Genomic DNA, 144179 nt, shown 5'->3' on the forward strand with positions numbered 1-144179 from the left:
GAAGATGCTCCGCTGGCAGGAGCTCTGCTCACTTCACTAGATGTAGATGATGCATGGGAGAGGGGGTCTTCAATATCTTCTTCCTCCTCTTCCTCTTCTCCCAGACTTACCATCTGCCTTTCCCTCTGACGCACCCTGTCGATTAGTCTGTCCCGCCATGTTGTCAGAGCACTATACTGCACAGCCATTTTGCCCTTGATGCGAGGGTCACACATGGCAGCCAGCATCAGTTCTGGGCAGGAGGCGGTCAACTCCTGCGTGCGCCTGCCCAACTCCATCAGAAATGTGTTTAGCAGAGCCAACACATCAGGTTGAGGGCCACCACCAGGCAAAGGTTCCTCAGCCGACTTGAACCGCTCCAATTTGCTCTGAAGGTGGTTGAAGAGTGGCATCCTCACGGCTTAGGTGTTCTGTGACAGAGAGGAAAGGTTTGAGGACTGCCACAATCTGCCCGATTATGGCCCAGTCCTCCCTGCCTAAAGGTCTCTCTATGCCAATGTTATGATCACAGGCCATGGGATGGAAAGCCTTCTGCTGCTCAAGGATGCGTTCCAGCATTGCTAGGGTTGAATTCCACCTAGTACCCACATCCTGTTTTAGGCAGTGTTCTGGAAGGCCTGCCTTCCTCTGTTCCACCCTGAGGAGGTGGCTGTCCCTCACACTCCGATGGAATTGGCCAGCCATCTTCCGACAAGAGTCCACCACTTTGGACAGCCTTCCATCGCTGCCAGAAATGGTCTCCACCAACTGAAAACTGTCAGTTACCACCTGGTGGAGAAGGTGGGCTGAGCAGCGCACACCCACAAAGCTTCCATTCCTTACAGCCTTGACCATGTTGCTGCCTCCATCAGAGACAACATAGCCAATCCAGTAGTTGCTGTCTGCCTGTCCAAACCACTGCAACAACATTTTCTGCAGGGCTTGCAGGATGTTTTGCTCTGTGTGCTTTTCATCAAGCACCTCAGCGTGCAGGAGGAAGGAACGGTGCCCATGTTTGTCAACTGCTGACGAGGATCCAGATATTTTAACTACATCATGGGACACCTTGGCCTGCCACCAATGTGCCGTCAGGGACAGGAAGGCATGCTGGGCACTCCACGCACTCCACAGGTCAGTGGTCAGGTGCACTGCCTGTCCACCTGCCCTTCAAATCTCCTCCTTGAGCACCCCGACACAAGACCTGTATAAGGCTGGCACCACAGTTTGGCTGAAGGTCTTAGGTGATGGCACACGGTACTGTGGTGCAACAGCCTGCATCAATTGCTTGAAGGGCTCACCTTCCACCATGTTGAAAAGTGCTCCTCCAACTGCAATGAGCTGGCCAATCAGGCGTGTTATTTTATGCACCTGCGCCCGAGACATACCCTTACTCTGAAAGCCACCAAAATCTTCCAGGGTGGCCTGGCTGGTATGGATTGGATGCGGGATGGTAACATCATTCTTTTCTGCCTTATACTGGCTGGTGGTGCTGGCACTCATGGTGGCTGTGGCGTTTTTTTTTATTTCCCCTTTTGGTGTTTGGAGGAGTGGCCATAATACTTTTCTTCCCTAACAGCACTGCATGGTAGTGCACACACATGTGCTGGTTCATGCCACTATTACTGAGATGCCCTATGTCTCGGACCCGGCTGACCTCCCTGCCACAGTGATTGCATTTGGCCTTCTGACCGACGCCAATTCTTTTAAAATGCTGCCAAATGCTGGAACAGCAGCCACCACCTCGGACACTGCCTGATGGAATCCCTTCCACTGCAGTGGTCACACTCTCTTTCTGAGGTTCGGCAGGAGCAGGAGGAAGAGACCTGAACATCCCAGGTATTTTGGGTTCTATGATGGATTGAGGTCTAATGGTTGCATTGGCCCATTCTGAGGCTGGAGGCTTAGAAAGCACTTGGGCAGGGGTCTTTCAGGAGAAAAAAGTAGTGGGGACTGAGGGGAGATACTTTTTGGGCTGTCGGTGGTGCCAACATGGGTAGAGGGTTGGAAATTAAATTTGTCTACAACAATGTCAGGAAAGCCTGCTTCCACCTCTTTCACATTGCCAAGGGAACAGTGATCATTAGAAGCATTATACTCTGTCTCCTTGCTGACCACTGCCAAGCTCCCTGTAGTGCTGATGGTGATGGCACTGGCAGCAATGGTGGTGGTGACATCATCATGAGCCTCGGCCTCCTGACATGTTTCCTGCTGCATGGCCAGGATCTCCAGCTTTGGCTGCACAAATGTATGTGCACTGGGAACCCCTTTGACCTGCCCTCTTCCATAAAAGGTACCAATGGGCAGCATGTTACCAGCAGCAGTGGCAGAGGTGGTAGCACCACTTTTGCTATGAATTGTGCTGCTGGTTCTAGGAGGTAAATCCTGGAACGTCCCACCTGCTGCTCATGTACACAGCTCATAGCTCTCCCTTTCCCAGCAGCACTCTTACTGCTTTTTTGGCCTTGTTTGCTGCTCATTTTTCCTTTAAAAGTTAGAAAAATGTAGACAAAAAAAAATATGATTTTGATTGCAGCAAACTAACACCAAAATTACCAAATGTACAAAAAAAATATTATACAAACAGAAAATAACAAAATATTAACTAAATGAAACAAGAAATGAAAAAAAAAAATGATCTCTCAAAACCAACCAAAAAACGAATAAAACCAGAAACTAAACACAGATGATACACTTGCAAACTACAACAGATATAAACTAAAATGAACAATGAAAAACTAAGGATTGCAAAGATATTCGCTCAGATGCACAGACAAATAATCGTGTGATCTGCTCCACTACACTAACTAACCCACAAAGGGAAGTCACATGATCTGGCCTGCCCTGTAGGCCTCAGCAGCAGAAGAAAACCTCTGATTGGTCAACCAAGTCACATGTTGTTTCCGTAGTAATGAAATTTGGACATATTGTCATATTGAGGTATATATTTTTTCCTTTAAATTCATTGTAAAGAACGTTCGTACAAGTTAATGAACCTAACGACAATTCGTATTTCGTACGAATTGAAATTGAATTTCGGACTTGAAATACGAAGTACGAATTAATTCTAATACGAACCGGACCGGAGCGGAACGGAACGAAACAAATTTATTGACGGCGCCCATGTCTAATCGTAACCCTATAGAGGTACTCTTGATGAAAGAAAGAATTGGCCTTACTGTAAAAAATTGCAATTATATGCACCTGTCAAAGCAGATGGGTCAGAGAAATTTGCCGGCTACAGTCTATAGCTGGTGGTGTGCTGCTGGCAGATGTGCTGCTAGGACCTGGGACACCCTGTGCTATACCATCATCCCTGTCACTGGAGGCTGCTGAAAGGTAATGACTCATTATCGCAGGGGCAGATTGAAGTGGGTAAGGTGGAGGGACAGATTTGTGCCCTATTTGTGTGGCTTTTAGGTGCTCTTGCCAACGTGCTGAGTGGTTGGACGTTAAATGCCTTATTAGGCATGCGGTACCCAAATAGTTGGTGTTTTTGCCACGTTTGATGTACCTGAAACACAGTTTACAGATAATAACAGTGTGATCTGCTGCAGATGTGCTGAAAAAGGCCCAGGCAGCTGAGCTTTGGGGAGTGGGCTGACAGATAACAGCTGCACAATGTGATGGCATAGGGTGGCTGCTCTCTACACTTTCTTGATGTTGGCCTCCTTGGTGTCATGCCGCCTCTCCTTCAGTTTCCTCTTCTGCTTTATCTGGCACCCAAGCCGCATCAGTGACATCATCATCATCATCTCCATCTCCTCCATCTCCATCTCCATCATCTCCATCATCATCTCCATCTCCTCCATCTTCATCATTACCACTGGAGACAACTTGGCAATATGCTATGGTTTGGGGAACATGAATGGCAATTTGTCTACCAGTGTTCCTCCCTCTCTCTGGGCTCATGTTCCTGTCATCCTCAACCTCAGATCAAGTGGCTGAAGCTGTGGTCAAATACCTCAGCTGACTCCTCCATGGCTGATGTTGGGGCTATGGCAGGAATAGATGTGGACAAGGAGGAAGGTTTATCCACCCTGGCAACTGCAGGGGACTACACACTTGTCTCTGCTTGCATGACAGAGGATGGGAAGGATGAGGAAAGTTTAGTAAACCAGTCCACCACCCCCTCTGCATGCTGTGGCTGGATAGCATGGGCAAACTCACTAAACAGAGGAAATTATGCCCTGCCTGAGGACTGACCACCACGTCCACCTTTGCCTGTGGACTCATTTGTTGCTGGCCCCCTTACAGTGCCAAGGGAACGTCTGCCTCTCCTTGTTGTCCTCCCAGACATTATTGGGAGGAAAGGGGCGGTGCTTATAAGCAAATGTAAAGAAGAAGTTGAAATCTGTACATAGATGCACTTTAATCAATGTAAAGAGGTGTTTGGTGCATTTTAATTTTAGTACTCACACTACACAGACATACTCCTCAGATACACTATAATATACAATTTAAAATCAGCACTCAGTGGAACTCAACATAAATACAATCAATTAATTAAAAATATCAAATTTAATCAAAAGAGAAGCACAGAGGTAAAATCATTATTGTTAAGCACAACAGTGAGGGATGTACTTATTGCGCAGTCAAGTAAAAATCCTAAAGTAGGAATAAAGCAAAAGTAATAATACACTGTGCCGCCTTCCTTCAGGAAACAAGGGGTTAACTCTCGGCTATAGATCTATTAACAGGTAGCAAAAGCATAGAGTTCTCATAGTTCCATGTTGCAGTAACTTGGCAATTCACTTATCTCAGGCTGCTGTCCACTTAAAAAACATGTGCACTGTTTTAATCTCAAGTTGAGATGACCAAGGATCAGACAGCACTGTGCCAAGACAGTCACCAGAGTACCTCTATTCACAATGAGACGGTGTCCCCTCTTCACCACACGGCGGGCGTCATGGGATGCCAACCCGACGTCTCCCGGACATACACTATAGGACGCCACTCATCATGAATAGAGGTACTCTGGTGACTGTCTTGGCGCAGCGCTGTCTGATCCTTAGTCATCTCAACTTGAGATTAAAACAGCGCACATGTTTTTTAAGTGGACAGCAGCGTGCGATAAGTGAATTGCCAAGTTACTGCAACATGGAACTATGAGTCCTCTACCCTTTTGCTACTTGTTAATAGCTCTATAGCTGAGAGTTAACCCCTTGTTTCCTGAAGAAAGGCGGCACAGGGTACTATTACTTTTGCTTTATTCCTACTTTTGGATTTTTACTTGACTGTGCAATAAGTACATCCCTCACTGTTGTGCTGGACATTAATGATTTTACCTCTGTGCTTCTCTTTTGATTAAATGCGATATTTTTAATTAATTGATTGTATTTATGTTGAGTTCCACTGAGCGCTGATTTTACCTCTGTGAACCTCTCTCCGAAAGTTTTTTCAGTTGCACTGGATACCACTTGGAATCACTAGTTTTTAATCTGACTTTGATAGGTTGTCTCCAATAAAGCTGGCCATACACTGTGCAATTGTCTTATTCAATTTCCTTTGGGTTTGCCTTCAGCTGTGTGGTATAAGGGCCTGTCTGATTGCACAGACATTGAAGGTGTTTAGATTTGGCCTCATATTGTGTGGTTTTTGGTAGTTCTGGGGGAGATCCATAGAGGAGAATTGTATGGTGTATGGCCAGCATAAGACCAAAAAATCTTAGCGCTGGAGTTTTGTGTTGTACACTATAATATACTGCAATATAATGCGCCAAACGTACAGTGACATACAGAACTATATGGCATTACACTGACAGTAACGCACACAAAACTATATGGCATTAAACTGGCAGTAACGCACAAAACTATTATGGCATTAAACTGGCAGTAATGCACGCAAAATTATATGGCGTTAAACTGGCAGTAACGCACACAAAACAATATAGCATTAAACTGGGAGTCACGCACACAAAATGATATAGCATTAAACTTGCAGTAACACACACAGAACTATATGGAATTACGCAAACAGAACTATATGGCGTTAAACTGGCAGTGACCCACGCAAAACGGTATGGCGTTAAACCGGCAGTAACGCACACAAAACTATATGGCGTTCAACTGGCAGTAACGCACGCAAAACTATATCGTGTTAAATTGGCAGTAACACACGCAAAACTATATGGGGTTAAACTGGCAGTAACGCACACAGAACTATATGGTGTTAAACTGGCAGTAATGCATGCACGCAATACTCTACTCTATCTATACACTAATGTCAAGAATACTGACACGGTCTCACTACACTACACTAAAACTATATGAGCTGTCCCTACTCCACACTAATGCATGTATGAATGACACGGTCTCACTACACTACAGTGAAACTATCTGAGCTGTCCCTACTCTAGCTGCACACCATGCAAAGCTGAATGATGGTCCTCCTCACTACACTCATACTATCCCTAGACTAACACTAAACTAATATTCTACACTGACAATTGAAGCAAAATAGCACAGTATAGCACACCAACTAACTGATAGCACTGAACAAAGTCCTGTTGTATCTCTCTCCATGGCAAAATCACACTGAAAACGGTTGCCATTGAAAGAATACTTTTAACCATTTACCGATCAGCCCATAGCCAAATGATGGCTACAGGGCAGTTGGATAACTCTGGTAGGGCGTACTATGATGTCTTCCCAGGATTCCGCTCTCGTGCACCCCCTGGGGTGTGCACCTGAGAACATCTGTGACCGGATTATGGTAAATGGTTGCTGATAGCGGCAGTTTACCACGCAGTAATGGCGTTCTCGTAGCATAAATTGTGGCCACACTGTGTAAAAGTCTCACACGTGTGGTATTGCCATACTCGGGAGGAATAGTAGAATGTGTTTTGGGGTGTCATTTGTGCTATGCATATGCTGTGTGAGAGAAATAACCTGCTAATATAACAATTTTGTGAAAAGAAAAAAAAAGAAAAAAAAAATCTTGATTTTGCAAAGAATTGTGAGAAAAAATTACAACTTTAAAAAACTCACCATGCCTCTTACTAAATACCTTGGAATGTCTAATTTCCAAAAAGGGGTAATTTGGGGGGTATTTGTACTTTCTTAGCTTGTTAGGGTCTCAAGAATTGAGATAGGCCATCAGTACTTCAGGTGTGATCAATTTTCAGAGATTGGCACCATAGCTTGTGGACTCTATAACTTTCACGAAGACCACATAATATACACTGATTTGAGCTATTTTTACCAAAGATTTGTAGCGGTATAAATTTTGGCCAAAATATATAAAGAAAATGACTAATTTGTAAAAATGTTATAACAGAAACTAAGAAAATGCATTTTTTTTTTACAGAATTTTCGGTCTTTTTTCTTTTATAGTGCAAAAAGTAAAAAACCCAGCGGTGATTAAATACCACCAAAAGAAATCTCTATTTGTGTGAAAAAAAAGGACAACATTTTCATATAGGTACAGTGTTGAATAGCTGAATAATTGTCATTCAAAATGTGAGAGCACCGAAAGCTGAAAATTGGTCTGGTTAGGAAGGGGGTTTAGGTGCCCAGTGGGTAAGTGGTTAAACTGTAGGGCGGGAATGAGCCATGATTGGATAAAGTCATGATGACAGTGTTAAATCATGACTCTAACAGTGCTCTGTGCCCTGATTAGCTGAAGCTTTCACTTCTTCAGTCAATCAAGGCTTGCAATGCACTGTTCAGCGCCACTGTCAGGTCACTTTGAGGCGAGGTGACAGACGCACACCGTAGGGATCAGGAGTGCACCGCAAGGTTGTGGACCCTACGGCTGACTGCTGCGGATGGGAGGCAGATCCCACCGGGGTTAGAACGTAAGATTCCCTGGAGCACGGAGTCTAAGAGCCAGCAGGTGTTCACCAGAGCCTCGAGTATGGACTTGGCTGCAACTGGCTCCAGGTCGCGACCCCCAGGGTCCCCCAGCTCACACCCACAGTAGGCAACAGGAGGATAGGGATGGTGAGGGACAAAGCCAAGGTCAGGGCCACAAGCAGACAAGAATAGTCAGGGACACGCCAAAAGGTCAGGATCACAGGCAAACAGGGATAGTCAAAGACACGCCAAAGTCGGTAACGGAACAACAGAAGAGCACACGGCAGGTAACAGGAAGCTAAACACACAAAGGAATACACAATGGTTAATCAGCACTCTTGGCTTGCAGTGCACAGGTTAATATAAGGCTCCCTGATAGGGCCTGGGGTGGAGCCATGCTTAGAGCAGAGGTTATAAAAACCACCAGGTGGAAGTGGTTGGCCTCTTAGTCTGAACACATGAGGGGAGATAAGCAAACAGGAAGATCACTGCATAACCATGACAGCCACAATGCATTGAGGTCGGTTCGGGGGGGCGAACAAATGGTCGAACGACCAGTTTGTTCTGCTGTTCGCTGAACAACTGAATGAAAGCTTGGCCCAAACTTATGCTCGGGCCGAACCGTTCGCTCATCCCTACTAGCTACCACTCTACTGCTTTACCACCCCTTGTTGGAGCCCAGTCGGCCACTACATGGACTTGTACTACCAGATGCAGGACATTTAAAGATTATTACCACCTCATATGGATTTACAGCCAATAATGGACCCTGGCCTGCAAGGAACATTTTATGGACTTTACTACCTAACTACCTCATGAGGCACTATAACAGGAGCACTTAGCAAACGTTGTCAGGAACTTGTGTTGAAGACGCAGAAAGCTGCTTCTGCACTATTTTTAACTACTCCCGTAGAATAACTTGTTGTTCAGTTTAACTGCCTGGTCTAAAGTTATTAAAAGCATGCAAGGCATATCAAAAGTACAGGGCTTATTCAAGAGGACAGGAAAAGTTCGAGAATATAGAGCAGTACAGAGGTCTAGCGAGCAAAGAAGTTGTCCTAAGGAGGTTAGATTGCCATTGCTAATGACTAGGGATGAGCCGAACACCCCCCGGTTCGGTTCGCACCAGAACCTTTGAACGGACCAAAAATTCGTACAAACTTTAGAACCCTATTAAAGTATATGGGACTTGAACGTTCAAAATCAAAAGTTCTAATTTTAAAGGCTAATATGCAAGATATGCAACAAACAATACCAGCAATATGGGGTATCTTCAGGTGTATACTGTGCTGGAGGCACACAACACCCATTTTAACTCCTGCAGATGCCTGTATTAGAGAAAACCAGCAATAAAGGGTAGATACAGGTGTATACTGTGCTGGAGGCACGCAACACCCACTAACTCCTGCAGATGCCTGTATTAGAGAACACCAGCATAAAAGGGTAGATAGAGGTGTATACTGTGCTGGAGGCACACAACACCCACTAACTCCTACAGATGCCTGTATTAGAGAACACCAGCAAAAAAGGGTAGATACAGGTGTATACTGTGCTGGAGGCACACAACACCCACTAACTCCTGCAGATGCCTGTATTAGAGAACACCAGCAAAAAAGGGTAGATACATGTGTATACTGTGCTGGAGGCACACAACACCCACTTTAACTCCTGCAGATGCCTGAGAAAAGAACACTGTCCCTCCCTATCTTGCTCTTTCCCTGCACGCCGGAACACACTACACAAGGCCGCCGCACTGGCGGCCTTATATAGTGTGGGGCATGTAATAAACCCCCTGAGCTATAATAGTCCACAGGCATCCTGCCTGTGGCCAATTATGGCTCTCTTCGCTGCCTGCGCTGTGATTGGCCAAGCATGCGGGATCACAGTGCATGCTTGGCCAATCATGAGCCAGCAATGCACTGCGATGGCGTAGTGCATTGTGGGCCGTTCGTACCACACGGATTTGGTGTGAACGGTCCACAAATTTCTGAATTCACCGAACAGATGAATGGCTGATGTTTGAGTCGAACATGAGCTTGAGTCGAACACCGAGCTCATCCCTACTAATGACTACCGTACTTGTGCCACATGCCTTGCAGCCGACTAACCAGGATGCGGATGATATGGAAAGAGTGAAGGATATTCTGGTAGTCGAGGAGTGTAATGCTTGGCCCCATCTCTGGTGACTGGTTCCCCACATACTGAGACTGATCTAGGATACCTAGGAACCTAGCCTGGGGTCATGGAAAGAGAGAGCGAGAGATGTAGAATGGTGAGGAGAACAAGCATGGAGCTATGAAGAAGTGTGTTTCCTGTATCAAACAGCAACATTTGAGTTATAGTCACTGGGAATAAGGTGACAGGACTGCTGAGTTGTTGGAGACCAATACAAGCTCTGTGGTACCAGCTCAGAAATGCAGCACAGCTGGGGGGAGGTGATCTCTAACCAAAGTTGTGTCCATAATGTAGTAGTGTTAACAGTGTAAGAAGTATGACCACAGATTTGAACTGTGTTAACCTTCTAAGTTTGCAGTGCCTACCTAATGCTGACTTCTAAAGACTGAGGCCTCCACCTTCCATGCAGGCATTAGCGAGTGCGGGGGCCAAGGTTATTTAGGGCTTTATAGGTGAGTAAGCCAATTTTAGTGGAAATCCTGCATTTAAGTAGCCAGTGCAAGAAGCGGAGTATTGTGGGGTTATGGCAGTGATGTGCAATATGTACCAGCTGCAAACGTAGCTCTTTTTAAGGGAGACTATAGTAGAGGGAGTTATAGCAATCCAGTCTAGATTGGAAAGGAGTTATTCTCAGTTCAAGCATAGACATTGTAAATGCTCAGCACATGTTTTTTACACCCACTGGCACCATGCGAATAAAACGTGTATTGAAATGAACAGATCGATACTTCTAAGCACTTAATAGAAAATCCTATTAAAATGTGTTTGATTTTGTGTTGGTCTCTGCTGTTTATTTTTTATTTTTTCCTATGAGTTAAAGTGGTGTCCCCCCCCCCCCCAAAAAATATGATTAAAATTCCTAAAAAAAAAAATGTTGATTTATTTTTTAACTCACCTCTAAATGCCTGTTGCTAGGGGGTCCCTCGTAGTCTGCCTCCTTCAGTGCCCGGGCACCTGACGTCACTTCCCCTTGGTGCAATCAGTCATCTGGGACACGTGACTGCTCAGCGCATCACGGCGTGCGGCGCCGCTCGTGCATATGCAGTGGGTGCCCGGCTGTGCCCACAGTAAGAATGCAGGCACCACCGAGCGGAGCGGGGCTTCATTCCCAGCATCGCTGGACCCTGGGACAGGTAAGTGTCCGATTATTAAAAGTCAGCAGACTGCAGTATTTGTAGCTGCTGACTTTTAATTTTTTTTAAGGGGCACCCCACTTTAAACTCTAAGATCATCAAGACTAACACGAAGCAATGTTTGGATTTTTGTACAAGGAGCTTGATGCGCTTCTGCATCTAATACATATTATATGGGGTTCTACATTCCAGCTGCCACATAAAATCTACACAATATATATGCTGTATATGAATGCAGGATAACAGTTGATTCTAATTTTTAACATAGGACCTAAGTGTCAGTGTTACATATTTTGGTACTTCTCTTTTACAGAGGGCATCAGGAGAATCTTCTTCATCCGACACTCATTTGAGAGTGTCAGAATCATGGCCCCCCGCAAAGCACTGGTGTTCCTTCTACTGCACCCTTTGTCACTACTGGGGCCTGCATAATATTTCTAATGACTGATGTCTTTTGAACAGAAACAACATTTCCTGGCGCACCATGGCAGCACACACACTGGGTTGTGACTCTGCCCCCACAACCTGACAGGATAGGGTAATTATAAAAGATGAAGGAGAGGCACGCCACCTCATTCTATTTTTTTATCCTCACCTGACAAGGATAGATCCGTTGATTCCGATAGAAAGGATTCAGCACCCTTACCGCATTCACCTCACCAGGTTAAGCCTCTCCTGGCTGAAAGTCTCTCCTGTACAGCCTCTAAAGGCGTCACTATGGAGAGAACCCCAATCTGGTGGTCTTGGAGGCACATTCTGGCATTTATACAAGCTTTAAAGAAGCTTAAAGTACTGCAGTGACCTTCTACCTTTCTTCTATTTTGAGGTGCGTTACCTTCTAATGCTGCGATTTTCTTACAGCCCTTCCAGGTCAAGATCGACAAACTTCAGGCATCAAAGTCGCTCAAGCCATACCTCAAGCCATAGGAGATCTGGGAGAATTTGCTTAAAGTCTTCATCTCGTCATCAACACTCTGGTCATGGCCATTCTCGCCACAGTTGCTCGAGGCATAGCCAATCACGCAGAAGGTCTCCTTCTCCTCCTTGTGGAAGGAGCTATCACACCTGCCCTGCAGCAAATGCTTGCTGGGTGTGCGGAGCTCCAGCTTTGCCAGGCAAATTAGCTTGCCGTGAATGGTTTAATGAAGCAACCATGCCCTAGCGGGCTCTGCATGTGCAGCTTGCGAACAAGCCTGAGCTCATTCTTATTGGTAATCACCAGAAGTTTAGCAGCAAGAAGAGGACATGGTAACTCTGCAGTGAAGATTTCTACAGAATGCAGAAATCTGCATATTATGGGCCATCATAGGTGTGTGCAGCCTATTGCATTAGGGTGTGCACACCAAAGCTCAAACATAAACATATACACATACCTTTACATGCAAATTAACTTTAATGGCATCCCTTAGTCCGTAGGGTCCAATATTGAGTTAGCCCACCCTTTGCAGCTATAACAGCTTCAACTCTTCTGAGAAGGCTGTCCACAAGGTTTAGGAGTGTGTGTATGGGAATATTTGACAATTCTTCAGGAAGCGCAAATTTGAGGTCAGGCACTGATGTGGACGTGAAGGCCCGGCTCTCAGTCTCCACTCTAATTCATCCCAAAAGTGTATTATCCGGTTGAGGTCAGGAAAGTTCCTCCACCAAACTCGCTCATCCATGTCTTTATGGACCTTGCTTTGTTATAGCTGAAAAAGGTGGGCCAACTCAATATTAAACCCTACAGACTAAGACGGGAATGCCATTAAAGTTCATGTACGTGTAAAGGTAGGTGTCCCAATACAGTCTTTCTTGTGGCACGCTGCCCCACCGGCACATGATCTCCCTGCCTGCAGATTCAGAGTGTGAGGGAAATGCTTTCACACTTCTACTTAAAGCAGAATCGCTAAGTGGGAGATCTTTCTCATCTCCCCACTGGCCTAGAAGCGATTCAGTTCGTATTGTGCGCTATACAAGTATTTCATTCATTCATTCAGAGCAATCATGCTAATTCAAACAGGGTAATTGGGTTGTGCCCAGGCACACCCAGCACACCCTATGTATACACCTATATGGGGCATACTTCATTACAGATAAGTTATGTAACTAACCTGTATAGAAAAAAATATATCTTTTAGCTAAACGTTAGCTAGACTTACCAGGGGTAAAAGCACCCTTTTGCCTCAGCAAAGGAAGACAAATGCCCTGTACACACGACCGGACTTTCCAGCAGACTAGGTCTGACGGACTTCCCGCCGGAATTCTGGCGGAGTCCCAACGGACTTTCCGAATGAACAGACTTGCCCATACAGGACCGGACTTTCCGGCAGACTAGGTCCGCCGGTCTCCCCGACAGAGTTTCGTCTGAGCTACGGCGCACTTCCAAATGAACGTACTTGCCCACACACGGACTAAAGTCTGTTAATTTCTACATGATTAGTTATGACGGGACTAGAGAAGGAAGTCAATCTCTCCTCTTTTATCGGCGAGATTTACACCTTGCAAGCCCCGTCGCCTGGTATGGATTTTAAAGGGAACCCCCCAAGGCCATACCAGACCCTTATCCGATCATGCAGCCCGGCCGGTCAGGAAAGGGGGTGGGGACGAGCGAGCGCCCCCCCCCCCCTCCTGAGCCGTAGCAGGCCGCATGCCCTCAACATGGGGGGTGGATGATTTGGGGAAGGGGGGGAACCCTGTGGGCCCCCCCACCCCAAAGCATCTTGACTCCACGTTGATGAGGACAAGGGCCTCTTCCTGATAAGCCTGGCCGTTGAATGTTGGGGTCTGCGGGTGGGGGGATTATTGGAATCCGGGAGCCCCTTTAATAAGGGGGTCCCCATATCCCGGCCCCCCACCCTGTGTGAATAAGTATGCGGTACATCCTACCCCTACCCATTTACCTGGGGGAAAAAGTGTCAATAAAAAAACACACTGGACAGGTTTTTAAAGTAAATTATTAGGCAGCTCCGGGGGTCTTCCTCCAACTTCGGGGGTCTCTTATGACTTCTCAGCACTTTCTGGTTCTTCTCCCACTCTCCAGCCTCTTCTCCCACTCTTCAATTCTTTTCCCGGGCTCTTCTGCTCTTTTGCCGCTCTTTTGCTAGCGGTGGCCCAGTTTTCTCCTTCATCATCTTCTTCTTCCTTCTTTTGTTCTTCTGATGTTGACACGATGCTCTCTCCTGCTGTAATGCTGTGGACATGGTGCGCAATGACTTATATAGGCATGGGGCGGGGTCACCGGGTGATTTCACCCAGTGACCCCACCCCTAATGACATCACAGTCCCATCATGGTAGTGTCCTGCTTCTTACAATCCATTCTTAAAATGACTTGCTACAAAACAGAAGCATGACGGGAGTGGGAAGGGTTATGCTGGGCTGTCCTACACGCTCCAATGTCCAATTTTCTGAAGGGAGCTGTAAAACCCTACATCTTTTATTATTGTACCTATGTCCATGATCTTTGGTGCTGCCCCCTGCACACTCACCAGTTCAGAGATGCTGCTCTGCTGTGCCTCCATCCTTCCCTAGACTCACAAGAAAAAGGATGTGGTGGATGTATGGTGGCATAGGTCTTTGCAGAATTCTCTTGTGAGTCCAGGGTGAGGTGTGGTCAGAGCAGAATAGCATCACTGAGATGGGCAGTGTGCAAGGTACAGTGTCAGAGATTGGGAAAGTACAGTATAGCATTTTTTTTATTTATTAAAACAGGAACATCCTATTAATGACATAAATCATTGTCATTAATAGGATGTTTGCGCACACCTATGGCTATGATTGTATTGTATGATATTGTTTAATACAATTTTGTATATATTTTTACATACACCCTGGAGTGATTTTTACATTGTAATGCACACATAAAGCCCCATATCTCCTAAATTTCTCTTCTATCTTCTCTTCTAACACATTGAATGTTTACATTTAGCTGATCTGTTTAACAGGTTAAAAAAAACTAAACTCCTATTTTTTAATAAATCTTCCTCAATGGATCCCTGACTATTTTGTCAAAAGTTACCTATAGAGAAATTTTACTGGAAAATAAATAAAATATTGCTGCAAAGAGAGTTCATTTTCAATATTTGTTTCATCCATTAAAGAATAATAAAGTTGAAATATTCCTTCATTACAAATGGTGAAGGTATATAATTGCAGATTAAGATTAATACATACCATATAAGCACACAGGTTTGCCCAGAAGACTGCATTCAATTACTGCATAGAGGGCTATCCTCCAGAAAATAAATGAGTAAAATAGAAAAAATTCATAAAACGGCTATTAAAATGCTGCTTTCCATAAACGGCAACATTTATCAGGAGACGTACAAAATCTGCCTATTACATAGAGAAGAAAATGAGATGAGCATAACACACATCTGTCAAAGAATGGAATATATATATAGGCAAAGAGAATTTATCTTATATGATTACGCTATAGTAAAATGTGATTAGTTGCTTTGGGTTAATTCTCTTTCTGCATGATTACTTTATTTTCTGTCCCTTATTTAATAAGTCCAGAAGACTCATTGTACAATTACTGCAAACTTTATACTAAGGCTATGGCTTCACAGTACCGTCCCTTTTCAATGCAAACGTGACACATTGCAGAGACAAGACACTTTTCACTTTCTTCTCTGGTTCCTCCTTCAACCGAAACTACTACAGTAGTTTCAGGTGTACAATCAGGTTCACATCAAGGGATCCTGGGTAATGAGTTCTGCATACCTTTTGTCTAGTATTACCTTCTCAAAAAAGAACTTCAAATCCCAGAAGCCTTTGTTCTTTGGTATGTCAGTGAGCTGGGCTCGAGGGATAGGACAAGGTGTGTCAGTTTGCCTAGTCTTGCTCAACAAGGTAATCATTACTCTCTGTAGTTAGTTGCTTGACTAGGTAAACAAACAGGAGTAATTGAGCATGAGGAGAGCACCATGAGTTTGTTCATCTGAGCTGATCTTCTACAGAACGTAAGTTTTTTTTTTTGTAAAATAAATTTTAACTTACCAAGAAAACAATAATTTTTAGTAGTATTGTATCTTATGAATATAGACATATTTAGGGAAAGAGTTAGAAATGAATGTTGTTTCATTTTCCAGTGATGTTCATTTAAGGACCTTTTGGTGTAGTCTTAGGATCACTTGCCATGCCTTTATTTCAGACAAATCACAATGTATACAGCTTATAATGAGGATACATGTCATTCCGATAAAAGTTACGCATGTGCAAAATTTTAACCAATACAGTAAGCAGAGAGACAATAGCTGTCCTACATATGGCCGAAATTAAATAGAACCCAAATAGAATGCATTAGAACCCTTCTGATTGAGAATGGTAGAGCCACCTGCTAAGATATATCTGATTTTCATCTTAGTGTTTAAAGGAAACAATAAAACGTTGAGCATAATAGGTATGCAATAAAAATAACTTCAAAAGAAAAGATTGTCTCGGGATAAATATCCTGTGAAGTCATTAATAAGTGTGTCATAATATTATAATTGCTAGTGGTTGTCACTGTGTCTTTAATAATTTTCTACATTGGCTGACGGAAATAAAATTCACATTTCTTTAAGTGCTGCACATGCTTACGAGTCAAGTGTACAATGTGTTTGAACTCAAGAACTGTAGGAAGTATATTATGTGTATGCAATGGGGATGATTTACTAAAACTAGGCAGTACAAAATCTGGTGCAGCGGTGAATGGTAGCCAACCAGCTTCTAACTTTAACTTGTTCAATTAAGCTTTGACCATAAGACCTGGAAGCTGATTGGTTTCTATGCAGAGGTGCACTAGATTTTGCACTCTCCAGTTTTAGTAAATCAACCCCAATGACCAGCGGTTAATGTTGGCTTAGATCACATGGCCATCAGGCTGTCTATGGGGACAGTCTCCAGTTGGGGTAGATGTCCCCATAGAAAAGACACAATGGGAAGAGATTAAGCTAAACATATAGCTTATTCCTAGATCTCTTTTTTTCTTCATGCATTTTGACAAACTGGAGAAGTGCTTGAAAGACAAAGTAATGAAACTGTTCTTTTTTTAACAGTATATAAATACATACATGCAGTTATCATACAGAACATTTGTAATAAAACACTATCAGTGAATGCAACTTAATTATTTAACTGTGGCCTATTGTTGTCAAATTAGATAATGTATATGCATGTATATGCCTGAGCTTTTACCATGCTACAGGTGTATTCAGACTTACGTTACTTATTACACTGTCTGGAAACAACACCATGTGGTAGCTGTGTCTTCTTAGCATTGCATGTACTAATAATATGACCCTAAGCTGGTGTACAGTGCAAATGCTATTAATCTCAAAGGAGAGGGCACAAATATACTGTAGACTTTACCCAAAAGCACCCATAGACTTATTTCAAGAGGAATTCCAGGAAACAGATGAATTAATAAAGCTATGAAGTGATCTCTGCCACAGTCAGTCTCCTCTTTAGTGGTTCAGCCCTCCCCCTCTGACACCACCATTAAGGGCACCTGGTCCTGGCAAAGCCTTCTGGCACATCTGCGCATGTGCAAAGATGGCAAGGTTTTGGGACTGCCATAACAGCCATCTTTGTACAAACATGGGGAAGCCCATGCATGCACAAAGGTGCTATAAGTCTCACCCAAACATCTGCATACATATATACATACAGAATCTGGGGGGTACACAGAGTACATGTCACATGGTATTTGTGCAGCAGTTATGTATTTTTTTTTTTACACTGTCCCTTTCTTTTTTATTTTTTTTGATCACTTTTACTCCTATTACAAGGAAGATCCCTTGTAAAAAAAAAAATAAGGATGACTGGTCCTCTTTATGCAGAGATCTGGGATCAAAAAGATACCACATCTTTTTGAATTTTGCCTTAGCAAAAGATCAAAAAAATAAATTTGATCTTTTGCTTTTTGAAAAAAAAATGTTTACTTCCACCCTGGACCAGGAGTGATGTCATCTGGTCCTCCAAGGCCATAGAGGCAATCAAAGATGATCTACTCTTTGTCTGCCCCTGTGACCAGCCAGTGGCACCATCGCATTGATTCTTGGGCGAGCTGGCGGAAACGGTAAGCCCGAGAGACACTGACAAGTCGCCGCGGGGGATGGAAGTGTCCCCTCCTGCCGCTTCTGAAAATGTTCTAGCGGTTCATGAGCACTTTCATGAGAAAGTCATGTGAAAAAGACAATACTGGAGTTATGGCTGATATTTTCAGCCATAATTCCGGTAAACCACCTATATATACATATTGCGGTCGGCAAGAGGTTAAGAAACATGCTGGTATTGAGGGAGGAGGTGATAAAGGGGTTGAAAGAGAAGTATTAGCAATGCTGTTTTAGCCATACTTCACCTGTGAGTCACAGGAGTTCACTTACTTTTGCGGTCCTGTCACCTAAAATCAGCTGATAGTGGGCAGAGTCATGATTAGGGCCTGAAACGTGTTGTTTTTTTGATTGTTGCAGTAATAAAACTATGTTTTAGCCGACTTCTATGGCACTAGCTTTTCTCCCTTCTTTGCATGGGGAGCTGCACTAGGCTCTGGAAGGGTCCTGACAATATTGTCAAGATCCATCAAGATGCCTGATTGACAGCTTGCTCTGCTTCTCAGTGTGCAGCTGAGAGCCAGAGCCAGCTGTGCCCCCTCCTCCCCAGCTTGGTCCTCCAGTGATCGCTGGAGGAGCAGTCCCTTATCCACAATCTGAGCAGACTGATAAATCAGCGGTCATGTAATCACTCAGTTGTCAGGCTTAGATTTGATGTGGGACAGCTGCAGCATCACATTGATGCTGCAGCATAGAGGTAAGTATATGTGTTTTTTTTTTTTTGTTAACCCCAAACTTCTCTTTGTGTCTCTTAATGTACAGGTCAAAAAACAGTGGGAGGTTGGAGATGAAGGGGTTATTGTGCAGGATAAGGGAGGCGGAGGAGTTAATATACAGATCACATAGGGACATGCTGAAGATCATGACTGCAAGTGAGAAGGGTGGGAGGAAGGTTAAAATGTATTTGCAGCGGCTGCACTGATCAGTACACTGCTCAGGAACGTATGATTCATTCATTAGTTCTTGTTTTTTCCCCTCCCTCTGTTGTAAGTGGAAGGGATGAGCTCACAGATCTGAACACTACATTGTTTACATGGAAAAAACTCAGCTTCTGGACAACATACTAACAATATAGCACCACATCCCTTACTTAATTTGTATATTGGAGATTTTTATGGTGCATAAAATAGAAATAGAAAAAAAATAGTTAAAAAGTGTAAATTGTATTAATACATAAAAACAACACAGTTACATTAGAAAAGACTCATATGATACCGTCCTTTAAGGTACAGCACAATTATGTGGTACCCAACATGTTTCGCCCTACAAAGGGGCTTCCTCAGGGGATATCAGAGCCTTCCCAAGACATATTGCAATTGATAATAGTTCAGGGGGTCAAACAGACACTATAAGACCAGAAACCAGACTGCAGGTAATCATAGGAGGCATTAAAGGACCAGAGAGTCTAATTTGCAAAAAAGGTGAATACAAAGATGAGAAACTCTATTTGGGGACACTCAGCACATAATCTGAGATCCTGTAAGGACTGTGTGTCTCTCCTTGTGGTTTTCAGCTGCAACTGCTTTGTTTTTATGTATTAATAAAATTTACACTTTTTTAACAAATGTTTTCTATTGATTTAATATACACCTTAAAAATTCCACAAATCTCCAATATGCAAATACATTGTTTACATCTGTGAGCATGATGACTTGTTTCTCTATGATCAGCTCTGTACACAGTGGCTTGCTCCAAAGTCCAAGTTTTAGATGTGCATCTAAATCTCCCTTTCCTCTGAAGCTCAGTCCACACTTGCCTCCTCGCAACCTGTTTTAAACCCATTTTTGCTGACAAACATGTCGCAACTGCATGCATTGCACGTGGTTACAGGGTATTTGCGGTGCTTCCCCATTTGCTTGAGTGTGTAGCATTCTGTTTGCCACTCGCTGATCATTACATGTTGGGTAAACTTTGCTGTGAGTGCAATGTAAAGCATTACAGCAAAGAGACTGCCAATTTTGAAAAAAACACACAATATTTTTTCATTTTTGCTCTAAAACAAATCCAATAAAATTTAAAAAACAAATCAAATTTCTTCATCAATTTAGGCCAATATGTATTCTGCTACATATTTTTATTAATTGGTTTGCACAAAAGTTATATCGTCTACAAACTATGGGACATATTTATGATTTTATTATTTTTCTTTATTTTTTTACTAGTAATGCCAGCGATCAGCGAATTTTAATGGGACTGTCACTACGGTGGACACATTTGACACTAAGTGACATTTTTGGGGACCAATGACACCAATACAGTGATCAGTGCGAAAAAAAATTCACTGTTAAGCCCCATACACACTATCAGATTTTCTGATGATTTTTTTCCTTCAGATTTACCAAAATCATAAAATATGAGGTCAAACTTTAGGAGTTTCAATTTGTATGCAATCAGGCAGGCCCTTACACTACATGGTTTTGATAAATCTGAGGGAAAAAATCAGCAGCTGATAGTGTGTATAGGGCTTCACTGTACTAATGACACTGGCAGGGAAGGGGTTAACATCAGGGGTGATCGAAGGGTTAAATGTGTTCCCTGGGAGTGCTTATTAGCTATGGGGGATGTGCTTTGACTGGTGGAAGACAGAGATTCATGTTTTTTCTTAGCACACACACAATATCTCCATCTTCCTCTTTGAGAGAACGGCGCTCTGCCTTGTTGTTCTGTCTGCCTCAGGAACGATCGGTTGATTGCTGATTGGCTCTCGCTGTGTCCAATCAATGCAGGAGCGATACTTGACTTTGCGCTTAAGGGCCCCCTGCCACAGTAAATGTACGTAGGAGGTCCTAAAGTGGTTAAAGTCTATGCAAAATCAAATATTTTTCTCTTGGCTTTAGTTTTGGCGTGGCTACCCCCTATTCAGGCGTCCGGCCCCTTTCAGGATGCAGAGCAATGCACCATGAACCAACCAAGGTGTTACAACCGCGAATGAATATTCACTGTTATAACACTGATCCTCAATCCGGCAAATCAGAAGCAGGTGTGAGACCTGTTTTCTGATTGGCCAGCAAGAGAAAACTCCTGATTGGCTGATGAGAAGGAGGGAGGAAACGGAAGCTGCGTGGAGACCCATGGAGACCTATGGCGCGCCCCCCCTTCCCCAAAGCACCCCCCATGTTGAGGGCACGCAGCCTGGTATGGCTCAGGAGGGGGGCGCTCGCTCATCCCCACCCCCTTTCCTGGCCGGCCGGGTAGCGTGCTCGGATAAGGGTCTGATATGGACCTAGGGGGGACCCCCATAACGTTTTTTCAGCGTAGGGATTCCCCTTTAAGTCCATACCAGGTGACGGTACCAGCGATGCCTCCTTCGCTGGTCCCGGCTACCTGGAGCCCCGCTCAAAATGAACGGACTTTTCTCTGGCGGAAAAAGTCCGTTCATTTCAAAAGTACGACGGACTAGCACACACACGGCCGTATTGTCCACCGAAATGCGAGTCCGGCGGCCAGATTGATGTGCAAAACTACTTTCTTAGTCCGCCGGACTTTTGGGTAAAAAAAGTCAGCCGGAGCCCACACACGGGCGGATTGTCCGGCGGACTTTTCCACCGGATTGTTTGATCGTGTGTACGCGGCTTTAGTCACAGGTTTTCATTATGCACCATTACAACCTTGTAGCTGCCAGCGTCCCAACGACAAATGGCATCATCCGTTGATAAGGAGAATGTCAGTTGCCTGCATAGCCCCTTTGTTTGACCCTTCCCTGCTCCTCTCCATCAGCATTGGGGGGTCACATTAGCTGAGTGATGGAGAAAAACTGAGGGAGAAGATAAAAACGGGAATACTAGTCAGTATCAGTTTGCAAAAGTGTATTTGCTTTGGAAGAATAAATCACCTCTAATGCTGGGAGTCCTACTTGGACTTGTGGATATTGCTGTATTATGTAAAATTATTAGAATAGTTTTTTAAATTTTACAATAGAGTGCCTCGAGATTGTCCATCATTTTTAAAGGATGCCTCGACTGAAAAAAGGTTTAGAAACAGTGGTACAGAGTAAATGTTGCTGCAGAACTGCTACAAGTATCTGAAGATGAATGTACTTTGTGATTAAATAGGATCATTCAACTATCCTATGGTTCTTTCAAGAGGAAGAGCTATTTATTCTTATTTTTGTATACACATAACACACTGACATAAAAAAAAGTAATTTATGAGTTCAAGGCACAGTGGAAAAGGCTTTTAAGTATCACTGTCAGAATGCTAAGCCCAACTTAAGCGATTGAAGATTTAGGGAGCACTTTACATTTAATGAGAAAAATGCAAGGTGTTCCCTGAGTGAGTGACCCCCAGTGGTTACTATGCAGATGGGCATCCACTGGGCATGGCACATGGAAGATCATGGCCATCGCTGTAGTAGCTTAAGCTTTCCACAGTGGTTTATAGCTGTCACAGAGGCCAATCAGATATCACATATGTATACTTATATTAGACCAAGGCGGCTCATCATAAGTAAGCAAAATCTGTCATTGCTGGAGTTCAGCTTGAGCCCTGGTTCCCATTGCAGCGATTTGGCATGTCAAATTGCATGGCAAATCAGCGGCTATTGCCAGCAATGGCACCATCCGAATCAGTGTGACACTGATTCCCAAAAGTACTTTCTGCACTACTTTTGGTGACTTTGGGGTGTGATTTCAATAGACATCGGTGCAGAAACCCGCACAGATGTCTTTGAAATCACCCCCGAAGTCTGCACTGACATTCGGGAATGAAATGGTTGCCGCTGTCAGTGTGAACCTGGGCTTAAGGATACTTTGGACTGGAACCAGAATAAGAAAGAAAATTAGAAGCATCACACCAGAAGATTGGAGTCCAATATATAATTATTCCATTAAAATAGTCCAGTCTAGTAATCAAGATGTGTAGATGACATGTTGGCCTCTACAGGCAGTTAGAGGGCACAGACTGCAATAAAAACCCTATAAGGGTCAAAAACTGAAAAACAAATGTGTTGGTGTTTTGGCTGGAGGTGTTCTTTAAGGCCTTGCTTACATTTGTGGTTGGGAGGGGCAATAAAAACACCTGGTTGTGACCCCTTTTATACCACCCCATCTGCTCCACCTTGACTACAAATGTAGCAGACGGAGTGTACACATTCCGTAGGTTTGATGCTTTGCAAAACAAAAACCCTCATGCCAGCCTCTGTGGGTAGTACTGACTGCCAAATGTGATCCATTAGTCAGAATGGGACGTGCCACAGCTGCACACAATGCACACAGTTTCAGCATAGTGGTGAAGATATTTTGAGGTTTAATGCCCTCTGATGAGTGATCTATGAGAGATTTTTCTTCATAGGGCTAACACTAATGTAAACTAGCTGTTAGTCACAAAGCTAAACAAGCCTCTGGTCTGTGCTACATAGTAGGGTTGATTCACTACTGGCTAATAGACTGCACTTTGCAGGTTCCAGTCATTTTCCCCAGAGTTTAGTGAATGTGGTCACACTTCACTATGTAAAGAATAACAAATCAGGTGCAAGTAAAATAAAAAAAAAGCCTTTTTGCTTGCACATGACTGGATGATGAAAAGAAAACCAGCAGAGCTTCACCACATTACTAACTCTGGGGAAAATCAGTGTAACTGCACATGCAAAGTCTATTTGCTTTTAGTAAATCAACCCCAATTGTGTGTTGTAGTAGAAGAATGAAAGAATACAAAGAAACATTTTAGAAATTATTCCAGTCTAGTAATGCAACAGAATACAGCTCAAGATCTTCTTCATTAAAGAGATTGGTGTTGGTGCCCGAACACATTACTACATTGTGCTGGCAGCATAATTGACATTAAAGCGGAAATTCGGTCACTTTTTTTTCGACTTTCCATCTAATAACCACTTGACCATTGGGCACTGGAGACCTTCCTAACCAGACCAATTTTCAGCTTTCGGTGCTCTCACACTTTGAATGACAATTGCTCAGTCATGCAACACTGTACTTATATGAAATTTTTGTTCTTTTTTCACACAAATAGACTTCTCTTTTGGTGGTATTTAATCACCGTTGGGTTTTTTATTTTTTGCGCTATAAATCCAAAAATCCAGAAAATTCGGTAAAAAAAATAAAAATAAAATAATTTGTTTCTGTTTGTGCAAATTAGTATTTTTTTCATAAATGTTTGCCAAAATGTATACTGCTACATATCTTTGGTAAAAATAATCAAAATTGGTGTATATTATTTGGTCAGTGAGAAAGTTATAGAGTCCACAAGCTATGGTGCCAATCTCTGAAAATTGATCATACCTAAAGTACTGATGGCCGATCTCATTTCTTGAGACCAGAACATGCCAGAAAAGTACAAATACCCCCCAAATGACCTCTTTTTGGAAAGTAGACATTCCAAGGTATTTAGAAAGAGGCACAGTGAGGTTTTTGATGTTGTCATTTTTTTCCCCCACAATTCTTTGCAAAATCAAGTTATTTTTTTATTTTTTTCACACAATTTGTCATATTATCAGGTTATTTATCACACACAGCATATGCATACCAGAAATGACACCACAAAACACATTATGCTACTTCTCCTGAGTATGGCGATACCACAGGTGTGAGCCTTTTACACAGCGTGGCCACATAGAGAGGACTGACATGCAGGGAGAACGAGTAGGCGTTCTAGGGGCATAAATTTCAAATCTAATTACACTTTTGCCATGTACACATGACCGGAATTTCAACAGACTAGGTCCGACGGTCTTCCCGACTGACTTTTGGCGGAGTTCCGACGGACTTTCCAAATGAACGGACTTGGCCACACACAATCACAACAAAGTCCGACGGATTCAAACGTGATGACATACGACCGGACTAGAATAAGGAAGTTCATAGCTAGTAGCCAATAGCTGCCCTAGCGTTGGGTTTTGTCCGTCGGACTAGCATACACACGAATGGATTTCTCCATAGGAACTGGGTCCGATGGAGTTCCGGTCGAAAAATTTGAAACATGTTCTATTTCTAAAGTCCATCAGATTTTTGGACAGCAAAGGTCCGATGGAGCCCACACACGATCGAATTGCTGACGAAAAGTCTGATTGTGTGTACACGGCATAAGAGGCACTGTAGTAGCATGGATGCCAACTAATGTGGCATGTATGAGCCGTGGATGTGGATGGCTGGGTATGGATGGGGTGACTGAGTATTGCAGAGTATGGATGGATGGATGAGTATTGCAGAGTATGGATGGATGGATGAGTATTGCAGAGTATGGATGGACAGATGAGTATTGTCAGAGTATATTGTCAGAGTGTATTGCAGATTATATTGTCAGTATATTGTCAGGGTATATTGTCTGAGTATACTGTCAGAGTATATTGTCAGAGTATTGCAGGGTATATTGGCAGGGTATATTGACAGAGTATTTCAGAGTATATTGGCAGGGTATTGCAGAGTGTGTTGGCAGAGTATTGCAGAGTATATTGGCATGGTATTGCAGAACATATTGGCAGAGTATTGCAGACTATATATTGGCAGGGTATTGCAGAGTATATTGGAAGGGTATTGAACAGTATATTGGCAGAGTATTGAAGCTGAAATGGGCACAGAGCAGTGCTGTGGGCACTACACATCCAGCCCACAGTGCTGCTGTAAACGATCTCTCCTCTCTCTGTACCGATCAGTAAGGAGGTTTGTTGTTGTGATCGCTCCGTCATATATATATATAGCTTTTTTTCAGATGGAACTTGGTGGAATTCAGTTCCACCACCTCTGGCTCAGGCCCCCTGCTAACCACTATCACTTGTAATCACAGAAGTTTGGCTGCGGTCAGAGCTGAAGAGGGGTAAAAGTGAAATGTGGATGGGGGATGCAGAGATAAGCAACTGTGGAAGAAGGCTGAACTCTGCACTCTGTGTCGTGCACCCCTGAACTCTGCAATCTGTGTATAACACTTCCCCCATGAACTGTGCAATCTGTACATTATGCACCCCTGGTAATTAATGCCCCTTTAATACCCTTCCACTGTTTGATGTAAAATGTGACCACACTCACTATTTGATGCAGTTTGGGGGGGTGTGTGTGGGGGGGAGGATGGGGGGTCATGGTTAAGTTCCTGCACTTATTTTCAGAGAAAAAAAGCCCTGTATATATATACAGTATACAGTATCTCACAAAAGTGAGTACACACCTCTTATTTTTGTAAATATTTTATTATAACTTTTTATTATACAACACTGAAGAATTGACACTTTGCTACAATGTAAAGTAGTGAGTGTACAGCTTGTATAACAGTGCAAATTTGCTGTCCCCTCAAAATAACTCAACACACAGCCATCAATGTTTAAACAGCTGGCAACAAAAATTAGTACACCCCTAAGTGAAAATGTCCAGTTTGGGCCCAAAGTGTCAATATTTTGTGCGGCCACCACTATTTTCCAGTACTGCCTTAAAGAGGAAGTAAACCCTGATGAGTTTACTTCCTCTTTGATTCCCTGCAAAGGTAAAGCATAATGGACTACTATGCATCGCATAGTAGCCCATTATGTGTCACTTACCTGACACAGGAGCCAGCAAAGTCACCACTGTCCCCTGTAGTCCGGAGCATCCATCTTCTCGGTGGGTCTCACTGCTCCGCCGCTGTCATTCGATGAAGCCACAATGATGTCACTCCTGCGCATGCACACGGGAGACGCCACTCACGGCATATCGCCATTGACAGCGCCGCGCTCAGTGCGCCGCCGCCGCTGTCTACGGCGCATGCGCCATAGACAGCGGTGCCTGTCTTTCAGCAAATATCTCCTAAACCGTGTAGGTTTAGGAGATATTTCTTGGACCTACAGGTAAGTCTTAATCTAGGCTTACCTGTAGGTCAAAGTGGTTTGTAAGGGTTTACAACCACTTTAACCGTTCACCAGAGCTTTACAGGTTGCCATTGGAGTGCTCTTCCATTCCTTCATGACAAGATCATGGAGCTGGTGGATGTTAGAGACCTTGCGCTCCTCCACCTTCCATTTGAGGATGCCCCACAGATGCTCAATAGGGTTTCTGGAGACATGCTTGGCCAGTCCATTTTACCCTTTACCCTCGGCTTCTTTAGCAAGGCAGTGGTCGTCTTGGGATCATTATGTTGCAGCCCAGTCTCTGAAGGGAGGGGATCATGCTCTGCTTCAGTATGTCACAGTACATGTTGGCATTCATGGTTCCCTCAATGAACTGTAGCTCCCCAGTGCCGGCAGCACTCATGCAGCCCCAAGCCATGCATGCTTGACTGTAGCCAAGACACACTTGTCTTTGTACTGCTCACCTGGTTGCCACCACACATACTTGACACCATCTGAACCAAATAAGTACATCTTGGTCTCATCACACGACCAGACATGGCTCCAGTAATCCATGTCCTTAGTCTGCTTGTCTTCAGCAAACTGTTTGCAAGCTTTCTTGTGCATCATCTTTAGAAGAGGCTTCCTTCTGGCACGACAGCCATGCAGATCAATTTGATGCAGTGTGCGGCATATGGTCTGAGCACTGATAGGCTGACCCCCCACCCCTTCCACCTTTGCAGCAATGCTGGCAGCACTCATATGTCTATTTCCTAAAGACAACCTCTGGATATGACGCCGAGCATGTGCACTCAACCTCTTTGGTCGATCATGACGAGGCCTGGTCTGAGTGGAACCTGTCCTGTTAAAACACTGTATGGTCTTGGTCATCGTGCTACTGCTCAATTTCAGGGTCTTGGAAATCTTCTTATAGCCTAGGCCATCTTTATGTACAGCAACCATTCTTTTTTTCAGATCCTCAGAGATGCAGTGACCAGTATGAGAGAATGAGAACAATAACACCAAATCTAACACACCTGCTCCCCATTCACACCTGAGACCTTTTAACACTAACGAGTCACATGGCACCTGGGAGGGAAAATGGCTAATTGGGCCCAATTTGGACATTTTCACTTAGGGGTGTACTCACTTTTGTTGCCAGCGGTTTAGAAATTAATGTGTTGAGTTATTTTGAGAAGACAGCAAATTTACACTGTTATACAAGCTGTACACTCACTACTTTACATTGTAGCAAAGTGTAATTTCTTCAGTGTTGTCACATGAAAAGATATAATAAAATATTTACAAAAATGTGAGGGGTGTACTCACTTTTGTGAGATACTGTATATATACATGCATGTGTGTTTGAACTTTAGGGTGCACACCCTAATGCAATATGCTGTGTACACCTATGCTTTCACATGTAATAGATAAGGTTGGAATGTGGAATGGCCACTGGGAAGATTGTGGTCTTCACTGAGAGTAAATTCTGCTTACATTTTTTTTTTCTCTTGATATTCTGATTTGCATTTTCTAGGCTTGTGACAGATATTGCAGGGTGTATCTCCAGTCTCTCGTTGTATTACATATATACACTTACTCTATTTGGTAGTAACCGTTTAACAACCATCTTTCATTATTTGACTGCTCCAAACTAGCCATCAATATGGCCACATGGATGGCCATAGAGATTTGCCCCAAAAAAGGGAAAGTATAGTATATTTTTAGTAAACACATGCTTACATTATTTGTTATTTCTAATAAAGTACTTGTGAATCAACAGTGTTGACATTTTCCAGGCTCATAATGACGTCACTGTGTTTGTCACTAAAAACCACACCTGGGTATTTGTGTGTAAATGACTCACAGGAATTACGCAAACTTCCCCAGCTGGGGATCCAGTATTACCAACAGCAGCAGTATTAGTATGGTATCAGTATAGTCCTTATAATCTCAGCAGCTCAGTGTTAAGCATTTTATCAACTTTTAGGCTTCAGTTTGCTATTGCTTTAAGCTATCCACTCCATCCCTAGCAATCGGCTTTTCAAAAGCCATTTGCTTACTATAGCTGCCACGCTGATTGATTTCTGTTGTGTGAGAAATGGCATTATGATTTGGGAAGTGTTTAGAGATCTAAGCTTTCAGGAATGAAGGGAAAAAAACAAACACTACTTCGCTTGAGCTGCCAGCCAATTAACATGCAGGAATTGCGCATACAACTCAGGGAGGATTGATGACAGAAATAGTATAAAATTATACCTGCTTTCCTCAGGTTGTACACTCCTTTTAAACATTGAGAGAATTGAATATATTGTACAGGTCAAATTAAAAGTTCCTTTAAAGAGGCTAGGGAAAACCATCCAGCCAAATGTCGCACAGGTAAACCTTCAGCATTACTCATTAGTGCCAATGTTTGACAGCCACTGCTACTTCCTACTCATTCTCATAGGCGTTGCCAGGGGGTGGCTATTGAGGCTGTAGCCCCGAATCTGGAGCCCATAGCCCTGAGTCTCTTGCCACAGGGTCCCTGCCTAACCAGAGGGTCGCAGCTGTGGTGGGTGGGCTGCATTAGAGGTGGATGAGAGGAGAGAGAAGAGCTGGCGGACGAGAAGAGATGACATCATCTCTCTCCGCCCACTCCACATCATAACTCTTCTGCCTTCACAGCTGGGCCACTTCAATGTGGGAGCGATTTGCGGCGGGGAGCAGAGAGATGACATCATCTCTCACTGCCCGCCACACATAAGCTCTCTTCCACCCTCACAGCGCGGGTCTCTTCAATGTTGGAGGTGTGGTGGGGAGCAGAGAGATTACATCATCTGTCACTGCCCTCCCCACGTCACTGCTCTCCTGCCCTCACAAAATGGACCAGTGCTGCCAGCCTGCCACCAATGCTGTGACAATGCACATTTGGTGGCACTGGCTGGCATGGGAAGTGACAATCCACATCAGTTGACAATCTGCTAATGGTGGCAGGTGACATGGCAAATGACAGTCTGCAAATGGGGCAGGTGATGTGACAAATGACAGTCTGCAAATGGTGGCAGGTGATGTGACAAGTGACAATCCGCATCAGGTGGCAGGTAACGTGACAAGTGACAATCTACAAATGGTGGCACGTGACAATATGAAAATAGTGGCAGGTGACGTGGCAATCTGCAAATGGTGACAGGTGAGGTGGCAAGTGACAATCCACATCTGGTGGCAGGCGACATGGCAAGTGACTATCCACATCTAGTGGTAGGTGATGGTGGCAAGTTAAAAAGCTGCATCTGGTGGCAAGTGACATGCTGCATCTAGTGGCAGGAATAGTGGCAAATGACACGCCCAGGGTTCCCACTGATTCTGCATTATGGTGAGTTGAACCACTTCATTATATGTTAGAATGTAACGTAACAATAGAAATAATGCACTTCGATCACCCTGACACCATATGAACCATGGTGCCATGATGATTGAAACGCCAACACCAGTCTTTACCCACGGAAAATTGCTTACCACCGGCGTGAAGGCCCCCCCCCACCCGGGCCTGCAAAAAGGTTGGTGACTGCTGCTATTGACTCTAGCCCCAGATCTTTTGCAGACCTAGCAATGCCCCTGCTCATTCCTATTAGTCAGTTAACCAGTCTATCTTAGTGATGGGCCAATAGGATCATGTATGGAGATAGAGCTCAGTGCCAAGCCTTTACCAGTAATATGTTTTGGGTTTGGGTCAAACATGAGTTACATCAGGCAAAATTGTTAGCATTTACTTTCAATTGGAATTTATAAGGGATTTTTCAGCGCTGCGTGTCTACATCTTTTTTGGGAATGAGTTTAAAGGGGTACCAATTTACACCTGTATTTCTTTCCCTGCTTCTTGGGAAGCAGTATAAGGATAGCTATCTCTATATAGAGGGATTTCTATACCCCCTACCCCCCAGAAAACCCTATATCCTTTTTGAGGCCAATTTGTGGGGAAGATGTCCTTGTCCCTCAACATTGGGACCAGGTGCCTTGCAAGAACGGGGAAGATTTGCCTCCTATAGGTAAATCATGATTCATCATTCAGGAATATGCTGAAGGTATGTGCAACTCTTGGTGCATGCACTTCATACCTACAGCAGTTTACTCCCGCCCACCCCCACTCCACAGCGGGCCTCTTTAACCACATCCCATCTGGCCTATAGCAGAATTACGGCTCAGGAGGGGATCAGTTATCCTGACTGGGCCTTATATGATGTCCAGCAGGATGAGCTGCTTGTGCAGGCCCCCGGGAACATGCAGAGTGGCGATCTGTGGTGCGGTGTGTCGCTCCAACAAACTGCTTCTCCAATCTCAGTGAAGAGCCTATGACATAGGCTCTTTACCATGTGATAAGCTGTGACCAATCACAGCGGTAATCAGAAACACACTGGTAATCGCCTTTCCTCAGTTTGCGCTGACAAGGCGCGAGTAGAGGAAAGCCGATCAGTGGCTCTCCTGACCCGTTAGGGTCTGGGCTGATTATCAGTGCAGCCCCCATCAGATGTATCCACCCCAGATGTCAATGAGTGCCCACCAGATGCCAATCAGTGCCCATCTGTAATGCCTGTCAGTGCCTTCTCATCAGTGCTGCCTCTCAGTGCCATATATCAGCGTCCATCAATTCCCATCATTGCCCATTAGTGCCCATCAGTTCCACCTGTCAGTGGCCATCAGTGCTGCATGTCAGTGCTCATCAGTGCCACCTATCAGTGCCCATCAGTGCGCCCTATCAGTGCCCATCAGTGCCGCATATCAGTGCCGCCATTTAATGATGCATATCAGTGCCTCCTATCAGTGTTTCATATTACTACCTGCTCATCAGTGCCCATCCAATGTGCCTCATCAGTGACTGTCAGTGCAGCCTCATCAGTGCCCACCAGTGAAGGAGAAAATGTACTAATTTACATAATTTTATAACAGAAACAAACTATTGTTTTTTTTCAACATTTCGGTTGTTTAGCAAAAAAAAAAAAAAACACAGTGGTGATCAAATACCACCAAAAGAAAGCTCTATTTGTGGGAAAAATGTAATATGGGTACAGTGAAGCATGACCAGGCAGTTGTCATTCAAGGTGTGACAGCGCTGAGAATTGGTTTAGGCAGAAGGGGTGAAAGTGCCCTGTATTGAAGTGGTTAAGGCTTCTGTAATAAAATGCAAGTGTTTTCTTATAGTAAACAACTGGCTTCAAACACTTTAAAGAACAAAGGCTATTGACTGAAAATCTCTTTAAAAGCCATGCAATAAAATGGAACTTAGAAGAGAAATTGGTTAGGTCTATGTTTGTTTCTCCTATATGTGTATATTAGTGCAGATATGTCTGTGGTTGACTGATACCTTATTCATTATAAATCTAATTTTCATACATATAAGATGGGCTACTGCCATTAGGATATCCCTGTTAAACAGGGCCATTTTTAAGGCAGGGCAAAAGGGGAAACTGCCCTGGGTGCTCTCATTGTTGTGGGGCCCAAAGAAGCTACCATACTTGCCAACTATCCTGGTTTAAATTCCCTTGTCCCTTGAGGTTTTAGTCCTATGCTGTGTCCCAATATCTCAGTGTGAAATGCTGCTACTAATGCTGCCCAGCTCTGCCCTATTGTTGTGTACAGATGACTCACCGGCAGACCCTGTGTTTACATGTAAATTGCCGGCATTCATATGTAAATATCAGCGGCTGGCGGCATTCATATGTATATCATGCCCCCCTGAGGTCATATCCACAGTAATCTCTAGCAACCAATCAACAAGCAGAAATCATGTGCTGTAACCTCTAGCAACTAATTAGTGAGCCGTAATGTGTGCTGTAACCTCTAGCAACCAGTCAGTGAGCGGTAATGATACATTAACCTCTGGCAACCAATCACAATAGCTGCCTGATCTGATTCAGTAAACTGATTTTGAGTCTAACTGCTAATTATTGTATGTCTCAAAGCAGGTGGAGAGGGAAAACTGCATGGGGGGGCCCCCCAAGAAAATATTTGCCCAGGGTCCAATAAATATTAAAGACGGCCCTGCCGTTAAATGTATTTTGAAAGTAGACATTGCCTTACAATTATACTGTGAATAATATCCAGTGCCAGCCTAATATAATTGCATAACATAGTTGTTAGTTCTTCTGTCTAGGCCAGTGATAGCAAACCTGGGCACCCCAGATGTTTTGGAACTACATTTCCCATGATGCTCATGCACTCTGCAGTGTAGTGGAGCATCATGGGAAATGTAGTTCCAAAACATCTGGAATGCCAAGGTTTGCCTGGTCTAGGCCATATTTTTGAAAACCCTAATTGTATCTCAGACAACATAGAGGGATATAATTTACCGAGTCTCTTGCGGCTTTTTGTCTTTCAATAATGCTTACACTTTCAGGTGGATAGTCACAAAGCCTATTTTGCATAATATTGACTGAACAAATCTGTTGAAATCTACTCTGCCACTGGTTCACCAAGCATGGCCTTGCAATTAATTTTTTGCGAAGTTAGACATTTAAAGAAAAATTTGTTTCTCTTTACATTTATAATTGCCTCCCTAGAAGTGAACTGCTGTAAGTTTTCGTCTACCTCATAAAACAACCTTATTTATTCTGTAAATGATTGACAGGTAGCATTCTGCTATATTATTCTTTACACCTAGTATTAAATATGTATATTTCCTTGTTGGGTAAGAAACATAATTACATCCAAGATAGTGTGAATAAACCTCCAGAGAAGTTGTATATTCAGATACCTGCTAATCATCTAAATCTGGGTCAGATCCAAGTTTAGGCAAAATGATTTGCTCATCTCTGGATATGCAAGTTTGTGTCTTGATAGTCGGACACTTTTGGTAAATACATCACATTGATTAGGCAAATTCCATTATGCATGCTGGAGCATGAAAACCTGCTTGTGCACATTCAGTTAGAACAAGAAGCAAACATTTAGAAGTTTGTTAAAGTTTATCTTTTTCCACAAATAATTAACTATCCTTACTGGAAAAAATATACTAAATATATACAAATATATGGCATGCTATTTGCTGTTGTCTTTATATTTGACAATTACAAGTTAGCATTTTTTCTGTTTAACAGTAATGGAAAACATTCACTTTTTTTCTCATGTAAATCATTGATGTTAACAATTAATAATTAAAGCGAGTAAAGCATAACACTGGGCAATGCCTGTTATTTTGTAATGTTATTGGATATCATTTAAAACAGTTAGAATCTCTGTGATATTTTAATTGCTGTAATGTTCCCATCAATGAGATATGTTTTTGCACTGCGTGTCCCCATGCTAATAACATTCAATGATAAATATCTAAAAGTTTCAGATCAACAGATAAGATTTAAATCACTGGTGACAAACAGCGGATAACAAAAGTATCTGTATGAAGACATATACATTCATCATTCACACTAAACGGTACTTCTCAGCCGGAGACAAGAACTACAGATCTGACATTAATGAGCAGGCTCCATTAGGATTACCATAGACATGGTAGGATATTTCTTTACCATAGACATGGTAGGATATTTCTTTACCATAGACATGGTAGGATATTTCTTTACCATAGACATGGTAGGATAGCTCTCCATTGTGGCTATTTTTGGTCAGATTACCTGACAGTCATAAGAAAGTCTTGCCAGCTACTCTCCGGGGAGCAAAAACCTTTCTTATCCTCTGTAGTTGCCCGTGCGAAGTGTGATACCAGTGTTTACTAGACATGTGCATTTGTTTTCGTCCGAATGCATTTTCGTCCGAATTTCAGGTATTTTCGTTATGTTTTGACAAACGATAACGAAAGCACAGAGTCCGAAAAACGAAAGATTCAACATAAATAAATGCTTTATTTTCATTTTCATTTTGACACAGTTCGATACAGATAGGAGATTCGACATGACTCTAACAATAACAATCTGTGTTTATTGAACTTGTATCATAACAGTCCATTCATTCACACAGAGGCAACACAACTTCCAGCATGACTTTGGAAGGCAGCTTGGACACGACTTGAGAGTGAATCACAGCGCGACTTACAACACGACTTTAATGTAAAAAAAAACAGCATTGGTTCCCCTTCAAGAGCATCCCATTAGCTTCGGGTCTGGTATGGATATTAAGGGGAACCCCATGCCAAAAATAAAATAAAAAATGGCGTGGGGGTCACCCTCAAAATCCATACCAGGCCCTTCAGGTCTGGCATGGATTTTAAGGGGAACCCCATGCCAAAAAAAATGGCATGGGGTACCCCCCCAAAATCCATACCAGGCCCTTCAGGTCTGGCATGGATTTTAAGGGAAACCCCGCGCCAAAGAAAAAAAAATGGCGTGGGGTCCCCTCAAAATCCATACCAGACCCTTATCCGAGCACGCAACCTGGCAGGCTGCAGGAAAAGAGGGGGGACAAGAGAGCACCCCCCTCCTGAACCGTACCAGACCACATGCCCTCAACATTGGGAGGGTGCTTTGAGGTAGCCCCTCAAAGCACCTTGTCCCCATGTTGATGAGAACAAGCCTCATCCCCACAACCCTGGCCGGAGGTTGTGGGGGTCTGCGGGAGGGGGGCTTATCAGAATCTGGAAGCCCCCTTTAACAAGGGGACCCCCAGATCCTGGCCTCCCCCTTGTGAAATGGTAAAAGGGTACAAAAGTACCCCTACCATTTCACCAAAAAAGTGACAAAGTGTAAAAAATGACAGGAGACGGTCTTTGACAATTCCTTTATTAAAATCTTCTTTCATCTTCTTTCTTCACCTTCTTCTTTTCTTCATCCTTTGGTTTCTTCCTCCATCTTCTTCTTCCTCCAATCCTCTTCTTCCTCTGATCCGCTTCTTCTTGGTCCGTTGTTCTCGCCCGGCATCTTCCTTCACGGCGTCTCTTCTTGGTTCACGGGCCGCTTCGCGCAATGGGAGGCTCCTGCTGTGTGACGCTTCTCTTCTTCTGACAGTTCTTTTATAACGGAAAGCGGGGCCACTCGGTGACTCTTCCCCCCTCTGAAGCATGGCCCCGCCCTCTGTTATAAAAGAACTTTCAGAAGAAGAGAAGCATCACACAGCGGGAGCCTCCCATTGCAGAAAGTGGCCAGTGAACCAAGAAGAGACGCTGTTGGATCCTACAGGCAAATCTTCAGCCTTAGTTTAGATTATGTCCTAATAATGCATAAATGGTTGCATTTACATTACTGGGTCCTATAGACACATATGCATTTGGCATCCAACTTAAGTATTGTAACACTGTTTAAATAACCACTTTAAGTCTGCCCTATAGTAGTTTTACTGCTACGGGGGCACCTATGCGATGGATTATGTACAGTATATACAGTATACGTGATCCGACTCTTTGGGTTAGAAGGCGCGCATGTGATTACATAGTCAGTGCCGGAACAAGGTCATCAAGTGCCCAGGGGGAAGATACCAAATGGCGACACTCCCTAACTCCCCTACCTCCCGGTGGAGTAGCAGATGAGGTAGGGTAAATAGCAATGCGCGCAACGTCTTACCAAAACATATGTAACATATGAGTTTAACAGCAGTACACATTCTATTCTGGAATTAAATATGGGGCTCACAGTGATTTAGAAAGAAATTCCCCAGTATCAGTGTGAAGAAAAAAATGCCCCTGCATTGGTGGATTCACTGGAATGAAAAATGTGGTGTCAGTCTAAGGACTGATTTGGTGGTGGTTTGAAGAGGGAGGGGAGCTGGGAAGGTGGGAGCTCTGTGGGGTGCATTTATCTAGGGGGCCCTGTGTGGTTCTGAAGGAGTACTGAAGGAGTAAGGCTTTGTTCCCAGGTGCAGCCAGGGGGTAGTTAAATCAGGTAGTTGATCCATGGCTTTATCGTCCCAGACCTGAACACTAACATACGCCTGCTCGTAGCTGTACACATACCACAGCAAAACTTAAACAGCCTATCACTTTTAATGGGCGTTGCCTGAACTGGACATGACTAATGCAGTTCTATGGCTCCACGCTACTGCTGTGCACATGATTTTGTCATTGTAGTACAGCAATACTACTCCCTTACATTGGGGTCCCCAGATTTCCCCCTTATATTAGTCCCCACCTTTCATTAGGGTTCCCAAAGTCCCCCCTTACACCATAGTCTGACTTCTTACATCAGGGTCCCCAGAGTCATCTCTCACATCAGGTTCCCTAGTGTTCCACCCTTACTTTAGAGTTACCCCGTTTCATTAGGGTCCCAAAAATTCACTCTTACCGCAGGGTCCCCAGAATCTTCCTGTTACATTAGGGTTACCAGATCCCCCCCTACTTAAATCAGGGTCATCAGAGTCATCCCCTCACATCAAGGTTACCAGATTATCCTCAGCCTAAAACAGGGCCCCAGAGCTCCCCCTAACATCAGGGTCCCCAGTGACACCCCTCACAGCAGGGTCCCCAGTGAGCCCCCACACAGCAGGGTCCCCAGAGATTCCCCTCACAGCAGGGTCCCCAGAGATTCCCTTCACAGTGGGGTCCCCAGAGATTCCCATCACAGCAGGGTCCCCAGAGATTACCCTCACAGCAGAGTCACCAGAGATTCCCTCTCACAGCAGGGTCCCCAGAGATTCCCTTCACAGCAGGGTCCCCAGTGACCCCCATCACAGCAGGGTCCCCAGAGATCCCCCTCACAACAGGGTCCCCAGTGACCCCCCTCAGAGCAGGGGTCCCCAAAGATCCCCCTCACAGCAGGATCCACAGAGATATCCCTCACAGAAGGGTCCCCAGAGATCCTACTTACATTATGGTCCAAGTCTTTTTAGGGCAGCTACAGGACATACACCAGGAAGCTGGGTCACTGAGACCAGGCAGGTTTGAAGGAGAATGTTCTGCTCTGTAGCAGAGGCGGACACACTAATGTAAGGGGGCACTGATATAAAGGTTTCCCCCTTATATTAGTAACCCCACCCCTTTACCTTAGTGTATTCTTTCTGCAAATGGTGGTCTCTGGTCATCAGAGTGCCCCCTATTTGCCCAGTCCCTGGTGTCCCCCTTGATGATTAAACACTTTTACCACTTTTAACTAGAATTTGCTCATATCTCTCTCTCTCTCTCTCTCTCTCTCTCTCCCTCTATATATAGGTATATATATAAGAAGGCCAGTATGGTGGCCTGAATTTATGGGAGGAGCCCGGAGGGGTATTTAATCAGCCCATTAGGGCTGCGTTCCTTGTGGGTTCCTGTGCACGATATCTGTTACGTCAGAGATCTAGGGCCAACTATTCGAGATTATACGTTGTGAGTTCTGTGTTCGTGAGTTCCCGTATTCGTTAGTCCCGTCTCCGTGAGTCTGTCTTCGTGTCCGTGAGGTGAGCGTTCGTGTATTGTCATTATCCGAGTTTTGCAACACTTGAATCGCCGTTGTCGTACAATACATCTGGTCCAGCTGTCGCAGGTAGGGCTTCGGCTCCCATTTCTCATTTCATGCATTTTTATTATGTCACTAAACTGCGATATCCTGAACTCACGAACTACTCACAAACATTTCACAAAAAACGTGTTCCGATCATGTCGCACGCATTCGTTACCAAAACATCGGTTGCTCCTTTTTCTTCACGAATGATTCATAGTCACTCGTTCGTGACACATCGGTCAATGCCACATCAGGCATTCATTTTGCAAAACATGTCATTCATTCGAACAAACCCTAGTCATTTCTAAACATTTCAAATAGTTTGAATCATTTATAAAGTCACAGGCCGTTGCTTATCATGTCAGAGCGTTCTAATCAGTCCGAATCATTTCAAATCAATTCTGAAAGCTCGCAAATCATTTCTAATCATTTTATTCATTTCTGTCATGTACCGTGCTCCGATTAGAATCCAGTCGCATCTCCGATGCACCGATTCGCTCCGATGTGCCCCAGTTTTCGCCCTCATTTCAGTACATGCTCCAGAGACAGAGTGACTCGCAGGTCCAGGTTCAGTCTCTGATTCTCGTCTTTGCCATGGCATATCATTTCTTGTCACGTATTACGCTCCTATTTGAATCCAGCCGCATTTCAGGAATGCGCAGATCCGCTCCGGTGTGCCCAGTTGTTTGGCCTCATTTCACTACATGCTCCAGAGACGGATTCTCTTGTCAAATCATTACTTCGGTCACTGATTCTTGTCTTTGTCATGGCATTTCATTTCTGGTCACCCTCATTAGGTTCCGCACAGTGAAACTCCAACCCCGATTACAAGTTGGCACGCTCAGGTTTAGGACAATGCTACCATGTCCCAAGCCGGCAGTGAGGATCTCACGGCCCCATTGTCCCCCTCTCCAGTCTCAGAGAGTGGCACCGTGCAGTCCCTTAGGGGATGGACCATTCCGAAGTTGACCTTGGAGTTGAGACATAGAGGTGTGCCCTTTCCTGCTACAGCCAGGAAAGCCGAGCTCTTCAAGCTCCTCTTCCCTCCTCCAGCCATGGCAGGATCCAGCACCCAGCAGGCTTCACTGGACTCTATTTCCTCGGCTATAACGCAACTTCATACCCTGGTATCATCCCTGGCCACCTCAGTTTCTCAGGTCCAGAATAGGGTGGCCCTCTTGGAGACCGGTTTCTCCTCCCGACCCCACGGTAGCCCAGGCAGTGGCTACTCCTCCTGCACGTACCACAGGGTCGAGTTCCATGGTGTACCCTTCCCATTTGCTCCCAGCCAATGTCAGGAAGGACATCCTGGAGGGCAAGGACGTCAACCTCGCCTCCCTGCTCATTTCCATCCACGACTTGGCGGAGAACAAGGCATACACATAGGGGGACGTATTGGTGGTCCTCAAAGCCAAAGATCCCAGGTTGGACAGGAAACTATCGGTCACAGAATTCGCGTTGGCCTTCAGCATGATGAGGGAGGTGATCTGCTCAGCCTCCTTCAGCAGGAGAGAAGAGCTGGATCAGTATCTCCATGCTGTCGTAGACCTGGGGTATAAATAAGGGGGTTTTGGCTTCTATGACTACCAGCGCTCTTTCTCCGCTAAAGCGGCTGCCAGGCTCCTGCAATTCCAGACGCCTACCGACTGGAGTGTCATGGATACCGAGCTGTTTTGTCGCCACTTTGCGGGCCTTCGTTCACCCCTCTGTGCGATTTGCCATTTGGCCACCCACACTGCCACTTGGTGCGCCAACTCGACATCAGCTCGTCCCTCAGAAAGTCCCTCTACCTCCAGTGCAGTTCAAGACCAGCAGGCCCCTGCACGCCTGCCTCAGTTAGACACATTTGGGCACCCAGTCTGGACCGTAGGAGGAGCAGCAATCTGCAATAACTATATTTATGGCTCATGCAACTTCAGTCAATGCCGTCTGCTGCATATTTGTACCCTTTGCCAAAGGGCTCACTCCAGGCTCCTGTGTGAGGTCAAGCAGCTGAAAAAGGCGTGACTAAGCCGGGTCAACGTCACATGGCTCGGCTTCTACCTTTCCTCACACCCCACTCCCTCTCTGGCCACCTACCTCATGCAAGGTTTTACGGAAGGCTTCCACACGGGTCTCATTTCTCTACCTCACGTGACACATGAATGCCAGAACCTGCGGTCGGCGGCCACCGACGAACAGGCCATAGACCAGCTCCTGCAAGTGGAGTTAGATCGGGACTTCATGATAGGCCCATTCACCCAGCCCCCCTTCAACACCTGGAGAGTCAGCCCTATTGGGCTTGTCAAGGGCAAGTTCTCCAATAAATTGTGTTTGGTGTACAATTTGCAAGCGCCTCATTCATCTACCACCCTAAGTCTGAATTCTCTTATCCCCTCCGAAGAGTTTTCTCTCAAATATGCCTCTGTAGACATGGCCATCCAGGCCATACTCAGAATGGGCACGGGCACCTGGCTCTCCAAGGCCGATATCTCGGATGCCTTTAAGCTTCTTCCCATCCACCCATCTCTTTGGTGCTGGCATGGCATAAAATGGAGGGAGCTATATTACTTTGCCACCAAGCTGACCCTCGGGTCTAAAAGCAGCCCCTGGGTTTTCAACACATTTGTTCAGTCGCTTACGTGGAACCTTCTACACAAAGCCCAGTGCCAAGAGGTCATCCATTACCTGGATGACTTCCTTTTGATAGAGCCACCCGGCTCACCCCCCGGGGACCTTGATAAGTTAAGGGTGGTGTTCAGGAATCTCAATGTCCCTATCGCAGAACACAAAGTCGATGGTCCAGCTCAGTCCATCACCTTCCTTGGGGTTAACCTGGACACCGGCGCCATGCAGGCCAGCCTCCCCCCAGATAAACTGGCCCGCATCAGGGCAGTTTTGCAAGACTTCACCCACTCCAGAGGGTGCACTAAGAAGCAACTGCAATCCCTTCTCGGGATGCTCAACTTTGCAATGCGTACCTTTCCCCAGGGTCGCCCCTTCGCCTACTGGTGTTCCTGTCCCACACGCAGGATCCCGAGCAGGTCCTCAGCCTCGACTCCGCAGCAATAGCGGACCTCGCTATGTGGGAGGAGTTCCTTTCATCCTGGAATGGCAGATCCTTGTTCATTCCCACGGTGTCTTCCCTTTCACCCCAGGTAGTGACAGACGCAACTGCCTCCACAGGCTTCGCTGTAATTTTTAGCCACCTTTGGCCTTCTCTCACACGTCTTCCCTTTTTGAACCATACCCTATCGTAGCAGCAGCACACCTCTGGGGCCACAGCTGGACGGGCCAAACCGTGGCCTTTACTACGGATAACCTGGCCACAGCAGAGGTCATTAACAAAGGCAGATCCAAGTCCCTTGCGGTGATGTCCTTCCTATGTAGGCTGGTTCAGCTGTCGTTACAGTTCCAGTTTAATGTCTACTGTTCCTTTATCCCCGGCAAGCGCAATCTTGCAGCAGATTCCCTCTCCCGCTTTCATTTCGTCTCATTTTTTGAACATATGCCCGGAGCCGAACCGATGTCAGCAGCTATCCCGGCCTGATCTCAGCTGACCCTGGACTAGCCCCCCACCTTCAAGCAGCAACCCAGCTCATCAACTCCTCTCTCTCGCGCAACACCCTCAAGGCCTACCGGACGGCCTGGAGGGCCTTCAACAAATTCCTGACACGTCACGGCAGAGAGACATCGCGTGTCAAACAAGTGCTGGCCTTTATCTCCTACTGCCATTTGGAGCTTGCGCTGTCCCATAATAACATCCGGCTGTATTTAGCCGGTGTCCAACATTTCTCGTCCCTCCAGGACGCTACGGAACCCTCATTGTTCACGTTCCATGCCGTACGGGCTGTCTTACATGGCGTCCAGAAGCGCCAGCCAGTGGTAAGCACCACACGCCTGCCCATTACAGGAGATATCTTTAGGAGTATGTCAGATATCCTGACCACATCACCTTTCGGTCTTCTCCCTAGCATGGTCTTACAGGCGTCCAGAAGCGCCAGCCAGTGGTCAGCACCACACGCCTGCCCATTACAGGAGATATCTTTAGGAGTATGTCAGATATCCTGGCCACATCACCTTTCGGTCTTCTCCCTAGCATGGTCTTACAGGTGGCCATGCATCTGGCCTTCTATGGCTTCTTACGACCAGGAGAGTTTACCTGTAACAGCCCCACAGACTGCATGCTTCGCAAACGCCACCAGGTCCGCTGCAAAGACCATTACATTTTACATTTAGCAGTCTCTAAAACACAGCAGGTTGACTCTGGTACGGATATCCATTACTATAAAACCAATAACAGCTGGTGTCCAGTCACCACTCTCACTCGGCTGTTGTCATTACTGCCCGAACAACCAGACTCTAATCTACTCCTACCATTCCATACCAAGCCCCTGAACGCCGCTCAGTTCATGGAATACATCAGGATACTTCTACGCATCCTTCATCTCAACCCTACGCAGTACTCCGGACACTCATTCCGTATCGGGGGAGCCTCAACAGCCTCCCGCCAAGGGGTCCCGGACCACGTAATCAAGAAGCTAGGCAGATGGAAGTCCGCTTGCTTTGCCCGCTACATTCCCAATCCACAAGTGGAGATGGCCCAGGCCTTTGTCAAACTCACACAATGATTAAGCTTAAGTCAATAAAGAACAATCCCTACCTGAATATTTTTGCCTCCTTATTTTGGTATACTGTACGTTAGACCAAGGCACACTTTCAGGTCCATTTCAAGTGGTAAGTTTATGTTAACCCTGTATGTCATCCTTATCCGTATCGGCCATAGGGCTCTAAACCATAAATAAGAAGGCCAGTATGGTGGCCTGAATTTATGGGAGGAACCCGGAGGGGAATTTAATCAGCCCGTTCGGCTGCGTTCCTTGTCGGTTCCTGTGTGCGATACCCACCCTCCCATCCCCCTTTTTAGGGCATTTCTCAAGGTATTTATACTCCTCACAAGAGTACTCATTTCACTTCATTTCATGTTCATTTCATTTAATTCTCATTTCTTATCTAGGGTATGCCCCCTTACTTTGGTATACCGTACGTTAGACCAAGGCACACTTTCAGGTCCATTTCAAGTGGTAAGTTTATGTTAACCCTGTATGTCATCCTTATCCGTATCGGCCATAGGGCTCTAAACCATAAATATATATATATACTATTTATATACTGGTTACTTGAAATACCCTACGTGTTTTTGTTGCTGGATGCCGTGACGGGTGGATACTTGTAATACCAAGGAGCTGCCTTGCTTGCTAACATCATCTTTAGAATTATCTACTGTATCTCAGGACCGTTTGCTTTGCCCCAGTGTCTCTCCCGGGTTGGGAGCCTTTAGCTCCAATTGTCCATCATCACTAGGGGGTTGGTCTCCCTTTTACATCTTGCTGGTCTTTCGGCCTTTCCTGTTGGGGCGACCACATTGAAGGGGGTAAAATAACCATCAGCAACATCCACCCTGGTTCTCTGTCGTGTTTTTAATTATAAATCTGATAGAATGTCTATTCAACACACTGTTCTGAATATACTATCTTTCACACTTGTACATACCTCTGAAGAAGGAGATTCAGTCTCTCTGAATCGCGTAGGGTATTTCAGGTAACCAGTATATATACAGACTATCAGTGTATTTATGCATTCCTTGTTTTATGTATTCTCTTAATTTTTTTCAATATATAAAAAAAAATCTTTTGTATCCTAAAAATCTGATATTTACTGTATGTGCCTTAAAAGTCCACCACTAGGGGTATTCCAATTTTCGGTCTATAACTTTGGATGTGGCACACAAAACTGTAAAATTATTTCCTCCCACATATATCAACTTCAAAACGTAGTTTTTGTACTACTTTTTGCAATTTTGGGCTGCAATTTACATTGACATCTGTGCGGATACTTGCACAGATGTCTCTGAAATCTGGACTGACATGCGGGAGTGAAATCAGCTGAACTCGCACAGCTTCATTCCCACAGAGTGTGAACCTGGGCTTAGTGTCAGATTTTTTTTTTTCAATTCTTTTACTGGATACGTTTTATAGCAGAAAGTAAAAAATATATTTTTTTTCCAAAATTGTTGGTCTTTTTTTGGTTATAGTGCAAAAAAAAACAAAAAACACAGAGGTGTTTAGATACCACCAAAAGAAAGCTCTATTTGTGGGGAAAAAAAGCAAATATATTTTATTTGGGTACAGTGTTGCATGACTGTGCAATTGTCAGATAAAAGAACGCAGTGCTGTGTTTCAAAAGATGGCCTGGTCATAAAGAGGGAAAATCTTCTGGAGGGCAAGTGGATAAGCTTATACGAGATGTCAATGGGAAAACACACACGTGACTGATAACCATACATGAAAGAGCTGTTTCTTTGGCACATTTGCCTATAGGCACAGGTCTATAAATTAAGAGTTATAATACATCATCTATACATACAATATGAGTTAGAGAGAGACTGCAGCATTTTGTTTGTTATAGCTTTACTAACCACCAATATGAACAATGTAGTAACAGCTATAATAAGGTGTTGTACAGCAAGGCTGAATGTATATTACATCTGCTATTTTACAAGAACATATGCTAAGGAAAAACTGCAAACAAAACAAAAGTCAACTGGCAGTCAAAGTAAACATGCCTTTATCTTATGTATCATTGAATAGGCCTGTGACAGGTGAAGTCCATATGGTGCCATTGTTCCAATCCTAGGAGTGGCATTCTTTATGAGCTGCACAACTTACAAACATCCTATAAATTCTTTGCAGTTTTTGTGTTGTTGTAAAAGAGCATAATGTAGTGGCTGATCTGGTTGAAAACAGGCTGTGCTGTTTGCATTGAAGCCAAACGTCTTGAAGGAAGTTATCTGGATGATAAAGCGTTAGAGGTGGAATAGCTTCCAGACTTTTGTATGTACCATGGTTTGCAGGAAAGAAATTTGATTTGATTCCCCCCGGAGTGGACAGTCGCCAGTGATAATCGTAAGAAAATCTGACAGGCTGGTTGTACCCAGGTTGATCGATGCTGCCCATTAATGGTTCAAATCTCGGCCGGTACAAATCATGTACGGCCTGCCTAACAGTGGAATGCTGGATGGCGATAAGTCTTTTGAAGCCCCAGCTCAGGGATAAACAATCCCAAAGCAGTGACAGGCCAAGCAGCATGGTATGATTTTGTTCAGATGCTCAGGATCTCCAGTTAAACTGCCCATGGGTGGAATAGCCAACACCAGGGGCGGACTGACCATTGGGCCACTCGGGCACTGCCCGAGGGCCCCATGCCACTAGGGGCCCCATCAGGGTTGCCAGCCTCAGTAAAACCAGGGACAGTATGTAAAAATGTGTGTTTTTTTTTTAGATCTGTCTCTGAAATGTCCCTTACCGACATCCTTTTGGCCTAAAAATTCTGAGATTATAGCTGTCCCCCCTCTCCAGTACCTTCTGAGCCAATAGAAACATGTCTGTGTATACTGTGTGATTGTATACTGTGTGGCCCCATAATCTCTGATTGCCTGGGGGCCCCATAATCTCCTTTTGCCCGGGGGCCCCATGAGTTGTCAGTCCACCCCTGGCCAACACATCTGTGCTGCAGTCCTGTACCTTAAAAAGGCACTGCTACTAGGAAGCCCCACTAATAATGTATGACTGTCGGGAACAATTCTATGCGAACCTGGAGGGGAAATGCACTCAGAGTAAACCGAAAATGCCATATGGTGCTGAATTAGGATATCATTTTTGTATGACGCCCTACTATTTATACATCTCTGTATGCTGCCTGATCCTCACCTCTTTGATTGGTAGATGTAATACAAAACAATTGCACACATTAATAGGTATGTGATAGTGTGTTTTCAGCCATAATTTTAAGTTCAGCTTATTTTTAAACATGTTTAAAGTGGGTCTGTCATGAAAAATTAAAGGTTATGCACAGGCGTGTGCACAGGGTGTGCCAGGTGTGCCTGGGCACATCCTAATCATCCCATGCGCATTAGCAACATCACTCTGTGTGCCGGCAGGAAAATGGGAAAGATCTCCCTCTTACCGGCTTTGTGCACTTCTCTTTCACTGTGCCATCAGGGAGATCAATGTGCCGGGATCATATATATATATATATATATATATATATATATATATATATATATATATATATATATATATATATATATATATATATATATATATATATATAGGTAGACCCACACAAACAACGTGTGTTTGAGATTTAAGGTGCACACCCTAATTCAGTAGGCTGCGCACACCTATGGTTATGCATTTCTTCCATTCCCCTTCCTCCAAATATGAAAAAAGCCATGCCATGCTATTGGCGTAGTGAAGTTACAGAGGAGGTCTAGTGCTAAAGTGATCGCTCAACCGATCGCGGCGATACCTCACGTGTGGTTTGAACACTGTTTCCATATGTGGGCGCTACTCACGTATGCGTTTGCTTCTGCATGAAAGCTCGAAATAGGGCGCATTAAAAAAAAAAAAAAATCTTATTAATTTTTACTTTTTCGTTTTTATTTTTACACTGTTCTTTAAAAAAAAAAAATGCTGTCACTTTTATTCCTATTACAAGGAATGTAAACACCCCTTGCAATAGAAAAAAAGCACGACAGGACCTCCTAAATATGAGATCTGGGGGTCAAAAAGACCTCAGATCTCATAAACTTCAATATAAAAAAAGTAATAAAAAAAAAAAGTCCCTTTAAGAGCTATGGGCGGAAGTGACAATTTGATGTCGCTTCTGCCCTGCAATGGTATGGAGCTGGGTGGGGGCCATCTTCCCCACACTCAAGCAGAAAGAAGGATGCGATCGCCTGCACCGCTGCCGGTGACTTCGGTTAGTGGCGGATGGCACCGGAGCACGGCAGGAGGAGGGCCCCTCTCCTGCCACCGATAAAAGTGATCTTGCGGGGAATTCACCGCAGAGACCACTTTTATTTGAAACCAGGCCGCTCACTGAAGAAGAGGATACCGGGTTAGGGTAGCTAGCTGCTGCCATAGCAACGATACCCCCCTTCAAAGTGCTGATGTATATCGGTGTGAGACGGTCCGTAAGTGGTTAACAAAAAAAACCCGACAGTTTAGGTCAGAGCCGCTGTAATAACAATGCAATGGTGGTTATTTACGAAAGGCAAATCCACTTTGCACTGCAAGTGCACTTGGAAGTGCAGTCGCTCTTAATCTAAGGGGTAACTCTGAAATGAGTGGAAGTTCTGCTGATTTTATCATCCAATCATGTGCAAGTTAAAATGCTGTTTTTTATTTTCCTTGCATGTCCTTCTCAGATCTACAGCGACTTTACTTCCAAGTGCACTTGCAGTGCAAAGCGGATTTGCCTTTAGTAAATAACCCCCAATGTTGGTACAGTGGTCTCCCCTGTTGTGATTTTGTGTTCTGACAGGGGGGTGGCCCCTCTGCCAGAACACTCCAGTTAGGGCTCTCAACCATTTGCTGAAAGAAGCTGATCAGCAGATCTTTTTTGGTCTCCCTTCGACAGAAGCCATCGGTTTGGCCTGCTTCTGTCAGACCGTCTGCCATACACAATGTCAGCCGGTTGAATCGACCGATGCTGCCCGACATTCGGCCCATGTACATTAGGCTTAAGCTTTTAAAGATACACTGCCTTGTTGAATTTATGAATATATTTTGCATTTGTGAATTTATATGTCTAGATAATGACAGTATATATATATATAAAGGAAATAAAGAAAAAAAAAAAACTATACTTCTATAATGCATCCCTTTGCTGTGCTGACTTCCTGGGTTTTTAACCTTTAGTTTCGTTAACTTTTCGTAAAAATAAGGAAAGTTCATTAGGATGAATTTATCATTATGAGGGATTCCCACCATCCCTGTGCTGTGCTGACTTCCTCTGATTGGTGAACAAAACACCAGTCATGTTTCTGTTAATTTGGATCTGAAATTCGTTAACGAAATGTCATATTTTGTATGAAATTTGTAAGCATAGAAATTCCCATAGGGTTCCCACCATCCCTGTGTTGACTTCCTGGGGTTTTAGCTTTTAGGTTCATTAACTTTTCCTAACAATTACAAATTTGCGTTATGATGAATTTATCATTATGAAGGGCTCCCACCATCCCTGTGCTGTGCTGACTTCCTGGGTTTTTAACCTTTAGTTTTGTTAACTTTTCGTAAAAATAAGGAAAGTTCATTAGGATGAATTTATCATTATGAGGGATTCCCACCATCCCTGTGCTGTGCTGACTTCCTCTGATTGGTGAACAAAACACCAGTCATGTTTCTGTTAATTTGGATCCGAAATTCGTTAACGAAATTTCATATTTTGTATGAAATTCGTAAGCATAGAAATTCCCATAGGGTTCCCACCATCCCTGTGCTGACTTCCTGGGATTTTAGCTTTTAGGTTCATTAACTTTTCCTAACAATTACAAATTTGCGTTATGATGAATTTATCATTATGAGGGGCTCCCACCATTCCTGTGCTGTGCTGACTTCCTGGGTTTTTAACCTTTATTTTTGTTAACTTTTCGTAAAAATAACAAATTTTTCGTTATGATGAATTTATCATTATGAAGGGTTCCCACCATCCCTGTGCTGTGCTGACTTCCAGGGTCTTTAACTTTTAGGTTCATTAACTTTTCGTTAATTATGAACTTTCGTTATGAATTTGGATCCAAAATTCGTAAACAAAATTTCGTATTTCGTACAGAATTCTTATGCATAAAAATTTGTATTTCGGATTCGTACGAATGTACGAATTTTCGGAAAGTCGTTCAAATTTTCGGTTCGTACGAAACTAATCGCACATGTCTAATGCCTATTGTAACCTAATGACATCATTGTGGCATGAGCTTTATCATATATTGTTTCAGCCTATTGATTTCTTTATGCAATGTTTTGAGCTTGGACCGTTCTGGTGGAGTACAGCCATAGAGAAACATTGTAGATTGTGATTTCGGCAATATACATACGTTTTTTTCTAACGACTCATCATACTTGAATGTAAAGCAAAGCAAAGCAAATTTTATCCTTTCTTTTTTTTTTTTTTTAACAGTTGTGAAATAAAAGTGGTTAACTGAGAAAAACAAGAATGAGTGTTGGTGTAATGTATAACCCTTTCAATATGACTCTGCAGCACACAACATAATATACTGACCTATATATTATAGGACAATTATGGGTTCTGACAGACAGGTGAATGCTTTTATTTTAGTTGCTGTTGTGTAATTGTAGCTATAATTATTTTTATCAGTGTATGTGATTACATTAGTGTGGCTAAGCAGTTATAACTTTCACCCTACCATTCTGTCTTTGCATTTTTACAAGCACATTACCTGCATACATACCTCCCAACATTTTGAGATGGAAATGAGGGACACCTACTAGCAAATGTATGTAGGCATAAGACACACACCCTGCCACACCCCCTTAAAGGAGAATTGCCAAAAAAAAGTTAATTAGATCCACAAGGACTTTTTTTTTTACCACTACTATTCCTTTATATTGGCTTTTAAAATTTGCAAATGCAGCAATTTAGAAATTGGATGAAAGGTTTAGCACTGGGAATCCCTTTTTGAAATATAAAAAGTGAATTTTATATAAAACTATATAGATCAGAGCAAAATGAGGGACAAATGAGGAGGAAAGAGGGACAGAGGGACAGTGCTCCAAATCAGGGGCAGTCCCTCGAAATCAGGGACAGTTGGGAGCTATGTGCATAGTATATACAGTATGTGTACTGCTTGTTTTTGGCTGTAGGGAACCACAGGATAATAGGATAATAGTGGATATTCTGGGCAAAGCAGAAACAAAATAGTGGCATTAAGAGACAGCAGAGGGTCTGGCATGGATTTCAGAGATTCATACAGATAAACCGGTACTGGACTGCAGGGGCAGACAAACCAGGGATTGGAAGGCAGGGAGATGCAACCTCTTTCAATACTTTGGAGTTGATATACTAAAGGCAAATAGGCTATTCACTTTACTAGGGAACTTACACTTTGCAAAGGAACTTTTCCCAAAACTTGGTAAATGTGGTAAAATTTCACTTTGCAAAGAATATCCAATCACTGAAAACAACAGTATTTTTGCTTGCACATGATTGGATGGTGTAAGATAACAGAGCTGCACCTCATTTACTATGCTCTGGGGAAAATTCTTTGAAAAGTGCAATGTGAACAGTCTGTATACCAGTAAATCAACCCCGGTAGATTATGTTGCCAGTAGGTGGTTAAAGACTCGTGGAACAGTCTCTAGAGGTACCTCGTCTTCAAAGCTCTTGATGATGAAGATGGAATATGGTGTGGAAAAATTCCCAGAGTGCAGCCTCAGGGAACTGCCTGGATGACCAAACCTGAAAGTACCAACATGATCAGATGGTGTATTTGCTGTGAAATAGTACTGTAGTCAGATTCTGGCCAAAGGTTCGGATAGGCACCAAACAAGCATAGTTTGAGAATCAGGCAGAGATGAAAATATTACAGAATGTAAGTTCAGACAGGAAGAGAAGCTAAAAGTGAATACAGGTTTGGTCAGGAATCATGCAAGGTCAAACCAGCAACCAAGGGCGTTGGGATGTCAACACAATGCATTCTAAGACCCTTTTCAGACTGCAGGCATTCTTCAGGTGCTACAGCACTAAAAATAGCACTTGCATAGCGCCTGAAAATGGCGACTTCATTCACTCCAGTGTGAAAGTGCAAGGGCTTTCACACTGGAGCGGTGCGCTGGCAGGGCATCTGAAAAAGTCCTGCCAGCAGCTTCTTTGGAGCGGTGAAGTCAAAATAGCGCTGACGCCCTAGGCGGCTCGGAGTGAAATGAGTCTAACAGAAAAGTCACGTAAAACAATTTAGCTGTCCTGGCCAATGGGAGCAGAGCTCCTAAGTAGATAGTCTAACAACAGACAATATATAGGTGTGGAGAAGGTGAAGACACAGAACAAAGCCACTTGCAAATAAACTACTATAAGAAAATAAAGGAAGGGATATGGGAGTTTATTTACTAAAGGCAAATGCACTTTGCACCACAAGTGTACTGCAAATGCAGTTGCTATAGATCCAAAGGGGGCATGCAAAGAGAAAATAAAACAGCATTTGTGTTTGTACATGATTATATGATAGAAATCAGCAGAGCTTCCCCTCATTCCAGATCTTCCCCTCAGATCTACAGCGACTGCACTTCCAAGTACACTTGTAGTGCAAAGTGTATTTCCCTTTAGTAAATCAACCCCATGGACTGCTAGAATAGTATGGAAAATGCACACATATAAATACCAAGCCACAGTTTCAGATTTGCCCAGAATCATGAATGTAGGTTTCTTCCTGGTGGTCCAACTCTCTTTCACACTGCAAGAATATAGTGATGGATTGACCTCTTAAAGTGATCCTGTACTTTGCCTATTCAGAACAAACGAATATGTTAATTTAACACCCCTCTCCCTGCTGCTTATAGCTAACATTTGTTTACTTCCTTGCCTCCATGTTGACCACCAAGGAGACTGAGCCCAGTGGACAGCATTGTGGCTTTGTGGTTAGCACTTCTGCCTGGCAGCACTTGTGTAGTCTGTTCAAAATTATCTGCATAGAGTTTGTTTGTTCTCCCTGTGCTTGCATGGGGTTTTCTCCCATGCTCCAAAAACATGTTTGTAGATTAATTGATTCCTATTTAAACTGGCCCTAGTATCCTGTGTGTATGAGTGTGCATTAGGGACCTTCGATTGTAAGCTCATTGAAGGCAGGGACTGATGTGAATGTACAATATATTTGGAAAGTGCTGCACAAGTTGTTTGGGCTAAATAAATACTTGTAATATATAAATATGTGTCTGTTCCAGGTCATTCTAATGCTTACACAGGACCTTGCCACCATGTAATAACATTTGGCGTCTTCCATTCTGGAGCTTATTCACTTTGCTCCATTAGTTGAATAGAGTGGTAAGAGAAAAAATTCAAGTGTAAGTAGTGTGGGTATGGTTAATAAGTAAACCTGCTACTTTACCCTGAATTGGCCTACTCATAGACTTAAACCATGAGAAGAAGTATAAAAGCTTAACATACTATTAAACCCCAAAACCAAAATTGTAATATATTGCTGCTTACTAATTATTAGACATGATGACTGTAACAGTTTTCTACTCTTTGGGGTCCCCCCCCCCCCGTTTTCACCTGGTGATCTCACCGGTAACACACCTCCTGTATTAGAGTGCCCCCACTCTGGATGAAGGAGCACAGGGGAAGAATTTGGACAGCAGCTTTACCAGTCTGAGGAAGGGGGGGGGGAGTGTTAGCTGTACTACACTATCAGTTAACAGCAGTTACAGTAACAGGTTTTTTTTCTTTTTGGAATAAAGGTTTTCCAAAAAAAAAAAGCTGATCAGTGTAAGCACTCCTGCAAGTGTTAATTGGCATGGTTTGTCTTATCTATGTAACTGATGCATTCTGCTGGAGAGCTGGCTCTTTGAAAAACAACAGACTTGCTGGATCACTAGATGAAAATAGAAGAAGGAAAGACTAAAAAAAGAAAATTAATGCAGCTAAAAAATACACATTTAAGAAATACTAAGCTGCAATAAAAAAGTTTGCTTTTGGCTTCAAACTACTTTAACTATCTATATGTATGCACGGCCTTAGACTTCTGATAATTTTATCAAGAACATATAGACCACAGAAATATTGCATTTATTTATCTAGCATGCACAACTGGAGCATAGTCCACGCTAAGTATGAACAACATTTAGGATTGATCGGCATTGGTGTGTATTATATGGAAGCTCATCAACAGCAGGAATTATCAGAATATTTTTCAACGCATTTGATCAGCTTTTGTTGCTCATTTGATGTGGCAGTTTTCTGTTGTTGCATAATAGGATTACAAAAAACACTTTGTCCTAAGTGGACAAGATGAGAGTGTCTCTTTAAAATGAATTATTGTGCACCACTGTAAAGCAGAAAGCAGAGCTCACATATATGATGAGCGGATTTGGCTGCTTGCATGTTTATATTAATGCAATGCAATAAGATTATTTGTGTCAATCTCTTCTACAGTATTTCACAAAAGCGAGTACACCCCTCACATTTATGTAAATATTTTATTATATCTTTTTATGTGACAACACTGAAGAAATTACACTTTGCTACAATATAAAGTAGTGAGTGTACAGCTTGTATAACAGTGTATCTTTGATGTCCCCTCAAAATAACTCAACACACAGTTCATTGAGGGAACAATGAATGCCAACATGTACTGTGACATATTAAAGCAGAGCATGATCCCCTCCCTTCGGAGACTGGGCCTCAGGGCAGTATTCTAACATGATAACAATCCCAAACACACCTCAAAGACAACCACTGCCTTGCTAAAGAAGCTGAGGGCAAAGGTGATGGACTGGCCAAGCATTTCTCCAGACCTAAACCCTATTATGCATCGGAAGGTGGAGGAGCGCAAGGTCTCCAACATCCACCAGCTCAGTGATATCGTCATGGAGGAGTGGAAGAGGACTCCAGTGCCAACCTGTGAAGCTCTGGTGAACTCTATGCCCAAGAGGGTTAAGGCAGTGCTGGGAAATAATGGTGGCCACACTAAATATTGACACTTTGGGCCCAATTTGGACATTTTCACTTAGGGGTGTACTCACTTTTGTTGTCAGCGATTTAGACATTAATGGCTGTGTGTTGAGTTATTTTGAGGGGACAGCAAATTTACACTGTTATACAAGCTGTACACTCACTACTTTACATTGTAGCAAAGTGTAATTTCTTGTGTTGTCACATAAAAAGATATAATAAAATATTTACAAAAATGTGAGGGGTGTACTCACTTTTGTGAGATACTGTATATGTATAGCTAAAAAAACATTGACAAGGTTATGTATTCCCTTTGCTTATGCATATGAAGGACGTTATAATCACATTACTTCATAATTTTATCAGTCTGCTTGGACATGCTGTATATGGATTACAGTGGACATGGTGTATATGGATTACAGTGGACATGGTGTATATGGATTACAGTTTTTTTCTATGGGTTCACAGCTGATGCCTCAAATACCATTGAAACCTGAACTTACCTATTGTCACAGGGAAAGAATTATCAGGTTGGTTTTTATCAATACTGACATCCCTTGAAAATAATTATAATCTTTTAAATGGGATATACAGAGCTCAGCATAAATGAGTACACCTCATAATATTGGTCAAAAAACCTTTACTTTCCTTTCAGAATCAACATTTTCTATGGGACAAAATACTCCCACAAATGTGGCCCATTGATTTCAACCAAGATTGGTTAATTTGCACAGACGAAAAACTATTTTTCCTAACAAATTCATCTAAGACGATGTTGCAAAAATGAATACAATGAATGTGACAAAAAGTTGCGCTACTGTCAATAAATGATAAAGTGATCAAAAACAGTGAAAAAAAACAGCAGCTAGCATTAACAATATAGTGAACTGTGCAATGAACAAAAAGGAAAAAGTTGAACATTGGAGGCAGCCAGGAAGAGCTGCGGATTTGGTGGAGAGCGCAGAGCGGAGACTGCGGGAGGACAGGAGGAGAGGAGGAGCGCTTAAGATGATACGTGGATTGAGATTCGCTTTGGAGTATTACACATCCTCTTCAGATGGGGATCGATTGGATAATTGCACACGATTGCCTGTTGACATTTTCTGATGTACATCTTCTGTTTCTCACTATCCCGGATGAGGTCACTAAGGTGCATCTGCAGACCATCCAAGTGTTCCACAGAGTACCTGCTGGATTGAATGGTATACATGCCTGTTTGACCCACTGCTATACGGCGTAATCTTATTGCTTCCTAGAAATAATTTATTTTCATCCGTGAATGAGGTTAGGAAGAGTATGTTCACTCGCACTTACCAACATTTTGAAGCATCACCTCCTTGCAAATAGGACTATATTTAATAGAACAACATTGCATTGCTATTGTTCATTGTTTCACGTTTGGTTTTCATGTCACAGGCGTTGTTCTTATCACTGATTTATATCACATATATAAATATTATTTTTAGTGTTCACCATACACTATCATATATTGGTTTAGTGCACGACGCTGTTTTTTTGTTAATGAATAGTCTGCAGTTTAACCCTTATCCCTGGGGGTTCCCTTAGAGGACCTGCGGGTACACCAAAATGAATACACCCCAGTGAAAGTCTTAAGGGCAAAGTTAGACAACAAAATACTAATTAACAAGAATTCAATTATAGGTGAGTCTAATTATTCATTAAACAGGTGTCCAGCAGACAGTCAATTATAAAAGGGTGTTCCTTAACAAAGAAAACCCTTTCCCATTTCATGCTGTCAGCAATGGAAGAGAAATGTCGCAAGGCCTGAGAAAGAAAATAATTTCTTTACACAAGAAAGGTGACGGCTACAAGATGATCAGCAAAGCTTACTTATCAGTCAGAATAATGTAGCAAAAAGTGCTACAAAAATATAACAAGGATGAAACTGCAACCATCTCACAGAGACGTCCAGACCATCCATGGAAGTTAACACCTCGACAGAAGCGTCTTCTGATGGTAAGGGTTAAATAAAATCACCATGCATGTTCTTTGCAGTTAGCTAAAGAAGTAGAAAGCCAAACTGGGGTGATTGTTTCCTGGGACACAATAAGGTGTACACTGCAGAGGAATGGAATGCATGCGTGTCGTCCATGAAGGGAGCCTCTCCTAAAGTCCATGCACAAAAAAGCCTGCCTAGAATTTGCAAATGCCCATGCTGAAAAAGGAGAAGACTACTGGGACTCTCTACTCTGGAGTGATGAGACCAAGATAAATGTTTTTTTAACTGATGGCTTCAAAACTGTATGTTGTTGCAAAGGTAAGGAGTACAAAGAATAATGTATGGTGCCTACAGTGAACCATGGTGGTGGTAGTGTCCTTCTCTGGGGCTTCATGGGTGCTGCTGGTGTCGGGGAGCTGCATTTCATTGATGATATCATGAATTCACAGATGTGCTACCATCCTTACGTGCCCTTGGTCGTCGTGCACTTTTTCAACATGACAATGATCCAAAACAAACATCTAAGGCTATTGTTGCATTTCTGAAGAGGAACAGGGTGAACGTGATTCAGTGGCCAAGTATGTCTGCTGATCTGAAGCCAATTGAACACCTATGGGGAATTCTGAAGTTGAACATCACTCTCCATCCAGCATCCAGGCTCTAAAAGAGGTTGTTCTTGAAGAATGGAGAAAGATAGATGTTGCAATATGTCACCAACTTGTTCATTCCATTATTAGAAGACTTGTTGCTGCCTTTACAAATCAGGGAGGTCATACAAAATATTGGATGGAGTCATTTTTGTTGTGGGGTGTATTAATTTTTACATCAACTAATTTGAGTTAAACTGAAGATTTTGTGATCTAAGATATATTATTAACCTAACTTTCATGTAGTGGAGCTAAACAGTTTTGTCAAAATTTTGAAAATTGTTCTTGTGTTAATTGAGATATTGATTAAAATCTTACTTTTCAAAAGGGGTGTGCACATTTAGGCTCAGCACTGAATAAGGAAAAACAATCATGAGACAAAAGGCAATCATGGAAGCATGTGTACAAATAGGTCATTGGTTTATACAGCAAAAATAATGGCTGGTAGTTTTTCAGACTCTTCCAAGGAGAGTATGAGCTGTGTGCATCAAGTAATTAATGAATAAAGTATTTGTATGCTAATAGTTTATTTTAAAGACCAGTCTGTTACAAGTATACTGTCAAGCATTTTTTACTTTTTTCTTATGATGTAAATTTGTTTCATGACACTTTCACAAGGAGACCCATGCTGTATTTTTCTCTAAGGATTTAATATACTTCTAAGTCATGTTCATGAATTATGCAGCGGAGATGGGAAGAGACATTCCACTTTACTAAATGCTTTCATGAGCCTCACTTGCCTCGGGGCTAACTGACACTCAAACAAAATGTTTGTCTTTAAGAAAGGCACACTGTGCTGTGCATATCAATGTTACAAGTAATGTACAAATGAGTCACTTGTTCCCATCACTCACTTATGCCTCCAGTGATGCATTAATAGCAAATGTTTACATTTATCTTCAAGTCTTCTTTCGAGTCATATACAGTATATGGATTTATTCATTTTGGAGGTGTGAAGTGCCAACACTAAAGTGCAAAATGAAGCAACCCATCAGCTTCCATTTTTTTGTTATCAGTATACATTATCCTGATATCATTTACGAAAACAGCCCACTGCCATGCACCATGAATATTGTAAAATTTTAGGGGTTGTTAGCTCAGTGGTAGAAGCATTTTTTTTTTTTTAAAAGTAGATTTTTATTAGGTTTTCACATATTACACAAATCGTAGAACGAACAGTGTCTTAGATGTCAACTGTAGATATAACAAACAGAGTAACTAACAACAGAATGCTCATTATACATAAGACTATGTAAACAGCCAGATGATGACCTTTGGTGCGAACACCTCTCAAATGAAGAGCTATGGAGCGCGACCCACGATTTGGCGGGGAACCCCCCTCCACCTAGACACCCCTTACGGGATCAATTCTGTGTCCGGGAGGAGAGCAGTGCCCCCAGGGAGCGGCTCAGGGTCCCATTCGTATCGAGATCAAATTCTTTACAAACCATAATACGGTAATAACATAACATAGGTACGACAACTGGTTACAATAGCATAACGTATGTGGAATAGAGATTCTCTAGAACAACGTCTGTTAAACCCAGTGTAGTAGGACCTCAGGGTGGGTGAGATCAGTTTTCCAGCGGTAGAATGTTGGTGTGTGCAATCCACGTCGACCAGGGGGTCCAGTTTTGGAACACCTGATCCCTTTTGGGATTACTGCGTGCAAGCGTCGTTTCGTATGTGTAATGTAGATGTGTGGTGTTTATTACTTCCGCTAAAGTCGGTGGAGAAGGGTTTTTCCACCGTCTGGTTATCCCCAGTCTAGCTGCCAGCAAGATATGGGAGATAGAGTGTCTCATCTTTGTTGGGAGTAAGTCAAGACTCAGGGAGAGCAAAGCCAGGTCAGGGCTAGGGGAAATTGCAATTTGGGATATGTCCGATATTAACTTAAAGGTCGCCTCCCAGAAGGAAGCCAGTTTGGGGCAACTCCAAAAAATATGGAGTATATCCCCTTTATTCCCACATTGCCTCCAGCACTCCGTAGAGTGTTTATCAGAAAACTTTGATATCTTGTCTGGGGTTAAGTACCATCTTTGAGTGATTTTAATCATTAGTTCCCATAATGTGGCACATCTGGTGTATTGGTAAGTGGATTTGATTGCTTTGGCCCATTGTTCGGGTGTGTACGTTAGGCTGAGATCTCTTTCCCATTTAAGCATAGGAGCTGATTTATCAAGTGTGTGTTTTTGTTGGAGTATAGTGTAGAATAGAGATATGCCTTTGTGTTTGCAAGCCGGGTTCGTAAGAAAAAGCCACGCAGGGTGGGGAATTTTGCATGGCCAGTCTGGAGATGTGTGGAGGTAATGCTTGGTTCTGAGGTACAGGTAGAGGTCTGAGTTTGGAAGAAAGTATTCTTTCTGCAGGTCAGGGAATGCTTTTAGTCGCCCCGATGCGAAAAGATCATCAATATGTGATATCCCTTTGGTTCGCCAAGATGCATAGGACACTAAGTCTATTTTCTCTTGGAGTACGGGTAGAGGAGTTTTTAACGTGGCCCTGATAGTATGATTGTTGGTGAGGTGTAGAAATCTGTTCCATGTCCTGAGGGTGGCTAACATAGTGGGGAGGAAATGTGGATTTTTGGTGAGATGGCACTTGGAGGAGAGCAACCATACGTGTAGGTTTTTCCCCGGGGTTAGTGATGCTTCTAACTGTCCCCAAAGAGTAGTTTGAGAGGGGGCTATCCATTCTCGCATTTGTGTCAAGATAGTGGCCATGTAATAATCGTGGAAGTCAATGCAGCCTGCCCCTCCCGCCGCGCGATGTTTAACAAGGAGTTTGTGTGCACTTCTTGCCTTTTTGCCTTGCCATAGAAAGGCTGACAGCATAGCTTGTAATGATTTAATAAAGGAGTGGGGAATGGTGATCGGTAATGTCCGGAATAGGTACAATACTTGGGGTAGATGAAGCATTTTGAAGGCTGCGAGGCGGCCCATCCACGACAGCTCAAAGGATGCCAGTTTGCGAAGATCGTTCTGTAGTTGAGTGCGGAAGGGGATGAAGTTGTGGGAGAAGAGGTCTGCCGTGTTATTGGTTAATTGAACCCCTAGATAAGTGATGCTCCCTTCCGCCCATGAATATGGAAACAGGTTTCGTAGCTTGGAACTGGTGGAGGCATCAAGGCCCAAATTTAAGATTTGCGATTTGGCTTCGTTTACTTTATAAAATGATACTTTGCTGAATTGTGCAAGGATACTTTGAGCTGCCGGAAGGGAGGTGGTGGGTTCAGAGAGCATGAGAATCACGTCGTCCGCAAATAAACTTATTTTATGGACATTTTTGCCAATGGTTATACCCTGTATGCTATCAGTCATTCGGATGGATTGCGCGAGGGGTTCTATTACTAGATTGAAGATAAGGGGGGACAGGGGGCACCCCTGCCTAGTGCCGTTGGAAATGTCAAACGGGGATGATAGTGCGTCTGCTGAATACACCCGGGCAGAGGGGAAGGAATAAAGAGCCATTATAGCGCTGTAAATGGGACCCGTGAAGCCAAATTTTCCCAGTACCGCAGACAGGTATCCCCAGTGCACTCTATCGAACGCTTTTTCAGCCTCCAAGGACAGGAGTACAGAGGGGGCACCCGTGTGCGGCACCTGGTGAATGATATCCACCATTCGTCTGGTGGCATCTGAAGCCTGACGACCCTTCGTGAACCCCGATTGGTCTGGATGTATCAGGATTGGAATAATGTCCAATAGTCTATTGGCAATCATTTTTGCGTAGATTTTAACATCAACGTTCAGTAGGGAAATGGGGCGAAAATTCTGAGGTACATTAGGCTCTTTGCCTGGCTTTGGAAGAGTTATTACAGTGGCGCTAAGCATGTCTTTCGAGAATGTCGAGGATTGAACTGCCGAGTTGTAGACTTCGCAAAGAACAGGAGCTAGTATTTTGTGGAATCTTTTGTAATATTCCCCGCTGAATCCATCTGGGCCAGGGGCTTTAGCGATAGGGAATTTTTTGATTGTAAGTTCTACCTCAGGGACCGTGAAGGGCTCGTTAAGAGTCGTTAGTTGGGTGGAGGATAGTGCAGGAAGATCAACTTGGGCTAGAAAGTCTAGAATGTCCGAGTGTGTGGGTTGTATGGTACTCTCATCCTTTCGGAGATTGTACAGGTCGCTATAGTACGTGCCAAATGCATCCGCAATTTCAGTGGGTTTGAGAACCTTAGCTTTAGTGTGAGGATGAAAGATATAAGGAATCTTAGACTTGGTCCTATGACCTTTCAATCTTAGGGCCATAAGTTTGCCTGCCTTGTTACCCGTGGAGTAGTTTGTCGCCCTTAACTTAGTGAACGCTTTTTCAAAGGACTCTAACATTAGAGACCTTAGTTCATGGCGGAGTTTAAATATCTGCGATTGTGTAGTGGGGGAGGGGCTATGTTTATTAAGAGTTTCAGCAGCCGCTATGGCAGTTGTCAAAGTGTCTAGACGTTGAGCTCTCTTTTTTTTCGCTCTGGCTCCTGCCTGTATGAGAACACCCCTAATAACTGCCTTGTGGGCGTTCCACACTACCTCCGGGTCAGACACAGATTTGGCGTTGATGGAGAAAAATTCTTCCAATTGGTGTTGGATATGAGTGGCTGTGGATGGATCGTTAAGAAGATAGCTGTTTAGTCTCCATAGTTTGGAGTTAGGGAGTTGTGATTTCGAGTCATTGTGATACTAATAGGAGCGTGGTCCGACCAGGTGGAAATTCTAGAAAGCAAGGACTTATCAGAAAGAAATAGATCTATACGTGAGTAGGTGTTATGACGCGGCGAAAGAAATGTTCGTCCGCATGACAGCACCTCCACACATCAAACAGGTCATTTGATCGTAAAAACCCATCTAGTGGTGAAGCAAGTCTCTTACAACCTGCTGTAGAATCTAGGTTGTAGTTGGGAACAAGATTGAAGTCCCCGCACCAGAGGACATGCCCCTGCCGAAGGGACTCAACCTTCCCCCATAGAGATTTAATAAACGACATTTGGCGATGATTGGGGGCATAGAGGGACACCAGGGTATACACATTGTTGTTAATTTTGCATATCAGGATAAGGTAGCGTCCCTCAGTGTCCGTTACACATTTTTGAAGTTGAAAGTCAACAGTGTCACGTATCGCAATAAGGACTCCTCTTTGCTTCTTCGTGAAGGATGCTTTAAAGATATGAGGGAAAAGCTTATGCTGGCAAGTGGGAGGAGAGTCCGTATTAAAATGTGTTTCTTGTACACAGAGCACATCGCTATTAAGCAACAAGGCTGTTTTCCAAAGGGATGAACGTTTAGCCGGGTGGTTTAACCCCTTTGCATTAAGGGAGAGGACTGTAAATGACATGTCGGCTAATTTTCGTGAATGAGGAATAAGATGCACTTACAGCTGATGGAAACCAAACTTACGACCACTGGGCACTGTCGTACCTTAGGTGCGAGGGAATTCGCGGTGGTGTAGCAGTAGCGAAGTTTACGATGAGAAGAGTAGGAATCCGATGGCTGCACTTGGAGGTATGAGGGATCACCGGAAGTCACGTCGCTTCTGAGACTGGTGTTCTTTAAAATCAGGAGCGCTGGTGTAGGCTGGGAACAAAAACACTCGAAAAAGGAAACAGAAAAGAAGAAAAAAAAAAAATGAAGGTGAAAAGTTAACAGTGCAGGATGCAGCTAACAGAAGCTGAGTGTCACAACAAAACAGATCAGCTAACGCCCGCCTGAGCGGGAGCTGAATAGACTGGGGGGTAAAGTTCAGACTCAGATGAGGCAAGCCTCTAGCCGGCCCGGATTATGTACAGTAGCTCGTAATGGGAACGGGCAAGAGCTTTCATTTTGATTTGGGGTGAGGACGGTCCCTCTGACGACTTATAGGTGGAGAGGCCTGTTTGTTAGGGCCTGGCTGGTGGTTCTGAGGGGAATCCTGGTGTACGCCCCAGGCATTAAGCAGCTTCAGACCTCCTTCCAAGGTAGAGATCGTGTGCGGGATGCCATTGAATGCCACCATAATGGTAGCCGGATGGCGCCATTTGTAGACTATTTTGTGGTTGGTTAAGGCTTTCGTGATTGGTTTCAGTTGCCTCCTTGATTGGAGCGTGAATTGCGATAAATCAGCGAACAGCTGGATGTCTGCATAGGGTGCTGGGAGCGTCACCATTGCCCTGGCTTTAGACAAGATCTGTTCTTTCGCCTGAAAGAAGTGGATTCTTAGGAGCACATCACGAGGGACTGATTCCGCTAGGTGCTTTGGCTTAGGGATCCTGTGTATGCGATCGATTGTCAGCTCTATGGGCGACAGTTCAGGGAGCATAACAGAAAACATGGTGCTAGCAAAGTTGTGGAGATCTGCGGGGGGAACCGTTTCCGGTATTCCGCGTATTTTCACATTATTGCGGCGTGAACGGTCCTCGAGGTCCGCCAATTTATGTTTGATCCAATCTGTGACATCCTTCTGGGCCATGCAGGTATCTACTAAGTCATTGACAGTCTCTGTACATTCCTCCATTTTGTCCTCCATGTATTGCACCCTGTCCCCCATGCGTCTCATGTCTGCTGAGAAGTTGTGTATTAATGAGGATAAGTTGGACATTAGGGAAGACTGGAGGGATAGTAACATATCTTTCATAGTTGAGTCTAGGACTGGTTGCCCTGATGTAGGAAAGGCCGCTATTGACGATTGCAGTGAGGCTATGGCATTAGCATTATGGAGGTCTGTACTCACAGTGGTTCTGGCCTGGTAAGTTGTATCCAGGCGCATCCGCGCTTTGGCTGGGCTCTGGGAGTTCGGAGTGAGCGGAGGAGATGCTGCCCGGGGCGAAGATGAGCTTTCTGTGGATGTGGCTTCTGGATCTCCGTCAGGAAGATCTGTGTAGGCCGTCGAGCTCCGCGTTGTTGTTCCGGCGGCGCCATCTTGTCTGAGGCCTCCGCGCTGGAAGGAGAGGGCCGTCAGCTTTTGGACGTTCCTTTCGTCGTTTCGCTTGCGGGACGACATGTCGGCAGGGTCCGCCAGGCTACCGGAGCTCGGTATGACGTCGATGGGTGAAGATTTGCCCGTTCAGCGGTGATTGTCCGGTCGGCTAGCGGGAGCTTCAGGCACAAGCGACCATCCGGATTGCGCGCAAGCCACGCCCCCTCGGTAGAAGCATTTTTAGTGAGTCCACACAATTGTGAACTGTGTTTTAGGGCTTCTTGGCCCACTTCTATTAAACAAAATATAAGTTCACCCAAAAAGCAGTTGCCTGTGCAGAAGTTTTTACCATCAAAACAGGCACAGTAAAAGTAATACCGAGCCAACTGGCTCTCTCTTCAGCAGTGCCGCTGCTTGAGCCCCACCTTGGTCCTTGGCTTTTTACTGGTCCCTTGGACCATCTTTCACAGTGCTCTTATCTTCCAGTGGTCTGCAGCTCTCCTGGCTCTCTCAAACTTCCTGGCTTTCCCAGTCCCCTGAGACCTCGGGATCCCCTCAGTCCTCTGGATTCATCCAGTCATCTCAGCTTGCTCAGTCCTCTAGTCTCGCTTACCTGTCTCAGCTCTATCAGCCCTCTGGACAAGGATTCTACTGTCTCCAGTATGGTATACTGTCTCTTTAGTGGAGTACACCTGTCTCCTAACAGGAGTCCTGAGCTATGTCCAAGCCTATCATTATATTGGGTATGGACACCTGCACTCTTAGCCTGTTAGTTTTCTGTGAGACCTGGAGACTGGGTTGGAGACTTCTTCCCACCCAAAACTCTTCGAATTCTCCAAACACCAGAACCCAATCCAGGAATACCAAAGCGCGAGAACCCCAAAATACCTGCTCTAAATCGTTTATCCGGAATCCAGCACTCTGCATAATTGCAAACCCTGTGTCACTTCTACTTCACTTCTGTTTTTAGTTTTCTCTCCTCTCCGCTCTTTCTCCTATCCTGCTGAACTCCCTTAGTATTGAGTCATTAACACTAAGGCCTTTTGATCACAGTATGCAGAAGAGGTAAACCTAGAAACTCAATCATTAAAAAAATCCAGTTTCTTCAATTCTCTAAATAATCCACCCAATATAATTCCAAGGAATTGTGAAATAAACAATGTTGCTACTTGTGAAAGTGAGAGAATAGATGCACAAGATACAAACAAAAATCTCAGTGTTTGCCAAATTCTAGATGATAGCAGCAATTACTGCAAAGAAGACCTAGTAGCAGACCAGGAGTATGTGCCCTGGGTGTATGGGTCAAGTAACACCCCTAACTAAGCAAGAAACAGTTGTCACCATAGCCCGTGTCCCAATTGGAATATTTCCCCTCTATTCCTTATACAGTGACAACTGTGGAATCTTATCACTTATGTCCTAGAGACAAAGAGGGGTAATCTCCTTAATGAGACAAAGAAAGCAATAAACACACGATGGGGCTCTAGGTCCACATAATTATCCAGTACTAAACAAAAGTTTTGGCCTCCTTGTATACAGGGTGAACACAGGTGGCAAATTTTTCTGGGTGTAATTTTTTATGTTCCCTTCCAGCGTCAGAAATTTACATGTGCTAATAAGTTATATTCCAAAAAGCTGAGTAGAAAATGTTTGGATAAGACTGGAGAAATATTAAGAATGTTAGTGCCAAAAACTGTCATTTTATCCCCACAGCCACTACTCAGATTAAAGCTCGACATACATTAATAGATTTTCATTGACTTGACAAATGTCATTGACATTCCTTGACCTGACAAATGTCAATATGAAAGCACTTCAAAATTTTGTTTGCTTTTAGATTTTGACTTTGGAATTTTTCCACCGTGCTTCTTTTTTTTTTTTTTTGTCACTGTGGTTAAAAGAAAATGATGAATTGACCCCACTAGGGATTAGTAAATCAAAGGTTCTTATAACAAAATATTTAGAACAGAATTCTACTAGTGTACGGCCAGCTATAAGATCTGCACTAGAAAATTACAATTGGAGTCTGAAAGTTTGAAAGTGATGGGTGACAGTGGGGAAATGAGCATTCTCAGTAATTACACACAGATACACTTATGTTACCCTGCAGCAGATATACAGTGTTTACTATCTGTGAAATGGAAGGTAAACTGTACATTTATCACCAGCTGATTGGTTAAATGGTCTTCAAACCTCCTGCTGAGAAATACAATGCCAGTTTCCAAAAAAAAGCTTTTAGATCAATAAAGTTTGATACTTACTTTAAAGGAATTATACTTCTAGCTAAACTGTGAAGTCATACTATAAAAGTACTATGTGAAGTCAGGCCTACGCTGTGTAAGGTTAAAGTAAGGAAGACATTTTTAAGGTAAACCTGTATTGAGAACCAAAATTTAAAGTGAACGTTTTCCCCAAACTGACTAAATGAAACTACAGGTCAAATCTTTTATGTCCATTTTCATATCAACAAATGTAAAAGCTACAAATGGGGGGGTGGGGGTGTAATTTGGGACTTTAAATGAAGCCATGGCCTGGTAAGCTCATGTACCTCCATCCCTGTCAATATGAAAAAAAAGGCAGCAAGAAGGTGGGACTTTGTGTGAAGCATGTGGTAGCAATTGAATAGAATGGTGGGTATTAAAATATTTAATATTCTGTAGATACATATTTATATATGTATCATATGTATTTAAATTCTATATACATAGACATACATACTAATTTGTAATGTTGATTTTTAAAACAGTGGTAACTGATAATAACATGGTTATAATAATTGATAGCATGATAAAGTTACAGAATCCACAAAATTCATAGTTGGGTAAACATATATTACAAGATAATATCTGCAATGATCTATGGCCTTTCTGATGCTTGTGGCAAAAATGTGACAATGTATGTGTAATGTATGTGTATTGGCACAATATTCTATTAAACATGTAGTTGTAGGATTCACGGCATCTGGTAGCTCGACGCGTTTCGCTGCTTATATGCCGCTCATCATGAGCAAGCCAGTGATGTATCTGCAAAGGGAAATAGGTTGTCTATGTAAATTGATTCAGCTTAAGCCACCCACAGGCACCAGTGTCGGGAGCTGAGGGGGTATGTTCAGCTGCAGCACCCATCACAGACAGCACCCCGGGGCAGATCCGTGCACACAGAGCACTCCTAGTTTGAATGTGAAATAATATATATTGATAGGTGTGTCAACCATGTAAAACCAATGTAAAGACTATGTGAGTTAGAAAGGAATTAACAATGAAAACTATACTCGATGGTAGGGATAGTGTGTGCAGAGATAGAGTCTAGTGATGATATGACTGGACAGGAGTGAAGGTGGATAACCATGGTAAGAGGGTATCACTTGGACACCTGAGGACAAAAGTGAGTGGGGGAATAGAAGTATGGGGTGACTTATAAATGTTCAAAAGGATAATATACCTGGTGCTGGAGGAGGAGAAAGACCATGATCCAAGGTGAGACATGGGAACCAATGTGTGAGAGATCCCTAAGTAGCCCAACCCAGCCAGGCCAGCCCCCAAGGTCACACACACAAGCAATCTGAGGGCAAGGAGGCGCCAGCACCTGGGCGGCGATTCACCTGGCAATTGGCTCCATTCTCGCAATTATACACTTGTATTCTTATATTTTTATTTCCGTTAATGGCACATTCTTAATATTGGGCACTCTTTTAAATATTAGTATTTACTATTACTCACTTCTATTGTGCACATTAGTTTATCACAAGTATTGTTTAGTTTTATATGCACCTTTTCCTCACTCAGTCAGATGCACAGCATACTACATCTTTCTTATCACGGGACTATTTAGTCCCTTCATCAATTTTCTTTCCTTATAACAGTGTTTTTTTTTGACTAATGGAAAATCACAAATATATACAACCCTAAGGATATACGTTATTAAATGTGATTACGTAATATATTTAGACAAAAAATTTATATTCACTATTTCCTATAGAGAAAGGTTTGAATATATGACTTAAAGGTAATTTTGACATATTACTACTTTCAGGTGCAGCTATAAAGTGGGCGATACTGGTCTCCCCTTTGCTTCCCCCGAAGAACTCTAATACGCTGTCATCTCTTGTAAGCCTGTGTTTCTTATATGCCTCTGTGAAGCCCCCCCCTTTCCTTTTTCCTTTCCCCCTCTCCCCCTTCCCCCCATTTTGGTGGGAGGGATGAGCGGGAGGAAATATCACTGTGGCAAACCAAGGGTCACCCTCAGGGAGAAAATATAGTCTTTTTAATTTGTCATAATCAAAGTCTCTGGTTCAAGCACATGCGATTGGTGCAAACGGTAAATACTGTATGAGATTCATATAAACAATAACTATTAAACCAAACTAATTTCTTTATATATTTTGATTTCTTTTTTTCTTTTGATATCCCGCAGAAATGTGATAAAAGTTGCCCTTTTACAATACTGTCCCCCCTGAAGAAGTAATTTTTAGAGGGTCGAAATGCATTGGGATAGCGGGGTGCCTTATTCTGTACGATCTAAAATTCATGAAAAAATTCTGAAGATTTTTGTAATCTCTTCATATGAACTTTGTATTCAATGTCGTATGTATTTCTTGTTCAAATATTTTATTGACAACAATCAAGAATAAGAAACAGGCACAGTTACAGATATTATAGACGTAAAAGAACATTCCAGCAGAGCATTGGAGTAATAAAAAAGTCACGACCATGCATTGAAGTATAAGTTGTACCTCTGACTCCCTCGCAAAGTGAAACAAAAATCAACAAATAGCATCAGTGGGGGAGGTAAGTGATTGTGAAATTAAAAGCTATAACCAATACATAAAGCAGGGATACTCTGCCCAAGCAATCCGGGCAACAGTAATGGGTACATAACGTGTATTATATGCCATCATAGGCAGAACAGTCAGTGAAAGAAGAGAGCAAAGCAGGTCGAGGGAAAGAATAGGGGAAAGAGTGAGGGGGGAACTAAAAGAAAAGGGGAATAGAGACTAGAGGGAAAGAAAAACAGTGAACTAGCATAGTTGGGGAAGAAATAGAACTGGCCAGGCCGTCCACCAACTCCATGAAAAACGGAACAAAGGAAAAACGGAAAAACAGAAAGCAGCCCTCCACTCCGAAAAATTTAATCATGGCTCCAGGAGGCGGCTATCAAAATCGGGAGGGAGAAAGTGATCTGCCCAGGGGCGCCAAATTTTAAGGTGTTGGGGGATCTTATCTAAAATTGTAGCTTCGATTTTACTGTGTATCATAGCCAAAGTGACTCTGTTTTTAACTTCCACAATATTCACAAAAGGGGACCTCCAGGCCTTCGCAATAGTCTGTTTGGCGGCAGTGGTGAGCTGGAGAAAAAGACGCAACTGTGCCCTAGTGAGATCGTGTGGGGGGAAATTAAGCAGTGCATGGGCTGGGTCCGGACCAAGGGTTAAATTAAACAGGGTGGAGGCCATTTGGAAAATAAGTGCCCAAAAGTGTTCTACCACAGGGCATGTCCACCATATGTGAAGGTGGGTACCCCCTGCATCACATCCGCGAAAACAGTTAGAAGACAAGGTTGGAGTGTATTTAGCAATCCTAACGGGGACCAGGTACCACCTCATAAGGACTTTGTAACTGGCTTCTAATGCCACCACATTCTGCGATGACATTTTAGTGGTTGACCATATCTCTGTCCCCCGAGTCCCAATCCTTGGATAAATCTTTAGACCAAGCAGAGGCATAGGAAGGTAGCGGGGAGGGGGGAAGAAATGAGATGCATATAGAGGCTAGAAATGATACCCGGTGCATGGGGATCCGAGTCGCAGATATTCTCGAATATGGAAAGGTTGTTCGATACTCTGTGGGAACCCATAATTGTTTGAATAAAATGGGATATTTGAAGATATCGAAAACACTCCCGTGAAGGGATGTGGGTCTGCGTCTGAAGAACTGGGAAAGGCGTGATGGCACCCTTAGAAATAAAATCACGTATTCGAATCAGGCCGGCCTGAGTCCAGGCCCGAAAGGAAACTGGGTGAGAGAAGGCTGGGTAAAATAAAGGTTGACCTATCAACGAGAGTAAGGGCAAGTAAGGCGTGAGTAGCTTAAAAGACTTACATAATTTGTCCCAGATGTGTAGAGAATGTCGGGTTAGGGGATTAGTGACATTGCCCCGAGCCGAAGCAGGGAGCCACAGAACGTTAGCGATGGAGATGGGGTGCAAATCTATAGCCTCCAAGGCGACCCAGAGTGGGATCTCCGTCTTCGCAGGATACAAGGTTAGTTGTGCCAGTTGGGCGGAGTGATAGTAATGGAGAAAGTTGGGTACTCCCAAACCCCTATTGAGTTTACTGCAAAGTAAAGTGGTTCTAGAGATACGGGGGGTCTTAGTGCCCCAGATATATTTATATACCCGACTCTGGATCGCCCTGTGGAAATATGAAGGTACTGTAACTGGTAGGACTCTGTAAAGATACAAAAGCTTGGGTAATAGGGACATTTTCACAGCAGCAATTCGTCCCAGCCATGAGACGTGGAGGGGTAACCAATTATTGAGCAGGGAGGACAAGTGCTTTAACATAGGAAGATAGTTGGATTGGAATAGATGGGTGGGATCGCTAGTCAATTTGATACCCAAATATGGAATTGATGAGGGGGACCATTGAAAGGGAAAGTTGCTCTGTATGCATTTCATTTCATCTAAAGAGAGAGATACATTAAGGGCTTTGGACTTCGCCTGGTTAACCTCCAACCCTGAAATCCTAGCGAACTTTGTTAAGAGTAGGTGAAGGTTAGGTAGGGAAATGTGTGGGGAAGTAACAAATAAAAGAGCGTTGTCGGCAAATAGGCAAAGTTTATGAGTAGTGGAAGCTATGTCTAGACCATGAATGTTTGGATTAGATCTAATTAGTGCGGCAAGGGGTTCTATCACTAAAGCGAATATTAGTGGGGATAAGGGGCAGCCCTGCCTTGTACCTCTTCGGATGGGGAAGCACGCTGAACTATAGCCAGAGTACGTCGTATGTATTTCTATTTACTTAGCTGCTTCTATACATGTACATCAGAGCTTGAATTTTTAAATCATTGTGTAAAATAAATATTTTTTATCTAACATTGTTCCTCATTGCTGCTTAAAAACCCCAAGGGGAATTTATTGTATTTTTTGTATAATTGGCTCCATTACAGCCTCACTCAGGTGCTGTGGAGATCAATAATTCTCCCTGGCGAATCAGAGCCATGAGGACACTGTACATCTGGCACGCATGGTGTGATGTCGATGCGCAGACAGCGCTCCACCCCCCCCCCAAGCATCATGAGAGGCGGAGGAAGTGGGGGGGGTGCCTGCAGTGTGCATCGCAGCTCCCGGACTAGATGAGATCCGGGCGACACCACAGGCCATAGCAGTGCATAAATGTAACATTATAATACACCTGATAAGTATGGATAAATTGCCAGAATTGGACTGAGCACAAAGTTACAGCTGATTGGAAAAATATTAAATTTAACTGGGGAATGCTAGCATTAGGCCACCTAAATGCAGGAATGTTAATGGAGAATAAAGTCAGCTAAATGCTATCAAGTGCCTCCATCCCTAAATTGATAATTATAAATGAGGGGAAAAAAGGGGGAAATTTGGGACTTTAATTCAATTGCTACCACGTGCTTCACACAAAGTCCCACCTTCTTGCTCCCTTTTTTTTCAAAATGTAGAAACGACTTGGCCAAATCTGTTTTGTAAATAGCATTTCCAAATTTACAAAGATTTTCAACGTGTTGATTTTTCTACTTATGAATTACAGTCTTTAAATTTCCTTTAAATGCATCTGCTTTACTCTGCCTAGTCATATATTAAACATAATGCTGTAAAAAGGAACAAGAAAATATGGACAGTGTAAAATATGTATCTGTATTTTTTTCTGCTTTATGAGAATGTAAAGATATATTTTTGAATTATTATTGTAGAATAAAGGTTTGAGTTTGTAGATCATATCATTATATAGAATACAGATGTGGGCAGCCTTGCTATTCTTCTGCCCGAGATAAGACACTATGTAGGGTGGGTATGACTTCCTATCATATTGTCTAGCCTATGAACTGGGATGGCTTGATTTTCTGCACTTTTATGGTCAAAGGACAGCTGCAAGGTGTGTGCTTTCTGAACTTGCTTACTATTCTGTATATGGCAGTTGGACTCCAATCATAACATATAAACGTCAAAGTGAAACTAAGTGTATTTTCAGGAAGTACACATTTCAGAGTTATGACTGTAGCAAGAGTTTGTTAGAGTGGGGCTTTGAGGAATAGGAAAGCATGTAATTTCTCCCATTGGACAGTACATGGGCCTAATCGGCCAATTACCATGACACATGTGGGAATGGGGGTAGGGACATCATCCACCTGGGAGAGCTCTAATGCTGCGCAAACACAACCAGACTTTCCAGCAGACTAGGTCTGACGGTCTTCCCGACGGACTTTCGGTTGAGTTCTGACAGACTTTACGAACGAACGGACTTGGCTACACACAAACGGACTAAGTCCATTCAAAAGTCCGTACATTTTGAACGTGATGACGTAAACGGGACTAAACAAGGAAGTTCAATAGCCAGTAGTCAATAGCTTCCCTTGCGTCATATTTGGTCCGTTGGACCAGCACACAGGTTTTCCTGATTTTTAGTCCATCAAAATTGAGTCCATCAGATAGATTTGAAACATGTTCTATTCCTATGTCCATTTGATTTTTTTTTTAACGATCAGACTAGCCCACACACGATCAGATTGTCCGACGTACTAATCCCTTCGGACCTAGTCTGTCAGAAAGTCTGGTCGTGTGTATACGGCATAACACTTTTCCCACATCAGAGCCTACTCAGGGTGAACTCATGGAGGTTGATTTACTAAAGGCAAATAGGTGGTTTACTTTGCAAGTGAATTTTTCCTAATCTTAGTGATTGTAGTGAAAATTCAAGAAAGTTAAATTCAAGCAAGGAGAAAAAAAAACTTTTATTTGCTTGCACATGATTGGATGATGAAAGTCAGCATAGTTTCATCTCATTCACTACGCTAAGGGCAAATTCCCTTGCAAAGTTAAAAATTTCCTTGCTTAGAACAGCCTGTTTGACTTTTTTTATGTCAACCCCATGGAGTGAGGAGGTGGGGAGGTAGAGTGGATTGGTAAGTATATATTTCTTGGGGGAGGCTATCAGGAGACACTGTCTAAGTATAGACAATGATCTGTCTCCTCCCCTAGTCAGTTCCATCCCAATGACATGTATACAGTAATCAATGGCTATTTTTAGCTCTGATCGCTGTATAAATGTCATTGGTCCCAAAATAGTGTCAAAAGTGATTGATCTGTGTGCCGCAATAGAGAGAACAGCGAAATTATTGCATGCACAGCAAATGATTTATTTGTGTAATCTGCACACTAGCAGTTTGCACAGCAGCTAAATAATTGCATGCACAGCAAATAATTTGTTTGCATAGTTTGCACAGTAGCATTTTACACAGCAGCTAAATAATCGCATACACAGTGAATAATTTATTTATGTAGTTTGCACAGTAGCAGTTTTGCACAGCAGCTAAATAATCGCATGCACAGCGAATAATTTATTTATGCAGTTTGAACAGTAGCAGTTTTGCACAGCAGCTAAATAATTGCATGCACAGCAGCAATTTGCATTAGGATTCACCAATAGTATTGATATAATGATTGATTTATTGCACTTTATCTATGAAGTAGAATACATATCAAACAAAGATTTTTCATCTTTGTAGTAATATTTGGTATATAGTTTGCGCTGATCACCTTTTTTATTTATTGTCTGCCGCAATATTGCAGTCCTGATAAAAATCTGTGATCGTCACCAATTATAGTTCTAGTAAAAAAAAAAAAAGAATAAAAATGACATAAATCTATCCCCTATTTTGTAGACGCTATAACTTTTGTGCAAACCAATCAATATACACTTATTGCGATTTTTTTTTTTTTTACCAAAAATATATAGAAGAATACATATCGGCCTAAATTGAGGAAAATTAGACATTTTTTTAACCACCTGCTGCCCACCATATAGCAATATGATCTTGACAAAGTGGGTACAATATCCTGACCAGACATCATATGATGTCACCAGGATATCAAGCCGCGGTGCGCCCCCGGGGGCGTGCATTGCGGCAATCATTGTTGCGTTGTTCTGATCTAAGAAAATAAATAAATAAATAAATAAATAAAATCGGAACAAGGGTGACCCCCAGATTCCGCCCCCCCCATGTGAATGAGTATCGGGTACATTGTACCCCTACCCATTCACCCAAAAAATTGTCAAAATGTTAACAATGACAGTAGACAATTTGGGACAAGTCCTTTATTAAAAAATAAAAATAAAAAACTGTCCCGCAATGTCCATTCGTGTTCGATCACAGTGTCCGATGACTCGATAAAAAATAAAACGAAAAAAAATCTGCCTCCATGGGAGGCTCCTGCTGACTGAAGCTTCTTTGTGATAACAGCTGTTATATAGGTGTGGGCGGGGCCACTCTGTGACTAAACGGGTGACCCCACCGCCTTCTGACAATACGAGATGTGTTACATCACCGGGTGGCCCGGTTTTTTTATCGGGTTGTCGAACGCTGTGATCGAAGATGAATGGACATCGCGGGACAGTTTTTTATTTTTAACCCCCCTTGCGGTATTCGCGAGTCTGGCTCAGGGTGAAAATACTGAACCAAAAGTGGTAACCCCGAGCCAGACTCTGGATCGCTTTGCTGGATCCAGGATGAGTTTACTTACCTTTTCCCCTGGATCCAGTGATGTCCCCCCCGCACTGTGAGCGGCTCGTCCTCTGCTCGATTCATCACATCCCCGGGCTCCGTTCCCTGCGAGCGTTGCGATGCATGGGGACAGAGAACGGCGCCAAATTCAAAAAGTAAAACACACACATTACAGACAGTATAATGTAATCTTACAAATTACATTGTTGTATGTAATTATTTCACATCCACTTTGTCCCTAGTGGTTTCTCCAGTGTCCTGCATGCAGTTTTATATTATAAAAACTGTTCTTTATGCCTGGAAACTGGAGATTGTCCATAGCAACCAAAACTGTCCCTTTACATCAAAAATAGTTTTAGACCAGCTAGAAAACAGTGATAATAAATTGTAATCACTCGCAGAATTGAGTGATAGCAATTTGTGGGGAGATCCGTCAACAAATACTGAAAAGTAATGACAGTGACAATTCTGTAACTGAGCAAATTTCTGTGTTTTTGATTTGATTACATTATTGAATCATTTTTATTATTATTATATTATTATTTGGTATAATTATTTATAATTATTTATTATATTATAATTTATGATTTAATTTTTCAAACTTTATCATACCCGGCATGTCTACTAGACTCTGGTTTGGACAGATTTAAGTGAGTTATTCCTAAGAATTACAGGACTACAATATAAAACGCCAAATTTCCATGCAAAATAATCATACCGATTTCAGTACCTGAAATCTGAAATAATCATACCGCCAGGGAGGTTAATAAAGAATTTGTCCCAAATTGTCTACTATCATTTTTAACACTTTGACAATTTTTTTGGTGAATGGGTAGGGGTACAATGTACCCGATACTCATTCACATGGGGGGAGGGGCAGGATCTGGGGGTCACCCTTGTTCCGATTTTATTTTGGCACAGGGTTCCCCTTAATATTTAGGTCTGGTATGGATTTTGAGGGGACCCCACACAATGTTTATTTAATTTGGGTGCGGGGTTCCCCTTAATATCCATACCAGACACAAATGGCCTGGTAATGGATGGGGGAGAGGGACCCATGCCGTCTTTTTTTCAATGATTTTCATCTATATTGCCGAGACCCGACAATACATTACAGCCGCCACTAGTTTTGAATTACAATTTTTCCTTTAGAAATTTAATTTTGCTGTGGTATTGTTCTAAACACGGAAAACATTTGCTACTTTACAGGCATACTAAGGACACCCCTCAGGCACGATATTTAAAAGAATATTTATTTTTGATGTTTCACTTTAAGCATTATTAAAATCACTGCTCCTGAAAAAACTGCCATATTTAAAACTTTTTTTTGTATTGATACATGTCCCCTGGGGCAGGATCCAGGTCCCCAAACACTTTTTGTGGCAATAACTTACATTTAAGCCTTTTTAAAATTAGCACTTTTGGTTTTTCATGTTAGTGTTCCATAGATTTTAATGTCATTCCATGGCTTTTGAATTTGCCGCAAACGCTGCATATTGTTCGCTGTTTGGCGAACAGGCTAACACCTGATGTTCGAATCATGCCTAATTAACATTGCTCCATGCATGTTATCTTATCACTGGTAATGCTTATCATGCATGCATTTGAGGTTAATTCACACAATTCAATTTTACCACTTCAAGACCCTCTAATGGCAGTACTATGCATAAGTGTGCACTGCATTGGAATAAACAGTCAGGTATGTTGTTGGGTCCATTGACATCAATGTGCCAAAAATGTTTCAAGTGCAATCAAATGCACAAACAGCAGTGTTAATGCCCAATTCCACTTTTAAAACGTTGTTTTTAAATAACCCCTTAGCAGCTTTAAAAATAAGGAATCAGTGGGGAGGAATACTTACCTTCTCTCTGATGCAGTCCCCATGTTCCCCATAGTCTCACATCTCTGTGATACAGAACTGGCACTCTTCTGCTCTGCATCATTCAACCCACTTCTTAAAGGTGCAGGGTGTCATGAACTCATGTCATCATGGTATACTGCATTCTAATACAATATTACAGAGAATATCACTGATGACATCATAGTTATCCACATCATTGAGAGCCACCCAGCTCCAGAGAAAAGGCAAAGAGAGGAATTTCCAACATTACCTGACGAACATGAAGACATCTAAAAAAGATAAGTATGAAGAAGAAAAATGCAAGGTTGTGGGTGGGGTACACTGGAGGTAAGAAGGTGGAGATGGGCTTTCTTAGACCCTCAAAGCTTTCTAATTGATATTTAGACCCCTTTCACACTGGGGCGTTTTTCAGGCGCTTTAGCATTAAAAAAGCGACTGTAAAGCGCTTGAAAGAAGCCTCATCTGCAGTCCCAATATGAAAGCCCAAGTGCTTTAAGAGCCCTTTCACAATGTTAGCACCCGAAAAACGCTCGTAAAGCGCTGCTTAAACTATCATTGCTTTATCAGCGTCTTTCAAGCGTTATTGGGGTGCTTTTAACCCCTGCTAGTGGCCAAATAAAGGGTTAAATGCACCCACTAAACGCTGCTGCCAAAAGCGCTTTTCAGGCGTTTTGCAGGCGCTTCCCATTGATTTCAATGGGAAGGGGCGCTTTAGGAGCTCTGTATTCACCGCTCCAAAAGCGCTGCAAAGAAGCTGCTTGCAGGACTTTTTTTTACGCTCTGCCAGCGCAGCGCTTCAGTGTGAAAGCACTCGGGCTTTTACATTGGGATTGCAGTTGCGGCTTCTTTCAAGCGCTTTACATGCGCTTTTTTTAACGCTAAAGCATCTGAAATACGGTCCAGTGTGAAAGGGATCTCAGTGTGAAAGCACTCAGGCTTTTACATTGGGATTGCAGTTGCAGCTTCTTTCAAGCGCTTTACAGTCGCTTTTTTTAACCCTAAAGCGCCTGAAAAACGCCCGAAAAACACCCCAGTGTGAAAGGGGTCTTAGACTGGCTGTAGCTTCATCCTTTGATGCATGGTTATTAACGGTAGTCCTGTGTATATTGTAGCGGCCATTGAAAGCACTGCAATCAATCTGTGACCAAGCATTATTAGTGTTCAGCCCCCTAAAAACACAAAACAAAAAGTACATCGAAGCCGTAAATGTTTTGTGCAATAAGCGTTTACCTTCAGGCTTACAAGCCTTTGGTAACTGATATTATTTTTTTATTGTATAATTCTGATCTAATAGCTGCCTTTACATCAGTCTGAGTAATGCTTTCTCTGGCTCCCATTTAATATGATCCACCATATGATTATTTCTCTCAAGTACCTAAAATAGTGACTAATACATCCTTTACTGCAAAAACTCTCATTTAAATTTCATAGCGGTGGCATGTATTAGGATTTGATGGATCATCCCAACTGCATGTTAATAACTGCGCTACTTAAAACTCATAAACAGTATGAATAACTGTTTACCTCAAAGTTACAAGGGATTCTGTAACCATTTCTGTGCACTGGAAGCTCCGGGGGTCTTCCGTCTTCGGGGGTCTTCTCGCCGGACTCCTCCGCTATCTTCTTGTAGCTCTTTTGCTAGCGGAGGAGTCCGGCTTTCTTCCTCCCCGCCGCCGGCCTCTTCTCCCGACTTCAGGGGTCTTGTCCCCCTCTTCGGTTCTTCTGCCGGGCCACCGCCCGGTCTTCTGTCGCCGCTGTCGCCGCTGTCGCCGCCGCCTTCCGTTCTTGTTCTTCTTCTTGTTCTTCTTGTTCTTCTCCAGGAGATGTTGACACGTCGCTCTCTCCGGCCGGAATGCCAGAGCCGCGCTGAGCGGCCACTTATATAGTGACAATGGGGCGGTGTCACATGGTATATGTCACATGGGTTGGTCACATGGGTTAATGTCACATGGGGACTATGACATCGTAAGGGGGCGGGGTCACCATGTGACCAACCCATGTGACATATACCATGTGACACCGCCCCATTGTCACTATATAAGTGGCCGCTCAGCGCGGCTCTGGCATTCCGGCCGGAGAGAGCGACGTGTCAACATCTCCTGGAGAAGAACAAGAAGAACAAGAAGAACAAGAACGGAAGGCGGCGGCGACAGCGGCGACAGAAGACCAGGCCACCGCCTCTAAAAGAGCTATAAGAAGGCGCGGTGGCCCGGCAGAAGAACGGAAGGCGGCGACAGAAGAACGGAAGGCGGCGACAGAAGACCGGGCCACCGCCTGCAAAAGAGCTATAAGAAGGCGCGGTGGCCCGGCAGAAGAACCGAAGAGGGGGACAAGACCCCCGAAGACGGAAGACCCCCGGAGCTGTGCAATAAAATATTTTATCTCGTGTGTTGTGTTTTTTTTTGGGTACTTTTATTTTACAGGTGAATGGGTAGGGGTACATTGTACCCCATACTCATTCACATAGGGTGGGGGGCCGGTATCCGGGGGCCCCCTTATTAAAGGGGGCTCCCGGATTCCGATAAGCCCCCCGCCCGCAGACCCAGACAACCAACGGCCAGGGTTGTCGGGAAGAGGCCCTTGTCCTCATCAACATGGGGACAAGGTGCTTTGGGGTGGGGGGGGCGCGCGGCCCCCCCCTTCCCCAAGGCACCCCCCATGTTGAGGGCACGCGGCCTGGTACGGCTCAGGAGGGGGGGCGCGCTCGCTCGCCCCCCTTTCCTGGCCGGCCGGGTAGCGTGCTCGGACAAGGGTCTGTTGTGGACTTTGGGAGGACCCCCACGCTGATTTATTTCGGCGTTGGGGTTCCCCTTTAAGTCCATTCCAGGCGGCGGAGCCCGCGACGTCTCCGTCGCGGGCCCCGCCTACCTGCACACGCGCTCGAAATGAGCGGACTGTTGCCTCGTGTGTGGGCGAGTTCGCTCATTTCAAAAGTTGCGCGGACTTAGTACGACGAACAAAGTTTGCCGTATTTGTCCGCTCAAAAAGTGCCGTGTGTGGGCGTGTTCGTTCATTCAAAAGTTTGAGCGGACTGTTTGACGAACTTAGTTTCGGCAGACAGTCCCCGCGTGTGTACGCGGCCTTAGCCTACTTTTGTTTTATATTGTGAAAGACCATGTTATGCCGAGTAAATTGATTGAAAGAAAGTGAGTAGGTAGTAGAAACTCTACATACGCAACACTTCCTAGTAAAATACATATTACTCTAGTATTCTACTATACTCACAGGGGCGTTTCTTAATGAATAGCAAAGTCTTTGTGTAATATGTGAATCAGTATCCCTTCTCCTAAAGGGTGTGTAGCGGAGATATGTATGTCTTTATCCAAGGCCGCATTTGCAGCGTACTTTCAGGAGTAGAAATTGAAGAATCCTTCGTTTGTTCAATACTTCAATAATAGATGTTTTATTGTTCAGGAAGATAAGCAAAGACAAGACTTACATCTGGTAACATATGGCATCGTTATAGTCTCAGAAGGAGGAAAGGGACATCTGATCTACATTCTCCAAAGTATAGAGTTCTTTCTCTTCCCACCTCTTTCCTCCCTCTCCATAATCCAACCCCATTCTTATACTATTTCATGATGTTATGTCAGCATATCCTAATAACACCCATATTTGCATATATACCTAATATGGTTCAGTCTAAAGATAGGCAGCATAACTCCACCCATTGTCCTGACATAGTAACTAAAAAATAGAAGCACCTACTCAACAAAACCACTCCTCTCTGTACTCTGTGTTGTTCTGTGACCTTCAGAGACCATCACTTATTACCGTACATATAACTTACATATATTTTCAGAAACTTTTATCACTTAAAATATTAATTAACTCAAAAACTTCTAACATTGATACCCAACATGTCACACTTCAAAATTGCGCCCGCTCGTGGAATGGCGACAAACTTTTACCCTTAAAAATCTCCATAGGCGACATTTAAAAAAATTCTACAGGTTGCATGTTTTGCATTACAGAGGTCTAGGGCTAGAATTATTGCTCTCGCTCTACCGATCACGGTGATACGGCACATAGTTTGAACACTGTTTTCATATGTGGGCGGTACTCAATTATGCGTTCGCTTCTGCAGGTGAGCTCGGTGGGACAGGGCGTGTTTAAATTATTATTTTTTCCTTATTTATTTTACTTTTTATTTTTACACTGTTTTTTAAAAAAAAGCGTCACTTTTATTCCTATTACAAGGAATGTAAACATCCCTTATAATAGAAAAAAAGCATGACAGGACTTCTTAAATATGAGATCCTGGGTCAAAAAGACTTCAGATCTCATACTTACACTAAAATGCAATATAAACAAAAAAAAATGGCCCTTTTAAGAGCTATGGGCGGAAGTAACGTTTTGACGTCGCTTCCGCCCTGCAGTGTCATGGAAAAGGGTGGGGGCCATCTTCCCATGCACAGCCATGGGAAGGATCCGATTGCCTCCGCCGCTGCTGACTGCTCCAGTAAGCAGCAGAGGACATCGGATCGTGGTGGGAGGGGGGCCCCTCTCCCGTCACCGATAAAAGTGATCTCACAGCGAATCCACTACAGAGACCAATTTTATCTTGTACAGGACAGCCGGCCGAACACGGTGATACCGGGGTTATGGCAACGATATGCGTCCTCAAAGTAAGTAAATATATCCGCGTGCGGCGGTCCGGAAGTGGTTAAATTAATTAAAGCGATGGAACAGTGGAACTAAAAAATTTTTAGTTTGAAAAAATAAATCTAATTCATAATTCATTTGTTCAACTATATCCTAGGCCAGTGTAAAGATGTGACAAATTAACTATGTATGCAAAGAACTATAGAAAGGGTAATATCGACATGTTAGTTTTTTTTTTTATTATTCTTTTATTTAAAAGTTTCACAGATAAAATACATAGAAAACATAAATCAAAACACATATGTACAAAATAAAATGACATAACATTGGTAAAACATATGTGATAATAAGAAATATATTTTCAGACAACTGTTTACAATATTTACATAACCCACCCACGTCCCTCCCAAAAACCCACCCACCTCCCTCCCAAAACCCACCCACAAAAAACAAAGCACTCATAATATCAACAAAAATAACAATAGCATTCCATAACAATCATAAGGATAACAAGAAAATACAAAATAACAACAATAATAAGAATATTTCATATCAAAAAAGGCAACATGATCATTTCCAAAGAAAAAAACAATAACAACAAAAAAAACAAGATCTACAAATAACCCACTTCCACCCTTCGTGACAAACAACATCAAAACTATCCCTAACATACACTATCCCTCCACCCTATCCCTACACAAACAAACTCACTCCTAAACACTTACTCCACGCTGTCCCTTTATGACCACCTGTACTTACCCTGAAAAAACTGAAAAAAAAGGTTAATCATCAAAAAACAAGAATATCAATAACATAATCCCAAAATACACACTATATACACCATTGCTTCCACTCCCCTAATTTCCATAACATTCGTGCATCACCCTCACCAAGTTTCTTAAAATCATAATATGCATAATTAAAATTTTTTGATTGGACCATGGCCACACATTCTCTCACTTTAACAATCTCCTGCCTAAAAATCTAAATATTACGCACATCCCACAAACATTTCTTAACACAATTCATCACTATCCACAACAATCTCTCTTCATTCCTCCCTAAATCACACAAACCATATAGCACCATCTCATACGTCACCCTATCAACACCAGTCAAACCCTTGACCATCTTCTCCATACTAATCCATACCTTCTTGGCATAGCGACATTCCCAAAACATGTGTACCACCCTCTCAATCCCTCCACACCCCGTCTCGGGCACACCTCGCTATCCACAAATCTTCTTCTCCTCTGAAACTCCCTTGTAGGCAAACACCCATGTACCCCCATCCATGCAACATCCTTCTGTCTATTATCCACTCCCTTACAGCACACGTTCTTCCAGACTCTTACATTTAGCTACTCTCAAACCACCTATCCCCTCCACTTCCTCCCTTCCTTTCAACAACAGCATAACCTTCTTACTCTCACACCACACATCACGCGTCACATCTTGCAAAACATACCACATCAATATCACATACAATTTCGACATGTTAGTTAGTTTAGAAAAGTGTTTAAAAAGCATAAGTAAAGTCATCTGAGGCCTCAAGAGCATTTGCAAAAATGTGCAAGCTTACATTGCACTTGAATTTTATGGCTAACTTACCTCTTATTCTGGTCTTCTCTGGCAATGCAAGGTTTGCAATGCCTCTTGTACTATTGCAGCCACAGCCATCTTCTCAGATCCTTCTTTAACCACTTGCCTACTGAGCACTTAAACACCCCTCCTGCCCAGACCAATTTTCAGCTTTCGGTGCTCTCACAATTTGAATGACAATTACTCAGTCATGCAACACTGTACCCAAATGAATTTTTTGTCCTTTTTTTTCACAAATAGAGCTTACTTTTGGTGGTATTTGATCACCTCTGGGTTTTTTATTTTTTGCGCTATAAATGAAAAAAGACCGAAAATGTTCTTGGTTTCTGTGGTAAAATTATGCAAATTATAATTTTTTCTTCATAAATTGTGGCCACAATTTATACTGCTACATATCTTTGGTAAAAATAACCCAAATTAGTGGATATTATTTAGTCTTTGTGAAAGTTAGAGAGTCTACAAGCTGTGGTGTGAATCATAAAAAATTGATCACATCTGATGTACTGATGGCCTATCTCATTTCTTGCGACCAGAACAAGCCAGGAAAGTACAAATACCCTTTTTTGGAAAGTAGACATTCCAAGGTATTTAGTAAGAGGCATAGTGAGGTTTTTGGTGTTGTCATTTTTTCCCACAATTCTTTGCAAAATGAAGATTTTTTTGTTTTTTATTTTTTTTCCCACAAAATTGTCATTGTAATAGGTTATTTCTCTCACATGGCATAAATACCACAAATGACGCCCCAAAATAAATTCTGCTACTCTTCCTGAGTATTACGATACCACATGTGTGGGATTTTTTCACAGCCTGGCCACTTAGAGAGACCCAACATGCAGGGAGCACCATCACGTGTTCTAGGAGCAAAAATTACACATCTAACTTGTTGACTACCTATTACACTTTTGAAGGCCCTGGAGCACCAGGACAATGACACGTGACACTGACGTGGCACTGATGGCAGATGGCACTAATACGTGGCATTGATGGCACGTGACACTGATGTGACACGGATGACAGATGGCACTAATACGTGGCACTGATGCCACTTGACACCGATGACAGATGGAACTAATATGTGGCACTGATGACACGTGACACTAATGTGGCACTGATGACAGATGGCACTAATACGTGGCACTGATGACAGATGGCACTAATATGTGGCACTGATGACACCTGACACTGATGACAGATGGCACCAATACGTGGCACTGATGACACATGACACTGACAGGTGGCACTGATACATGGCACTGATGACACAAGACACTGACAGGTGGCACTGGGGACACATGGCACTAGGGACAGGTGGCACTGGGGACACGTGGCACTAGGGACAGGTGGCACTGGGGACAGGTGGCACTGGGGACAGATGGCACGGACAGGTGGCACTGGTGACAGATGACACTGTTAGGTGGCACTGGGGACACGTGGCACTGAAAGGTGGCACTGGGGACACATGGCACTGAAAGGTGGCACTGGGGACAGATGGCACTGATAGGTGGCACTGGGGACAGGTCGCACTGGGGACAGGTGGCACAGGGGACAGATGGCACTGATAGGTGGCACTGGGGACAGGTGGGCATGTGTGTGTGTTTCACTGTGTGTGTGTTTCACTGTGTGTGTGTTTTACTGTGTGTGTGTGTGTGTGTGTGTGTGTGTGTGTGTACTCACTGACACTGACGCTGCAGCTGCAGCACGGAAGCTCTCCCTCCTCCTCCATGCTGTCTCTGTGTGAGGAGGAGAGCTGGCGATGAGAGATGATCTCATATGTTTACATATGAGATCACCTCTCATTGGACAGGCTGATCGAGTGCTGAATGGCCACTGTGATTGGCCATTTAGCACGATCTGTGATTGGCTGTGTCCGAGGGACACGGCCAACACAGAACTTCCCCGATGCGCACCCACTGCGGCACGCATCGGGGAAGTAAACAGGAGGACGTCCAGGGACGGCCTCCCGGCAGTTAGCGTCCACTCTATAGCCGTCTTTTGGCTATATAGTGGGCGTGAAGTGGTTAAGCTTGGTGTCTTCTTTCTTTGGTAGTTGGACAGCCACTAAAACTATAAATATCGTACAGTCAGCTCTTATGGCACCTTGCCAAAAGTGTAAACTGCACTGCACATACACTCACCGGCAACTTTATTATGTACACCTTGCTAGTACTGGGTTGGACCCCCTTTTGCCTTCAGAACTGCCTTAATTCTTCATGGTATTGATTGAACAAGGTGTCCTTTAGAGATTGTGGTCCATATTGACACAATAGCATCACGAAGTTGTTGCATCCATGAAGTGAATTTCCCGTTTCACCACATTCCAAAGGTGGATTGAGATTAGGTGACTGTGGAGGCCATTGGAGTACAGTGAACTCATCGTCATGTTGAAGAAACCAGGTGGAGATGAACTTTGTGTGCATTATCCTGCTGGAAGTAGCCATCAGAATGGGCACAATGTCGTCATAAAAAGATGGACATGGTCAGCAACAATACTCAGATAGACCGTGGTGGCTGGACCGCCCACTGTATACTGTATATTTGTCATTACTTTGACAATATATACTGTGGTTTTGGCAGCAAGCTAGCTGCCATAACCCCCTTATTTTTTTAAAGAGTGGGCAATCCTCTTTCACATAAAAGTGGTCTGCTGCCACTTCCCCCACTTACCAGAGCAGGAGAAACGATCTGATCTTGTGGAGTGATGGGCAGGAAGTCGAGTGAGGGCAAGATGGCCCCCCACTCAGCTCTATGCCCTTGGAGGACCGGAGCGACGTCTGATGTCACTTCCGCCTAACTGCCTTAAAGAAACTATTTTTTTATTAGTAAATGTAAAATAACTATTTTTTTTTTTGCTTTTAAGTGTAAATGTGAGCTCTGAGGTCTTTTTGACCCCAGATCTCGCAATAAAGAGGATCTGTCATGCTTATTTTTATTACAAGGGATGTTTTTTGTAATAGCAATAAAAGTGATCAAAATGTTTTTTTTTTAAAGGGACAGTGTAAAAATAAGGATTAAAAAGTAAAATAAATAAGAAAAAAAATGTTAAAGCATCCCATCCCATCCCAAATGCATACGTAAGTTGCATATATATATATGTATACATATGTAAACGGTGTTCAAACCACTACCTTCTCTGAAACTCTAAACAGGTAACCTGTAAATTTGGAGATTTTTAAGTACTGTAGTTTGTCACCATTCCACGAGCATGCACAATCTTGAAGCAGGATATGTTAAGTATCTATTTACTCAGTGTAATATCGTCTTTCAGATCATACAAAATTGGGCTAAATTTACTATTTCTTTATTTTTTGTTTTTTGTAAAAATTTTGTTTCAAACACTGCTGCGCAAATCAGTGCCCATTAGCGATGCCAGTCAGTGCTAGCTATCAGTGCCGCCTATCAGTGCTGCCCATCAATGCCCATCACTGCTGTCAATCAATGCCCATCAGTGTCACCCATCAGTGCCACCCATTAATGCCCATCAGTGTCCATCAGTACCACCTATCTGTGCCGCCTATCAGTGCCCATCAGCTCCGCCTATTAGTGCCCATCAGTGCAACCTAACAGTGCCCATCAGTACTGCTTATCAGTGCTCATCACTGCCATATATCAGTGCCACCTATCAGTGCCCATAAGTACAGCATATTAGTGCCTCCTCATCATCAATGCCACCTTACCAATGCCCACCAGTTCAGTCTATCAGTGCCCATCGGTGCCGCCTCATAAGTACACATCAGTGAAGGAGAAAAAAAAAATTCAAAAATGTTGGTCCTTTTTTTTTTTTTTTTTTTAGTAAAAAATATAAAAACCCAGCAGTGATTAAATACCACCAAAAGTAAGCTCCATTTGTGTGAAGAAAATGATAAAAAAAATGTGTTTGGGTACAGTGTAGCATGACCGTGCAATAGTCATTCAAAGTGCAACCACACTTTGAAAGCTGAAAAATGGCTTGGGCAGGAAGGGGGTGTAAGTGGCCAGTAGGCAAGTGGTTAATAGGGTTCCGAGTTTGGATCTGAACTTTTGCGCTGTTTGAGAATTCTGACGCGACCCAAACTGAGGGGTGTTTGGCCAAACTCTATTTACATCTAATAATTTTTGAGCAATCTAAATAATCAGTAGGAGTTGTATGGATGGGGCTGTGAATATATTATAAATATATATTGTGAATATATTATAAATAAACTGTTTATGCTGCTGTAATCTTATGATGGTTTTGTTTAACTGAAAAAAAAAATATTATTAATTATTGTTATTTTGTGGTTGGTAACTCAAAAGACTGTTTGTTTTTTTTACATGAAGTAGACTATCTAAAATAATTATCTAAAGTATTGTCCCTGGTTGTAAAGTGAATTTATTTTGCACATTTCAAAGGTAAAAGTTGGGACAATTGTCAGCACTGTTCCATTTTGCCCAAAGCCCATTTAAATCGAAGGAGTCACACTCTAATTATAATAAGTCTTGCTCCTTTGAGGTGACAATCTTACCAAAACTAATATATTAGAATATCTTTGGCTTTTCTACTAACTGTAATTATATTTTAGCAGGACGATGTCAAGACGGCTCCATTCTTTCCGTTCTGGGGGTATTTCAAGGAGTAAATCAGAGGGAACATTAATTGATTTTGATGGACAGAATGTGTCAACAAGCAAACCAGGTGAAATCTCTTTTATATGATCTTTTCCAAATACTCATTCACTTTGATATACGAGTGCTTTGGAGTACAAGCAGGTTTCGGGAATGAATTATGCTTGCAATCCAAGATATCACTGTAATGTTTATTGTCAGAGGATTTATGCCATTTTCAGTATCAGAAGTTAGGCTGACTTTGAATGCACCAGTGTCACAAAACTTTCACAGTTAAATGGCCTTTTAAAACAAGTTTAGTGTTTAACCACTTCAGAGCTGGAAGACCAGGCCATTTTTTGTGATACAGCACTGCGTTACTTTAACTGACAATTGCGTGATCGTGCCACGTTGTACCGAAACAAATTTTATGTCCTTTTTTTCCCACAAATAGAGATTTCTTTTGGTGGTATTTGATCACCTCTGTGATTTTTATTTTTTTCACTAGAAACAACAAAAAGACAGACAATTTGGTAAAAAAATACTGTATATATTGTTTACTTTCTGCTACAAAACATATCCAATAAAAAAAATGTAAAAAATCGTTTTTTTTCATCAATTTGGGCCAATATGTATTCTGCTACATATTTTTTTGCTAAAAAAAAATCCCAATAAGTGTACATTGATTGGTAGGCACAAAAGTTATAGAGTCTACAAACTAGGGTGGATTTATGGCTTTTTTTAAAAGTTTTTACTAGTAATGGTGGTGATCAGTGATTTTTAATGGGACTGCGACATTGTGGCAGACTGATCGGACATCAGACACTTTTGGCACTGTTTTGGGAACCAGTGACATTACTACAGTAATCGATGCTACAAATATGCACTGTTACTGTACTAATGACACTGGCAGGGAAGGGGTTAACACCAGAGGTGATCAAAGGGTTAAGTGTGTCCTTAGTTGATGCTTGCTTATTGTGTGGAGGATGAACTAACTGGCTGGACACAGAGATTTATGTTCCAGGAGGAACATAAGATCACAGTGTTCAGCTCTATCAGAACAGCGGTCTGCCTTGTTTACACCGGCGGACCCCCATTCTATCTCTGTGGGGAGCAATTGTGGGTGACCGGCGGATATCACATCTGCCGGACCCACTGATTGTCACCCCCTGTGGCCAATCAGCACGCCTCCAGTGGATTTTGCACGAACTGACATACAGGTATGTTATTTCGTGCAATGGACCCGACCTGACACAGTGTATGTACTGCTGCTGGTCGTGAAGTGGTTAATATCAGCACTTGAAGAAAGACCGAAATAAAGATTTGTCCACACCTGCTGCTTTTCTAACTCTTTACTTGAGCCATAACAAGATGTTCCATCCCACAACACTTTGGAAAACTTCTAAATTTTCAAGATCCCCAAAGCTTCACACAGTCTTTCATAAATACTATATTTCTTCGTCTATGATCCTGTACTTGGGTCCCTTCTCACAAGATTGTTCCCAGATCTGACCCTGAGTGGCCTCTCCTAAATTTTCCTTCACCCTACAGTACTTGGTCACCGTCTGAAACCAACTCTTCCTACACATTTTACCAACTCCCCAGAGGACAATATATGGACTACAGGGAGACTCTTCCCCATGACACACCATTAGGCGGTATTAAACTATACAGAGGTTTAAGCCCTGCCTACAAGCGTGTTGGTTTAATCAATTAATTTTACATAATGGTTGGTGTTGCTAAAGTCTAGGTAGAAGTTTGTCCTTTGCATACATTCTTTCTTAGGCCAGAACATCGGGAGATATATTTATGGGCTCTTGCATGATCTGTTATGCTTTTGAGATGTGCAATTTGGCTTTCTTGAGGCTTAAAAATACCAAATCAATTTTCTGTTATAAATGTTATTAATAATGATCCATACTGAGTGTGGCATTGTATTTTTTATCTTATTTAAATCACACATGTTGATTTATTATTTTAAGGAGGTGCAATTTTGAGCTTCGACATTGAACTGTGGTCAGGCTATGGACATTCAATCTTTAATATAGACACAGGTTAGTAGGGGGCAAGGGGAAATGAGCCACTGAGAAGACTTCATTTACTTCAGTGCCCCTGTTATAGAAATACTTGCTCCTCAGTACCTGCAACTACAGTGGTCAAGTAGAGATTTTTCATTTTGTCCATAGCCTGACCACATGTTCACTTTAAATGTACAAATATGTCCAAGTACAGCCTTTGTTTCATAAACTTTTCCCACTGTGTTTTAATTATTAAATTCTTTTTATTAAATATATTTAAATGCAATCATATTTTTGTAAGTGGACTTCAGACTTATTTTTGGAATGTTCTTATTAACAAATGATTAACTTTAAAAAGGTTGGAATGAATTTACACTGCAGAATGACAACATTCCAGCCCTAATGATTTATTTAGTGCAAAGAACTTTTTGTCAGCTCTTTTCTTGCCAGCATCCATAATACCACAATCTAATATTTAATATGGATTGGATACAGTGAAAATGTGACATAGAAAACTGCTTGCATCAATGCCACTCCATATTAGTTGCTTGTATATTGGCTCTGTCTGCTCTGTTCTCAGCTGTAAAATTCACCATAATGTAAGAAATTCTTCAATTACAATTGTACCAACTGGCAGGTTTGTAAAAATAGAGTGCTGGTAATATTATAAAATGGATTTGCTGCTTTTGAAAGAAACAAATCTTTATATTGGATAATGTGTTAAGTATTATACAAATACAGGTAAAATCAGTGTAGTTACATATTACTGTTATCTACAAACAAAGATGAATTTAATCATGTTTGCTATAGTAACACCGTAAAAAAAGACCAGAATTTTGTGGAACCCTAGGGTTCCTCCAGAGGTTGCTAAGGGTTCCATGAGCTGTGACATTACACCAATGATCTTTTATAACAGGGTTTCTCAACTAGGGTTCCTCCTGAGGTTGCTAGGGGTTTCAGATATGTCTTTCAGATAAGATCCCACTGACACCACAGATTTTTTTTAACTATCTTTAAAGTGGAAGTAAACCCTCCTATCGTTTTCAGCCAAGGAAGCTGCCATCTTGGCCTCCCTTTAATCTTTAACTGCCATGAAGCTGCACATGTGATCAGTTATGACACCAGACATTAGATGGTTTGACAGTTTGGTTGAGAGCACAACCAATGTGACATTTCCGGCATGCCATGTTTTTTCAAACTGTTAGATCGATGGGTTTACTTCCGCTTTAAGTGGATAATTCTTCCTAATGACCACAAGAGTAAAGCCGCGTACACATGAGAGGACTGTCCGTCCAACTTAGTCCGCCGAAACACATTTCAGCGGACAGTCCGCTCGTGTGTGGGCTTCAGCGGACTTTTTCAGCATGCAGTCTGGCGGACTAAGTATTTCGGAATTTCCGTAATATTGTCCGTCCAACTTTGGTTTCAGCGGACAGTCCGCTCGTGAGTAGGCTAGTTGGACGGACTAAGTATGGCGCATGCTCAGAAAGGATTTACACGGCGAAAGGTTGCATTGCTGTGTATTGGACTTCCGATTTCTAGTCCCGTCGTACGTGCTGTACACGTCATCGCGCAAGCTTTCAACGGACTGTTTGTTCATCGTGTGTGGTCAAGTCCGTTCATTCGAAAGTAGGACGGACTGTCTGTCGGATTGTCTGACAGACTAAGTTGGCCATACAGTCCTCTCGTGTGTACACGGCCTAAGGAGTATTCTTCCCACCGACCTTCACACTAATGTATTATGAGTTGTACAGGAGATAAAATAATTTTCAATAGGGGTTCCCTGAAACCAGAATGTTATTTCAAGGGTTCCTCTGTTTTAAAAAGTTTTGTGAAAGGCTGTCTTAAACTAATATACTCTTCTAAAAGTTTTTAAAGTAAACTTGGAACAATACCCTTTAGACAACCAATTGGAAAGAAAAACTGCCTTTTAGAGCCCCATTGTGTCTCCAAAAATGTTAAAAGTAAGCACCAGCTATATAGATTTACTCATACCCACTGCAGTAAACTTCTTGGTGCAATTGAAATTGTGACCTATCAAAGGCCCCCGGTCAATGCCACATGGTAGGTGTAAAGGTATTCCAATGTTCAGATTATTTAAGGGAACAGCAAGTAAAATAAGTGGTATATCCAAGCACCTTATTGTGCCTGCTGTCCTATGCAGATGTTTTTTTTAACCATTTGCCTACCAGGTACTTATACCCCCTTCCTGCCCATTTTCTTTAGCTTTCAGTGCTGTTGCACTTTGAATGACAATTGCATGGTTGTGCAACACTGTACCCAAACACATTTTTTATCATTTTCTTCACACAAATAGAGCTTTCTTTTGGTGTTATTTAATTACTGCTGGGTTTTTTATTTTTTACAAAAAAAAAGAAAGACCAAGAATTTTGAAAAAAAAAAGTTTTTTTACATTTTTCTGTCAGTAAATTTTGTAACTAAGTAATTTTTCGCTTTCACTGATGTGCGCTGATGAGACAGCACTGATGGGCACTAATAGGCTGAACTGATGGGCATTGATGAGGCGGAACTTATGGGCACTGATGAGGCGGCACTTATGGGAACTGATGAGGTGGCACTGATGAGGAGGCACTAATATGCTGTACTTATGGGTGCTGATAGGTGGCACTGATATGTGGCACTGATGAGCACTGATAGGCGGCACTGATGGGCACTGTTAGGTGGCACTGATGGGCACTAATAGGTAGCACTGGTGGGCACTGATAGGCGGCACTGGTGGGCACTGATAGGCAGCATGGATAGGCAGTACTGATGGGCACTGATGGGTGGCATTGATGGGTGACACTGATGGGCATTGATCAACAGCAGTGATGGGCATTGATGGGCAGCACTGATAGGCGGCACTGATTGACAGCACTAACTGGCATCGCTAATGGGCACTGACTGGTGGAACTTGCAGGCACTGATTGCTGCCCCTGGTGGGCACTGATTGCTGGCATTGGTGGGAACTGGTGGGCACTGTATGGTGACACTGTTTTACTATACTGTAATGAGGGCACTGATGATCAGTGCCTTGATTACATTCCTACATGTCCCCCTGCGTGGAGATGCCGCTGATCAGCTTTCCTCGCCACACACTCTGTAACTTGACACCCCCGCGGACATGCGAGAGCCGCCATTCTGGGACGCTGCCATATGACGGCTTCCCAGAATAAGAGCCGCACCACCCCGCTGTCATTTGATGGTGGGCGGGCGGCAACCAGTTAAGCTATGTGGTGTCAATGCAGTTTCACTTTGATTGACAACCTCAGCTCTATTTCTGTGTAGAGGGGGGTGTGTCTCTTCCCTCCAATCAGTTCTCAGCTTTCCTCACTGAGGTTTGCACAGTGTAACTAGAACTTCCCAGCCTCTATGTTCTGAAAGCACAGAAAAACTCTAGAAATTATGCACTTTGAACAGTTGTAGTAAAGAGAAGTCTGCAGATAAACAATTAAGCCTTATTCCAGAGGATGTGATTCAAATGTGTGTATCACCTGAGGCCAGTCACTTCACTGGGTATATATAAAGATTTATAACCACTTTAAGGACACTAGTAAGGAAATCACCACACAAGATTACAGCTTTGATACTTCTTTTGCAACATCTCTTCAGCACTTACAATCCAATAAAGTTATGTACACAATGCTAATTTTACCATAGCATTAAAATGCAAACTTCAGCTTGAGCTGCATATCTGCACTAGTTTTTTGAGTGTGATATCGCTTGTTCCATTGCAATGCAGAGTTTTTGCATCTATTTTGTTATTCTGCCTCTGGACATAAAATATGTTTCAAAACATGTTTACGTTGAAAAACTGTTTTATGTTTGTAATTAGGGATGAAATTTGGATTCCACTGGAAATGATTTTGTTGTGATTTTCCATTATTCAAACTCATCTCAAATGTAAATTTTGAGTAAGTTTGCAGTGAGTGAATTTTGGCTTTCACTCATAATTCTCCATGCATCTTATAGCCATGGCCAGTAGGGACAAAAAAATCAATAATTGAGAAATGGGGGAGACTAGATAAAAGGATGGGTTGAGAGCAGTCGAAGGATCAGCTAGAAAACCATGCTTTATTTCTGTGAACTGCAGTGGTGGGGTACATTTTCTGTGCCCCACATGTTAGGTTCATATTATTATTGCTACAATATATACATATTAGTATCCAAATCACTGGGGGCTTGATTTGAGGGCAACAGACCCTACTTGCTGCAGATCTGTCAATAACTAATGTGCTTTTTTTCTTAAATAATGGGCTGGGGCTTTTGTTATTTTGTGGTGGGTTTGAAAGATATTTTTATGTATTTATATTTTTTTTTTTTGCAAAAAAACACATTGAGCACAATGGGGGTAGTATCTAACAACACATCTGAGGAATTCACACTACTAGCAGGGAAAGGCTGATGCAAGATTAAAAATATACTGCCAAAGTACATTTTAGATGAGGATACACCAGAAAAAAATTAACTTTGATGAACTTTGTGTATTTCCCATGCACCTTTGGAGCTTTATGAAGATTTTCTCCCCCTGTTGTACTTTTTAAATTCTTTTTGCTTTGGCATAGGAACAGGACTGACCAAGACATTGTGCTGCCTGGGTCCAGGAATGAAATGCGGCCTCCCCCCAAAAAAAAAAAATCAAAAAGCCCCTGCATCCATTATTTTATATGATGATATTTAAAACTAAAATGTAATTTTAAACCCTGGACTCTGAATGCAGAATTCAGGAGAACGTTGTGCTCAGATTGCAGGGACCAGGAGTGCATTGTGCTCAGAACGCAGGGATCAGGAGAGTACATTACGTTCAGAGCGCAGGGTTCAGGAGTGCATTATGCTCAGAATGCAGGGATCAGGAGTGTGTTGCACTCTGAATGCAGGGATCAGGAGTGCGCTGCACTCAGAACACAGGGATCAGGAGTGCATTGCGCTCAGAATGCAGGGATCAGGAATGTGTTGCGCTCAGTATGCAGGGATCAGGAGTGCGTTGTGCTCAGAACACAGGGATCAGGAGTGCATTGCGCTCAGAATGCAGGGATCAGGAATGTGTTGCGCTCAGTATGCAGGGATCAGGAGTGCGTTGTGCTCAGAACACAGGGATCAGGAGTGCATTGCGCTCAGAATGCAGGGATCAGGAGTGTGTTGTGCTCAGAATACCGTGATCAGAAGTGTGTTGGGTTTATAAATCAGGGATCAGGAGTGCGTTGCACTCAGAATGCAGGGATCAGGAGTGTGTTGCGTTTAGAATGCAGGGATCAGGAGAGTATGTTACACTCAGAATGCAGGGTTCAGGAGTGTATTGTGCTCAGAATGCAGGGATCAAGAGTATATTGCGCTCAGTATGCAGGGATCAGGAGTGCATTGCGCTCAGAACACAGGGATCAGGATTAAATTGTGCTCAGAATGCAGGGATCAGGAGTGCATTGCGCTCAGAATGCAGTGATCAGGTGTGTTGCATTTAGAATGCAGGGATCAGGAGTGCATAGTGCTCAGAACGCAGTGATCAGGAGTGCATTGTGCTTAGAATGCAGTGATCAGGAGTGTGTTGCATTTATCATACAGGGATCAGGAGTGTGTGTTGCACTCAGAACACAGGGATCAGGAGTGCATTGCGCTCAGAACGCAAGGATCAGGAGTGCGTTGCGCTGTGAATGCAGGGATCAGGAGTGCATTGTGCTCAGAACGCAAGGATCAGGAGTGCGTTGCGCTGTGAATGCAGGGATCAGGAGTGCATTGCACTCAGAAGAAAGCAGGGATCAGGAGTCAGTTTGCCGCCCCTCTCAAAGGGTGCCCCCTGGCAGGACCTGCCCTGCATAGGAAGCCCACAGCATTGCCTGGTTTCCTGTGCTATTTAATTGGTAATTTCTTGTACTGTAGTCACTATTCCCAAGGGACCACAATTGCCTCATCAGCTTCCGTTGACTTCAGTGCAGTTCTCCCCTTACTTTGCGCTAGGCTTTTTTTTTTTTTAATCCACCAAATGCTTGGAAATCAAATAATGAAAATATCACTTAGTGCTATTTTAAATAATTATTTAATAGTCAGTGCAAAACTCATTATTTAATTCATATACACCTCTTTTCTTAAACCTTTGTTCCTGATCTTAACCTTTGCTTTTTATTAAACCCCATTCCGTAGAACACCTGTGGCTAGGTAAATACAATCACCAAAGTACATACATTTCTGGCACCCGATATACGGTCTATTTTTACAATCAAGACAACTTCATCAGCAGTCTTAATCAGGCAACACAGGGATCACTCTACATGCTTCCATAACGAACTCCACTGATAGAAAAGCTAATTTCCCTTGCTAAAATGTGTTATTTGCCACAATGATTATTTTTTAGCTGTGTCATTGTTATGTTTAGATCTCTTTGGCTTTCAATGCTGAAATTAATGATCGTTAAAGTTTACTTAATTGAGCCTAAAATTATTGTCCTTAGCTTGCAGTCAGTGACAAATTTTTTGTGCATGGAAGTCAACTACACTTGCAGAAAATTGCTTTAAAACAAAATGTAATTGCTTCAAGTACAGGATAGTAGGGGTTGCCAAGTTTTGGAAGCTTTGTAATTAAATATTTCTTTCTGAATCCGAAAAAGCCTTTACTAAACTGATAAATTCCACCAATTTTTATAATTAAAAACCACACAAATTAAATTTCCTCACCCCTTAAACTTTAAGAGACATATGTCTTTTACGGGTTTTCATGGAAGTGCCTATTTATTTGGTTGGAAAAGTAGATTAAAGCTATTAACTGGCATTATTACCGCTTCAGGGCCACCATAATGCCAGTAAAGGCATGTCTATGGCAGGGGGCCTGGTTATAAATCTGTCAGGATAGGACCTGGCCATCCAGAATTAATGGCAGCTGTTGTGCTGGGACAATATGTTCATATTGGAGCCTAATGTTTTCTAGCCATTTTTATAAGTCGTTGTAATAGTGGAAAAGCACAGGCAGCATAGAATATTTTTATGTAAGTAAGATAAGATGTACTGAACTTCTAAAGTATACTGATGAAGTTTCTGTAAGCTTGTAGATTGCTGCAGAGGAACACGGGGTTGATGTCAGTAGCAGAAGAGATGAGCATGAGCAGGGCAAAGCCACTGGTATGAAAAAGGGGGAGCTCATGCATATTTGTTTATTTATTTATATATTTATTTATTATAGGTATTTATGCAGTGCCAACAATTTTGCAGTGCTTTACATACAGTATATTGCACATTCACATCAGTTCCTGCCTTCACGGAGCTTACAATCTAAGGCCCCTACCTCACATGCATACATACACAAACTAGGGCCAACTTAGACAGGGGCCAATTAACCTACCACTATTCTTGGAGTGTGGGAGGAAACTGGAGCACCTGGAGGAAACCCAAGCGTGCACAGAGAGAAAATGCAATAGAATATACATATTTCTTTGGTCGTTGGTTAATGCACTTGCGCACCACTTGGCAGCCCATTTACAAGACTTTTTCCCTCCCCCCTTCTTAATGAGTCAATACCTTACTGACACCACCAGAAACATGTCCACAGATATACAATAAGTACCATACTGACAATGCCATAAACATTTGCATTGCGAATGAGGTTGGGATGGAAGGTGGAGTAGGGAGCATGGCTAATAGTGGCACACTGAACCATATTAATGGGCTGAAGGAGAATGACATCTGTACTGGTCAGTACCGGAGTGCAGAAATAATGCTGAGCCCCATTCCTTCTCCAGTGTGTGTGACCTGCAGTCTATGCTTCTTTCACTCACTCCTCAATGTGTATGTGTCTCCCTTTTTTCCTCCACTGCAATCTTACTCACTCGTTTGTGTGAGTCAACTCCTTACCTTGTACACACAATCAGATTTTCCGGCGGGAAATGTGTGATGACAGGCTGTTGGTGGAAAATCTGACTTTTTGTACGATCCATCGGACAATTGTCAGATTTTACGTGGACAAATGTTGGATGGCAGGTTTTAAAATTTTCCACGGACAAATGTCTGTTGTCGGATTTTCTGAGTGTGTGTACAAAAGTCCAAAGTACAAACACGCATGCATGGAAGAAACGATGAGTCAGAAGAGGTCGGTCTTGTAAGCTAGCGTTCGTAACGGAGAATTAACATTTGTGACGTGGCAAATTATGAAATCTTGAAATGCAGAGCACAATTCTCTTCTTTAATGGAATAATAATGAATCTGCTTTTCTGGTGATACTGATGGAGTTATTGCAAACTAATTTTCAAAGACTTTTTTTTCTAGTGATATTAAAAATAATATTATTATGCTTTTTTTTTCATTTGGGAAAATTACTACAACACCATTATCCTGTAGTTTTTAAGATCAAAGATACAACTATGGTGGTGTCCCTTGGCAATTTTAAATATAGCTGCCTACTCCCAAACTGTCATTTGAAGTAAAACATATAGCCAAGTATTATTTTCCACAATTTTTTTTATTGTGCATTAAAAAAAGAAAACAAATAAAATTAGACATATTATCTGCCAATAGAACTTAACCAAAAAGTGCATTCTATGCATCCAAAAATATAGAAAATATACCAAGTAAAATTATTATTATTCAACCAAAAAATAAAATAAAAGCCTCATGCATGTGTCTTGCTTCTTAATATGGAGGGTCAACAATGCCAAGAGTTTTTGAGAGCAGAGGTCCGTCATCCGGAGATAATTTCGAAAATCATCCAGATTATTCTCCTGGAGCTCCCGCAGCAAAGGCATGTGACATAATTGGTCACGATTAATAAAGCAACCAATTTTTGGTTTAAGAACGCCTCCTCCTCCTGTTCCTGGACTGGACTTGGGTCAAAGCAATAACTCCAAGGCCAATTATAAATAAAACGTTATCTCCTCCGATTCCACAACATGTCTGGTTGATGAACAGCCGTTCAGAAATGAACTGAAAAGCAGGAAATGAAAAGTGCAAAATGAAAAGCGTGAATCAACACTCACCAAACTTCTACTAACACAAAAGTAGCAGAAGGAGCCCAAAAGGTGGCACTAAAGAGCTGAAAAACTCAGGTAGTACTTCAGTATGTTCGTGTTTGTTGGCTGACAATTCCTTGCCGTTTGTATGCAAGACAAAATCCAGGCACACGCCTTCGGACAAAAGTCAGAGGTTTTGCCTGCGGAAAATACAATCGGAAAATCCGTTCGGAAAATCCAATTCTCAACCCAGCAGTGCAGGATCATTGTTTGCTAGATTGTAGACAGCTACTCTGCACAGTGTCAAGCATTCTCATGGTGCGGTTGGGCTGGTTGCCAGCACCTTATAACAAAACTACTGTATACTTGCCTCCACTTCAGCAATGCAGTGTGTAGGAGCTCCCTTATTGGCAGCTGACATCTATGGCTGGTCTACTTCCAGGTTCCAATCTTCTGCTTTTGATGATGTCACTTTTGCACATGTGGAGGAGTTCACTCATCTTGACAGATGCTGAGATTATACAATGAGCTGCTAGTGCACTGAGCTGCAGTGTATAGCATGAACAGGCAGGTAAGAATACTTTAATGCAGAAAAGACGTAAGGGTTGATGGGTTGATTTACTAAAGGCAAATAGACTATGCACTTTGCAAAGCAGTCTGCAAGAGCAGTTGCTCCAGATCTTCGTAAATAAGCAGAAGCTCTGCTGACTTCCATCACCCAAACCATGTGCAAGCAAAAATGCAGTTTTATTAATTTTCCTTGCACGCGATTGGGTATTCTTTGCAATGTGAAACTTTACCTCATTTACCAAGTTCTGGAGCAGCTGCACTTGCAGAGTACAGCTGCACTTTGCAAAGTGCACAGTCTGTTTGCCTTTAGTAAATCAACCCCATAGATAGCATTAAAAGCCTGCCTGTCCATAAACTTCTTTTTAAAGTAAAGTTCCTAATTACTTGATCCAATGATCAAATGGTCACTGCAGCTCCAGCTCTTTGAGGCCTAGTGTAATTTAGCATCCAAGTAACATTTGCTTACAGCCACATTACCAACATTACTTATGTAGCAAGGTCATTTACCTCTTTTGGTCTAATGGGAACCTCCAAGGCCAAAGATAGCTGACATCCTTCAATATGTGGTGGGTTGTGAGGCATAGTGGATGCAAAGATGGTGAAAATCATTGGGTGCCAGACACTTCTTGGATGTAAAAGAGGTTTCATTTATTTTGACAGTCCTTTTTATATATTTTGGGGGAAAGAGAGTTAGGGCCAGGGAACCCTTAGTTGCAAACTCAATTGTCAAACTCCGAGATTTGGATAGGAGGACAGCCATGCAGGGAAAGGCCCCAGCAAGGCACCGCTCCTGCACGTGCAGGATTGCTGTCTTCTATGGTGTCTTCTATGGTAACAGTCCTTTAACGGTTCCTCACTCAAACATATCAGTTCTTTCGGCTTCACTACAACTGCTCCTTGTAGTTCTTCAATACTGACCTCCTGTTCTCTCACTACACCCACTGATTCACTGACTATGAATTCTGGTTGGGTCCCTGACTTGATCACTGCCTGAAGTTTCCCGATTCTCCACTGTGCCCTTTGGTGAGAATATGGTTCCGGTACTTGTTTCAGTTAAACGCTGTGGTCCCTGGTAAAGGCGATTGCTCCCTTTGTGGCTACAGCTTCCCTTCTGCCTCCAACTACTGACTGGTTCTCCAGCTGGCAGAACCGTCACTTCTGGTTGGACTGCAAGCCGCAATCCCACCCTGCGCTGCTCTCTCACTTCTGGATAGGCCCTCACACAGCCTAGCAGCCAGATGCCTCCAAAATAGGCCCAATCTCCGGCCTAGCAGTCCAGGGCATACAACACACGTCCACCCAGACAGCTGTCCAGGTGGCACAGAACACAGATCACCTGACCTCACCTGAATATATGCACAGAACACAGATCACCTGACCTCACCCGAATATATAGGCTCTCCCAGCAGGCCAAGGGATTCAAGAAAATCCATGCCCATTGGCTGGGACACCCACATAACCATAACCTGACCTTGGGTTGCTCTTCTCGTATCTAGTACCACCAAGTACCCGGCCACCTAGTGGTAGAAGACAAAAGTGCAACAAGGCCAAGCTTAGGGAGAAATCAGTAGATCCCTATCAATCGACCAAGATAACTACTCTTGGAAAGTAAATTTGTGAGGAGCTCCCTGACTAACTCCAGGGTGCTACACTTAATTTTTCCATGCAGCCAGTGGCGGCCCGCCCATAGGGGGTGCCCGGGCGCCGCCCCCCCCTCTCCTTAGGTGTAAAAAAAAAAAAAGTAAAAAAAAAAAAAAAGTAAAAAAAAAACTAAAATAAAAAAAACGGGCCCTTTAAGACATTAAAAAAAAAAAAAAAAAAAAAGTCATTTAACAATTTAACATAGTGTACTGTGGCGCCGGTCACAGTGCACTATGAGAAGCGCCACGTCCATGCAATCACAAGATTGCATCCATGGCGCTTCATTTGCGGGTTAAAAACCCGCCTTGCGGCGCACTGCAGAACGCCGACTAGCTTCCGCCCGTAAAATCACTGTGATTCTACGGGCGGGAGCATTGTCATTCTTAGACAGGCAGTCACTTCCGGCTTTCGGCTGCTTCACGAAACCCGGAAGTGACGTAGGCAGCTCCGTTCCTTAGCCCGAGCGGAGCTGCCAGACAGTGAGAGGTGAGTCACCGCATAAAGGCTTTCTAGCCTCTACTTTGTGGAGAATGTTCGTGCATTTAGCTGAATGAATGCAAAAAGCTTTCACAGCCAGAAAGGTTTCCCCAGGCCAGGCAACTTTTGCCGTGGCCAATCAGAGAATGAGCTCTGAAGGGGGAACTCCACGCCAAATTTCAGAAAAAAAATTTGACGTGGGTTCCCCCTCCGAGAGCATACCAGGCCCTTAGGTCTGGTATGGATTCCAAGGGGAACCCCCTACGCCGAAAAAACGGCGTGGGGGTCCCCCCCAGATCCACACCAGACCCTTATCCGAGCACGCTACCCGGCCGGCCAGGAAAGGGGGTGGGGACGAGCGGGCCACCCCCCCCCTCCTGAGCCGTACCAGGCCGCGTGCCCTCAACATGGGGGGGTGCCTTGGGGGAGGGGGGGCGTGCGCCCCCCCCACCCCAAAGCACATTGTCCCCATGTTGATGAGGACAAGGGCCTCTTCCCGACAACCCTGGCCGTTGGTTGTCGGGGTCTGCGGGCGGGGGGCTTATCGGAATCCGGGAGCCCCCTTTAATAAGGGGGCCCCGGATACCGGCCCCCCACCCTATGTGAATGAGTATGGGGTACAATGTACCCCTACCCATTCACCTGTGAAAAAAAGTACAAAAAAAAAACACAACACAGGGTTAAAATATTTTATTGCACAGCTCCGGGGGTCTTCCGTCTTCAGGGGTCTTCTCGCCGGACTCCTCCGCTATCTTCTTGTAGCTCTTTTGCTAGCGGAGGAGTCCGGCTTTCTTCCTCGCCGCCGGCCTCTTCTCCCGACTTCGGGGGTCTTGTCCCCCTCTTCGGTTCTTCTGCCGGGCCACCGCGCCTTCTTATAGCTCTTTTAGAGGCGGTGGCCCGGTCTTCTGCTGCTGCTGCTGCTGCTGCCGTCGCCGCCGCCCATTCTTCTTCTTCTTCTTCTCCAGGAGATGTTGCCTCGACGATCTCCCTGGCCGGAATGCCAGGGACGCGCTGCGCTGCCACTTTTATAGAAGAACAATGGGGCGGTGTCACATGGGTTGATGTCACATGGGTTGGTCACATAGGTTGATGTCACATGGCGACTGTGACATCAACCCATGTGACCAACCCATGTGACATCAACCCATGTGACACCGCCCCATTGTCCCTATATAAGTAGCAGCGCAGCGCTTCCCTGGCATTCCGGCCAGGGAGATCGTCGAGGCAACATCTCCTGGAGAAGAAGGAGAAGAAGAAGAAGAAGAAGAAGAACGGGCGGCGGCGGCGGCGGCGGCGGCGGCGGCGGCAGCAGAAGACCGGGCCACCGCCTCTAAAAGAGCTATAAGAAGGCGCGGTGGCCCGGCAGAAGAACCGAAGAGGGGGACAAGACCCCCGAAGTTGGGAGAAGAGGCCGGCGGCGAGGAAGAAAGCCGGACTCCTCCGCTAGCAAAAGAGCTACAAGAAGATAGCGGAGGAGTCCGGCGAGAAGACCCCGAAGACGGAAGACCCCCGGAGCTGTGCAATAAAATATTTTAACCCTGTGTTGTGTTTTTTTGTTGTACTTTTTTTCACAGGTGAATGGGTAGGGGTACATTGTACCCCATACTCATTCACATAGGGTGGGGGGCCGGTATCCGGGCCCCCTTATTAAAGGGGGCTCCCGGATTCTGATAAGCCCCCCGCCCGCAGACCCCGACAACCAACGGCCAGGGTTGTCGGGAAGAGGCCCTTGTCTTCATCAACATGGGGACAAGGTGCTTTGGGGTGGGGGGGCCGCACGCCCCCCCTCCCCCAAGGCACCCCCCCATGTTGAGGGCACGCGGCCTGGTATGGCTCAGGAGGGGGGGGGGCCGCCCGCTCATCCCCACCCCCTTTCCTGGCCGGCCGGGTAGCGTGCTCGGATAAGGGTCTGGTGTGGAACGTAGGGGGTTCCCCTTAGAATCCATACCAGACCTAAGGGCCTGGTATGCTCTCGGAGGGGGAACCCACGTCAAATTTTTTTTCCGATTACATAAGGGGCGTGTTTTATGAGAAGTGGGAGGGGCCAAAATGGTGGGCGGGGTCATGATGGGCGGGGTCTGGCGCCCCCCCATCCAAAAACTTCACCAGCCGCCACTGCATGCAGCCATCAATGTCCTGGCCCATACCCCTGGGGGTACATGCACCACAGATTTGGAACCACTTTATTAGATCATCTGACATTTGGGGCAAGAAAAATTGATTCTAACCAACATTTAACCCTACAAGATGTTAGGAACATTGGATCTAAAGTGCAATTTAGGATTTAATAGGAATGGAAAGCTCTGATATGTTGATTTTAATGGTTGATAAATTTAAATGTTAAAATATTAACTTGGATGAATTGATTATCTGGATTGGGTCATAGAAATTCACTCTACTTATATTAGAGATGGATATACATGTTAATACAAATAACATTATTGAAATGATATAGCTTTCAAATGTTAATCTTTTTTTTAAATGTAGGGACAAAAAAATATATTATGTACAATTGGGCAATAGCATGTAACAGTAGGTAAAGGGCTTAAAGCGGAAGTAAACCCATCGATCTAACAGTATGAAAAAACAGTTACAGTGCCTTGCGAAACTATTCGGCCCCCTTGAACTTTTCAACCTTTTGCCACATTTCAGGCTTCAAACATAAAGATATAAAATTTTATTTTTTGTGAAGAATCACCAACACGTGGGACACAATTGTGAAGTGGAACGAAATCTATTGGATTGTTGAAACTTTTTTAACTAATAAAAAAATGAAAAGTGGGGCGTGCAAAATTATTCGGCCCCTTTACTTTCAGTGCAGCAAACTCACTCCAGAAGTTCAGCGAGGATCTCTGAATGATCCAATGTTGTCCTAAATGACTGATGGTGATAAATAGAATCCACCTGTGTGTAATCAAGTCTCTGTATAAATGCCGGAAATGTTAACTGTCACATTGGTTGTGCTCTCAACCAAACTGTCAAACCATCCAATTGCTGGTGTCATAACTGATCACATGTGCAGCTTCATGGCAGTTAAAGATCAAAAGGGAGGCCAAGATGGTAGCTTCCTTGGCTGAAAATGATAGGAGGGTTTACTTCCACTTTAAGCTATCATGTAAGTAGGGGTCCAGTTAATACCGCTTGCAACTCATTTTGTGCTAATTGTTGTAGTATTGAATTTACTCAGCTTAAGTATGATACATTCTAAAGTAATTTAGTGGGACTTTCTGTGGCTGTACAAACCATTTACATGGTCAAAGAGACAACACAGGATGGATGTTAGAAAGAATATAGACATCACTTACATTTGTTTTGTGGCCTTGCTACTTCCATGGTCTAACCTTCATTGAGTTTAAAAACCATTTACATTTCCTTATGTCTTCATGTGACAAGGTCTCTTTGCTAATGTTTAAGAGAGTTTTGCAAGGCTTTGAGAACAGCAGAGGAAGCAATATTATCTGTAGAGCATGCTTCATCTCAAACCTATGCAGACAAATCTCTGGTGAAGGCTAAGAGCAGAATGTTCAAATAAGGCTTCATGTACACAGAACGTTTGGAAACCTCTTCTGAATGCTGGAAACTTGACAGCTGGTAACCAACATTTAAAAATGTCAGTTTTGCCGCTTTTACATACCACATTTATGCGCATTTATGAGCGTTTGCGTTAAGAAGTGTTTTTTAAAGATAACCTCAGGTGACCCTCCCAAATACCCACAATGCATGAAAAACAAGTATCATTAACTATTTCAGCCATTCTGTGAGGGAAGAGAGAGCAGTGTACTTTAACTGTGGATCCCATCTCTCTCTCTCCCCCCTCTCTCTTTCCCTCTCCCTCCCTCTCTCCCCCTCTCTCTACTTCTTCCTCTCCCCTATCTCTCCCTCTCTCTTTCCCTCTCCCTCACTCCCTCTCCTTCTCTCTCACCCCCTGCTCCCTCCCTCCCTCCCTCCCTCCCTCTCTTTCTCTCTCCCTCCCTCTCTTTCTCACTCCCTCCCTTTCTCTCTCCCTCCCTTTCTCTCTCCATCCCTCTCTCTCACCCCACTCTCTCTCCTTCCCTCTCTTTCTCCCTCTCTCTCTCCCCCTTCTCTCTCTCTCTTTCCCCTCCTCTCTCTCCCCCTCTCCCTCTCTCTGCCTCTCTCTCCCCCCCTCTCTCCCCCCTCTCTCGCTCTGCCTCTCTCTCCCCCTGTCTCTCTCTCTCTCTCTCTCTCTCCCTCTCCCTCTCCCTCTCTCTGCCTCTCTCTCTCCCCCTCTCTTCCCCCCCTCTCTCTCTCTATCCCCTCTCTCTCCCTTTCCATCTCTCCCACCTCTCTCTCCCCCTCTCTCTCTTCCCCCTCTCTCTTTCCCCTCCTCTCTCTCTCCCCCTCTTTCTGCCTCTCTCTCTCCCTCTCTCTCCCTCTCCCCCTCTCTCTCAAATGAGCATAAATGTGAGTTACCATGTTTGTGCATGTTTACAAGTATTTGACATTTGAAATGCCAGTAAACTACAGTCCTGAATGTGATTTTTCTGCTTTCAAAAAAAGTCAGTAAACTCAACTGCCTCTAAACTCCTATAAACGACTAAGTTTATATGTAGACATAGGATAACATAGAGGTGAGTTTAGGGGCTGCTGAAAATCTCCATTGGAAGCCAGTGTGCCAAATATAGAGCACCCCATAGCAGGAACTACCTGCACAAGGAGCTTCATGCAGGATGCCCAAGTATTATTTTGAAGAAAACTTCAGATTTTAAAATATTGAAAAGTCCAGCTTGGTCATAATCTGGCTCTGGACTCAACCTACCTATGTCCACTTATAACTGAAACTCTAATTTGGGGGAAATAGCTGAATGTAAAGAAACATGCCGGCAATTAAAAATTATGAAAAAAAGGCGGGGTCCCCCCCAATCCATACCAAGCCTTTTGGGTCTGGTATGAATTTTAAGGATAATTTCACGTCAAAATGAAATAAAAAGACTGTGTGGGGTCCCCCCCCAAAATCCATACCAGACCCTTATCTGAGCATATAGCCACCAGGTCAGGAAAAGGAGGGGATGAGCAATCGCCACCTTTCTGAATCATACCAGGCCACATGCCCTAAAAATAAGGGGTGCTTTAGGGCAGGGGGCTCTATCCCCCCATCCCAATGCACCTTGTCCCCATGTTGATGGGGACAATGGCCTCTTTCCCACAAACCTGGCCATTGGTTGTGGGGGTCTGCGGGCAGGGGTCTTACCAGAATCTGGAAGCCCCCTTTAACCCAACAAAAGAAAGAAAAAACTCTTGCCCAGATGAAGGCTTCTGCCATCTGCCTGCTCCACCGTCTGCCAGTTCTTAAATAGCTAAGGGGGAATCAACTGGTTATGGCCCCAACCCACAGTGACATCATCATCCAGGAGCATGTTGGGTGACTCCACCGCTTAGCTATTTAAGGAATGTCAGACAGTGGAGCAGGCAGAAGGCGGGAGCCTTTGGCGAGACCAGATTTTTTTTCTTTTTCAGGTCTGGCGCACTGCGTGGGCGTTGTGATTGACGATGGATTTACTTTGGGGGACATTTTTTTTTAAATAAAGGAATTGTCAAAAACGGTGTTGTGTTTTTATTTGCTTTTTACACTTTTTTTGGTGAATGAGTAGGGGTATAATGTACCCCATACTTATTCATAAGGGGGAGGGGTTGTTGTGGGATCTGGGGGCCTTGTTTTCATTACATTCATAGCATGGTTTGTTTGTGTTATTTACCTGCAGATCTTTAGTGTTAAATACCGCACTTTTTTTTTGTGAATTTAATTTTTTTTTTACCGCATGCAATCATTTATGCAAATGAGCCACGTGACCATGTTATCGCATGCGGGAGCCATTAGTGAATTAACCCCAAAATATTTTGAGTGGTATATTTAACAGACCAAAAAGGTCCAAATAAGAGAGTTTAATGTTTAAGTACACTTTAATTTTTGAAAAAATGTTGTGTTCATTAGTTTAACTGTTGTATTTTTTTATTGTACAGAAACACCAGGAAAAGAATTAGATCTTCTTATTGACTGGTCCGATGTGTTCCATGACCATGTGCAGACTACAACAAAGCGTGCCAACCCTTTTTGGAATGGACTTTCTGAATCCAACCCTTTCTTGGATGATGTAGTTCAAGCTAATACATTTTCAAAAACGAATGTGTCTATCCTTAAAGAGGACCCACTCATGCTGTTTAGACATTCAAAAAAAAGAAATTCAATATCAAGTTCTGGGGATGAACTTGATATAGATAAATTCCTGGAAAATTCACCAGCAAGCAGACCTGCTAGATCTAAAAGTGTTTCTTATTTGGATGTCCTAGATGTTAATGAATTGAATGCACCAAAAATTGATGACCAGATTCTGGCTCCAGACTTGGAATGGCTGCAAAATGACCGGGAAGCCTATAAGATGGCCTGGTTGAGTCATAGGCAGCTGACAAGATCATGTCTTGATTTAGACATTATAAGCCAAAGCCCAGGATGGGCACAAACACAAGCTACAGACACACATATAGTCTGCAAAGTAGATCACCAAGGTGGTTCTGTGACACTTCCTAGCTCTGACATTACCATTCATGTCCCTGAAGGTCATGTAGGTCCTGGTGAGTTTCAGGACATCTCCTTAAAAGCTTTTCTTGATCCACCAGAATCTCTCAACAGTAACCTTTCAACTACCGTTAGTCCTTTTTTGGAAATAACATTAAGCAACATCAATACAGTTGAGGCTCTCTTATTGGAAATGAAAATTGCAGCTGAGGTAAAGAACGATCCATACAGCCAAGTAATGACAGAGATTGCAACCTTTTATAGCTACAATAAAGATGGCCCATTTGAAAAAATGGCAGATGGTTACATTTACAATAACATGCTACAAATCAAGTTACCTATCCTGAGTCATGTTACATACATAGCAACTGCAGCTGCAGTCAAATCTTCTCAGAGCCCAGCTAGATCTGTATTTAATTACATCCATAAAAGTGTAACAGTGGCAGTGTATGGGCCCAAACATATCCATCCAGTCTTCACTACAGTCTTAGCAGTTTTTGGACACAACTATATTCCAGACAAACTTAAAGTCGATGACATCAAAAGACAGGGAAAAAATATGCCACCTCTAGTTTTCCAGCTCTGGGGAAAACATCAGTTTTGTCTTGACCCTGTGCAAGATATCTTTGTTAATCTTGATACAAGTGGCTCAAATTTTTCAGTTAAAGCAGTAGATAATAATAACGAAATCAAAGAACCACAGTTAAAGAGCGGCAAAACAATTCGGACTCAGTTTCCCTTTTCATTGGAAGGAGCTCAAGAAGTTTGCCCATTTGTTTTTTCAGTTCAGATCCAGGATTCTAAAAGGTCATCGGTTATATCAGAATTCACAGTTGGCACTCCAAATCCTGCACCCAAAATACACGTCACACCAAAAAATCAGACTCGTTTACAAAAACGAAAGGAAATAATGTCTACACCTGTTCTGCCAGCTATCCATACTATCAAATATCCAAAGTTCCAAGATAGAACATTAAAGATCAACAACTTTGCAGTGACTTTAAAGACTGTTTTGCGTCAGCAAAAGATTGATTACTTCTTGGAATATTTTAAAGGAGACACAATTGCACTTCTTGGTGAAGATAAAGTTAAGGCCATTGGTCAGACCAAAGTTAAAGAGTGGTACGTTGGAGTTTTAAGGGGGAAAGTAGGTCTTGTTCATTGCAAAAATGTAAAAATTATTTCCAAAGAGCAAGTTATTGACTTTTCAGATGTTCATTTTTCAACCAAGTTGCTTTTGGAACAGATAGCACTGCCGTTTAAAAAATTAACATACATCTACTCATCAGTTCTGTCAAATGTGTCAGAAAAAGTATATGACTGGAGATACTTAGCTGATGCCCTTGGATACTCCCATTTGTCACTAGATGACATTGCTCACACTCTTCCTTCAAAAGAGCCGGATAGAGTTGCTGCTGTGGTAAAAAAGCTAAAAGAAGATTGTCATGCTGACTCTAAAAAGAGAAAATTTCATTATGAACTTATTATGGTAAGTCTTCATGCCTTACAAAGTTAGCTAAAGTTAGTGACTAGTGATTAGGTTTTCCCAACTAGTTGGATATTTTCAATCTTCCTGGCTTATGTATTAAATTAGTAAATATGCCATTTGGATCCCATACAATTCATCTGGAGAATGTGCACTCTTGCACTTGCTGAACCTTCTCTAACAAATAAACAGTATCCAGTTAGGGTCCCTCTTTTACTGAGTAGCCAAAGGCTAAATAAATATTGTCTAAATACATGAGATGTGTATTTTTACTTGAAATCTGGCATACTTTCTGGAAGTCTTGATTTGTGGTATAATCCAGCATAAAACAACCCCAGCACTTTCCTCCATGCAGGAAATTCCAGTAATACAGACGGTCTTGAAAGGTTACTGGGCCTGTATTCTCCCCCGTGTAATTTTGCAAGTAGACTGTAGTGGGAGGAATATGATAATTAGATCAAAAATTATTTCTTGAGTTTTTCTTTGAAATAAAGCCAAAATCAAGGAAAGGTCCCAGAAAATCTTTCAGCATATTATATATATTATAGTATATTATTAGAGACTAGAACTTTGGACAGGGTTGTCGGGTAAGAGAGGGCATCAACAAAGGCGATTTTCATTGTAACATTACTTTACACATAACCCCAGTCTATTTCAGATCTCAGGTCCTCAGTGTAAATTATAATCCTTCCAACCCTTTTCCACCAGCACAAGGTTGTGTAGGAGTCTATAAAAATACAAAAGTAATTTGTATTAGTCAATATGTTTATCTTCAAATGCATAAAGACTTTTTATTTTTAAAATGCCTCAACAACTCCCTTAATCTGTCCTCTTCATTCCAGGCCCCATAGTAGCCACTGGACTACTCTGACTATTGGCCACTGGGCATGGTAGCTGTTTACTCCCTGGCTGTTGGTTGCAGCTAAACTATTTACTGAACTGCTGTCAACTCGATCAGTTATGTACAGCATCATCTCAGACCTATTTATATGACAACTACTCCAGCCTTTACACACACAGTTTGCCTAGAAGAGAGGTGCAGGAAAACAATAAGATTTCTAACTTCTACAGTTGATGGATTTTCAAAAGCTATATCCACTAGTAACATGCACTTGGGTATATAGCTACTGAGAAATATGCTAGTTATTTTTATTGGAAGTTAGCAAATCAAAGCAAGAATATGACATAGTTTTCTGCCTGATTTTCTACATCGCCCAAAAAAGATATATCGCTTTTATTTACTAGACAGGTTAGTGATAAACAGCTCTGCAATCTTGTAATCCTATTAATCATGGCTCTATTTACTTTCTGCTGACGTTATATTTACTTTCACATTCTGTATGTAGGGTCTGTTGAAGATGGACTGTCAGGCATTAGTAGCTCATCTTACACAAGACACGGTGATTCTGACTGCTGCTGTGCAGCTAGGCGTACGTTGGAGGGAGCTGGCAGAGAAGCTAGCCAGACTAACAAAGCAACAGATTGAAGCCTATGAAATCCCTCATCAAGGAAAGAGTGGAGAAGTCAGTTTACAGGTACACCAAGGAAATCACATGCTGTTATATATTTTTACTATGCAGGTAATTAGAGGGTATGTTTGCATTTTTACATCCATAAATTGAAGAGATTGGGTGACCTGAAATTTATGGTTGCTGTTTCTAACGAGAGTTGATTACCGTATATACTCGAGTATAGGCCGACCCGAATATAAGCCGAGGCCCCCAATTTACCCCCAAAAAAACTGGCAAACTTATTGACTCGTGTATAAGCCGAGGGTGAGACATGCCTGTCCATCCCTGTGTGTGTGTCCGTCCATCCCTGTGTGTCCGTCCATCCCTGTGTGTCCGTCCATCCCTGTGTGTCCGTCCATCCATCCCTGTGTGTGTGTGTGTGTCCATCCATCCATCCATCCCTGTGTGTGTGTGTCTCCATCCATCCATCCATCCATCCCTGTGTGTGTGTGTCTCCATCCATCCATCCATCCATCCCTGTGTGTGTGTCTCCATCCATCCATCCATCCCTGTGTGTGTGTGTATCCATCCATCCCTGTGTGTGTGTGTGTCTCCATCCATCCATCCATCCGTGTGTGTGTGTCTCCATCCGTGTGTGTGTGTGTGTGTGTGTGTGTGTGTGTGTGTGTGTGTGTGTGTGTGTGTGTCCAGCCTACCTGTGTCCCGAGCCTTTGTCCCGAGCCTCCGTCCCGTGTCGTGCCTTGCCTTCGTCCCGTCCCGTCCCGTCCCGTCCCGTGCCTTGCCTTGCCTCCGTCCCGTGCCCTCTTCGTCGGCGGCCATTGTAAAATTCAAAAGCCGCGCCTCCTCCTTCGCCTGTGATAGGCGGAACACTGAATTTCCCAGCAGCCTGTGTTCCGCCTATCACGGACGTCGTATCATCCTCGTCCGTAGTACGAGGATGAGACGATGCCCGTGATAGGCGGAACACAGGCTGCTGGGAAATTCAGTGTTCCGCCTATCACAGGCGAAGGCGGAGCCGGAGGCGCGGCTTTTGAATCCTAGAATGGCCGCTGTCTGTCTGCTCGACACGCTGATCGAGCGGGCAGACAGCGATGACTCGAGTATAAGCCGAGGGGGGCACTTTCAGCCTCAAAAAAGAGGCTGAAAATCTCGGCTTATACTCGAGTATATACGGTACTTTTTTGCATGATAACATATTCCATTCCCTTGAAATGACCATGACCAAAAACTCCAGGAAGCTGTAAAGCAATGTACAGGGCTCAAACTGATACTCACAGTAGGGTTGTAGAAAGCAAGAGCCCCTTGCTGCTGAGCTGCCTATGAACAAATAGTACATTTCCACTTTTCATGGAAATTCCCCTATTTTAGAAAGGAACATGAGGCTGTGTTAGGAAGCACAGGGGCAAGGTATAGCAATACATTTCACGTACCAACTAAATCCTATTGAGGAATTGTCCAGGAAACATTGCAGCTGCACTAAAGTTGGATGGTACAGCATCTGCATTAAAGGGCACATGAAGTCCAGCCAAAACTCTTATTTTGTATGTGTATAGTGGGATTGGACTAGCACCCCTTGGATTTTTACTGCTATTTAGGGCTTCTTTGGGGAGCTTTTTTCCCCAGTTAATGTCATGGTAACAACATGTTTCACTGAGGGAAATCTGCACCAGGGACACAATCTTCACCTACTCCTACACTTGCTTTCTGGTAAAACCATTATAACTAGGCACACCCATTCACACCTGAGCATTTTATGGCACAGTTCTGTAAAGCCAGCCATACATAGCTTGAGGCTGGTTTCACGTTTATGCAAATTGGATGCAGGTTTTCAATTCGCATGACAGTAGAGTGTGATCAGCTCTCAATGGAGTCAGTTCACACACCTCCGGGGTGGCCAGGGCCCACATTTGGAAAGGGTCCTGTGTGTCTTTGGCTCTGAATCAGGTGTGAATTCAGGCAGAAATTCGGAACTGATTCACACCTGAATTAGGGAACAGGGAAGCACCAGACCCCTTGTTGTGAGCCACGGCCACAACATGTGTAAACCAGGCTCAAATCTTGACCAGTTTAGGAGGGACAGGCTGACATTCGAGCTATGTATAGGCAGGCTGATTGTATCCAAGTTGATCCATATATCAAAAAAAGAGCTCGGGAGGAGATCATGTACTAACAATCCGTTGTTCGTAAAACAATCATCCCCACTTTGCTGAGATCACTGATCAGATGCCAATCTGCAGACCTTTTTTGATCATGCCCCTTCAACTGAAGCCAGATGTTCAGTCAGCTTCTATCGCTCCGACTGCTGTACACACGGCCCAAATGCTGGCCAGTTTCTATTGAACCGGCCAATATCCAACAATACTTAGCCCATGTGTATGGGGCTTAAAGCGGACCTCCACCCTAAAGTGGAACTAACGCTCAGAGGATTCCTGCCCCCCTCCGGTGCCACAATTGGCATCTTTCCGGGGGTAGGGGGGTAGAGGTACCTGTATAATACAAGTATCTGCACCCACTTCTGGGTATAGCTAGCTGCAGAATAACCGCAGATGCCCACCCCCCCCCCCCCCCCCCCTCCATTGTGTTCTGGGAAACACACAGTTCCCAGAACACAATGGGGACCAGTGAAGACGCGCATCACGACTTGCGTATGCGCAGTAGGAAACTGGGCAGTCAAGCCACAACGCTTCACTTCCTGATTCCCTGACAGAGGATGGTGGCAGGGCAGCAGAGAGACGAGCGATTGCCAACATCACGGGCACCCTGGATCGGTAAGTGTCCATTTATTAAAAGCCAGCAGTATTTGAAGCTGCTGGCTTTTAATACATTTTTTTACGGTGGAGCCCCGCTTTAAGATAGTATTAAAGCCAATGAGCTATCATAAGGGCCAGGAAACCAGATTTTTTTACATGGGGGTCAGCAATGACAGCTCTTGCATTTCTTTCATGACAGGTTTACTCTATATTGGACATTACTTTAATTTTGATATATATTTGCAGATGATGTGGAAGCCTGCCTTTGATTTTCTCTATACCTGGGCAGCTCACTATGGAGAGAGCTACAGAGACGTTCTACAAGACCTGCATTGTGCATTGGACAAGATGAAATATCCCATCACCAGGCAGTGGAGGGAGCTGACGGGAGCACTCATCTTTGTGAACTGTTTGGAGATATTCCGAATGACTTCATTTACCATGTTAGAAGATGAATTGTGAATGCAGACAATTTCATGATTATTAGGCCTGAAAGACAAATGGACCTTTTTGGATTTATATGTACATTTATTTTCATGTACATGTACAGTGAGACTGGCCATTTATGCAGTTACTTACTGGTTTTTCTATATGTGTTCTGGCTAATTTGATTTTGCTGTATAATATCAGTGTCATTAGCAACATTCCAGCAGGCAGGTGCCATAGCAACTCAAACAGTGTTCTAAAATTACAGAGCGACTAGTGCGGCAACATACTTTGCCTTTTGTATATAAATGCCAAGTACACAAAGTGTCCTTTTGTCTAGTTATATATTTATTTTTAGTTTCTAGAGAAAAGTGTTTTTAATCATGTTTAACTTTTTATATGCTCAGTGTCAGTATGTATAATGTATTATAAAAGTAAAAAAGTTGCAACATACCTGAATGATATCGATACTGTGATGTTACCATATGCATTCTTTTTATGTTTAGCATTTACACTGTGATAACCCCTTGTAAATGAGTTGTTCTATTTATGATGCCAGTTGTTGTTACAGAACTATGAGATTACGTGTATATTTAACATGCAGCCCAGCTAGTGACGCCTCAGTGACTTTAAATGTTCATAAAAAGTTTTTGTAATAATAATACATATCATTTTTTTTATCTGAAAATAAGTATCAATACAGAAAGAAAGTAAATTGTAAAGTAGAGGTGGGTTTGATGTTTGTTCTCAAACTGCATTGCATTTCTATGTCACTCAGCTCTGACTTTAACACTAAGGCAGCACTGTGTTGACATTTACTGTGTTTATCATTTACTGTATGTGTGTTTCTCCAGTTGTGTATGCAGTTATTGTACCATTGATCCTGTTATCTGCAACGTGATCTAGATGAGCATTGGTCCTGATTGGCCAAATTTACCAGAATTGATTATTTTTTAGGGATGTGTTCAGGTTCAGGTCGGCCCTGAGTTCAACCTGAACCCAGGCTGTTTGCAGTTCCATGAACTGGCTATCTAAATGACCAGATTTGGCTAGTTCATCCACCAGTCAGAATGATCCTCTGGCTGCTGCAGCTGGAAGTCATTCATTTAGTGGTAGTATCATTACCTCCACTAAATGGCATTTTTTTTGTGCCTGTTCCTCCTTAGAATCCCAACTACACCCTGAGTCACTAGATACGGGTCTGTTGAAAGTCCTGCCAGTAACACATTTCCTGTCCTAGGGTAACAATACTCATTTATCATGTTGTACCTATGGAGGAGAAGCATTGTTTCCCTAGGACAGGAAGTAGGTTAGGACAATAGAGCACTTTCTGATTCCTTTTACATATGGGGTATGGGTATGCATTTGACAATAAATATATTTTTTCTTTTTAAATGTTACTTTTTAGGAGTAAATAGTACTGATGTGTGACTTCACATGCAGGTTTAAGGTATAACTAAAGGCACAACATTTTTAAAAGTTTTGGGTAGAGTGGAAAAGGATTAAAACACCTGTCACTTTTTATTGCTGTCTGTGGCTCCGTTAGGGAGATTCATCCTCTCTATTTATCCTGTTTACCATTAGCATTGAAAGTGAAAGTATAAGAAAATTCCACATTTTGGGTTGTCCCCAAAAAAGAAATAAAGGGGAAATATTCCAATGGGGACACAAGTTCAAGTTCTGATGTCCTGGGGCTCCTTAAGGGTTTCCTTAGTTTGCAGGTATTTACTTTCACTTCCCGTTTTGGCTATGGGACAGGAAGTGAAGGTAAATCTCCCCAATGGGGCTCGAATGGCAAAAAATAAACTGACAGGGGTTATAACCCTCCCTTACGCTTACAAAAATGAAAAAAGTTTTGCCTGTAGTTCTACTTTAATTTATGCCCCAAGCATGTTATTTAAAGGTATTGTATTTTTTTTTTATGTTGCCCACATTAAATACCCCCTATAAGGACCTCTAATGATAAAATCTGTGGCTTGAGTTTCCAGGTCTTCATTACCACTGTAGATAGACCATTGCTCTCACACATATTATAGATCTCTTGAATTTGTTATGAGTTCACATTTGCAGATACAGATATTCCTCATTTAACTAATTAGCCATTTAACCACTACTCGGACTTACGAACCGACTCTCCCCACTATAACGTTGTGTATTTATATCTTTGTATTGTACAGTACATCATTTTCGTTTTTGTTCTGTACTTATGCAAATTAAAACAACGTCATTGAGCTGGAGTTTTTTATCACAATACAGTACAGTACAGTAGTTAAGAATTCTTAAAATATTGATTATTTGTGATTCCTCGTTTAACGACCAATTTATTTAACAACCTGGAATGGAACCTGGTCGCTACGTGAGGAGTACCTGTATTATGAGCAAAAGTACAGCTGTATTCTAAAATGCTAAAAATAATTCACATAATTCTTTAGGCTTTTTTATTTTTATTTTTATTTTAAGAGTGTTAATATAGCACAAGAGTTCCAAATGCTACCTAAATATAGAACACAGTGGCATTGACTCCAAAGTTTCAGTAAGCAGATGAAGAAGTTAATGGACATGACTTATTGCTGTAAGATTGAATCCTCTTGTGGCTACAGCATTCAGGTACTGTCTCTGCAAATCGTTCAAGAAATTGTATATTGAAAGTAAATAGAAGTCTATTTTTCTTGGGATAGAATCTGAACGCATTGTAAATAAGGATATCTATCTGTGTTATTCTGCCCAAAGAAGAATTGTGTGTTTAATGTAGCACAAAGCCATATATTGGAGCTCAAGATTAAATCAAACCGACCATGTGTACAGTATTCATTACATGATACCCACACGTTTAAATAGTTTTAAGGTGAACAGTTATGACGTACAATTATATACAAATATTTGATATGTTAGTGCAAAAGAGCTTTAAAAACAAAAGGCCCCATTATGCCAAAATGTATTGTATTGCCTATACCATTTAATCAAATTTTTATTTTTATTCCTACAATGCAGGATGTAATAGTGACAGAATAATACGTAGTTGCTATGAGCAGCACAGAGTGGCCTTATTAACAGGCAGTTATACGTGAGTCTGTGTGTATTTATAACTTATGGTGCAGAACCAAAAACATACGTAGACCCAAGAACAAATATTTTATATATTGTAGTTTGTCAGTCCTTAGATGTGGTGGCTGCATTAGATTTCTTTTTTAGGCTTTTTCCCTTTTATTTTCATCTGATGATCCTGCCAGTAGCACACTTTATGTCCTAGGGTGACAACACTACCTCACCACGCTGTACCCATAGAGGAATAGCATTGTTACCTTATTACCTTAGGACAAGAAGTGTATTAGAACCAAACAACTTTCTCTCTCCTCATCTCTATTACATAGGAGCAGTGACGCACCTAGTATATTTGATATCCTGATATATATCATATATAAGTCATGACAGAAAAATAAAATAAAATGTAAAGTGGTTATAAAGCCTGGACATTATTTACCTTAATGTATAAATGCATTCCCTGGTCTAAGGTACAAAAATCCCCATTTATACTTCTCTACCTCAACCCAGCACTGTGCCTATCTACAGAGGCTCTCTCCACTCTCTCTGCTCACAGAGGCAGCAGCAACTATTGGCTCCTGCTGGTGTCAATCAGATCCCATTAGCAGGGAGCAGGAGATGGGACTGAGTCATAATTTGTGTGTTAATAAATGGAAAAAGCATGGCTTGGGATTGAGCCCACTTGTCTACCACTATTGCAAGAGGTTTGGTATGAGGGCAGACACAGAAGAGGAGGAGTAGACAGAGCCGGAGGTGGATCCCTCAAAAAGAAGTTCAGGGATGGGACCCTCTGTGCAAAACCATTGCAAAGAGCAGGTTAGTATAACGCGTTTGTTATTTTTTTATTTTTTTTATTATCTTTACAAATGCTTTAAGGGTATAATCAGGGCTGTCTTTAAGGCAGGGCAAAAGGGGCAGCTGCCCTGGGCCCCATCATTGTTGTGGGGCCCAAAGCAGCTGCCTCATACTTTCCAACTATCCTAGTTTAAATTCCATTGTCCCTTAAAGTTTTAGTCCTGTGCTGTGTCGCCATATCTCAAGTTGTGAAGTTTGGTTACTAATGCTGCCCAGCTCTGCCCTATTGCCATATACAGATAACTCACCCGCAGATCCTGTGTTTACATGTAAATAACCGGCATTGATGTGTAAATAGTGACGGCATTCATTTGTAAATAGCCGTGGACTGCTGCATTGATATGTAAATAGAGGCAGCATTCATATGTATATCATGCCACCTTGAGGTCCTTTCCACCATCATTTCTGCTGAATGCTGTCCACTGGGGAGGTAAAGGGTCAAGTTTGAAAGTCCTGCCTACATCTGTGCTCATTAAACCTACCATCAACCTGTTCTGTAAAGGTAAGAAAATTGGAGGTGGAACCCTTTTTCAAAACAACATGGTAACACAGCCCTGTGAATTTTGTTACATGTGAATACACACATCTCAGCCGATGTGTGAGGGTGTTATTATCAATTCATGGCATTGCTGTGTATCTGCTAAAGGGCAGCATATTTCTGTGGTGTCAGGAAAGCGATTTTGCATGCATTCCCGACACACACAAATGTGAATGTAGGCTAAATGTCTCAGTTACATTGGTGGTCAGGGTAAATATTCTCATTACATTGGGGCTTGATGTACAATCCTTTCATTCACACTAGTGGCTGGTGTCAAGGCCCCCCTCACATTAGTGGTCAGTGTAAATCCCTCCTTACACTAGTGGTCAGTGTAAATCCCTCCTTACTTTAGTGGCCAGTGTGAAGGTCCCCCTTACATTAGTGGCCAGTGTAAATCCCCAATACATTAGTACAGTGTAAATCCTCATTACATAAGTGGTCAGTGTAAATCCTCATTACCTTAGTGGTCAGTGTAAATTCTCATTGCATTAGTGGTCAGTGTAAATCCCTGTTACATTATTGGCCAATGGAGAAACTCCTCTTTATATTGGTAAAACAAATCCAAACTTGCATTTGTGTTTAGTTTCTAATGCTCCCTTACATTGGTGGTCCATAAAGAAGCACCCTTTAAATGGGTGGTGCGTGTAAATACCCCCCTTACATTGGTGGCCATTGTAAAAATCCCCTTTATTGGTTGTTGATGTAAAACCCCCCATTACATTGGTTGTCAATTCTTCATTACATTCGTGATCATTGTACATTTCCCTTTAAATTGGTGGTAAGTGCAGAATTTCCCTTACACTGTTGGTCAGTATAAACCCCCCTAACATTGGTGGTCAGTGTAGAAGTGTCACCTTACATTGGTGGTGTCAGGAAAGGTTTCACCTGGTGTGGGCACTGTCTCTCCCAAACCTATGGGCCTATATTTCCTGCAATCAGGCATCACCTGAGACTGATTGCAGGAGGTGTATATATACCCGGCAAATGCTTACACACATTGCCTTGGTATTGTTTCCTTGTGCCCTGCTATCCTGAAACCTGTATTCCTGTATCCTGTATTCTGTAACCTGTAACTTGTGTTTCTGAACCCTGCATCCATCCCTGGACTCTTGTCTTGCAGATTTACCCCTTCCGGCTGCTCTCTGTGTCCTGTTGGCCTCTCCCTGAACCGTCCTGCTCCCTGCTCTGAATGATCTCTGGTGTAAGACCCTGGCTTGTTCACGATTATGATAGTATCTTACACCTGTATATACATTTGGTTTGGATAGTTATTGTTGTGTGTAACTGTGGTTGGTTGCTGGTTTATTTTATTGTTTGCCATACTAGAGGTGTGTTTACTTTTGTTTATTACTTATCCTTTTGAGAAATGATTTATACTTTACATGTGTTTGGTTCACTCGCAGTCCACACATTTCTGGTTGCACCGGTCCCTGACAGGTGATCAGTCCAAATCTCCTTGACAGTGGTTTTCAGTGTAAATTCCCCCTTACATGGAGGTCATTGTATATTCCCACTTACGCTGGTGGGTGGTGTAAATGCTCCTATTACATTGCTGTTGTCACAGATCAGCTGCGGAGCTGATCTGTGTCTCACCTTTACTGCAGTGGGTCGGCTGGTATCTGTTGTCCACTGTCTGGTGTTCAGCTCTGTGCACTCTCCAGCTATGGGTGTCGACGCCCTTCTCCTGTTGCCTAATATATGATTCCTTCCTGCTACTTCCTGTCCAGCCCTCATGTGCTTCTCTATTTAAACCCCTTTCAAACCTGCTACTGGTTGCTTGAGCAACGTTTGTTCCTAGCTCCCTTGTGTAACTTGTTTACCTGTCTTCTCGTGATCTGATCTTCTGTGTACCGACCCGGCTTGTTCTGATTACGTTGTCTGCAGCCCGCCCTGACCTTGGCTCACTACCTGGCTTTCCTTGCTTCATCCATCCATCCTTGTCTACAGTGTCTTCGGGTACTTCCCTAGCGAGCAGGGTGAACCCGGGGGTCGTGACCTGGGGTCAGCACACAGCTAAGTCCAAACCTTGGTGAGAGGGTCTGGATCATATAGTTTATGATCAGATTCAGTAAACTGATTTTGAGTCTAGCTGCTATTTATTGTATGTCTCGGAGAAGGTAAAGAGAGAAATTGCATGGGGGGGGGGGGGGGGCAAGCAAATGTCCAGTCACTATTAAAGACAGCCCTGGGTGTAATAGCTGTGCCTTGCCTCCAACATGGAGATGAGAGTTGCCTGGTTTGACAGTGATAGGTGTGCAGGGGATTATAATAATATGGTCCTCCTAAACAGCAATTGTTGACAATATATAGGAACAATATAGCAATCTCGGAATGCCATGGGCTACAAATGAGCATTTTTATACAATACCTGGGTGAAAAATGGGCAATTGTTATAGTTTATGGGCAAAAAACAGGCAACTACAAAAAAAATAATAATAATGTGGGCAGCAACAGAGTAATTGTGACAATATATGGGCAGCAACCAGGCAACTGTCACAACAATACATGGGCAAGAATAGAGAAGTGGTGACAATATGTAGGCAGAATCAGGCAATTCATACAATAATAAACTGTAAATGATGAAAGCATCATGATCAACAGGTATGTTATTGTGCTAATTGAATAGATATAACATAACACTTTCAAAGGTGTGTATAACTAGGGATGGCCGAACGGTTCGCCCGGCGGTCGTTTCGCTGCGAATTTCAGCTGTTCGCGGTCCGCCCTTCTGCTAACGGCTGCCCTTCTGCTGCAGTAGTTCTTTATCAGTATAGGGACTGAGGTACAGTCTGCTAATCATTCCCAACCTACTTGTTCCACAAAGGTCCTTATAAGGACTGGTAAGGTCTAGGGTACTACAGTACATAGGGTTGAGTGAAGTACAGTCTGCTATTCCTTAAGGACTGGTATAGGTCCACAATTTATATAGGGTTGAGGTGCACTACTGCTGACTGCTGCCCTTCTGCTGCAGTAGTCCTTTATCAGTATAGGGACTGAGGTACAGTCTGCTAATCATTCACAACCTACTAGTTCCACAAAGGTCCTTATAAGGACTGGTAAGGTCTAGGGTACTACAGTACATAGGGTTGAGTGAAGTACAGTCTGCTATTCCTTAAGGACTGGTATAGGTCCACAATTTATATAGGGTTGAGGTGCACTACTGCTGACTGCTGCCCTTCTGCTGCAGTAGTCCTTTATCAGTATAGGGACTGAGGTACAGTCTGCTAATCATTCACAACCTACTAGTTCCACAAAGGTCCTTATAAGGACTGGTAAGGTCTAGGGTACTACAGTACATAGGGTTTAGTGAGGTACAGTCTGCTATTCCTCAAGGACTGGTATAGGTCCACAATTTATATAGGGTTGAGGTGCACTACTGCCGCCTGCTGCCCTTCTGCTGCAGTAGTCCTTTATCAGTATAGGGACTGAGGTACAGTCTGCTAATCATTCACAACCTACTAGTTCCACAAAGGTCCTTATAAGGACTGGTAAGGTCTAGGGAACTACAGTACATAGGGTTGAGTGAGGTACAGTCTGCTGTTCCTTAAGGACTGGTATAGGTCCACAATAGATAGGGTTGAGGTGCACTACTGCTGACTGCTGCCCTTCTGCTGCAGTAGTCCTTTCTCAGTATAGGGACTGAGGTACAGTCTGCTAATCATTCACAACCTACTTGTTCCACAAAGGTCCTTATAAGGACTGATAAGGTCTAGGGTAGTACAGTACATAGGGTTGGGTGAGGTACAGTCTGCTATTCCTTAAGGACTGGTATAGGGCAACAATTTATATAGGGTTGAGGTGCACTACTGCTGACTGCTGCCCTTCTGCTGCAGTAGTCCTTTATCAGTATAGGGACTGAGGTACAGTCTGCTAATCATTCACAACATACTTGTTCCACAAAGGTCCTTATAAGGACTGGTAAAGTCTAGGGTACTACAGTACATAGGGTTGAGTGAGGTACAGTCTGCTGTTCCTTAAGGACTGGTATAGGACCACAATACATAGGGTTGAGGTGCACTACTGCTGACTGCTGCCCTTCTGCTGCAGTAGTCCTTTATCAGTATAGGGACTGAGGTACAGTCTGCTAATCATTCACAACCTACTTGTTCCACAAAGGTCCTTATAAGGACTGGTAAGGTCTAGGGTACCACAGTACATAGGGTTGAGTGAGGTACAGTCTGCTATTCCTTAAGGACTGGTATAGGTCCACAATATATAGGGTTGAGGTGCACTACTGCTGACTGCTGCCCTACTGCTGCAGCAGTCCTTTATCAGTATAGGGACTGAGGTACAGTCTGCTAATCATTCACAACCTACTAGTTCCACAAAGGTCCTTATAAGGACTGGTAAGGTCTAGGGTACTACAGTATATAGGGTTGAGTGAGGTACAGTCTGCTAATCCTTAAGGACTGGTATATCACGGTGCTGGTGTCAGTGCTTTATGTCACGCTGCTGATGTCAGTGCTCTCTATCACGGTGCTGGTGTCAGATCACTCTATCACGGGGCAAGTGTCAGTGCTCTATATCATGGTGCTGGTGCTGGTGATCATCTCCTGCACCCTCTTCTTTGCCTACCCTGACCTTCCCTCGCCTCCATTGTCTCAAGAGTCCTGAATTGTCAGAATTTCACATATAATAGAAGAATGCTTGTAGTTGTCGATCCCAGATTCACCTCATACATGTGTTATGTCATTGGCCATGTGGTGGGACTATGTGTGCACAGCTAGTAATTATTTTGTGGCTGCAAATATGACCTGTAGGTTTGTCAAGTTCACCATCCCTGTGCTGTGCTGACTTCCTCCTGGGGCTGCTTATTATGAGGGGCTCCAACCATCCCTGTGCTATGCTGACTTCCTCCTGGGGCTGCTTATTATGAGGGGCTCCCACCATCCCTGTGCTGTGCTGACTTCCTCCCGGGGCTGCTTATTATGAGGGGCTCCCACCATCCCTGTGCTGTGCTGACTTCCTCCTGGGGCTGTACCTCTGCTGTGCATATTATGAGGGGCTCCCACCATCCCTGTGCTATGCTCATTATGAGGGGCTTCCACCATCCCTGTGCTATGCTGACTTCCTCCTGGGGCTGCTTATATCACGGTGCTGGTGTCAGTGCTGTATATCATGGTGCTGGTGTCAGTGCTTTATGTCACGCTGCTGATGTCAGTGCTCTCTATCACGGTGCTGGTGTCAGATCACTCTATCACGGTGCAGGTGTCATTGCTGTATGTCACGCTGCTGATGTCAGTGCTGTATATCACGGTGCTGGTGTCAGTGCTGTATATCACGGTGCTGGTGTCAGTGCTTTATGTCACGCTGCTGATGTCAGTGCTCTCTATCACGGTGCTGGTGTCAGATCACTCTATCACGGTGCAGGTGTCAATGCTGTGTGTCACGCTGCTGATGTCAGTGCTCTCTATCATGGTGCTGGTGTCAGTGCTGTATATCACAGTGCTGGTGTCAGTGCTTTATGTCACGCTGCTGATGTCTGTGCTCTCTATCACGGTGCTGGTGTCAGATCACTCTATCATGGTGCAGGTGTCATTGCTGTATGTCACGCTGCTGATGTCAGTGCTCTCTATCACAGTGCTGCTGTCAGTGCTGTATATCACGGTGCTGGTGTCAGTGCTTTATGTCACGTTGCTGATGTCAGTGCTCTCTATCACGGTGCTGGTGTCAGATCACTCTATCACGGTGCAGGTGTCATTGCTGTATGTCACGCTGCTGATGTCAGTGCTCTCTATCATGGTGCTGCTGTCAGTGCTGTATATCACGGTGCTGGTGTCAGTGCTTTATGTCACGCTGCTGATGTCAGTGCTCTCTATCACGCAGCTGGTGTCAGATCACTCTATCATGGTGCAGGTGTCATTGCTGTATGTCACGCTGCTGATGTCAGTGCTGTATATCACGCTGCTGATGTCAGTGCTCTCTATCACGGTGCTGCTGTCAGTGCTGTATATCACGGTGCTGGTGTCAGTGCTTTATGTCATGCTGATGATGTCAGTGCTCTCTATCACGCAGCTGGTGTCAGATCACTCTATCATGGTGCAGGTGGCATTGCTGTATGTCACGCTGCTGATGTCAGTGCTGTATATCACGGTGCTGGTGTCAGTGCTGTATATCACGGTGCTGGTGTCAGTGCTTTATGTCACGCTGCTGATGTCAGTGCTCTCTATCACGGTGCTGGTGTCAGATCACTCTATCACGGTGCAGGTGTCAATGCTGTATGTCACGCTGCTGATGTCAGTGCTGTATATCACGGTGCTGGTGTCAGTGCTGTATATCACGGTGCTGGTGTCAGTGCTTTATGTCACGCTGCTGATGTCAGTGCTCTCTATCACGGTGCTGGTGTCAGATCACTCTATCACGGTGCAGGTGTCATTGCCGTATGCCACGCTGCTGATGTCAGTGCTCTCTATCACGGTGCTGGTGTCAGCGCTGTATATCACGGTACTGGTGTCAGATCACTCTATCACAGTGCAGGTGTCATTGCTGTATGTCACGCTGCTGATGTCAGTGCTCTCTATCACGGTGCTGGTGTCAGATCCCTCTATCACGGTGCAGGTGTCATTGTTGTATGTCACGCTGCTGATGTCAGTGCTGTATATCACGGTGCTGGTGTCAGTGCTGTATATCACGGTGCTGGTGTCATTGCTGTATGTCACGCTGCTGGTGATCATCTCCTGCACCCTCTTCTTTGCCTACCCTGACCTTCCCTCTCCTCCATTGCCTTCATGCGATCCACAGTCCTGAATTGTCACAATTTCACATATAAAAAAAGAATGCTTGTAGTTGTCAATCCCAGATTCACCTCATACATGTGTTATGTCATTGGCCATGTGGTGAGACTATGTTTGCACAGCTAGTAATTATTTGTGGCTGCAAATTTGACCTGTAGGTTTGCAAAGTTCGCCTCCCATTGAAGTCATTGAAGTCAATGGGGCCCGCCGCGAATGTTGCGGTTCGCGAACTATCGGCCGCGTTCACGAAACGTCCCGTCGGAAGTTCGTCCATCACTACTACAGATGAAAAGGGAGAAAATAAGAGATGTTTAATGTTAGGGTTTACTGAGCATACACTTATAAAAGGAGCCTGCAGCTGGTCATACCGAGCGATGCTCTGTCAAATATAACTCTATTACCAGAGAGACACATGCTGTAAATTTAAGCTGTGGATTCCTGTGGGTAGTATTGACAGATGAGTGTGGATAGCTGTGGCCACTGACAGCCTGTTTTTGCAGCATATGGGCTCAGCAGCTATTTGTGACTGTTCACACAGCCAGACAATATCTATGGTGATAATGACTTGACACAGTGGGATTGATTTACTAAAATTAGAGCATGATAAATCTGGTGCAGCTGTACATGGTAGCCAATCAGCTTCTAACTTCAGCTTGGTCAGTTAAACTTTGACAAAAATTTGGAAAGCTGATTGGTTTCTATGCACAGCTGCAACAGATTTTGCACTCCAGTTTTAGTAAATCAACTCCACCGTGTGAGCATCCAGCCATGATAAACACAGGTTATTGCTGCCTGTGCAAACAATCACAAATAGCTGTGGCCTGCTGACAGCCCTTGATTGCATTGTACTGGCTCAGCCACAGCTATCTGCACACATCTGTCAATCCCAGCTGCAGGTATCTGCAGATTCTTGCTGCTCGGATTCAGAGCTTGAGTAAATGCCAGTGCTAATGGACCCCTACAATCCTCACACAGTACCAGCTACCTTGAAGACTGACATAGACTAAGGCTAGCTATTGATTATTCCCATAATCTTTTGATGAGTCAAGGGCTGATATGTTTTTTCTTAAGGCTCCATTCATTATCACTTCCTTCAGCTTTAAAGATCAATCTATGTGAATCTCCATGTTGTATTGTTCAAGGATTAAAATTTCAAGGTGGGTTACTTTCACCTGCCTTCATTTCCATATTCTTTCATCCAACAAATTGAATATGTTGTAGTTCCAATGAATATGTAATAGATATTAAAGGGCCCCTCCACCTTAAAATATAATTGTATCTTTATGTCTTGTGGATAAAGGGTGATTACTGCGCTTACCAAAAAATACAAAGTAAGTAAACAGCTACACAAGAATGTGGCAAGATTCAGAAAAATGGTGAGGGTAAACAGTGTAGCGCTAAAACAATCAATTGAATTTGTATAAACAAAATCACTAACAATATGTTTTATATGACCTATATATGACCCAATACGTGTTATATGACCTCTAAAGGAAACAGTGGAGGTTAAACTAAAAATCCCCAAATGAAACACATATAAAAATATCCATCATAAAAATGAAGGAGTATCCCAGTGGAAGTGTCTTAAAGTCGTGTAGACCATCACCTGGAAATGTCCTTCAGACAATTGGCATGACTTAGGCATGCTTACCGGAACCGGTGGACCCGACTGTCAAATGACAACGGATCAATCTAGCATGGATAACTCCAATAAATCCAAGTAGACCGGACTGTCACCAAAATCCTGGAAGCTTGTAGATACATTCTGTTGTTCTCCTGATAACATTCACGAAGAAGACCAGTGAATGGATTCCAAATAATCAAATGAATATCAGGCCGTATAGATGGAACAGAGAGCCAGAGAGGTCTGCAAGAAATCCAATGGAGATGAATATTGCTGGTGTAAAATCACCTTGGCAGGAGTGACACAGACTCGGAGGAAGGACCCAAAAAACTTTTATCCATAGGGCATGGAAGGAAAAAGAAAGAGGGACTGAGATGCCCCAGTAGAAGTTCTTCTTGGACAAAATGCATTGGGCCAGGTACACCATTCCCCATACTGCTTTTTATTGAACTGTGATCAATTTTTATTCTATGTATGTTGGTTTTTATGAATAAAACCCATTTGTTTTGACCTGCACCATCGGAGACCCCTCTTTCTTTTTCCTTCCATGCCCTATGGATAAAAGTTTTTTTGGGTCCTTCCTCCGAGTCTGTGTCACTCCTGCCGTGGTGATTTTACATCAGCATCCCCATTGGATTTCTTGCAGACCTCCCTGGCTCCCTTTTCATCTAACCATTTGACTATTTAGAATCCATTCACTGGCCTTCTTTGTGAATGTTATCGGGACAACAGTAGCGTGTACCTACAAGCTTCCAGGTTTTTGGTGACAGTCCGGTCTACTTATCGATTGAAGGTATCTATGCTTGATTGATCCGTTGTCGTTCAACAGTCAGGTCCACCGGTTCCGGTAAGCGTGCCTAAGTCATACCATTTGTCTGAAGGACATTTCCATGTGATGAACTACACGACTTTAAGACACTTCCACTGGGATACTCCTTCATTTGTATGATGGACATTTTTATATGTTTTTCATTTGGGGATTTTTAGTTTAACCTCCACTGTTTCCTTTATATGTCATATATATACACGTATTGTTAGTGATTTTGTTTATACAAATTCACTTGTTTGTTTTAGCGCTATACTTTTTACCCTCACTATCTTTATATCTTGGAGACTTTAGTAGAAAAAAAATATTCAATATTATAAGGGAGGCTTCCTGCCCCAAAAGGACTTTTCATTTAAGTAAGAAGGCCAGTATGGTGGCCAGAATTTATGGGAGGAGCCTGGGGGGTATTTAACCAGCCCACTCGCCTGTGGTCTTTGTCGGTTTCCTGTGCGCAATACTACGTCACTAGGCCGACTGCTCGAGTTTCGTTGCCATTCGGATAACTTCTCTCTACTAGAAGTCGCGTGGTTTTTGTTCCCATTCGTGTTTTGTACGAACGTCTCTGGCTCGACTGCCGCAGGTAAGGGTCTCGATTGACCTTCCTTTACTAGAAACATTTCTATTTTTTGAGTAACGTTAAACCCTGAAATCTCGAGTCATTCATTACGAAACCGGGTTGTTATCACTCAAAACGCACCATTTTCGCAGCGCCCTTCATTTGACGGGCCTCATTTCAGTAGAAATTGCTTGAACAAAAAACTGCACTATTTTCGTAACTTGTTATGTTGTCTGCCTCATCACCGTGTTCCACAGACAAATCGTTGCCAGTCGCATCACACGGCACAACGATTCGTACCTCTGCCACAGCTGGCTCACGTAGGTCATTTCATCATTTCACTCATTTCTGTCACACACTGCGCTCCGATTCTAATCCAGTCGCATCCGCTAAATGCGCCGATTCGTTCCGGTGTGCCCCTAGTTGCCTCATTTCGGTACATGCTCCAGAGCCCACTCGTTGCTAAATCGATCCGGGTCTCTGTCATGGGAATCATTTCACTGTCACCTATTACGCTCCGAATCGAAACCAGTCGCATTCTCAATGCACAGGTTCGATCGACGTGTCCCAGTTGCGTTGGACTCATTTCAGTACATGTTCTCGAGCCCTATCGTAGCTCTATCATGGGAAACATTTAATTGTCACGTAGTGCGTTCAGTTCGAATCCGGTTGCATCCCTGTGCATCGATTCGTCCGGACGGCCCCAGGTATTTTTTTTAGCCTCATTTCAGTGCATGCTCCAGAGACCGGTTTGGTTCCAGTCTCAGTTCGCGGCCGGCCGATCCAGGCCTCTGTCATGACAGAAGTTGTTTAATTTCATTTCACTGTCATGCTCCGCTCTCCGGTTCGAATCCAGTCGCACCTTCACATGCAACGATTCGTTCCGGTTCGCCCCAGGTTATTTTCCACATTTCAGTACATGCTCCAGAGTCCGCTTTGTTGTCAGTCGCACTTGCGACACGACCATTTCGTGCCTCTGTCATGGCAATCATACTTCATTTCACTGTCACTTACAGCGCTCTGACTCGAATCCAGTAGCATCCGTGATGCATCGATTCGGTTCGGTGTGCCCCAGATGGAACGGCCACATTTCACTTTCTCCACAGGCTGCCTTATTGTACGGTCACAATTACAGCACTTATTTGCGCTCCCGCATTGGACACAGGTCATCCCACACTTTATCCTTTACGCAAATGATACGTCGGATTGGGACAGCAAAAAAAAAAGAAAAAGAAAATGATGAATAAATGGTGGTGATAATGAAAGGAATTATGACAAAACTGTCTACTCACCGGTGCACCTCGCGCGTATTAGCCAACCGTTTACGTCACTCTTCAGTTTACTTGTTAGGCTCCTCACCAGTTGTCATCTGTTATTTCTCTCTCCAGGTCAGTCAAGTTCAGTAGGTCCACCCTGCACCAGCTTGGACGTTATCTTCCCAGGTAAAAAAAAAAAAAGAGAGAGAGGGGAAGGCGTAAAAAATGCGACAGCAACCATGCTGGCATACATATATATATATATATATATGAAGGCACATGACAATATATATATATATGTATACACGTTCGCTCCCGCCTTGGCACTCAGCAACAGGTGGATTCGCTTGGTAAAATAGAGAAACCGTCTTGACTTATGTCACCCTCTATAGGTTCCGGTCGTCCATCCTTCGTCCCCAGAGAGATAGGACATCACTCCCAGGGCACGATTCACCTGGAGCCATGTCCCAAGTCGGCAGCGAAGACCTTACCGCCCCCTTGTCTCCTCGCCCGCCTTCAGTGAGCGACAGCATACAGTCCTCCTGGGGTTGGACTATCCCTAGGCTGACAGCAGAGCTGAGACGCAAGGGCATTCCCTTCCCCACTACCGCTAGGAAGGCAGAGCTTTTCAGGCTCCTCTCTACCCCGCCAGCTACAGCCGGGCCCAGTACCCCACTTCAGGCTTCTCTCCAGTCAATCTCAGCGGCTATTTCTCAACTGCACTCAATGGTGTCGTCCTTAAACAACACGGTCACGGACGTCCAGACCAGAGTGACGCTTCTAGAGGCTCACCCAGCCACAACCACCCCTGTTCCAGTTTCAGTCCCGCCACCACTGCCGACAGGTAACGCAGGGACATGTCCTGTTGTCCACCCAGCACATCTGGTGCCGGCCGGCATAAGGAAGGACATCTTGGACGGCAAGGATATCAACCTTGCCTCCCTGCTTATCTCAGTCCACGACCTTGCAGAAAACAAGGCCTACACATGGGGAGACGTCTCTGTAGTCCTCAAAGCCAAGGATCCCAGGCTGAACCGCAAACTCTCCATCCCAGAGTTTGCCCTAGCCTTTGGGATGCTTAGAGACGTCATTTGTTCAGCATCCCCCGCCAGAAGGGAAGAGCTGGACTTGTACCTCCACACAGTGGTGGACCTAGGTTACAAATACGGAGGCTTCGCCTTCTACGATTACCATCGTTCCTTCTCCGCCAAAGTAGCCGCTAAACTGGCACAGTTCCAATCACCCACGGACTGGAGCCTTATGGACACCGAATTGTTCTGCCGGCATTTTGCCGGCCTTTGTTCACCTCTGTGTGCCATCTGCCAGTCCTCCACCCATACCGCCTCCTGGTGCGCCAACATCACGGCTAGCCGCCCAGTAGAGTTCCCCTCCACCTCCGGCACAGGCCAAGGCTCATCAGGCCCTACACCAAAGACTCAAGTGGACAAGTTTGGACGTTCGGTCCGAACCATGGGGGGTGCGGCCATTTGCAATAATTACAACTATGGCTCATGTAATTTTAGCCAGTGCCGCCTATTGCACGTCTGTGTCATATGTCACAGAGCGCACCCCAGGAATCTGTGTGAGGTTAAAGCTCGCAAGGGCTCATGACTGAGCCGCATAGATGTCCTATGCTTGGGCTTCTACCTCACCATGCACCCCACTCCTTCACTAGCCACCTTCCTCATCGGTGGCTTCACAACAGGCTTCCATACCGGCCTCATCTCCCCGCCCCACACAACCTACGAGTGCGGAAACCTCCGCTCAGCAGCTTCGGACGAGCAGGCCATTGACCAGTTGCTGCAAACCGAGGTGGAACGAGGCTTCGTAATAGGCCCCTTCACACAGCCCCCCTTCAATATGTGGAGAGTTAGCCCTATTGGGCTTGTCAAGGGCAAGTTTTCAAATAAAAATCGTTTGGTGTACGACCTGTCTGCGCCTCATTCTTCCCACATTCCCAGCCTAAATTCCCTGATTCCTTCAGAAGAATTTTAATTAAAATACGCCTCTGTAGACATTGCGATTCAGGCCATCCTTGAAGTAGGCACAGGTGCGTGGCTGTCCAAAGCCGACATATCCGATGCCTTTAAGCTGTTGCCTATTCACCCATCCCTCTGGTGCTGGCACGGCATTAAATGGAGAGACCAATATTATTTCGCCACTAAATTAACATTTGGCTCCAAGAGCAGCCCCTGGCTGTTCGACACGTTCGCACAGTCTCTTGCTTGGATCCTTCAGCACAAGGCCTGTTGTCAGCAAGTTATCCATTACCTGGATGACTTTCTATTGATTGAACAGCCGGGCATACCTCCAAGGGACCTTGGTAAATTAAGTACCGTCTTTGGGAATCTCAACGTCCCCATCGCCAAACATAAGGTTGACGGGCCCACACAATTTATCACCTTCCTCTGAGTCAATCTCGACACCAGCGCCATGCAGGCCAGCCTGCCCTTCGACAAACTGACCCGCATCAGGGCAGTCCTCCACGAATTCACCTGCACCAGGGGATGTACAAAGAGGCAGCTACAGGCGCTATTAGGCATGCTCAACTTTGCCATGCGAATAATTCCACAAGGTCGCTCCTTTATCTCGCGCCTGTTGGTCTGCCTTTCTCAGGCACAAGACCCGGATCAAGTCCTTAGCCTGGATATCGCAGCCATAGCAGACTTATCAATGTGGGACGAGTTCCTGTCCACCTGGAACGGTATCTCCCTGTTCATCCCGTCCATCTCACCTCTCTCGCCACAGGTAGTAACAGATGCCGCAACCTCCACAGGATTTGCGGCTATTTTTGGCCACCATTGGTTTGCTGGACCCTGGCCTTCTCAAATACTCTTGATCCCTGGGTTTAGTCAGTCTTCATCCCTTTTCGAGCTCTACCCCATTGTAGCAGCCGCCCAGCTCTGGGGTCATACCTGGACAGGACAAACCGTAGATTTTACCACCGATAACCAGGCCACAGCCGAAATTATCAACAAAGGCAGGTCTAAGTCTCTCTCCGTGATGTCCTTCCTTCGCAGGATGGTGCAGCTGTCTCTGCGACATCAGTTTAATGTATACTGCACGTTTATCCCAGGAAAGTACAACCTTGCAGCTGACGCACTGTCTCGTTTTAATCTCCTGTCCTTCTTCCGGCAGGTTCCCGGAGCAGATACGGTGTCAGCTCCTATCCCACATTGGTCTCAGTTGACCCTGGACTAGAGCCGCATCTACATGGAGCCACTCGGCTCATCAACCGATCACTCGCAGACAACACTCTGAAAGCCTACCAGGTAGCCTGGAAAGCGTTCAATACATTTCTGGTCGCTTCCTCAGTAGGCACCCCAACAGATGCCAGGCATATACTAGCCTTCCCCTCGTACTGCCATAGTCAACTGGCCTTGTCCTTCAACACCATCCGGTTATACTTAGCTGGCATACAGCACTACCTCTCATTACAGGATCCTACCAAACCATCCATCTTCTCGTCTCACGCTATCCGAGCCGTCCTGCGCTGCATTCAGAAACACCAACCACCAGACAAGGTCAAACGGCTCCCCATCACCAGTTCCATCTTCAGGGACATGTCCACCATGCTTATCAGCTACCCCTTCGGTGTTCTCCCCAGTCTGGTCATACAGGCGGCCATTTATCTAGCTTACTATGGCTTTCTACGGCCCAGCGAGTTCACCCATAACAACACACACAGTCCAGTCCTTCGCAGACGTCATCTGATCCGTCACCAGGACCACTTCATTCTCCACCTCTCGGTAACCAAGACTCAGCAGGCAGGCACAGGCGTAGATATCCACCTCTACAAAACCAACAACGCCTGGTGCCCGGTCTCTGTACTTTCGCAGTTACTCTCTCTACTACCTGAGCTCCCGGACTCTAGTCCTCTGTTGCCCTTCCCGGTCAAACCATTAACGAACCGCCAGTTCATTAAGCATGTAAGGATTCTCCTCCGCAATTTGCTCCTCAATCCCGGTGAGTACTCCGGCCATTCCTTCCGCATCGGAGCAGCTTCATCCGCATCCCGCCACGGGGTCCCGGACCATGTCATCAAAAGATTGGGCAGGTGGAAATCGGCCTGCTTCGCTCGATACATCCCTAACCCACAGGTAGAAATGTCTTGGGCATTCACCCAACTGGCTCAATAAAGATAAAGCTGAAAACAATAAAACTCTCTTACCCCTACCTAAGTGTTTTTGCCCCCTTATTTTGGTATACCATCCATTAGACCAGGGCACACTTTCAGGTCCATTTCATATAGGGTATCTTATGATAAACTTGTATTGTTCAGATACGTATCGGCCATAGGGCTTCGGCCATAAGTTATATTTAAAGAATGCTAAAAGAACATTGAGGCCACTTTGCAAGAGAATTTTCCCCTAGCTTAGTGAATGGGGTGAAAATTCACTTTGCAAAGAATGCCCAAATTAAACACAAGGAAAATAATAAATAAAAAAATAAGAAAAATAAATTTTTGCTTGCACATGATTGATGATGTCAACATTGTTTGATCTCATTCACTAAGCTATAGGTAAACTTTTTTTTCATAGCACATCTTGACTGCTAGTAAAACAAAGTGAACTGGTCTTACATAGGACATAAAATCATGTCTTTACTCTTTACCTCTTAATTCCTGTGGACAATAAACATCAATTATTTGACTGTAGTCAATATGATGTTGTTACAAAAAATGTGCTACTGTATAATAAATGTATTACTTGCAGCAATTTCTGCACAATACTTTTCTCATTGTATATCAAATCAATGCTGTGTGAGTAATCACATAAAATAGGGGTCATAACTTTGTAATTGCCATGTATCTGCTGGCAGATTTGATATACAAATGTCACCTTGTAGGCTTATTCAAAAAAAGACATGCAAAGAGCAATGGATGTATACGGGGTACATTAACCCCAACCAAAAAAAAACATTTGTCACTGCAATGAGAAAACTGAAATCAGATTGGTTCAATGTGTTATTGTGCTTTGAATGTTATGATTTGCTCTTCACACTTCTTTACAAAAGACATCTGTTTTCTGCATAATTATTTCTTTGCAATAAATGTTATTTATGTTTAGTTTATCCCAGCAATGTAATAATACAAAGCTGCCTTTATATGTTTTACACATTTCCTGTACATACTTCTATATAATTATGCTATTTAAAACCTTTTTTTTTTATTATATTATGTTATATATTTTCTATTTATATCAAGGCTGTATATTTATTTTTAACCATCAAAAAGTTAACAAGCATTATCTACTGGGTTAATCTACTTGGTTAATATTCTGTATAAATATTGTGGATGGGTGGCTCTGACACACCTAGTTGTTCTTCTCGAACTGCAAATTCCTAGGGGTGAGGTCAGCTTGTGTTAACATGTCAATGACAATTTTAGTCTTTGATCTATTTTACATGACAGTGTATAATTTTTAAAGGTTTCTTTATGAATACTCACATGCTAAATAAATATGATTACAAAAAAATATATATATATATATATATATATATATATATATATATATATATATATATAATTATTATTATCGATTTATATAGCGCCAGTTTAAACAGTTTACGCAGCACTTTACAATGTATAGGGGAGACAACACAATTACAGTACAATAGGTACAGGAGGGCCCTGCTCATAGAGCTTACATTCTAAAGGGAGTGGGTGGTGGTACAAAAGGTAATAGCAAGGTAAAAAGGTAAAAGGTAATATATATATATATATATATATATATATATATATATATATATATATATATATATATATATATATATATATATATATATATATTTATATATATTTATATATTTATTTATATTTATTTATATTTATTTTTAGCTATAATTATTAATGGTAATCTCTATTTGTGTTTGTATCTTTGAACACCCCTGAAGGTGAGAACAGGGTGTGCAAAGCCCAAAGAAGCACTAGATTGTTGTCAGCTGAACTGTCAGGACTGATGCCAGGACCTCTGTTGCCCTTGTAGATGTAGCAGGACTAAGACAGCCTCCACAAGCAAGACACCTGAGGTGGTGGCATGGTCAGACTGGCAGGACCAGACTAAGGAAGTGTAGTCATGATGGAAGTCAAAGTCATACAGAGAGAGGCAATAGCCAAGGTCATACACAGGATTCCAAGGGAGCAGGCAGAAGAGTAATCAGGTTACAGACCAGAGTCATGCACCGTTTGATAGGAGAGGCAAACCCGTTAAATTGAGCACGGGTCAAACCAGGAATCAGGCAGCAGGAATGTCTACCTATCAGTGCCACTGATGAGTGCCCATCAGGGCCACCTATCGGTGCCCATCAGTGCACACTATGAGTGCCCATCAGTGCAACCTATTAGTGCCACCTATCAGTGCCAATCATTACTGCCTCATCAGTGCCCGTCAGTGCAGCATCATCAGTGCCCATCAGTAAAGGAGACAAATTACTTATTTACAAAGTTTTGTAACAGAAACAAAGAAAAAACTTTTTTTTTTTTTTCGTCTTTTTTTATTTGTAACACAAAAAATAAAAACCCCAGAGGTGATCAAATACCACTAAAAAAAAGCTCTATTTGTGGGAAATAGAGTACACTGGGTAAAGTGCTGCATGGCCACCCAAATGTCACTTAAAATGTGATAGCGTGGAAAGCTGAAAATTGGTCTGGGCATGAAGGTGTATAAGCACCCTGTATTGAAGTGGTTAAAGTGAAGCAAATAAATTGAAAAATTCCTTTTTAAAGGATTTTAAATGAAAGTTGATTCGATGATGGCAAGAAGGAATGTTCTGAGGGACGATTTTCATCTTCCACCTAAACAAAAATGCAGCCATGTATCGCCAGCTTAGGTGCTTGAGTGGTATTACCACCCCAGCCCCTATGTCCTGTAGTGAGGTAGAAGCTAGTGGAACTTTTAAGACACAGCCCACTGGAGAGCCAAGCATTCATCTTCTTCTTTTATGGGGTTGATGAAGGTTTATATATTTCTGATAGTAACACATTTTCATTAAACCTTTATCCATGTGCAAAGTCTTTGAGGTATACTAGTGACTTGACTGACTTTTTTTTATTGATTCTGATGCAGTATTTTATTTCCTTCCAGCCATTTGTCCACTGCTGGATCTATTGACTTGAACCTGAATTTGCAATCACAAAGTAGTTCTACGGGACTTACTGCAGATGGTCCGATTTGCTAAAAGAAACTGGCAATCTGTGATAACTTATCACTTATAATGAGTTTAGGAAGTCTATCAAAAGTAGCTACCGTATGATCCAATGAATCAATTACATGTTTAGCGCTTACCCCAAGAGGAAACACTTGTTATGACAGGTTCTCTGTTCTTTGCCAAGACTCTGAACAGCTTCCTCCCCTCTGACAAACCCGGTTAGGTATTAGTATCCTACGCATAATTATATTAGCGTATAAGAAATAGGCACAATGCTACTTAATTATAAATAAAGTTAGCATATTGACACAAGGCAAAGTAAATGACAATGCACAAAATATTTATGAACATGCAAAATAATCTGTGTTTATGCAGTAAGATAACTGATGTAAATACTAGGCTATAGCATTGCAGTTAGTTTAACCACTTGCTTACTGGGCACTTAAACCCCCTTCCTGCCCAGACCAATTTTCAGCTTTCAGCACTGTCACTCTTTGAATGACAATTGCGCGGTCATGTCACAGTTTACCCAAATTCAATTTTTTGATTTTTTTTTTCACACAGATAGAGCTTTCTTTTGGTGGCATTTAATTGCTGCTGGGTTTTTTATTTTTTGCTAAATAAAACAAAATATGGACCAAAACTGTTTTGTAGTTTGTTATAAAATTTTGAAAACAGGTCATTTTTCTCCTTCACCTATGTGTGCTGATGAGGCTGCACTGATGGACACTGATGGGCACTGATAGGCTGCACTGATGGGCATTGACAGGCGGTCCCTGATGGGCACTGATAGGCAGCACCGATGGGCAGTGATAGGCACTGATAAGGCAGAACTAATGGGCACTGATAGTTGGCACTGATAAGCACTGATGAGGTGGCACTGATGTTTGGCACTGATGGGTGGCACTGATGTTGGGCACTGATGAGCACTGATGGTTGGCACTGATGGGTGGCACTGAAGGGCACTGATAGGTGGCACCGATGGGCACTGGTAGGCACTGGTAGGTGACACTAATAGGCAGCACTGATCTGTGGCACTGATTATTAGACAGTGATGGCCATTGATTGGCAGCACTGGTGGGCATTGATGGGTGGCACTGTGGGTACTGGTAATTGGCACTGTGGGCACTGGTGGGTGGCACTATAGGCCCTGGTAGGTGGCACAGTGGGCGCTGGCAGGTGACATTGATGAGTGAGCTTTATGAGTGAGAGACCGATGAGGGAATAAAAAAATACCGATTACCTTCTGTTTAGATTAAGTAATCAGCCGTCATTGGTTGACAACTGATCATGTGGTAAGGGGTCGGGATCGACCCCTTACATGGATCTGTGATCAGCCGAGTCTCATAGGCTTGGTGATCACAGAGCGTGCTGTGCGAGACACGCAGACTGCGCTTGCTCAGGAGGACATCCAGGGACACCCTCTCTGCAATTAAGGCTGCAACCACTCACCAGTTCCAGGGGAAGTGAACCTTCCCTTGGATCCTCGTCTGTCTCTAGTCCTTAAGAACTCAATCCTCAGTGGCTCAATCTTCAGCAAACTGGTACTCAAATTCTCAGTCCCAGCACCCTGGTCCTCAAAAGCTCGTTGCAGCACTCCAGTCCTCAAAGGCTCAATACAAGCACTTTGGTCCTCTGTGGCTGTCTCTGGTTTCTGCACACTCAGTGTGCAGTCCTCTACAGCTCCAGTCCCTGCACAGCAAGACCCTACTTTCCCTCTCAAAGCCCGAGAAAACTCTCCACTCTCCTTTTCCCTTTGCAGGGGTTTACTTGGCTCTTGTATTTCACAGCTGTATTCACCTCATAGCACAGTGCTCCTTGTGCACTATATCTCCCATGATGCCAAGCGGCTGCATTATTAAATTCCTGTCGGGTATTAGTGCCACTGCGCACCCTCCAGGCTGGGGAGGAAAGCAGATAGGAAGGGTCCACAGCCACACAGGAGTTCTAGTGCTCCTCCTGGTCTCCTTCAGGGTACCCGACTACACAAGCAATGAAGCTGCTATTGCTAACCAAGAAAAGCAACACTATTTCTATCACTTCATTCTACAGTAGCTTAACTTAACCTCCCCTCACTGCAATCTTAACTCTTAACCTCCCCTCACTGCAATCTTAACACTTAACCTCCCTTCACATTACTAAACCCTTAACTTACTGCATTTATATTATACTATAACACTATTATATTATACTACTAAAGTAAATATAAACCTAAAAAATGTAATTTAATTCGTTTAATCACTCAGTATCATAAATAGCCATCATTGTAAGCATTATTAAGATTGTTGCTGCCAGCCAAATAGATTTTTTTTAATTGTTTGTACTTTGGTACATGTTCCCCAGGGCAGTGCCAACCCCCTACATGTCATTTGTTTGACAATCCATTACCTATTAGCCTATAAAATGGCCTTCATTTTTTTAACATTTGATTTTCATTTGGATTCTGCACCTGAACTTCAGTAACATTCAATGAACTTACCCCAAACCAAGGTAGATCACTGGCACTGATTCATACCAGTCTTGGCTTGAATCCTCATATCTATAGAAAGTAGACATACAACTTTTATCATATAATGGTGTCATCTTCATTTGCAAACTAGAGAGACGATGTCAGGCTTATTTTAATTTTGTAAGCTATGCAGGTATAATCCATATGCTCACAAGTTTTCAAGACTGACCATATTGCTATTGTTATTAATGCTGAAGACTAACAAAGCGAAAGAAGAATAAGCAGACACAGCAATCATTCTGACCATCATCAGTGCTGATGTCTTCTTCCAGGTTTAGTCTTTAAAGGACAACAAATAAATAAAATGTAACATATAATAGACATGGTTTCAATAAAAAAAAAGGTTACAACTTTTATTATTTAGTGTACTGTTCTGGATAAGGGGTAAAAGGTCAAAGAAATATGGCCCTGAGACCGTGGTCTTCTGGTAAGCCATGTCCATTAGGCTTTCCCTTTTATTGGGTTGAACTAGATGGACTTGGGTCTTTTCCAACCTGACTAACTATGAGCTATACAGGGTAGGATGTTAAATCTCTGCTTAGTGTGATAACTTATTGATTCTTTAGTATAATTGCAAACACATTATATATGTTTATTATCTATGGGAAAATTGTACTTGGGGGAATCGCCAAGCACATTTTGAATCTTCATTTAAACATTAGAGCAGTTTAAAGTTAAGTGAAAATCTGGAACTTGTGAAAGCCTGCATAGAGAATGGTAAGTGCAACAAATATTTTTATAGTAGATTTTAATATTTAGTTTAATATTTTATTAAACAAAGCTTCACATTGCTGGCTTGCACAGAATCTCAGAGATTCCATAACTGAAGAATGGGATTCTGTGAGATTCCTATGATCCAGTTAATATCCTCCAGTTCTGAAATGCTCTACATTGAACCTCCAGTTAACAAGATCATTCGTACTTGAAAGCCAGGACTCTAGATTAGCAAAAAGGTCTTTCAGGCACTTGATTTCACATAATATATGAATTTGCCCCACCATAAATTTTCAGACAACACAGATTATATCAGTAGGATAGCCAAGGCCTATTATTATTTTTTTCTTCCCTCCAGGCTAAAATCATCTTTTCTACTGGCTCTGCCTGTGTTGTAAGATCTCATAGACTTGTTAAAGGCTATTCACCAAGTACGTTGCATGTCTAGTCTCATGAGATGGGCGGCATCTCTCTGGGAGATGGCACAGCTGTCCTTCCCAGCAATTTCATTAATAAAAGAGAATTACAGAGTTTATAGCAGTGGAAGGTAGATATCAGCACATACCATGCTGCAGAATCCCTTACTCTGCTATATCCTTTAGCATCTAGCAGTATCTCCACTCCCATGCTGTGAAGATTAGGTATATCCCAGCTTCTATTCCACATCACAATACAATAGCTGTCTCTTTAACTATATTAGTGCAGGACAGGCATTACAACAAAAGGGAGTATGTATATGCCTATACAAATAACAACTTTTAGAGAGCTGCTATTTGTGTAATGAAGTTGGGAGTTCTCTATATACAGTAAAACCTTGGTTTCGTGAATGTCAGAAGCATTTGTACTAGTTTAATGAAATATCCTTTATTTTTTCTAAGAGATTAAAACCTCAAACACATGGGCTGAATATAGGGCGACATTCGACCCGTGTGTGTGGCATGTGGTTAGACAGAAGCCAACCATTTAGCTGGCTTCTGTTACAGGAGTGTAACCAAAAAAGGTCTGCCAATCAGCATCCAATCGGTGCTAATGGCTGAGAGTGCTGACCAGTGTGTTCCGGCTGGGGGGGGGGGGCGTTCCCCTGTCAAAACACCATAGCTCAGCACAGAGATCACTGTACTAACATCAGATTTTTAGTATAGGATCTCCTCCCGGGCTCTTTCATTTGTTTTCATTCAGCCCATCGGGTTGAACGAAAAAAGAAAAGATTGATAACATGTTCTAGGCTTAAGCCCACTGGGTTGAATGAAAAAAGAAAAGATTGATAACATGTACAAGGCTTAATAACTTTATCCACTAGCCACTATATGGAGCAGACCATACAGGCGTTAATCAGGCATTAATATAGGACTTTTCATTCAACTTGGGCAAATGCTTCTGACATTCGTGAAACGAAGGTTTTATCAATATACCCCTATATGTGTCAGTGCCATTTTTGTTTATACCCGCCAGTTAATTTTTTTCTATATAAGAAGGTAGGTTTTAAAGCGTTATATAGTTATTGGCAACACAGACAGTTCTTGTTTTAGCCACTAATAAATGAGTCCAGCAACAAAAGACCCTATTATTGGTCCATAATCTGAAACTGGCCTCATTTGTAATATATATCTTGATTCCCCACAATGTTTACTATGGCAATGATATATATTGATTTCCATCTGTTATAAATGTCAATGTCAATTCTATTTTACCAAATGACAAAATGCTAAATGAAACATTAGCTTCAGCTAGATTATAATTGTTTGCCAACAACATACTGTGTAGTATTACATCAAAGTAATAGATATGTTATTATTGTAAAGGAACTTCGCTGCTATTTTGTAAAGAACATTGTTTTCAGATATATGATAAACCGGATACGTAACTCTATCTGTGGAAAGCAATGGGACTATTTAGATCAAATCCTTTTTTTTTCAGATTTGCTGAATTTTACTGATGCTTGTAGTGATACACAATATCCTGTAAAGTGTTTGGCGTAAGTTTTTCATGAAAAGTTATTTTGAACTAGTTGTCACAGAATAGTGATTGCTTCAAATATGTTTTTTTTTTTTTTTACTATTTTTTTTTGCAAAGGAATCATAACATAGACATAGGGAAGTAAAGCCTGTGGCTTAAAACAAAGTAGAAAAAGTACAGGCAGTTTATAATTGTTTTACTTTTTCAGCTAAATTCAGGGAAGTAAAACAAATACCATTGTGCATAAACTAAAAATCTTCTTTTAAATAACAAATATATCATACCTACCGACCCTGTGCTATGGTTTCGCACAGCAGCCTCAATCCTCCTCTTCTTAAGTCCCCCGCTGGTGCTCCTGGCTCCTCCCCCCTACTGAGTGCCCCCATACCAAGTTGCATGCTATGGGGGCACTCATGCATGCTCGCTCCTGAGCCCCGCTCTGTGTGCCTGTGATTGACAGCCAATGTCTGCTGTATCTGAGCCAATGAGGAGGGAGAGGGCTGAGAGAGCTAAAGATCAGGCTCAGGTAAGTATTAAGCTGGACTGGAGCTGCATACTGAGATTTTTTTTACCTTTATGCATACAATGCATTCAAGTGAAAAACCTTTAGTCTTATGCGGCGTACAGACGATCGCACATTCCGACAACAAAATCCATGTGTCTTGCATACACATGGTCGCACAAAGTTGTCGGAATTTCCAAACGTCAAGAACGCAGTGACGTACAACACGTACGACGAGCCAAGAAAAATGAAGTTCAATAACCAGTGTGGCTCTTCTGCTTAATTCCAAGCATGCGTGGAACTTTGTGAGTCGGAACTGTGTACACATGATCGGACCAGATCTCAACCAGATCTCAAATTTTGTGCGATGGAAAAATTCCGATGGAAACTGTCCAATGGAGCCTACAAACGGTTGGAATTTCCGACAACAAGCTCCGATCACACATTTTCCGCTGGAAAGTCCGACCATGTGTATGTGGCATTATAATTACTGTAATCATTAAACTGCAATATTATTTTACATGCTAAAAGTGTGATATCAAACAAAATGATTACATTTGGTACAATGGCTTGATTTATCAAAGAGAGAAACATTTGCATTGATGTAACGATAAACAATATCCCTTTCCTCCAGAAATAATTCATATAATTCATGTACAGTACTTCCACTATACAATGACCCTGTAATCTCCTTTTCATTAAATATTTTATATTTTATTTTAATTATATAACTGACCCCCCCCCAATTCTATTTGATTGGAAAGAGCAGTGTACATTAGATTTAGTCCTGTGCACTGCTCTATGCACACTACAAATCTCATAGTTCATAGTTCGTAGTCCATCCTGGGAGAAAGCAAGAGAGGGTGGCTACATTCCTACATACAGTGGAACTATGGAGAATGAATGTAGCCACCCTCTAATGGGAGGCCAGATAAATGCCTTCTTCTCCTCCATTTTTACACAGGAAAAGGAGGGGTATACCGACTGTGACAGTACTGTTAGTGACACATCACAGGGCATACTCCTATGGCTAACAGAGGCCGGAGTAAAGGAAAGACTTAATAAACTTAATACAAATAAATCACCAGGACCAGAAAGTCCTCAGAAAACTCAGTCAGGTTATAGACAGACCATTGTTCCTAAGCTTTGTGGACAGCATACAGAAAGGATTTGTTCCAGCTGATTGGAGAAAAGCCAATGTGGTACCAATATTCAAAAAAGGACAGAGACAAATTACTGTAAACTACATGCCAGTCAGCCTAATATCAATCTTTGGTAAATTATTGGAGGGGATGATAAGGGTATATATCCAAAAATGTACTGAAGAAAAAAATATCATAAGTAGTTATCAGCATAGATTAACGAAAGGTCGTTCTTGCCAGACCAATCTGTTAACATTCTATGAAGAAATGAGCTGCCATCTAGACACAGGGAGGCCTGTGGAATTAGTGTACCTGGATTTTGCAAAGGCATTCAAAAAATTCCCCCATAAGCACTTAATCTACAAGCTGAGGTCTGCAGGTGTCGACCGTAAAGGTTTGTTCTTGGGTAAAAAACTGGTCACAGGGGTGTGTCCAAAGGGTAGTGATAAATAACGTGTATTCAGATTGGTCTGGAGTGATAAGTGAAGTGCCCCAGGGTTCTGTCTTGGAACCAATTCTATTCAATTTATTCATAAATAAAATATCCCCAGGCCCACCTGGGGCCTGGGGATAAATAGCTCAATCTCAGTTTTTGCGGACAACACAAGATTAAACAGGGCAATAACTTCACATCAGGCTATAGAACATTTACAGAAAGACCTGAACAAAATAATGGAGCGGGCAAATACAAGGCAAATGAGGTTTAATGTGGAGAAATGTAAGGTAATGCACTTGGAGGCAAAAAACATATGTGCAAACTACTCGCTAGGGGAAGAACCACCGGGGGGAATCAAGGATGGAGAAAAATCTGGTAGATTACAGATTGAGCAATAGCATGCAATGTCAAGCTATGGCTACCCAAGCCGGCAGAATATTAGCATGCCTAAAAAAAGGCATATACTCTAAAGATAGAACGATAATCCTACCACTTTATAAAACTCTGGTTAGACCACATCTGGAGTATTCCATCCAGTTCTGGTCACCAGTCCTCAGAAGGGATGTGCTGAAACTGGAGAGAGTCCAAAGAAGGGCAACAAAACTAATAAGGGGACTGGAGGAACTCATTTATGAGAAACAACTACAAACAGCTTATTCTTGCTGGAGAAACAACGATTTACGATTTACAAATACCTCAATGGCGATGACAGCATAAGAAATAACTATTCAGGGGTGTAAGAGGACATAGGGCCACACCATGAGATTGGAGGAGAAGCTGTTTAACCTCCCTGGCGGTGATCCCGAGTCTGGCTCCGGTTAGGATTTTACTATCATAAGCAGTAACCCCGAGCCAGACTCAGGATCGCATCGCTGGATACAGGGAGAGGTTACTTACCTTGTCCCCTGGATCCAGCGATGTCCTCCGCGCTGTTTGATCGAGCTGTCCTCGGCTCGATTCACACAGTGCCCGAATGCCGCCGGCTCGATTCACACAGTGTCCGAATGCCGCCGAGCTACAGTATACAGTACTGTATAAAAAAAATGACACACCCCCTTTGTCCCTAGCGGTCTGTGCAGTGCCCTGCATGCACTTTTATATTATAAATACTGTTTTTTCTGCCTGGAAATTGGAGATTGTCCATAGCAACCAAAAAGTGTCCCTTTATATCAAAGGTGATTTTAGACCAACTAGAAAACAGCGATAATAAATTAGAATCACTTGCAGAATTGAGCGATAGTGATTTGTGGGGAAATTCGTCATCAAACACTAAATCTAATGACAGCGACAATTCTGCAAATGAGCAAATGTCAGTGTTTTTGGATTTGATTACATTATTGAATAATTTTTATTATTATTTATTATATTATAAACTTTATCATACCCGGGATGTCTGCTAGACTCTTGTTTGAACAGATTTAAGAGAGTTATTCCTAAGAA

General features: G+C 43.1%; 1 protein-coding gene across 2 annotated transcripts; it reads left to right on the plus strand.

Annotated features, from left to right (window-relative positions):
• Positions 1 to 15872: 15872 nt before the first annotated feature.
• MACC1 (MET transcriptional regulator MACC1) lies at positions 15873 to 115137 on the plus strand. Of its 2 annotated transcripts, none has more exons than XM_077491251.1 (5): positions 15873 to 16021; positions 86581 to 86693; positions 106214 to 108255; positions 109599 to 109787; positions 112721 to 115137. In XM_077491251.1, the coding sequence occupies exons 2-5, from the start codon at positions 86588 to 86590 to the stop codon at positions 112934 to 112936; spliced, it is 2553 nt and encodes an 850-aa protein (XP_077347377.1). In that variant the 5' UTR covers positions 15873 to 16021; positions 86581 to 86587; the 3' UTR covers positions 112937 to 115137. The 2 variants fall into 2 exon arrangements, with proteins under 2 accessions (XP_077347377.1, XP_077347378.1); XM_077491252.1 differs by having other exon boundaries at positions 86584 to 86693.
• Positions 115138 to 144179: the final 29042 nt, after the last annotated feature.

The sequence above is a fragment of the Lithobates pipiens genome, unplaced genomic scaffold, assembly GCF_037356315.1.
Source record: "Lithobates pipiens isolate NorthernLeopardFrog02 unplaced genomic scaffold, aLitPip1_a1.2 Scaffold_19, whole genome shotgun sequence".
Classification (NCBI taxonomy): domain Eukaryota; kingdom Metazoa; phylum Chordata; class Amphibia; order Anura; family Ranidae; genus Lithobates; species Lithobates pipiens.

Excerpts from the sequence above, each read along its gene's own strand:
- MACC1 (XM_077491251.1), top strand. The coding sequence starts at position 86,588 with ATGTCAAGACGGCTCCATTCTTTCCGTTCTGGGGGTATTTCAAGGAGT. Across the intron at positions 108,256-109,598 it reads TTCATTATGAACTTATTATG|GGTCTGTTGAAGATGGACTG; the intron begins GTAAGTCTTCAT and ends TTCTGTATGTAG. Across the intron at positions 109,788-112,720 it reads GTGGAGAAGTCAGTTTACAG|ATGATGTGGAAGCCTGCCTT; the intron begins GTACACCAAGGA and ends ATATATTTGCAG.